Source organism: Trachurus trachurus, assembly GCF_905171665.1.
Source record: "Trachurus trachurus genome assembly, chromosome: 21".
Classification (NCBI taxonomy): Eukaryota; Metazoa; Chordata; class Actinopteri; order Carangiformes; family Carangidae; genus Trachurus; species Trachurus trachurus.
Genome location: NC_139899.1, coordinates 7,973,801 through 8,117,979, shown reverse-complemented (window position 1 = coordinate 8,117,979; position 144,179 = coordinate 7,973,801). Strand labels below are relative to the sequence as shown.

Sequence of the window (144,179 nt, the reverse complement as noted above, 5' to 3'; positions counted from 1 at the left end):
AATATGAGTTCATGTAGAATCATATTAGATCTATATATATTTTTGTACTAATGATATTTTTGTATACATTACTATGTGTACTATGTTTAATATGTGTACGAGTAATATGTGTGCACAGTCAGGGTTAATGGATGATTGTTTACTGATTGGGGCTGATACATAGCGGGTATGTGAGTATGATGTGACTTATATAATATAAATGGCGTCTGTCTGTATAGTACCCTTAACATCTGAAAAAGAGCTTGCAGCTCGAAACGTCATGATGATTTAATATATTTTGCACTGGAGCCACATGGTGTTGCGGACCCCTTCCTGCTGTGTTGGTCCAGCACCCACCCGACATGGGTTTTTGGATGTGCGTGCTGTTCTTCCAAGATGTCCTACATAGTGATGAACGGCTGCTCAGTCTCTTTCTCCAGAGCCCTGATTGAGGAGGGAGCGGTGTGACCTGTCCAGGTGCAGGTCATCTTCACAGCGGAGGGTTTTTTGTTTTTGTTTGTTTTTTGTTTTTTGTCACCAGGACCTGTCAGCTAGAGATCGGCAATCGGGCCGGTGTTTCACATCCCTCCATCAGCTGAACCATGCCATCAGTGCTGACGGTTATAAAGTTGTGTTCACGGCAATAATTAGGCTCTGATTTCTCAAACACTTATGTTTAGTAAACTGCAAGAGCATTTCATGAGATCGCTGGGTTTCCTAATGTCATCGATGATACTGTACGTGCATCTGCAGCCTCCATCCACCAGTGATGACCCTTCTATCAATCAAAAAAACTATGCCACCCTCTCCCTGTTGAACGTGGTAATGTCAGTGAAGTCCCTCTTCTTGGCCGGTAAAAGGGGCAGGACCAGGCCTCTAAAGCAGGAATATATCAGGGCGTATAGCATTTAAATTATTGTTTTCAGCTGCCAGATTTATTGGTGCTGATATTTACACCATAATCTACACCAGATCCTATGCAAGTTTGATAAATGAGGGCCCTTGACTCCCAAGCTTTAATCCATATGGCTTGAGGTGGTGAGACCACAAGAACTAAGCATCCTGAGCATCCTGAGCGGCTTCATCCAGGGGATTAAATATCTCCTCTTGTGATGCTACCGAGCACTTCTTGGCTACAAGAATGAAAGGCCAGACCTCAGACCACCCATCCATTGCCACCGTATTCATATAGGACAACTCTCCCTTTACCCTAATCACCTATAGTCTGTCTTAAACTTGTGTCTAAAGCAACAGATTTTTTATTTGCAAATCTACCATTAAAGCAGAAGTAAGTGGTCCGGTCGTTTTCGCTAATGCTGCGTTCCAGGCAGGCTTTTGAAATCGTAAATTACAGCTTCAAGTCACAACTTACGACTTTGTAGCGTTTCAGGCAACCCACTCGTGTTTTTCCGACCTGTTTTACCGGTGAAAGTCACTATAACGGCCACTCGTAACTTCCGACCGGTGAACTCGTACCAGATCGAACTGGTACCACTTCACGGTCGGAAAAATACGAGTTTCCTTGAACGCACCATAACAGTCCTCGTCCCTACGTCGCCACATTCACGGCGTTCCTTGGCTGCACACACAGCCCTGCATGCCGTTCTCTCTCCTCATTGGATAAAAACTGTAGGATACGATAAATGTTTTCTCCTCGGCTCAGAGCAGAGCAGAGGGACTGAGAAACCCGTGTTTCAGTCCAAACACTCTATGTAAGTGATTGCTGTCGGAAGATATAACTATTTAAGACTTATATTAACACAAATATATCACTTACTTCTGCTTTAACTTTGTGAACTGCAGCTTCTTCTATTCCATTTCATGCATGCTTAGCATTATTAACTTCCAGCTGTCTGAAAAGGGTGTAAGAGCAAGACTCCCTGCTGTTCTTCAGTGAAAATCATACCAACCTGAATCCTCTCATGTCTTTCTGTGGAACAGTTAAGTAACAGCCGCTTCCATCAACTCCAGCTCGACTTAAAAAGAGACTGTTTCCATAACTTTTAGGTCAATTTAACTATAGATTTACAGTATAGGAGATGAATTTCATCCTACAGACATCATTTTCAGGCATGCAGACCTGACTATGAATCTGCAAGATTTCCAACATCTGGCAGCCAATCACCTTACTCTATTAAAGACAGCGTCTCTTAGGAAGTGACTGGCACTCATCACAAAAACTGGAAATCCTTTTTTATGTTATTGTAGTTATTTTGTGCCACAGGCTGACAAAAAATACTCTAGACCTTTAGATCCATTAAATCAGAACAGTTAACGTTTGCTGTTGTGATTTCACAGCTTCTTTAACATTAATATGCTTATGAATTAATCTTGGAGCTTTAACAAGGGTATATAACAAGACTGTACAGGGAAAATGCTCAGCTTAATGTAGCCCTGCATAGTGTGACACAAGCACCGCCTTACTCAGCGTCTGGTCGGATGATTTCTGTGTAGCTGTGTTCCATGCATCTCAGTGACAAGAGACAGATGGTGTTTGACATAGGTCACCCGTCCTGCACAATCATGAGTCTTCTCCAAATGTGGCACATCTCAACTTGGCCAGCTATTTATTATTCATAAACAAGTCACTGGAAAGAGTGCGGTTGCCACAAATTACAGCCTACTGAAGCTTAAAGATGATGCAATTTAAAATTTGAGACACTGCATTAATGACTCATCAAACTAAAGAAGTGCAAGCTGGCACATGGTTAATGTAGACTCAGAAAGGCCATTAAACTATTGTCATTTCACTCTGTTTCATCATAAAAGGAACTGTTCCGTTTTAAACAGTTTCTCTCCCTAATAAGAGGAAATCAGTGCAGTTTAATTTTTTTTGACGGGACTGTGCAAAACGTTGAAAGACTAGTGGCAGGAGAGGAACAGAGTATTTCACCTTCACTTCATTCAAACATATGATGCTGGATAATTATATGTGGAAAATACTGGACATCTCTCAATGACAATGAGCCTGTCTGCACTGACTGCAAACTAAAAATACAGTCAAGGTTTCTCCCTCTCCTACAACAGAAAAAAATAACACTACAATAGCACAAATGTGTCACACTCACCTTCAGTTTCGAAAGAACTTATTATATCTGCTTCTATTTTCTTACAACTTGTATTATATTTCTTTGCTAAATGGATAAGTGGATAAAATATTGTATAACCAGGGGCAAGGCATGTGAAAGTGTAGACCAGAGGCCCACATACAAGTAACAGCGCCTCTCAGTCAGTCTACAGAGGTACACACCTTCAATTATGCTTTTATATCATTGCTATGGTCTTTTTAAATGGTGTGGAAACAATGAGGCTTTCCTCAATTTCACTGCAACCTCATGGCACCTCGCAGTGTAAGCAGCCATTTGTGATTGTGCGTGGTAAGCGCTTCAGTGCTAACTTCGCTCATGTTTTTACAATAAAGGGGAATGAAAACAGCTGAATCCGGATCAGATAATGGCCCGTACAGCTGCTAAAGGGGGTACATGGGAGATAGCAGCCTATAGCCACCAGAAGACCTATTTAAGAGTTGCAGAGAGATACAAGGAGACTGTGACAATGGCAGGCCTTTTGTTCCCAACCTTTAATGCAGCGAGAGCTCCATTCTGTCTCACTCTGAGGGCCTTTCCCTCCATCAACAGCACAGATAAGTGCAGGTCTCACAGAGAGATGAAGGAAGAAACAGAGAAAATCTGATGCACAGAAACACCAGCAGTTCCCCCAGGACAGAGAGGGTCTGATTTAATGTCAGCCCTGCACCCCATCAGCCTGACAAAGGACCAGTGTCCACCATTACAATGAAAGAAGATTTGCTCAGCCAAGCAGGAATAGAAGAGAAACGTGAATGGCTGAAAATGATTGTAAAGTTGTTGCAAAAATGCACTCATTACATCTGTAGGCTATCAACAAATGAGTTCATCAGCTTTCCTTAACTATTTCTCTATTTCACATATTCATTAAGCTTATGTTGTAATTTCTCAAACGCTGATAGAAGCTGCTTGACTTCTTTTTCACTGCCAGTCGAGTTTGCGTCTCTGTTTGGACTGTAAAGGGCGACATCATCACATCACTGACGGGAAATTCTTAAATGTAGTTTTACCAGTAGCTGTTAGCTAAGAGGCTACAAAACTTTTAACCCATCTCAAATTCTTTGCTCAACACATGCTGGACTAATCTGTCCTCAAGAGGCACTGAAACAAAATTTCTGTCAACTCTTCCATCAAGACAGACAAGCCAACCCCAAAAAGGTTCTGAGCACCAAAAGCCACAGAAATATAAAAGTGTAAAAAAGGTTCTTTCAAGTAGCATAGTAGCCTAATCAAGTCCCAATTATACATGTCAAACAGTTATAATGAAGCCCCAAGCAGAAACCTGTGACATCACCCCCACAGGTGGCAGGCAATTCATTTACACATACCCTGGAATAACACATTATGCCCACAGTGCCTCACAGTCAGGAAGTCTTCCACTTATCAGGAAGTCCTCCCTGTTTCAGGGCATTGGAACCTCTCATGAAGTCTAACCATCTACTCCATGCACAACAAGGGCACCAGTAAATGTTCATCACATTTAAAAGAATCCCTCATCATCATCATCATCATCATCATCATCATCATCATCATCATCATCATCATCATCATCATCATCATCATCATCATCATCATCATCGGAAAAATTCTTAGATTTGATCCAGGTCTGTTGCATATGCCAGTAACATTGTTTTGTTTTGTTTTTTTTAATTGTAATATCACTATTAAATTGCTAGTTGGTGAATCAGGGTGTGTGAACATTGTTTTTCTCTGTGTCTGCCCTGTGATAGACTGGCGACCTGTTCAGGGTGAACCCTGTCCTAACCCTACGTCAGCTGGGAGTGGTTCTAGCCCTCCTACGACCCTGCATGGAAGCAGTACCTACAGACAATGGCTGAATGGAGAAACTGAGGGGAACTGCAAAGTCAGGTTCTGGTTCTCAGAGGGTTTGTCCCTGTAAGCAACGTGTTTAACATTACAAGAAGTTGATCTTTTCCTACTTCTAATGGAAAATATTTCTTTGTGCTGTTTTAATCTTTACATTACTTTACTGAGATTGTCAGTTGGGATTGTCTCCAGCCCCCCAATGATCCTGCATGGATAAATGGTATCGCTAATGGATGGATGGATGGAGGGAATTTCATTAGCAGGTTTATTTGAGTTGTCTTTCTGGTACTGAGCCACCACAACATCTAAAATGTAAATGACTGAACTCAGTCTTAATAATATATGTTTTTGGTGAAAACATTCCATAGCTTGAATGGACTGCAGATTCCTGACAAAACTCAAACCTAGTGTGAAAGATTTTAAGTTTGTCAGTTTGTCAGAGGATGGGTTGGTTGGAAGGCTTCACTTCTAATTGTTGTTGTCCTGTTTGTTTGAGATTGTGTTCCACATAGTTGCCGGATCACTGTTCAGCCAGCAAGTGTTATGCTTTTCAGATGGACAGAATATTAAAGGGATAGTTAAAAATTTTGGCAAATTGGCCCTTTGCCATAATCGCTATAGTCATAGCAGTAGGTTCGTTGCCTTTATTTGTCGGTGCAAGCTAATTTTAGAACAGCGGAGCGGAGCCACGAGCTGCTCAGAGCTACGCTACAGAGGCTCATGGGATTTCTTGGTTTCCCTCATCAAACTCATCAAATACACAACCCAACAACTCCAAAACGCTCTCGTGGACAAGTTGTGACCTGCACATTCACCACGCTATGAGATAATAATGGAACGTTACGAGACAGAGTTGTTTTCAAGGTAAATACAGAGACTGCTTGCTGAAAAACTGTCCCTGAAGGCAACGCGAATCAGCGGTTTTGCATGAATTTCCCTCTAAAACAACTCTGTCTCGTAGCGCTCCATTATTATCTCATAGCGTGGTGAATGTGCACTTCACAACTTGTCCACGAGAGCGTTTTGGAGTTGTTGGATTGTGTATTTGATGAATTTGATGAGGGAAACCAAGAAATCCAATTAGCCTCCGTAGTGTAGCTCTGAGCAGCTCGCTGCTCGACTTGGCGGTTCTAAAAATAGCTTGCACCGACAAATAAAGGTAACAAACCTACTGCTACGACTATAAGGATTATGGCAATGGGCCAATTTGCCAACATTTTGAACTATCCCTTTAACACGTGTCTTACAAATGAGAATTCTCTACAATATGCTTAGTACAGTAAAAACTGATCCCAGGTTACTGAGCAGCAGTGGTGTGTTTTACTGCATTCAGGCACTAAAGTTGAAATTGATTTAAAAGCATGGTGTTGTGACCCAGACAACTCTGACAAGTTGATATCCAGGTAAATCCACAACCGTGTTAGTGAGGTCTTGGAGAAGAATGAGACAGAATTCATTTGTGTTGCTTTATTGCTCCATACCCTATAAAAGTAAATTGAGTTCATCTATTCTATTGTAGAAAGAGCACATGTTTGGCACGAAAACAGTCAGCAGCAGCATGCTGTGTCCTCTCCTTCTCGGAAAAAGCATATTCATATCACCGACCTCTCCAGTACAGGACCTTCAGCCTTTCCAGTGTCAACAGGGAGTATGCAAGCGTTAATTTCTCGTAATGGACTCAAGAAAACAGTTGGCATTAGCTCCCTGTTGTTCAGGAGAAATATTTCAATCATTGTTGTCTAAAAAATTATAGCAGCAAGCAGGAGGAAAAGCACTGAAACACTTGCTGTCATCTGGGATGGTGGCACCAGCCAGCATCACACAAAATGCATTTTTTTCCATTCTTCTTTAGTGCACCGGCATACACCTGCATCACTTGACAGTCTTCTAGGGGCAGGAGCGAAAGGGATTCAAAGGACTGAAATCAGTTGGAGGTCTAATAGAGCTCATTCTGACACTTAACCTCCATCCATCCATTTTGCGCCGATTATCTTATGCATGTGCCAAGGTTAAAGCAGCTCAGGTCTTACACTGGTTGTGAGGAGAGACATCCATTCACACTCTCACAGACCTACATGGAAGTCAACCTCTAATCTAACCTCCCTGTCTATGGATACATGACACGCAAACTCTAAACTGAAGTTAACAGTTTTAAGCAGAATTACATATTGTACTTCATGGTATATATTATACAGTATCTACTTAGGCAGAAATTAAATGCATGAAGCACAATAAGATGAAAAAACATTTTACTTTATCTCTGTTTATTCTCAAAAACTGTAAAGCACTCACACATGAAAATCATCAATCACTGGGGATTGCAAATGTCCAAATTATAGCCTACTGAATCAGGAACACAATCTAGAGGGTGACTCATGATCATATGCACTGTATTTAGTATCCTAATCTCTCTTAATGTGTGGAGGAAGAAATTGGGTTTTGCAATTATATAATTATTTTTTAGCTTGCAGCTGAAAATCTGCTGCAAAATACAAATATATTCTCCCACGTTCTGACTGTGTATTTCACTGCCACTTATCCTAGAGGTGTTTATTCACCTCAACCTTTGGTGGCAAGATGGAAAGGAGAGGAAAATTACAACACTGTTTTGAGAGGAGTAAGATGCTTTGTGCACAGCTTGGCAGTACAAATGCCATTTCATTAGGAGGAGAAGGTCAATTGTATCCATCACCCTTGTAGAGATAAATGAACAATTGTGTGGCAACCAAAAGATCATCAGTTGATGAAAGACTAACATTGATCTAAAGAAAAACACCTCAGCACCTAAGTGCTTAAAGCATATTTTAAATGTGTGTTTTGAACAAAATCAACCTGTGAGGCACATCCATAAATGCTAAGCTTTTAATTAGCATGTGAAATTTATGCAATTCTGAACTATTATACATAATTACCAGGTGTCGAAGATAAGGGCAGATTATTCATTCTTTATCTATATTAATTAGCACAAAGGTGACCTATCATGAGTTGTATTTGTAATGGTATTACATCTGCAGACTACTGAAAAGTCTCCAAAAACATTGCTCAATACTTTATGGCAGTTTGCTTCATATTTTAACCGATAATACAGCTTCGCTCCAAGAAGAAGATGCCAGGTTTATTCTGAATGCTAACGTCCAATAAATATGTAAAAGATAAATATAGTGCGTTTTCCCTCCAGGTATGCTCTTTAGCCTAAACAAAGCTGACACAGACACAGGCTGGTGTGAAATCTCTGAGGGAAGTCTAGTTGGGGAGCATCACCCCCTCCCACCCTGCACCCCAGTCGATGCTTGAATAATGTATGAAGGATCTGGAGACATCACTTAGAGATGCTGCCAATATCAGTTGGGGCCCTGCCCACCCCCATGGCTGCTGCCCTTTACCACAACCTTTAAAAGGTGGATCCCTTAATACGGGCACACTTATTTTGTAAAAGGCCCAAATGATAACACAAAAGTAACCCCTTCAGTTGCAACAGACATGTGCAGGGATGTGCGGTTTGTGTGGGCGGGGGAGAAGAAGGACTAATGGGTATCAGTTATTTCCATCTCGCCTGTGTTTACTGTGTTTGTTTTAAGAAGAAACAATAAGTTTTCTTCTGCTTTGCTGTGACATGGTGACCATTGTTTTCAGTTAGTCATGATGTATTTTTAATCAGTGCATTTCCGTTCACAGATCATGTTTTGTTGCAGTGAGTTAAGTGTTCCATTTTCATATTCAGGGGTCAGGCAATAAAACACATCTGAAAACAGACAAAACAGCAATGACACTGATAAAAGTTGCAACAATAATGAGAGAATAATGAAAGACAATCATTCAACATGTGGAGGACCACGTGTGACCAGATGAAGAGTTTCCCAGTACCTGAGGAGGGGATATACAAAGTCATCACATCTGCTAATGAAACGATATCGCTATATTGTTATTGTTATATTGTTATTTTTGTTTTTATGTTGCATTTAAAAGCAGAGTCTTCTCAGCTCTTTGTTTTTTACTTTGTCCAACATCCTATTCTGCTGCTTGTTTGTAGAAGAAAGCTGTGTGAACCTTATAGATGTACTTTCATAATCCATGCAACAAATAAATAGAGAAATCATCAAGCCTATTTTCAATACATCAATGAATGAATTATTTATATAAATATTTTTTGTAATAAAGAATGAAATAATGAAGCAAACAATGGAAACAAAATCAAATGTCAAATGAAGTCTTCCTCAAGCATGCTGAAAGCCAGTCACAGATGCATTGGAGTCTACTCTTTTCTTCACCTCTGTTATGGTGTTGGACATTTTCTCCACCTCTTCCTGCTGCTCAGTGTTGCTCCAACTGGTGGTCATGTCATCCTTCACTGTAGTGATGACAGCAGGTTCATCAGTAATGATCTGAAGAGCTGGTGGAACCACACCATAATTGGTTGTGGACTGAGATCTGGTTCTTCCTCTGCTTTGTCCAGTCTGCAGCTCAGCTCAGACTGGATGTCAGTAGATTCATGTCAAGAGATTCATTGAGGAATGAAGGTGGAGGAGAAACAGCAGCACAGTCTGGTTTTCTTGGTTCTGCATCTTCTCACATGTTCTGAGAGTGGTCACAGTCTCTGTAGCTTCTGCAACATCAGTTGACATAGTGAAGTCGTCCTGCTCCTTCTCTGTGGTGGTTGGTTAGATCAGCAGTCACCGCTGCAAATGTCTGAACCATGGGGCTCAAACAGGACAGAGATTTCCCAGGCTGCCACCTCAGTGCTGTTGGCCAGCACATCTGCTGCATAGCACTCCAGTTTCTACGTAAGGATGTACTGAGTGTGAGCCTCTCTGACCTTTGTGCTGATCTGCTGGAGCATAGTGGACAGAGCAGTGGAGATCCGGTCCAGAACAACTTTTGCTATTTGCTATTCAAGTAGGTGCTAGAGGAGGGCCTGCAGGACACGTTTTCTTGAAGACCACATTATGGGGGCCAAGCAGCTCATTGCTGGCACCTCCTGCTGCTGCTCTGTCAGCATCCTGGCATAATCCTGAGCCCCTTGAAGGATCTTTGGATGCCGGCTTCTGGAGAGTTGACCAACTCCTTGGCTTCAAATCCGATGTCTTTCATCTTCATGCTGGTTTTTTCCTCCCACACCAGCAAGAGAAGAGGCCTGGCATCCTCCGAATGCTTTTGCTCTGCTCCACCAGTAGCTCTGTCATGTCCTCCAGTCACCTCAGCTGGATCATGTTCACCAGTGAAGTTGGAGCCTTAGAAGCTCATTTTCCAGCAGAGCTGCATGTGATATATGGGTGTGCTGAACAGCACCCAGGTGGGTCTGTACACACCACTGATGAACTCCATGAGTAGCCTATGTTGCTTCAATATAGAACAAGCTGAAGTGTCAGAGCAATGACAAACGATCAGTTCAACATAGTTAGCACTCAAACACAGTCAGTCCTTCAGGACCAAATGAACAAAATGTGTTCAGTGTGTGCAAATTTTTGCAGACTCTGATTGTTGTGACTCAAAATTCTAGAACTCACTACGACACACCCTCATTTACATATTCTGACATCTTAAGTGTGGTATTATATTTATTTTATTTGCCTGATATATATGATTTCCTGAATCCTTTTTAAGTATAAAATGTTAAAGGCTCCTGTTAGGGAACTGGGAAGCTGAAGTAACATATACACACTGAGTAAGTTGGGCAAACTAATATAGGAAGTTCATTTTTGTTATGCTACACTCTCATGTTTGAGCTCCACTAACCACTCGCTCTTTGAGGACTATGGAGTAAACAAAGCTACAGCCGATGCTGATTATCCTGTTAGGGTGAACCAAGTGAATATTTTGATTGAGTTTGGGCTTATCACAGCTGGATCATGTTCACCACTGCAGTCTGAGCAGTCTCGGTGTGTATGTAAATATGATTAATGTTTGATTGTAAATGCTGTGTAAGTGCAGTGGGAGTGGTCATGTGGTTTCCTGTGTATCACCATCGACATAAGGTTTGCTGCCAAAATACTCAACTCTCTAAAGATCAAGTCTGGAAAAGGTATTGAGAAACAAAAGGCAAACTCAGTCCAATAAATGATTCGGAGAGTCTGAGTGCACGCAAAAACACTAAGGCAGGAACACTTGACACAAGGGACAAGGATGAACTGGCAGGAAACACTGTAGAGGGTGAGTATATATACGTATATATATATATATACTATACTGTATATATATACGCCAAAGGAGACAACAAGACACAGGTGGAACACATTAGGGGCACAGCAGGTGGGGGAAGCAGACAAAGACAGGAAGACAAGGGATGTGAAATGAGACAAGATGTAAGTGACCAAAATAAAACAGAAAGTGACATACGTAAATGAACTGAAACAACAAAAGAAAAGAGACATGACATTAAAATAAGGAACTTGACGAGGCAGACGTGACACTGTGTCGTTGAGGTGAATTAGAAGAGACCCATTTTATCAAGCCAGAAAAATCTACCCTCTGATTATGTGAAATATGATTAAAGAGAATATTAAAACACAGTATGATAATATCATGTAAATGTGGCATTTCCTTGATCCATATAAGGTTCAAAAGTTTTGAGATGACACTGTCTTATAAAAAAAAATTTGCTCAAAGATTTAAGTGTACTCATAGGAAAGGGAGAATAGTCAAGAGAGGTACTGCTAACAAACATGTGACCATTGGTGGAAAGTACTGTAAGTACATTTCCATTTTCTTATCTTTTATGCTTCCAGTCCACCAAGGTCTCCACACCTATCGACTCAACAACTTTAGTTTTGCAGATTCAAGTTGATGATACAAATACAATCGGTGGACACATAATGATTTATTGTATACTGTAGATTCAGATAAGACTTGATTGATCCCAATGCAGGGGGAAGCTGACAAGTTGCCCAGCAGTAGGCTATATAAACTACCAGTAATCACAATTCGCTGCAAGCAAATTAACAAATCCAAACTGATAGACAAACTACAACATGTTAACAGCTGCTGTTTTTACAATGTGTCTGTAGTGGAATAGACCTAATGTAAACTATTACATTTTCACTGTGTGATTTGTCAACACCTCTCTATATTGGAGGTTTTTCCCACTGAGCATTTGCTTGTTTACAGACAGCAGTAGGCTCGATTGCGACTAATCAACAAAAAGCATAAAGTTGTCATAATGTTCTCAAACAACTTCAGCATATCCACTCAGTTTAAGAGTCTCCTCCTCCTAGCTGTACGTTCAAACATGACTTTGGACATGTGTTCAGAGCTGTGATTCATCTTCATCTCATTTTCCTTTTGGATGGTTTCAAGCTATTTTAGCTCTTTAATCTTTGGTTGAGTTCCAGTTTTATTTTGTAATCCTTCTCTTGTGTGTCTCATTGGTTGCTTTACTTCTTATGTTTGTCCCGTTTCCCTTCAGTGTGATTGTCTACCCCGCCCTGATGTGTTTCACCTGTGTTCAACTGAATCCACTTCACCTCTTGTGTATTTAAGTCTTGGCCTTTGACAGTTTGTCTGTTTTGCTTCAGTTTCCTCTGAGAAGTTTTCCACCTGTCATGCTCCTGTATTCCAGTGTTTTTGGATTTTCTGATTTTCTGTTTCCATTTCTAGTTTTCACGCTCCCGCTATCCACCAACAAAAGCCCAAGGTTGTTGATAAAAACATATCATGAACTTCATAAGCAGCAATTTAGCTGAATATTGATGAAACAAGCTTACATTTTGAGATCTGGGTTTTTACTCCATGAACAAACATCACTTAGTTGTATAGAACTATAACTATCCCTGAAAATACACTTTCACATGTTTGCTTATTTTCCATTGTTGCTCTTGGATACACACTAACACCCTATTACAGAAAACAGAAACAAAGACTGGTCAAATAACCAGGCAAATTCTATTTTGGTTTCATTTCTATTCATTAACCATTCAGGAGTCAGGGCTCAGTTATCATAACCTGTAGGAATTGCTACAACTACAAAAGACAGAGATTAAAAAAACAACAGCAAAGACTTTAAAAAGGTTTTTGTTTCTTATTTCATGCCTGCAGATTTTTTCCCCCAAGTAAATTTAAATATTTTCTGATAGGTTTGGTGTCTCTGTGTGTGTGTTTTCTTTGTTTACAGCCCCAAAGTCAAGGCAAGTCTAACTTTGAGGAGAGATAACAGCTGATGTGATAGGTCTCTTTTAGCATCTTAGAATGAAAATTAAGTGCACTGCTAAATCAAAGCTCCTTGGGGCAAGGGCAAAATCCTCACTCAGGGGGACTATGTGTGTGTGTGTGTGTGTCTGTGTCTGTATGTGTGTATTAGTGTGTGTATGTGTGTACATGCGCGTGCGTGTGTAAGGCTTGGGGTAAGGATAATGCTCCAGTTGTAAATGGATGCAAATCATTCCTATAGTAATTGGAAACATATCAGCAACTGAATACCAAATTTCAACATTTAATCATTACTGTATACTTTGAAATTTAAATCCCACTGTGGCCTGTAATGTAGTGGTTAACAGCAAGCTTCTCCCAGATGTAGCCGTAAACCCCAGACAGCTGGTGTTGGTATGAGACATTTGGAAGATATTGGATTTTTTGTGCTTAAAGGGATAGTTCAGGTTATCTGATCTGGGGATTTGACAGCTAGGTGAGATGTGACAGGAAAAGAGCTTGCTAATGAGGATTGTCTGCTAGATGAGTGGCAGTTTTTCTGTTTTTATTTTATCCATCCGGGAAAAATTGAAACTGAAAATATTAATTTTATCACAATATATAAGAGCATTATTCTTATGGAAAGTTGTTAGGGTAATAAAATGTCTTGAGTTGCTTTTACATTGGTTAGAAAACACGCTTGCCAACAGCCTGCTTTTGTTGGCATTGTTAAAGGGCACAAACTGCATTCACTCCTGGGTCAAAAGATGATGCAGTAACTTCAGTATTCATCAGCTGTAGCTGTCATCGGCCCTGATGTAAATATAAGACCAAGGTGAACGCATACATTTTCTTATGTCCATTGTGACACGGCTCGAACCACAGCAACACTGTAAACAGAGCTGTCAGTGCCCAGCACAGTGCTGTTACACCAGAAACACCCTCCTCAGAGGGTGAGCTCCACTTGGAGCTGAGCTCAATAAGTCTGAAAAGCACACAATCGCAAAGTGTTTCACATGGAGGTTCTGACACTTACACCAGCCGTAACCAGAGGATGAGATGCCACGGATCCATTTTAGCAGTCTGCATGGCAGCTAACATCTCACTCTTTGAATCCGTGTGTGTGTGCTCTGTAACTGCGTGTGACATTGTACAGTTGAATCTGCGAACAGAAAGGCAAACTCGTCTGGCAGAGAGAAAGAACTCGCTTGCCTTTTTTTTTAACAGGTTAATAAAAAAAACTGCTAAAACAGAATTATTTTGGTGTGAAAAGGGCACCTGCATCTTACCTGTCTGCCCTCAGTCTGCCTCCACTGTCTCTGCTGTCTCTTTCCACTGGAAGCGCTGCTCACATATTCACACTACATGTTCTTATTTAGTTTCTTTTGAGGTACCCCACTGTGAATGCTGTAAACCTGACCTAGTGTACCGCTGAAACATGGAAATATCTAAACTTGTAGCAATAGAAGGCAATTTTTACAATTTTATTTTTTCATTTGGGCATTTTGTAGCCTATGTGTCCAGTGTGGCAGTTTGGGGATGGTTTTCTCAGAGACTGTCAGTATCATTTTGAGCATTGCTAAAAATTCAGTCTTGGATATTTTAAGTTGCAACAAACCAGACTTCTCACACCCACAGCAGTGGTGTCTTGTAGAGGTTTTAATTTATTGGTTGTTAGGTTGTCTAATTTGGTGTTTGTTAGCTTTTGTTTTGTTTTTGCACTGATTAGAAAGCTGACATTTCATTGCCAACCATGCATACAGCACATGTTCAACCAAAGCAATGAACCCAGCTCAAAGAAAATTCATGAAGTTGGCGCTAATAGAAATATCTATGGGTTCAGCTATTTACCCTTTTTATTTTCATAGATTTAAAAATGTCATGATTTTCATGTCATGAAGTTCTGTCTGTAGATTTCAGTGACATTAAAACTCATTTTAGTGATAAACCTGTTGAGACTGTAGCTCCTGTGTTTTAGTGCAGGTTCATGCTCAGTTCTTTCATTGCATGTTGAATCCCGACTGAGATTTTTTTTCTGCTCCTTCATTCGATTCCTTTCATTCTCAAACAATGAAGACGTTCTTGTGTGTGATTGACAGAGGCTATAATCAAGACAAAGGAGAGAAAAATCTCGAAAGTGGACAGTTGAATAAAACTGCAGCAAGGATGTTGAGGCCAAATAGTGTGTGTTTCTGCTCGTAGGTCAATTTGAGATAACTGCTCTGTATTTAAACATTTAGGGAATAATATGCTGCAGAGACAGCTGCAATAGCAAGCCATCGTACAGTATTCAGATAGATAAAACACACCTGAGCTGGCCAAAGGTTTTCAGAAGAATAACTGGCACATCTGCTGTGGCCTCTGGAGTAACTAAGGAAACAGCAAAGACAAACCTTTGATGGAACAAAGTCAGGAAAATGATAAAAGCAATAAAAAGCTGCAGTCAGATCTAAATCGCACTCAAAGTAAATCTGCTGACCCAGTATATACAGTTCTAGCACATCAGCAGTCAATGAAATCAATGTGCAGCTTTACCCAGCAGTTGGATGAACCATACGGTGGCAGAAAGGTCGCAATTTCCAGGTCTCTCTTTCAAAGTCAGGTGTCTGTCTCTGTGTGTGAATCTGCTCCCGGTCCATCAAAAAGGCAAGTGCGAACTGGTCTCAGCTGAAGTGTAGTTAAACTGCTTTTCCAGAGGACTCTGGAGAGCCAGTGCCTTATTAGATTGTATTTCAGAAATGATAACTGAAGGCTTAAATAGCAAGATTTACTTTTTTATACATGCTCATTTCCCAGTCTGCACGGTTAATAACATACTAATGGTATTATTTCTGACTCTGATTCTTTAGCTTAATTGCTTGTGTCTGTTCATTAGTATTACATCACAAACTAAAGAGGTGTGACGTGTAGCACAACAGTGTCAGCATCTGTCTCGCCGCCATGTCCATGTCTTCCAGGCAGACATCGATGTGACTCAGTGACATGCTCCGCTGGCAGCTCAATGCCAGACCAACAAAGCACCTCCACTCCACGTTTGTGCCTTTTCACACAGGCATGGGGTTCTTGCCTTGAGCCAGCAATTTAAGAACTGATGATAATAACAATACTACATGTTTCACAAGGCATTATAACAATGTGCAAAATAAAACCACCAGGAATGAGTAACAGTCTCTTAAAAAACCAACAGCCGAAATAGGTTGAGTGACACAAACTTGATTTGACCTGACCAATCGGTTGGAGCTAAACAAGCAGGAACACAGTCAGTCCATACTTCACAGTTAACAAAAGTTAAAACAGACTAGTTCATGTTTGTAGTTCACAAATTTGAATATAAACTGAGTTCACAGTCCAAATCAACAAACTACTTCATCAGCATCACATAGATGATTCCTCAGTGATTTCTTGAGATATTCATTCACTCACAGGCATTTCAAGACTTGGTGGATGTTAAAGCAGATATCAGTGGAATGTTTTTGTTAATATAAGTCCTAAATAGTCCTATTTTCCGTCAGCAATCACTTACATGAAGTATTTCAGCCTAAACACGAGTCTCTCCGTCACTCTGCTCTGCTGTAACCCGAGGAGAAAATTTTCCTTGTGGGATACAAGTGTTATCCAATGAGGAGAGAGAACGGCATGAAGGGCTGTGTGTGCAGCCAAGGGATGCGCGTGAATGTGGTGACGTAGCACGAGGACCAATTGATGCCTGACAAGGGCGGGGGCTGCTAACTCATGGTGCGTTCAAAGAAACTCGTACTTTGTGTTTTTCCTTCCTGTGAAGTCATACCAGTTCGATCTGGTACGAGTTCACGGGTCGGAAGTTACGAGTGGCCGTTATAGGGAACTTTCACAGACAACAGGATGGTAAAAACACGAGCTACGGGTTGCCTGGAACGCTACCAAGTCGTAGTTGTGACTTGAAGCTGTAACTTACGGTTTCAAAAGCCTGCCTTGAACGCAGCATTAGCCGAAACGGCCGTGAAGCTGATATCTGCTTTAAAGTTGATGTGTAGTTTCAAATCTGTTTCTGATGGGGCTGCTTGTTTAAACCTGGCCGTGAGATTTTCAATTGTTTGTATGTGAACTGACTTCAGCAGCACTACCGGCTGTACTGTTGTGTTGCTAACATTACACACCGCACAATACTGTGTAGCCTACAATAAACGCTTGAGTGCATCAGTAAAACTAAATCTCAGCTGTTCTTCTTGTGGTGTGTTTTTGATGGTTGGCTTTGATCGCCACCTAATGCATTGTTCTCTTTCGCCTGAATAAAGAATGTGCATGTTAATGTTCAGTAGTTGCAAACCAATACACTCAGTTCATGTTAAATGAACACTGAGCATCTGAATACACCAACTGAAGTTGCAGAGAAAATGGGACTACATCGATACTGTTGCATTTTTATGCCTTGCACCCACACTGCTCCAGTGTTTTCAAGCCCCCAAAATGGAGACATTTGAAAATGCTGCTGACCCCATTTTAGTTAAAAAAAAACTCCAGGGTTGCAGTTTATTCTCCACTGGCAAACAGAGAGACTTTTGGAAGTGATTGAGTCTTGTCAGTCTCTATCACTGGGGCAGAGTGCAAGTGTTGTGCAGTCTCCAACAACTACCTTTGCAGCTCCTCATTGAAAATATTTTCTGCAGAGCACATGAGCAGTCCATTTACACATGCACACTCATGACCAGTGTATGTGAATGGTCATGTAATGCATGATCAATTGTGTTATGATGGTTTCTGGTGCAGTGCTAAAGCACTTGTGATCGTTTGAACAAAAACATGAACATAGCATTAATAGCAGCCTAACAATAATCCAGATGAGAGGAGATAAAGGCCTGGTTGAGTTATTCTATGATGAACTCAAACAATGTTGGAGGGATTTCAGCAGTATTTCTGAGTTGCAAGAATCATGACTTATCTGATGGTCCAAAGTGGTTTAGACAGTTTGACAATGTATTCCCTGAGATGTGGCCTAATGTTCTTTGAAACTGGGCCAATGATCTAGATTTCTGTGTTGTCCAAAACTCAGCTGTAAAAGATTTTCCAACATCCAGACTTTGAGATCAGTGAGCCAACATAGACTCTAGAGCATCCAGACTTTAAAGGTCGTCAGTGCTGAACAATACATTATGCTAAAATGGGTTAACGAGGTTTTAATGAGGGTGATGACAACTTCCATTTTTCCCTCCTGTCAACTGACAACTTGGCAAAAAGCGTTCCCTTAAAAGCACCACTATGTACCATGCATTCAATCTGCACTCACATCACTAAAAATGTCACACTTCAACAAGGAAAATGACAGAGTTAAAAATATTCTCATGATGAAAGTATAATCTTCACAGTGTGTTAAAATCATTTTCAGGCTGACTAAAGTACAATGAGTCTTTGAAGTAGAATAACAAACAACAACAAAAAGCGTGACTTATTTTGAACGGTCCCTTACTTTGTTGATATTGTTGTAGTGCTTGTCATCATCTCAGTGGGACATTTGCAGATGGCAGTTTTGGAAGTTGAGTCTTGGTATGTTGAGTACGTATGTAAAAAAAAAGAGATATAATACAATTACATTATCTCTGCATTGTCATTTTGGTAACACTTTACTTGACGCCTATCTCTATAACACATTATAACCATACTTATAATGAGTTATAATGCAGTTATAGCACTTTATAACTATAGTTATAAACACTCATAAATGATCATAATGCTTTATAACACTAAGCATAACAAATTATAGAGCATTATAGCTCTATTATAATACTTGACCTTATAAGCCATTATATAATTCTCTGTGGTGTGTTATGTTTATTGTTATAAAGCCTTATGATAATTTATGAGTGTTTTTAATGATAGTTATACACGTTTAGAAGCCAATTATAACACATTATAACTATATTTATAATGTATTATCGATGTGGGCATTGTCAGCGAGTTACTAACAATTATAACATATTATAATACCTGACCTTATAAGTCATGATAAAATGCTTTATAGTGTGTTATGATTATTGTTATCAAGCATTATGATCATTTATGAGTGTTTATAACTATAAATAATCATAAACAGTGCTATAACTGCATTATAACTTATTATAAGTATGGTTATAATGCGTTATAGAGATAGGCCTCAATGTTACCGTGATTATTTTGTCAGTGTCTCACTGTAAGATTTGATTCTGCATGATGAGAGCATACATTTATTTTCTTCTTTTAACAAGCAAACGCTGAGAAGAAATTTTGACAAGTTTGAAGTCAAAGCTGAGCAAAGCTGCATGGAAGATCTAACAGACTCACCCATGTAGATTTTGACAGTCCAGCATTGGCAGATGATTTGGCAGAGTTGAGGGGGCGGGGGTTATTATCTCCTAATTACATGAGATAGAGCAGAGGCTTGAGCAGGAGCACAGAAACATCTGCAGTCTCCAGTGTGTCTCTCCAGGTTCAAGCGCCCAGCCTGTAAAATTTCAGCATGCTAACCAGTAGATTACAGCACACCACATTGCCAGTCAGCCTAAATAAGAAGGAAAAAAAAACAGACCAGAAATTGAAGGGTGGTGATGGATGTCATCTGTTGCAAGTGGGAGGTTCATTCAGTCAGTCCACTTTCTAACTAAATAAACATTTTTCTCTCTACCACATTCATACAGCAGGAGCCAGACATTGTAAGTGCCTGACACTGCGACACGGATGACATCTTTTTCTTTTTTTTCTTTTTTCTTTAGACCTTAAAGTCTAAGAAAAAAAATCTAGACAGTGGCAGTTTGCTCTAAATGTCATTTGTGTAAATGCACCCAATTGCCAACAGAGAGAATCGCTGTCTCTTTGAGATGTCCGGCTTTACCTGCATGACTCCTGCTGCGTGCTCTCTGGCCTCACTAAGCAACAGCTGTGATGAGCTCTTTCCCCTCGCTGCTACACACACACACACACACACACACTCCAAATCTTCACACACAATAAGGACCCATGGAAAGCATCTCAATCCCTGAATGACTTGAAAAAACTGACTTGCCAGTTGTCCATTGCAATAAGGGTCACTAAGATGTATCTTTTCTTAAGTGAGATCTGGTTATGATAGAGTCCACATGCTGACAGAATGATTATTCATCCACGAATAAGACTGGAGCAACAAAGTTAGCTGTACACAAAAGGTTCAGAATTGAATTTCAGTGCCTCGTGTGGATATAGGCTCCTTTCACTGAATTGAGAGTGGCCCCTCCTCTGCTGCTGATGTATAATGAGAAGATACTGTGCCATCTAGTGTGCAGCGATGGAACAACACCAGTATGATGGTTTAAAATTCCAATAATGGGGTAAACAAGTAGCTGTGTGCATCCAAGCTTTGCATTTATTTACCAGGCACTTCTAAAAAACAAATCTGTCTCTCCAAACAAGACTAAATAAATTACACCAGCTGACTGGTGTAATGAGGCAGGGACAGAGGACAGGAATGCAGAGCTTAATCAGAGCGTGATATTGCCCCTGTCTACTCATCAGATTTTGAAAATTAGCAATCATTGAATTTCATTGAATTTTTTAAAAGTATTTACTTGGTCCTGTTTGTGCCCAGCTGAAGGGGAAAACAGGTGAATAGGTTTCCAGTCATCACAGAGAACTATACATATGGGGTTGCCAATCTTGATCAAACTCAGACTCCTTCACTCTTTTCTCTCTGTTTAGAACAAAAACTCATGAGATTGTATAATGCAGACATATATAGAGAGAATACTTGCACTTGGAGCTGGAGACAATTGATCTGATTTATAACCGGTCTAGTTCAGAGAGTGAAATTGCATATCATGCCAGTGTGATAGTCATGCATATTCTTCATTACTTCCAAGACTTTATGTTGAGTTGCAGGACTGCAGAAACATTAGATCCACTAGTAAGGGACTGTGCAATAAATATATAATGCAAAAGTACAGTAATGGCACACTATATACATCCACAGTGGATTTCATTCCATGAGGCACTAATGGGAAGCAGCAGACGGACCTGGGCTACAGGAATAGACAGTGGACCTAGCCTGGTTGGTGCATCCAATTAGCAATCATGGGAAAGCCGCAGCCCGAGGCTAATGGAAATGTAGATAAGATCCAGTGGACAAATTGGAGGTAGGATATAATAAGGGTCTGGCAGATGGAGACCAGGAGCTTTAAGATGCTATCTGACACACATGCTGGCTGGCCTTGTTTCTGCTGACCAAGCATTACCAGCAGCCTTCACCCAAAGAGCAAGAAGAAAGAGAGATAATTGTGTCATATAATAATGAATTACACTGGCACCAGTTCAGACAACTGCAGATAGCGTTTGTCAGCACACCACTTGCTTTGTATGGCTTCCAATTTGGTTGAGTCAAATAAAAACCCTGGGAGTGGGGAATCTATTAACATTTGCTCTCCCTCTTCCTTCACAAAAGAATAAAAAATTGGAGAGGAGGCCAACTCTTTTCCATTACAATGTCTGAATTCAAGCCGCTTCGGCACTCAAGTGCAGACCATACTTTCTGCCGTGTGTGTTGTGTCTCAGGGCAGCATGCATATTTCATGTTAATTCCTTTCTAATTGCATCAATGAGCACTGAATGGAGAATTGCATGTGGCTTGTAGTGGCTGGTGTGACTACAGGGCAGGACTTAAGACATGCAACGTCCTGCTCAGCAGAGTAGATCGCTGAGACCAATTCTCTGAGTGTAATAAAGCTCAAGGCAGCTCAGTGGGAGGAAGGGGGCCATGGAGGAGAGGGTGTGGTGGTGGGGGGATCACTCTGCATGCAGCCGTAGGTGATTTGTCAGTGTGGAAGAGAATGTGGAAATATAAGTGTGGGGGCGGATCAGTCTCTGTGTGTGTCTCTGTGTGTGAAGATGGTTTTCTCTGTATTTCGTCACCTCGAATTATCCATTATGTTTCTTTTTCTCTCTTCCTTTCTTTTTGTTGTTGTTGCTTGTAAGCAAAAAATTGATTTTTTTTTTTTTTTTTTATTGTTGGCTGATGAAGGTTTTTGGTGAGAGCACCTAGGTTCTTGGAGAGTAAGGTGTTTTCAGAGTATTGATTCTGTCATCCCTCATAACCATTGTGTCAACCTCTGAATGACTGTGAGAATCTAAGTGCAGCATTTGTTCTGTAATGATCCACATGTTGGCACCGTGACCACAAATAAGCTAATGACTCCCTGCTTGAGTTCACAAATATAAACTTTTTTTTTCTTGCATTTGACTGAGATAAACTACACTACAAAATGAGCGTGGCAAATCTGTTAGTGAGTGGAGTGCTGGATGTAATAAAGCTAATTAAACAATACTAATTGAGCATCCTAAACAAACAGCTAATTACCTTAAGTCTAGCTTCTGTGAAAGGAAAAAAAAAGTAAAGTTGCTTCATCACGAGGAGCTGAGCTGAGGTGGAAAGATTAGCCAATTTTTCTGGTGTGATGCAGCAGCATACATATTCCTCAGCATACTGGCTGCCTTATAATTAGAGAACATCACAGAGAAGACGCAGCTAAGGCAGATATTTACCTCAAGCAGCTTTTCATTTAACCATGTCTGAGTTGCATTCAAATCTTCTCAGAGACTCTTTGTTGCCAAGCAACATGAACCCGAGGTACTTTATGGCATTCTAGTTATAGAGTTTTCCCTTCAGGCTTTGACAAGTCATATCTGAAATATACGCTGACGTCCCTGTCTTTTGACCTCAATAAAGACGATCGTCAAAATTAGAGTTTTGCTGTGAGATGTTCTGCTGACACCAGAGGAGCATGACGGATTTCCTGTGGTTCTCGAATAGAAAGTATCTTTGGCCCTTTTTCCTGATAACTGGATTTGAATAGGAGGAAAGAAAGGTGTTATAAAATCGTTTTCAGAAGAAAGGTATAGGCCAATAAAACCAGGTAGCATAATCTTTTCAAAACATTTTCATCTCTTTTTGCCAATATAAAGACTGAAGAACAAGTTCCTCGAAAAAAAAAACACATTTTTATAATATAGATTTTTTTTTACTGTTCTCATTGACATCCCTGTCACTTTCCATTGGCATTAGGTTTGCCACTAAATGCCAGCTCAGAGAATTTGGCGATGAGCCATGCAGGCCAACACGGGTGAGGTTAAAGAGTGTGACTGTCTTCACACTCAACAGTGTTGAGTAGTGACAGTTTGGCCAAGACTCACTCCGCCTCTCGTGAGGTGAAAGATGAACCAGAGTGGGCCTTGCACATTGTTGGAAGCTGTCCAGATTAATTAGAAGACATCTGAGAATACAGACAGCTGAGTGTGGCTGCTTTTCTCCCCACCCCACATCTGACAGGGAAGCCATCGTGAGTGGGGAATCTATCTGGAGATCTTGGGGAGCAGGAGGACTGCATGATTTATCAGGGATAATTTTGCAGCCTACCTGCTGAATTTGTAAACAACATAGATCAATCTGGCGTTGCATTTACAAATGGCTGCAGTTACTAAAAATGACAGATTGTTACAATAAAGGTTGAGGGGCAGGAGGGTTGTGAATATGGATCATGGCCTGGAGATAAACTCCGAACAGATTCTGAACACCACCATTGATTTCCCATGCATCAAGAGGACCAACAGCACTTAGATGAACAACAAAGAAGCGTACAATGGAGACCGAAAAAACAGTGCTGAAAAAGACATACTGGAACAAACCACAGCCGCTGGGACACAGACAGCACATAAACCTTTTGTGATTAAACAGAAAGTGCTCCAGTCTTTGTGTTACAGCACCGGCTCCATGACAAGGATCTAGCCCACTGCGATTTTGCTGAATTCTCTTCTCTGCATATCAACCCCTTAATCTCTGAATGTGGCACTTTAATACTGCGTGGTGTTGAAGCAGCAAACTCATAACACAGTCTGCAGAGATACAAAGGCTGATATTTTGGGCGTTTCTTCTCTGCTAGGGAGAGAGAGAGAGAGAGAGAGATCGTTTGCTGAAGAAATGCATTTTTCAGGGGGAATGTGACCAGTGGAGGCTGCAGACATATGGAACAGAACAGCGGAAAAGCGAAGGCCATTTTTAAGTAGTCGTACAGCATCTTCAACCTTCAACAGTCTTCAACCTTTAATAGAGCTGCAGAGCTTGAGAAGTAGGGCAGTGTCGTTTCCCTTGCAACCAAATGAACTGTAATTGCCTGAGGAGCTGGAAATCAGTCTGGAGGTTGAAACAGGAAGGATCAGTGATGAACAGTGATGACTGGCAGGTCATTGTTGATGCTCAGAAACAAACAACTCCTGCATAAAGAGCCTCGCTGCTCATAAGGGCCAACAAACAATGAGCTGGAAATCACCAGGGATCAGTGATATAAAAAGTAACTAAGTGAAGGGCAGCAAGTTAAGATTATTCTGATAATGGAAGTGCTTTTAAATGCTAATTAGAAGCAGAATGGATTGTATAAAATTTTGCGTGTGTGGATCACAGATGGCTCCGTGATCTTTAGTTTAATACAGTGTATATATGATTTACATGCAGCCTGTGATCTGGTAAGTGGGTCAAAGACAATGTAGAAGAATACATCTGTAATGTATGAATTTCCCATTTGGTTTGTATAACTTGTATATATAACCTCGTATTTGATCTGCTTTGTAAAACAAAAACTTCTTTCCTATACCACCAGCCCCCCTCCCACACTAATGAACTCCCAGGCCCAACTGGCAGTGGCACTCTTCACTCTAAAGCTGCAGCAATTCATTTTTTGCCTCTTGGAGGCAGCGCAGTAGGCCGTAAACACAAAAACACTCACCCTGTCTTCTAGGAAGTTAAGGTGATACATAACATAAGAGTTGCCAAGTGACGTCAGTATTCATTTGGAGCAAAGAGGAGCCTTAGGGCTGAAAGAAACTGCATTTCCTCAAATAGCCACTTGAGGCTGCCTTCAAAAGTGAGTAAGTCCACATGGAGTCCCATATTACTGTAACACACTTTATTTAAAAACAGAAATAGCTACAACATGGTAGTGTGTTTGTGGCTGAAAGTATTCACTCCCCTTTGCTTTGTTTTGGTTTCTTGAGGTGAAATGTTCAGAAATCAGCCAGCATGTTGTCTGCTACAGTATCTGTCTGCAGCTAGTTGCTAAGTTTTGCTTTGTGCTGTTTGGTGCTATGGGGGCAGCGTATTTGTAGGTTTTCATTACGCCTGTTTGCACTTTTGCCTAGTTGTGTGCCTTTTTGTACATCTCTATATGTCAGCCTTGTGATAGACTGCCGACCTGTCCAGGGTGCACCCTGCCTTCACCCTGTGTCAGCTGGGATTGGCTTTCACGACCCTGCATGCATCAGCAGTATATACAGCCAGCGGATTGGTGGATGAACAAAGTCAGGTTGTAATTCTCAGTGGGTTTGTCACGCAGCGCGTTTAGCATTGCAAGAAGTCGATTTTCATGAATATTTGTGATTTTTTTTTCTGTGCAGTTTTAATCTTTAAGTCATTTACTGGGATTGAATAAAAATGTTGATAATTGAGAAAAATTATTGAGCCGCAGAATAATGATATTGTTTTTTTCCTCATCTCCTGTACAGTCATATGCAAAACTGAACAAATATTCTCAGAAGAAACACTGCAAAATTGAACCAGTTTCTTTCTGTTATTACTTTAAGCTGTTATAGTGAGGTTAGAAAACAATTTACATTAAACTAAGAATAATATTCTTCTGAGAGAATGCTGATTTGTTTTTCATTTGTTTTTCATTTGTTGTTGTATTCTTTTTTTCTCTGGTCCAGGAATGGTGATATTAGTCATTCACAAGCTCCATTTGTGGAACTATATCCATTTATTAGTTCATCACATAGTGTGAAGTTGATAAAAAGCAGTTAGAGTAACACTCCACACTGGATGTTTGGATGATCTCTTGACTTTTTCTGCACCCTCGTGTCAAATGTTCCAGTTTCAGACCTCTCAATATTTAATATGCATTAACAAAATTTTACATTTTCAACCACTGAGTGTCAACAGGTGTCCCAGTTAAGTAGATGACTGGTGGCACAGAGGTTGTGCACTGACCTCCAGAATGCTTTGTTTCTCTGATATTACAGGCATGTCAAATGCAAATAGAGAGGAAGCTGTGTTGATAGAGCTGCCTCTGTGCATTTGTTGACCTGCCGGGAGAAGCGCTTAAACAGGCTGCATTTGTTTCACTTAGTGAGGAGGTGTATATGTAGTGCCATTTGTGAAGGGTGTTGAGGCAGATTGTGTTTGAGTTCATTTACCTTCATTAATGGGCTGAGCACTGGAGGGGGCAGTATTCTACGTGAATTTTAGTTGTGTTTGAAAAGGTAGGTGGACCTTAAGGAGTTTCCAGTTGCCAGATAGCTATTAGTGCGGGACAAAAAAACACACAAACAAAAGATTCATTTTTAAAAAGCCATTCATCAGCAAGGCCGTAGTTCTTCATTCTGCCTCCAGTAAGATGAAGCGACTATTTTGAGTTCAGCAGCAGCAGCAGCCCTCTCCAGCTAGTTACCTTCCTCCCACTCACAAAAGCAAGCTTAGCTCTGTGTAGCCTTAGTGCACAATGGCTCATATCATTGGCCTTAAAACACAAGAATGATTCACTGTTGTCTAAATCAATTTGAAGAATACAGTTCTGAACAGTAAAAGGAGTATACATTTGAACTGCATGATTTTCCCTTCAGTGCTTGTCTGTCATTGCTGGACATGACAGACAGCAACATAATGCTGGAGATCTGTTATCTTTGTTCAGTTGTAAGCCTGTCAATATTCTCATTTGTCCAGGTCATAGTTATCTCAAGGAAATGCAACTGGACTTGGTTATTTGTCTAGGAAGTCGTTTCACCTCTCATCCAAGAGGCTTCATCAGTTCAGTTGTGTTTTCCTGGGTTAAATAACCAGTATCCTATGTACAATTACAGGACTGTTCGCCAAACTATCAACAAATGCTTTGTGCTGCTTGGATACCAAACTATCGAAATCATGTTTATGATGGCAGAATATTGTAATTAATTAGACAAAATTCAACAAAATTGAGCATTCATCCTTACCAGTATTCAGTCTCAAAAAATACCTGAGAAAGTGGAAATTAGGTGAATTAGCTCATTGATTAATGGACAGATAGATACTAGTAAATTGTCTAACACCATTCAGTCCAACATGTTTATTTACTGCTTTTTAAATAAGGGTTAAGGGTTTGATAGTAAGTAAATGCCATGGCATGAAATGACTCACAAAAAGCAAAAAAATGCATAGTCATCACACGTGAAATGACTTGGAAGATTGGTGTGTTAGTCCTAGGCCATTTGGTGATATCGGGCAGAAGAAAAAGTTTAGTTTTCCCCCCAGAAAGCCTCTTCACATTTTAGGATGTCCTCTGGACTCATTTCAACAGGAACTTCCCTCACATTCTCATCTTGTCCAAGATAAATTGGCCGCCAGCCAGCTGGATCGGATCATTCTGGTCTAAATGAAGAGTGAGACAGACGAGTTGGCCTTGTCAATTTGTTGCCAATATCCTGGCTCACTGTGCTCCCCGACCTGCCCACTTCAATCCTCCACACTATTAAGAGCATCTCAATCCATGCAGAAAGAAGTGATGCTATTAAAGCAAAGTCATGTCAAGACTTTCAGCTTTAATTATAAGCATATAAAAATTAAAAACCTTATACCCTGTGCCATTGATGTCAGGTGTGAGCCGTTTATGAGATGCAAAGAGTTGACTTTATTATGCAGCAAACTCTGATGCATGGTTTATTACACAGTCACTTTGGCATATACCTGTCACCTCCCCATTTCATTCAGATAAATGCTCTGGTAGCTCCTCCAACACCCTGTCTTCATCACTTTGCTCTCCTTTTGGAGACTTTATGGAAGTTTAGAAAATGGAGGCAGCACCCAGACAGGGTTTAGAGCAGGAGAAATGACTGCCACTTCACCAGGAACAACTGATATAAATGCTGACAATGTAATTTAAAGGCTTGTGTAACCTTTGACAAAGCAGTTTGGTTAGCCAACTGGTCCCCAAATAGCTTTGCTGACATTAGGAAAAACAATCCACATTTACCTTGATTTGTGTAATCCCATTTCCATGGACAAACTGCCTGTACCAGGAGATTAATGAGTTAATCCAAGCTGTTCTCTTGTCCTCTCAGTGAATAAAGGAAGTAAATAATCATGGATGTCGGTGTCATTATGTACTTAAGGTCTTTAGTCCTTCTGAATGCTTAGTGAGATGAGAGAACTTTATCTCAATTGTGGCTGATAAACACAAAACCGTTTGTGGAAACGAGGAAAAATGCCTCAATGAATCAGGCCTGAGAAGACGTTTGGATTGCAGTGGATCAGAAGCCCACTTACAACAGACACTTGGGCTTTTACATGGTTTCAGGTGGAGTTGGGTATCACTCCATCATAATGTGCTGTAAACAGTTTTTTCTGACTTTTTGTTTTGAGATTAAATTCCTCACCACAGTGTCCAACTGACCATTGCAGCAAGGTATACACAATAAAAGGGTGAGTAAAAAAACTCAAATAAAAAGTGATGTGTCAAAAAGAAAATAAAAAAAGCTAAATGGAAAAGAAAAGTTATGCATAATAGTGGTCAGTGCAGAAATTTCAATTTCACATTTAATTTCCCTGCCCTCTGCAAATACATTATGCATTTTTGGTATGATAATCATGTGATTCTGGGATGACAAAAAAATCTAAAAACCAACTGACATCATATTTTCATATTTTTTACAAGAGTGTCAACTCTTAGATATTCAGCACGATGAATATTTTGGCATGGCCCTTTATCAACCCTGTCGTAATTCAACTGCAAATGAAATTCTTTTTTTTCTTTCTTTTTTTTTTCTAAATAGGCTTGTCAATCATTCTGTGTAGGCGGAGATGGGAAGAAAAGACTGCTCAGTAATTGTTTGTTCCAGTTAAGTAAGGCTCGGGAGCTCCAAACGTACTGGTGCAAAAAGCCAAACAAGCAGAAAGATCAGAGAGGGTAGGACCATGACAGAGAGCAACAAGCGCTCTTCATTTTGGCAACATTTGAACATAGCAGCTTGTTCCCTGTCACTTCAATTTAGTCATATACGATCTCTCTCATATACAGTATGTATATGCTCCTATGTATGCTATCATGGTAAACAAGATGCTTATATTCTCTAAAATCATCTTACTGAAATGTGAATACTGTGAATAGGAGCACACACCGAGTGACTGCAAAGACAGAACAGGAACAAAACCAAAATGTCACAAGTCACAACGTATACAATATGCTACTGCGTGTTAGCAAATGATAAGTGGCAGTGCAGAGAGTAGTGGGATGTTGGCTAATATGTTGCAGCGTGGTGTAGAGTCGAGCAAATCATTCACCCACCAACATCATTGAGCCTACCAGGGCTTGTGTCCAGTGTCGTGTTCATAATTAGTGTGGATCTTTTTATATAATAGATGATCTTTAAAGTTATTATGACAGATTTAAGGAAAACAACACATGGAAATCGGTGAAGCCTGAAGTATGTGCTGCAAAAATTCTAACCAACACAATGCAAACACAATGGGGGCTCCACAACATGCAGAAAACATTAAATTGAGATTACATGGGCATTTATTGCAGTTGTGATGTCATTGCCGTTTCATCTGGAATGGTCATTTTTGCTTTTCATTTCCATTTTTAATGATTTTTAATGATATTTTTTGGCTATATAGAATTGATGATGTGATTTTTTGTTGTTGTTCCACACAAACATGTCCCCAAATGACTTGAGAATATGATTTGTTAACCAGGGCATTGCCATGGCAACGCAACACTTATTACAATGGAACAATGTTGTGACACATTTTACAATGTTGTGACATATTTTAGTTGCTGTAATTTGGATATTGCACTAATATTGCAGTCTTGATGACATTGCAATTACTTTTGCAGCCCTATACTGTATTTAATGTTTTTACTTACTATTATAGGCTACTTATTGCTTATTATCAGTCATAACTTTCAAATCTATGATAGTGATGGGTGACATGGATGTCTTTTCAGTTTTGTGACTTTCTGCACTGAAGAGGATTACAGTGTGCAGAACATTAAAGATTTCAGACTCAGACTGAATGAGGAAGAAAAATAACTTCTTCATGTAGGGCAGCATCTATCCAGGCATCATTAAAACCAATTTTTCCTCTGATGACCCTTTATTTTAAAGGGTCATTTCACCCAATTAGTTTTATGTTAATTAGCCATTCTTTTTGTTTCATGTTTTGAATCAATCTGTGTAACTAGAGCATGGAAGGGTAAATAAAATTTAGTTTGTGATGCACACTGCATCAAAAAAAATTACATGTTAATGTTTCAGCACATGTTTCCAGTTCATGTCCTGGATAATTCATCGAGCATACCATCAACAGTTGGCTTTTGTGTGAATAATCCAGAGTAAAACCTTATAAAGTGCTTTTATGTTTAACATCTTGGCTTTTTTTATGTTGTTGTTTCTCTTGGTCATGTGGAATCAATGGGCCTATTTCATTTCAACAGTATTCATGTCTAGAGACTATACCAATTTTTGAACTTGAACTTTAAAAAAATGCTGAGAAAAATGTTGTTTACTGAACCAGCAAGGAGGAACAAAGACGGTGGGATAGTTAGCTACATGTACAGTTACTGTGCTGTTGCTGAATGACTCATCTTCTACAGTAGCTCCAAAAATAAATGTGTCTGCATCATTTATAAGGAATTCGTTGTATTTTAAAATTCATGCACAGACAATTTAATTCAAACAATGAACACCTTTGTATTATTTAGGTTCTCCATCCAGCGCGATGCACTGGACACAGTGGACTGCACAGTGCACGAAAACTAACACTCTCCTTACTTAGCTTTAGACCTGTGCATCAGTCCAGGTCATTGTTTTGACATTTTCTTAGAAAACACCTGACACAAAGAAATAAGCAGATAAGTCTGAGTGTAGGTCAGTACAGAGTACTTGATGGAACCCAGTGTGTGATTATTACACAATCACACATCCAGCTTTACACCAACAACGAATAAGATTTTGAATGTCTTTAAAAGACTCCACATTGAGCTATGGCACAGCCAGTCAGTTACCCTCATACACATCATGTCTTTTTTTTTTTTAAGGAATGGACTCGGGAGCGAGTCCAATTCATTCACTCTACATTCATTTCAAAGCCATTTCCAACAATCACATAAAAACCATTTCCCCTTTAACTGGGAGTGGAAATTGTTGGACACAGTGGACAGCAATTACTGAGTGACAGCATAAACAGTGGACTATTTTCTCAGCATGGGATGTTTCATCTTTTGTTATGGGTTGACTAATACTGACTTAGAGGGGGGTTAACCTAAAATAATGATCAGTTTACTGCCCACCCACATATCAGAGAGTGAAAACTGTGAATGCGTAATCTCTGGGACAATCCATGTGTGTAATGACGCACATGTTTCCACTAGATGGCCCTTGCACCCAGCTGTGTTGCCTCTTGAGGAGAGTCATGTTTGATTAGCAAGCGGTCTGACTGCTACAGTACCTTGTTCCTATCTATCATCCTGGATGTAGAAGAAAGAAGGGGGAAAAAAAACTATATCATTTAACTTAAAATGTAGTGATCCTAGAGTTGGATCATTTTAACTCAGTAAAAAAAAAAGTCTACTTCAAAAAGCCAGAAAATACAGACTTAAATCTTTAATGATATATTTAACAACTCAGATTTATTTGATCTGTAGTAATTTTAATTGCTTTTGTGATTTATCTTTAGAGGGTTAGTTGGCTGCAGACAGTTTTGAATTTGGGTGGGTGGGGCTACTCTTTGGGCTGTTTACAATGATACAATCGTTCCTTGTTTATATTTAATGTGACCATAAAATGTTCTGATCTATAATTATGTAAGACTGTTTCGCATTGACATGTGCAAACATCACAGCCTACGTAGTAAGTCAGCAACAGAGCTAAAAAAAAAAAAAAACTAAAAAAAAACAGTGTTGTTGAGAGTGTGTAGAGTACAATATGTTCTACACTTTTGAGGAAGTGGTTTGCTCACCAGACTGTATCACACGCGATCCTCATTCAAACGCCTAATATTGAAAAAAAAAATTCACTGAGCAGTTTGTAATCAGCCACTCCTGAGATAAAAAACCAACTGCAGTTGTCTGCCCAAATGAGCAATGGCCTGGTTGACAAATGCATTGCACTAAAACCAAGAAAGTCTCTTTGTAGGATGGGAGATGTCAGTCACTATCTTGTGTTAGACATAAATTGCTCTCTCCACAATGATGGATTTCCCTCCCAAGGCCTCTCATAAACATCTCAGAGCTGAATGGCTTTTTCCCCTCTCACAAGTCAGCCTGTGGGCTCTCACTCACAATATTACAAGGTTTCTTTTGTTTCTTCTGGCAGCATGGTACCCTGGGATCCATCCACACTGCCCCACATGGGGATACTGGGTGTCAGAGGACTGCTCAGCCTTGACGTGGCTCCAAGGCACAAGCTGAGCTGTACTGGTGGAGCTGGTACCATTTCTCTTGATGATTTATGGGCTTGAGACTATGATAAAATAATGTGGAGGCCTGGATATTCTTCTAAAGGAAACAGAAGACAGCCCAGTGAGTGATAGAGGGAGGATATTTGAGTGGGGATGTTTTGTCCAAAGCCAAAAAGTTATCGACTGCAGGGCAGGGCGTGAATGGGAGTGTGTGCAGGTGGTGCGTGTGGGCTGTCCGGCCTTCATCCTGGCTGGGTCAGTTTACCTCTCTCTCCCCACACACACTGACCTTTTAATATGGGCTATACCTCCTCTCCTTTCACCCTGGCTTTTATGGCCCCATGTAAATCTCTCTCTGGTAACACAAGCTTGTCAGCCCTCCTCTAGCTCCTTTCTTTCAACACATTTATCCTCAGAGAGAATTCAAAGAGGCACTGTGGCGGAGAGGTGGTCTGTGGGCCTACTCGACTTGAAATAGATTGAAAAAGGCTGAGGGATGATCAAAAAGGAGAAAGTGCGCAGCGAAACCTTAGACATGGGAACGGCTGCTGGACACTCCAGTGGGCAAGAAAGCCCCACTCAGATGAAAGGCAGTCGTCCATCAATAAGTCATTAAAGCAGACATGTAAACCCAGAAACAAGAACACTGACAATCACAGTCGCTCTGCTCCAAGCGTGAGCACACAAGAAGACGTTCAGGGGGGGTGCAAGGTGAGCCCTGAAATTAATAAAAGATTATATGGAAAAACTAAGAATAAGGGAAATGAGGAAGTGATGAGCACCATCTGGTGGATTTTGAGTTTTTTTGGTCTTTATTCGCTCTGTGTGTGATGAGGAAAAACTCATCAGGCTCTGATGCAACAGTGTGAGGAGGTCACTAACTGCTCAGACAGAACTCCCTTTTACAACACGATGTTTAGCAATAAAATACCACCCAGTGCAGTCTGTCACTTTTACGTCTTCAGGGCTGTTTGTGTTCTATTAATAGAAAAAAGGGAAATGCATGGATGGATAAACACAGAAAAACAATCAACATCTTACAGTTTTCTCCAGCTGGTGAGGGCATACTGTTTGTGGTTGGTGTGTGCGCCTTGGCATGTGACCATATAAAGGAAAAGTGTGGCAGCGAGCTTTATAGGGCTATAATTTTATCACAGATCGCCCAAACAAGCAGCCATGACCCTGATCTGTCTTAGTTAACCAATAAAAGATATAATAGTCTGACAGAGGTCACACCAGCACTTATTCATGTTGCTAATGTCACATGTTGAGAGCAGGAAGCTTCTGGAGGAAGGCCTATAACAAAATTTACTGGGCAGTAATTTCAGCTGCTTTGGCAGGTATAGTGACAGCACAATGTTGGGCTTTATGCCATAAAATCTGTGCACTGGGGGAGTAAAACTGAAGCAAAGGCACAGCAGTGGCTACCATACAAATATATTTCATGATGTTTTGCGACTGCCTTCTTTCAGCTATTTCAATAATAATGTGGCGTATTAACCTCAAGACGCCTTAATAGTTTAGTGTTGCAGCTGCTAAGCGCCTATCATACTACCTTTACAAACTGCTTTGTGTTTTCTCAGTGTGACTGCTGTGAGGTGTTATGCATCACTACTAAATTGCAGCGACATAACTGCGCTCAATGGGCCTGTGCACCGAATCCCAATCATCTGGTAGACTTAATCTCTAAACCAAGTAACGATTTGGAAAAGCTTTGTTGCTCTGATTGTGAAAAGGACTCAGGTCCAAACAAAGTCATTGTACAAATGTCACCGCTTTTCAGCCATTAGTTGTGGGTCACTTTAGCTACTCACTATCAGGCCTTTCATGGCTCTGTGCTTTAATGACTTGAAATTCCCTGAACAAACACAGGCAGGGAAGAGGTCACAAAGCTCCCCTTTCACTCTTTCTCTGTGGGCTTGGTTTTGTTTGTTTGTTTCAAGGGTTCATCACCAATTTGACACAGAAACTCCCCCCATGAACCTCTCTGACAGACCTCAAAACGATGGGTCATTAAAACACAGGACAGTGTCACAGACCCCTAATGTTTGATTCCTATAACAGGTTGTTTCTTTCATCCAGGTGCCTTAAACAAAAGTTTACCAAAATGTAGTTGTTACCACAACAACAAAAAAGGTCATTGTAAATGACATACTTTTTCCAGCCTTTTTCAAACAAACCAGGTGGTTTCTGTTCCTGTACCTATAATCAGGCCATGGTTTTTATTGTAGCAACCACGGCAACAATCAGTATGCTGCTCTCGGAGTGGTATGTTTGTTATGGTAACCATGCAGGTTACTACTGTGGGTCATGTGTTTGGGGACTTCAGGGTCGTATCAGGTTGAAAAAGGACCTATGTGGTAGTTTAGGTTGGGGGACATGTTGGTCTCATCTTGTTCTTTACTCTGTTTGTGCTGGTGATCCATCCATCACATCAGCTGCTGTGTCTGCTTGGCTGATAGCTGTTCTATGTGTCACTCCCGCCTTGTTGTGAATTTGTAATTTGCTCTTCTCTTGCAAAAGACCTTGTCTATAAATGAATCGTTCTGAATAAATAAAGATGAGGTAAATATGAACTACACACTACAAAGTATCCTGCACGGTGGAAATGACTGCTGCTTCACCTGGCTGGAGGAATTATATTCTACAGTTTTATCATTTTAATGATAATATAAGCTGAACTTTCCGAGAATGAAATGCCTTACTCTGGATGTGGAAACATGGATGCAGCTTTTTTCATCTGGCGAGGACATGGGCTGAATGTGTTAAGTGATGCATCATGAGTGACTGGCAGTAGGAGCTCTGTAGCTGGTCTTTTCCTGCCTAGTGAGCAGCTAATGGTGCAGATAGCATATCCTGGTGGGGGGATACAAACACTGTGGCCCTGCTATGATGCCAGATGTGCTGTCAGCTCTGTATTGTCGACAGCAACAAAGCACACACACTCACAAATGAGAAACACTGCCATTAATGATTCTGCTGCTTGTGCCCGCCGCCTACACTGAACTCTGCAACACTGCCATTTATTCTCATACAAGCATTTAGGGCTTATTTTTCTCAAAATAAGAAAAGAAATTGTCGGTGGAGTGACAGTTTCCCTCATTTGAGACATTTACAAGAAGTGTGTTCAACACAGTAGTGACAGAATGTGACAGATCTGCATCAAAAATATCAAGAAAATGATACTTAATTTGAGGAATTTTTCACAGAAGTTGGTTCGTGATGAAAAACAGATGAAATTGTCAGGGTCTCCTCACCTGTTCTAACAAGAAAAAAAAAGATCTTAGACTGCAATAATTGAACAAATGGCTTGTTATGAAGGAGATTTATATTTGTAGTTAACCGAACTGGCAGCAAGCATGCACATAATGAGAGTGAATTGAGACATACACACAAACATAACCACAGACAAAAGTGAACACACCATATCCACACGCAGACATGACACACCCAAGGAATCACACAGAGGGATGCAGACACACAAAAGACACATAAATACTGACACTCACACATCATGTACCCTCCCCCCATCACTGGTGGAGGGGGCAACCATCTGCCCTCAGAAACAGCAACACAATGACCAGATCAGACAAGTCGACTAATGAGCAAGACTTTTGCTGCTGTTAAAAATTCATTCACTGCCTCTCGCTGTCAAACGACCTGCAGTCTCTTCAGACGCATTAAAGCTCCGACAGCAAACCACGGCTCATCTACAACAAGAGGGCTGAGCTGTTTGTTTCCAAAGCCCCCGCTCAACTGCTTTACTGTGAATGACTTAATCACCTGTGGTTTTTTTTTAAGCAACACATCACAAAGGTCAGCTCCGTGCCGGCTAAAACTTGAAATCGTTTTGTTGCGTAATAATTTATGACAAAACACATTGTAGTCATGTCAACAACACAAAAAAAAGGGAGCTGGTGTTTTGACACAGTCTGACGCCAACATGATGAGACAAAAACAAGTCTCTCTCTGGAGCCGTCGATAGTTCATCTTTTTAAAACCTCTCACGCAGTCTGAGATTAGGGAAGTGCAACTTGGGCAATGGATGACTTTTAGTGTCGCGTGGTCGTATCAGAGCGGGGGTGGCTATTGATCTCACTGTGGACATCTGTGGCATCTATTAGGTGCGTTCAACAGTCACAAGGGAGAGGAGAAGTGAGGGCAGAGCCAAGTGGTTTTTTTTGTGCTGACGTGCGATGGAGCAGGCAGCAAGACAAGCAGGTTCACTAAGAGTTCACAATGTTACTCGACAAGAAACTTGTTTTTGTGTCTCGCCTCGCCTCGCCGTCGTATTCCTGTTGTTATTTCTCTTTTCACCCTGCCTGCAGCTCTCTCTCACCACCACCGAGCACGTGGAGGAGGGGGTGTAAGTGTTTACTTGCACTTGAGGAGTTAACTGGATTCATTGGAGTATTAAAAAAAAAAGCAGGAGTAAAAGAGATAAGCAGTGCGTCTGGAGCTATCATTTAATTATCAAGGCGGTGGAAAATGTGCTTGCCAAAAGTCCTATGGTGCCAACAAAATGTGATACTGGGTTGATGCTTGACATCCTTTTGAGATACAGCCAAGTCGCTGGGTTCACTTGGGTATATTTGTGAGAGATTTGGTCCAGACATTGTCCTGTCTGAGGTAAAATTATCAGATTATCTGACAGCAAAATGTGGTAACATCACAAAATATAGATTGAATGATTCTTCTCCTTGCTGTGCACAAGTTTGGGTTGGCTTTGGAGATATTTTCCATTATACAAAACCATAGCACAGTATTAAAGGACCGACAGCTCGGAGATAGATTGGATCACTTGTCAGAGATATGCATTTATATAACCAAATCTAAAATGGATTCTTTTAAGGGCTTGATTTATGATATCATGCTGCCTTCTGTGTCACAGAGCTGCTGTGCTATCATTATCTATGTAGGAGAAATAGAAAAGCCCTGCAGATGATTTAGAAGCTTGATGATGGAAGAAACAATCCTTCTCAGCCTATTATGATGGCAGCCAGCCGTTGGGCATTCAAACACCGTAAATGTAATGAATCATGGAGGATGAGGAAAGGGGAGCCGATAACAAAAAAAAAAAGTAGCCGTGCAGGGGGAAAAGGGAAAAAGCAGTGGGTGTTGCATGAGTCACCATTACCGGAGCCTTGTCACAGAGTACAGACGATGTCAGGTGAGTAATACAAATAAGTCTGAACAACAGAGAGGTGAGTGGGGTCAGATTACAGGTGCACGAGGAAGTCTGCTTTATGTTTACCAGAGCAATTACGACATCAGTGCCTGTGATTACATGTGTGTGATGATCCAGTTTGTGATACAGTGTGACTACATCTCCATGTTAATGTCAATCAAACATATTAATTATCCTTTCTGCCAGCTCATATTTAACAAAGAAACCAGTCAATAAGAACTATTTAGCAAATGAACAGAGGGCATGTTCTTAAAGGAACTGTGCACATTTTGGGAAATAAGCTTATTCATCATCTATTCATCGTCCCTCTCGTGTCTGTACATCACACAAGATAACATCTAGCAGCGATTTATCTTGGCTTTATACAAACACTGAAAACAGGCTTCACCTGCCAGCCCGGCTTTGTCCAAACATAACAAAATGCTTCCGCCATCAACAACCCGAAATCTCTATGTTTAATTTGTTTGACAAGTCAAGTGTAAATATGACATTTGACCTATATAACCAGGAGTTAGATGCCAATTTCACATTGAATCAGGGGAAACAGGTTGCTAGTTTGGTTTCAATACAGATTTTTCCCCACACACGCCTCATATCTTTCATCTTTGCCCATTTTTAGACGGCAACAGTGGAGCAGCCCACTCTGAGTTTCAGGACCACTCCTTCAGTGCCATCGCAGAGACTACATAACATGTTATTGTGCATAATCTGGTCTCCATTACTTAGTTGTGTCCCACAGCTTCCAGTCTTTATTCTGAGATAAGCCAACTGCCTGCCAGCTGTGTCATCATATTTAGCATGCAAACATGATATTCTCATCAAAGTCTTGGGAAGAAAGTGAATAAATTAATCATCTAAAATGTCACACTTTAGAAAGGAGACGTAAATAGAGATATTTAATCACACAAAAAGTGTTAAAACCTTTTCTTAAAGAATATTTCTCCTATGATTATCATTTAGGTGCACATATTTTATGTCACTTAAAGTTTAATATATTTCACATCTATTTGAAAAATAGTCTATGTTCTCATAAACCCTGAACTTTAGATTGGGTGTGACCCTTATTTTGCTGTGTTATATAAAAGAGAAAAGCTGATGTCACATGCCATCCCATCTCATGACATGCACCATTTGAAGGCACTGGAAAGTGGTTAAGAAAGGGAACAGGAAGTAATGGTTTTGTTTATTCATATCAAATGTTGGGTGTCACTGCCATGTCTACAGTTTTTTTTTCAGTCAATAACATCAGAAGACACGTAGGCCGAGTCACTTCTCTAATTTTTCTTTAATATGTGTGAGTGTGTGTGTCGATACGAAACCAGATGGAACTCCCAAGAGGCACAGGGTCCCCTTTAATTCAATTATTCTGTGCACACACTCACACACCCACACACGCACACACATAAAAAACACATCCCTCCAAGACTTAAGCAGCTAGAGGATACGGCAGCGGGTAGTTCCAACGGATCCAAAGCTGCCCTGAAGGCGGGAGACCCATGATGGATCAGACACTGATTTGATTTGAAGTGAGTGTGAAAGGCGGCGTTCATGCCCTCTGCCACAGAGGTGAACCGTGATTGAGCAATGGCTGTCTGGAGGGTTCACTTAGGAAACTGTAAGTGGACAGGCTGGACCTGCTGTTAACAATCACCTTTTGTACAAATGGTCTGGAAATGAATTGTTGATTCACAGAGTAGAAAACAAAAAGTCAGTCCCAGCTGCCACCTATTCCACCGCTCCATCTCCAAGCTGTTGCTGTTGCTGCTCCACACAGATAGACACACACGTTATATGTACAAAAAAATGTTTTATTATTTTTTCACAGCAGTCATCAAATATAACATTATCTTAAAGCTCTAGTGGCAGCTGGGTTACTTGTCTGAAATCCTCTGCACCTACACAAAGTGATGACACAATTTCACAACATCAAAATATGTCTCCTAAACAGCAGCGAGCAGTTTAAACAGACTTTACCCACAAGAGTCAGAACTGTTGCCTGTCTTTGCCGTCGATTCAGATAAAAGGATCACGGACAGACTCAGTCAGTAACATGCTGTATAAAGTGGTGCAAGACTGAGATCAAAAACACCGGGAAAATGTCTAAAAATGCAGAATGTCTCTGCAGTGTTTTATTACAGTATATTACTATTACTGATGCATTGTCTTTGAGCTGAACTTAATGTTGCAGTCGCGCTGGGGGAGGCCAAGTTCTATTTTCTAAAAAAGGAATCATATTCAATGAGAACTTCAGTTGTGTTTTTTATGTAAAATCTGTAATTTAAGATGATAGATAAGTAAGTCAGAACTACAATATTTGTCTCAGACATGTTACTGAATAGATGTGGCCTATACAGTAGCAATAAAATGGAAATCCCTCAAAATTATACCGAAGTACAGTGCTGAGTGTACATACAAGGTCACATTGCACCAGTGGCAGTATGCAATTTACAGATGATGTGTAACCAGATCCCATTTTATAGAAAGACCATAGTCCATGGGCTGTTTTAAATTGGGTTAAGTGTATTGTTTCTAAAAGTGAGTATTGTTTTTCTCAGTTGCAACAACAGTGATTCAGGCTGAAACCCATGCAGGGCACACAATCCTTCAGATTTGTTGTTTGAAATGTGTCAGGAAAACCCCTGTGATTTGCAGGAAGTCACTTGTTTTGCATCTGAATCTCGTCGGAAATCAACAGAAAAGAACAGAAACGAAAACTATAAAGTTGGTGCTGTCCACACGCTGTGATTGACAGGTGATTTCTGGAGAGCAGAGAGAAACCACACAGTGCCTGGTAACAAAGGATGGCGACGAAACAAGTGAAAACGAGTCAAGATTTCCAAGAACTAGCACGTGGAAGAGGCAAGGTGCGGGAGGTCACCAGTTGATGTGCAATAAACACTCCCAAAATACACAAGCTTTATCTGGGTACAAGACTAGAGTAAACAGTGAATCACAGCAGGGCAGGGAGCTAACTGAAGCTCACACACTCACACCCTGCTCCCCCTAGCATACAGATGTTATGGATGATAACCCAGAAGCTTTGTTGACACTCCTGATAATGACACATTGTGCCAGCTGCCTCATGGCCGTCCTCTCTGACCACTGCTGCTCAGAGCAAACACCCAAGTGTCTCGCAGCTTGACAGATAAGAATCAGTCCAAACAACACGAGTTCATAGAAGCTCACTCTCCCACCTGAGCTCTGAAAAACTTCCGCCAGTCCCCGCCGGAAAGGAAATCCTTTCAAGCTCGTGGGTTTTTGAAGTGTTTTTAAGTCATGTGCTGCTAATAATTAATTAATTAGTTATTTCCTGCCGCACTATTGTTCAGACGAGGGTGTGTATAGACCAAACAGACCTGCTGAGTCAGCCTGGAGACCCCGTCATCATTTCCAGAAGGATAATGAGGAACAAGACTCAAAACAAACTCTAAAAAAAAAAAGAAGAAAAAACTGCACCTGTCACAGACTGATCAATAGTTTTCCTGTGGGAATACTGTGCTGTTGGTAAACTGACAAAGTGACCAGCACTCATCCTATTTCCTGTCATAAACAATAATAAGCCTTAGATAATCAAAAAGTCCAAAGCCCAGGCGCTGGTCTAAGCAGAGAGGATCCGGATGTATTGTTTACTCCACATCTTTGTTTACACAAAAACACAAAAATCCTCACAGATTTGGAGCAATGGGAGGGGAGGCGATTCTGTATCAGTGGAGGGATCTACAGTCTTTAGAGAAGAAAAGATTTCAATTGTGGTGAGAAAATAAACCCAAAGGCAACCGAGTACAAAGGGCCTCGAGCCAGTGCCTTTAGGATTCGACTGTAGAGTTGGCTCGATGAGAAAACTCCATCACAGGGCTGAGGGAGCGCAGACGGTCGATTTGTTTAGCTACACATACTGGTATTTTTAATTCACAAGAGGCTCTCCTCTGTCTACCTCAATACAAACATGAAGAGAAACAATCCAAGACTCCTCAGAGTGGCATTGTGCTGCTCTTCTTTTTGAAATAATACGTACACATTTCAGACCAAGAGCTTCCTTTGTTTTTTACATTCCCTGTATTAGCTGCAAAGCGTCGCCATCACCGGCACAGGAGAAAACACTTAGCGAAACAATGCCTGTACCTGCATTTTACTCCAGGTAAACTAGAAAACTGGCACATCATTTGAATTGCTTCACAATAGGCTCCGGTGCGATCAGTAGACTATGATTAATTCATGTGACTCATCAACTGAGAATGAGTCTGTGTGCAGAAAAACAAAATGCAAACTATGAAAAGGAGTGGAGACAAACAATTTTTTTTTTTCCTTGCTGAAAGACAGTGATGGTTTTTACAACCCGCTGTCCTTTTCCTGAAGACTTTTGGAAGAAGAAAATAAAACAACTATTGGTTTTCTCTTAGCTTCAGGCAGCCAATGTAGACGGTGTCATCTTTCAGACACGGAGGCACCACAGGGGCGTTAAAGCATCCCTCTGGCCAGGGCTGATAGATGTTTCTCCACTGGTGCTTTGTTCTGGTCCAGTGCTGGACACTTGTCCCCCCCCCCCTCAGTCCAGACCACAGCCTAATGTCACTCATCACAGCAAGCTCTGTCCATCGATAGGGATGCCCATATACTCAAATCCAGCTCGTCAGTTTTCCATCACGGTGTTTAAATAATAAATGAAGCCTGTCTGCTTGTAGTGAGTGGTGCTATAAATCAGCACAAAAAGCAGAGTGCCAGAGGCTGTAGCCTTTCTACGCACAGAGCCTCTCTGGAAAGGTTAAAGTGTTATGTTTACTTCAATAATCCGACCGTGCGAGGTGATTCTTGCTAGTGACAATAAATGAGCTCCTTCGCCATTTTCTGCCAAAGTCACATCTGACAGCACCAGATGACTTCTGCTTACCACTTTTTCTAAATCCTAGATAAAAGTATTTTACTTTACAAACTGTTGTTAGGTTAGGTATGTTTGTTGAGGTAGCTAGAGGATCAGACACATGTCACGACCAAATAGATCCTTGGGAGATTGACGCTATAATGTTCAATTTTACGTTTACATGGCAATCAATAAAAGTTTAACGGACTAAAGAAAATAAAACTTGGGTTTGGTCAGTGTTTGCGCCAGCATATAAAACTGTTGTTGACATTTGAAAACATTCTCCTTCAAGACTCTTGATGTTAGACGACGTAATGAGGCGGTCTGGCTTGACAGCAGGTTTATTCCCTCTTTCCCTCCTCTGGTCATTTGACTCTGGAAAGCTTATCTGCTGTCATCTGGCCCATTGTCCTCATTATCTGAAGTGATCAGGGCTTAGCTGAGCCTCTGTTCGCATTCGAGTCTCCTCCACTGTCCACACAGGCCAGATGGAGAACCTCCACCTGCAGAGAGCCTGAAAGAACACTCACTGTGATCTTCTGTCGCATGGAAATGCGGCATGGGGATCTCCTGGTGTCTGGAGAAAACTGGAGACACTTATTCAGAACGTGGCAGGCCTCCGATGCGCTCAGACTGTGACAGTTATATGACCTTGTTTCTTTGAGGAAACCTAAAAGGAACAGGTTGTTAATTGCAAATCCGAACTGTCATGCAAATTAATACACTCGAATTATCTGAGCTAGAGAGTTTGCATTGCATTTGTGTGACATGTTATCACGTGAGAGAACTGGAGGTCGTTTTTTCTTATTTTACTACTGATGCAAGGCAAAACCACAGTGGAGACGTTGGTGAAAAAGGAAAGGGAACCCTGCTTGCATTTATCATGGACTACTAGAAAACACCCTTCCTATGCAACAACTAGCTGTGTTTCTCAACCAGTCTTGTGGCTTTGTTTTGGATGAGTGCCACATATGGATATATATTTCTCCACTAACTGCTTGAGGGTAGTGTCACCCATATCAGTTTTTATTGGTTCGTGCCCTGTTGTCTAATTCTGCAGGGAGTCCATGTCAGGACAGGCAGCAGCAGGATTCTGGGTAATCAGTGTGAAAATGTACTGGAATTTTAAAAGGAGAGTCGCCTCCTTCCAGTTTTTGCCCACCAACGTTGTCAGACTGGTGGCCGCGCAGCAGGCTATGCTTGTTAGTACGTAGTGGGGAAAAAATGTAAATAAATCGCTTTGGCCTCATTTTGAAGGCAGGACTCTTGTGTATTTCCATCCTGCTGAGACTCCAAAATAACTTCAGCACTACAGTTTGTCAGAATGATGAATACAGCTTAATCTGACCGTGGATATCCACTAAACTCATTTTAATTGGGTGATGAGACTCCAATCAGGGTGTGATTATCATTCCTTAGTGTACAAAAACTCTGGTAAAAAAAAAAAAAAACATTCTGTGCACAAGCCTGTATCTCTCCTCCTCTGATGACAGAAGTTTTTCATGCAGGATATCATATGGATAGCTGAATGATTATCACGTAACCCTTGATCGTAAAACACTAAAACACAGGATGCTGAGAGCAAGAATGTCATTTCTATAGAGCTGCAGGCTGAGTTTCTGCACTGCTCTTGCAATTCATACTGAAATCACTGGGGTATTGTGACCTTGAATGAGGTCTAGGAAAGAGTTTTTAAAAGACACATGCTGCCCTGCAGCTAAGTAGGAAGTTTAAGTGGGTGCCATTCAAAGATAAGGAGCATGCTTTGTCTTTAAAGAGGGTCTATTGTTCAAATTCAAGCTCTTTCTTCAAACACAAACATTTAAGCAAGCGAGCAAAGCGGATGCCTTTACAAATATTTTTTTTTCTGTGTGTAAATACAATCATCAATATTTATCTGTGCCAACAATGCCTCCGACAGCTTCTGCATGTCACTCAAATCAAGCAAAGTCTTGTGAGATTACAGTCACTGCTGCACGGTGTCTCCACTACTGTAATGGTTAAACCCCAGTGATAAGTTGTGTATAAGAGTATCATTTTGAGGGGTCGTGTTTTACTCACTGGGGCTTGATTCTTCTTGTCTCGACACAAGACAAAACCAAAACAAAGGCTCAGAGAGAGAATGAAGGATAAGTCTCTCATCTTGGCCGAGGACAGTCAGCCCCCCCCCCCCCCCCCCCCCCCCCCCCTTCCCCCCTCCCCCCACCACCACTCTCACCCACGACCAACCTTCTCCCCAAAAACAAAACAGAGGCTGTACACTGTACACATCAACCGTGTAGACATAGAAAAACAAAGGCACCCTGAGTGAGCCTTGACTGATAGATAGATAGATAAAAAAGTTATGCATTCCAGAGTGAATAATGAGCATAACTGCACAAACATGCAGGAACATTCACATCATCTGAGGTCATTTTCAAAAACAGCGGATTCCAGTCTTCACCCCCGGTAGGAATATTGTGTGAGTCATTAAATTTAATGAAGAAGCAGGAACTACAACATACGTGCCGCAAAACAGATTTAATATTACTACCGATGACTCTCTACATGATACGTGAGGATAATGACGTGAGGGGGGTCACGTCTGATGGAACAAAGCAGAGTAGCATACTTTTTTGTGCACTTAAGTGCTGGTGAAATGGAGCCCTATCAGAACTCACATAAAATCCTCTCCTCTCGCTGTTACACAATGGAGTCCACGATGCACTTGACAAGCACACCCAGTTAGTCTGTGCACACTTTGAGTTGAAATACGTCTAAACCACTTTTCAGTGCTCAGACAAGAGATTAAAGGTATTTGAGTTGCCCAAAACCTTTTGTGCATTTATGGTCAACACCCAGAGTCAGCTTCAACAACAAAGGCTGGATGTTATTTTTCTATGTGCTGATTTCAAAAAAAAAAAAAAAGTGAAGGTGATATTTGAGCAGAGGTATCATTATGAAAAATTATCCCGTACCAACTTGCTGAGGGGGGCCGGGATGAGTTGGGACTGGAGGGCTGGTGTTGACTGAACAGCAGTGCTCATTCTTTTCTTTATCTTGCTGGCATTCTTCTGCTTCATTTCAATAGCCATTCTTCACTGAAGAGCCCGCTTCGCTGTCGTTCACACTTCTTGTGATTTGTATTCTAAGAGGCTCACAGATCTTTTGTATGCCGGCCCGATAGCAATCTGAATCCTCATGCTGACAGGGGAGGCTGCAGATATCTTGCAGATGCATTAAAAAAAAGAAGGTTTTATTTATTATTAGGAGTGAAATCCTACAAAATGATAAGCTCCACGTGCAAATTCACTCGACGAAGATAAAAGGTCAGGTCTAAAAGTGGATTGATTTTGGTACTTTTTTCTGGAAATTGTTGTGTGCCAAGACAAAGATCAAATATGTGAAAGTTATGAAGTTATGGCACCAATTGAACATTTTCCTAAACTCCCCGTGCATAGGATCTACTTTAAATACCACAATATTTAAGAATAAATGATAGTGAGTGGGGATTTATGTGAAATCTTTTAAGAAAGAACAAATAAATCAAAATGTGACCCTCATATTGTTGGTGGTTATGGCTTTCTTGGTTGAGTTAAGTTAAATTGTGTTGGTGAAATTATCAAAGATTGCACACAGATGCCGGCACAATCAATCCAATGCCTCAACATTGAATAAATTCAAAGCTCCTAACTGTGACCCTACAAACAGTCGTGGGAAATAAGAGAAACTGGGGAGTTTTTGAAAACACACCGAGGCTTCAGAGGTTATCTACTTCTGGAAGCGTCAGAGAAAAAACCTGCGTCAGAGGTATTCCCCTGTGCTGTGAAAGCGATTTGCAGAATGTAAAGTATAAAATATATGTAATTCAGATGAAATCCAGGAGTTCTGCTCTCAGACAGATAACAGAGAAACTGTCTGTGGCTGAATGGCGTTGATAAGAGCATCATATCAATACAGTGGCCTTTCTCTGAGCTGCAGATTCCCCCTGTTCCTCTCCTCAGGAGTCTGACTGCAGGCGGATCTGAGGATGCCAAACACATGGGATTAGTCTACCACCACTTTGATAAGACCAACTGCGGGATTAATACATTCATTTAAATGCAGTGACGTGTTACTAGCATATCTGTGAAAGCTGAATTATCACTTATTATTAGATTATTCATTCATGACTGTGGTGTTATTGCATTAAATAATCATCTTCAGATAACCTGTAAATGAACCTGTGTGTGTTTTTGTGGGTGCCTCATGTGCTGCCTGTCCTCTTTCTAAAGAAATTGAAAATGAAAACTGCATTGTTTCTCCTCACACCAGGGGATTTCTGTTGAACCAGACCTGGTGCATGCAGAAATATGAAGTGGCTATAAACTGAACTCCACACATACTGCAATCAGATGCAACTCCTCTGCATTGGACGTTATATATTGTGGAAAGGAAGACAAGCAGCCACACCACAAACAGCAGTGGTTTTGATAAATGCCCCTTTGTGTTTATAGACAGTGGCAAGTTTTGGGGGGTTTTCGGGGGAAATGTGAAGTGCTAAATTCAGTTGTAACTGTGTTTGTAGTTGCTAAACCTCATTAACTGTCCTCTGAAAATAGTGGGAATATCCGGAAGAGACCGATTTTCAGTGCTTGAGAAGGTTTTTATCTTGTAAAATAGAGGCTTTTCCCTCTGACAACAGGGTAACATTATGTGTCTCATATTGCGGTTGCTAATGCTAAGTAGATACATAACAATTTTATGTTCAACGAAAATGTGGTCATGTCCCGCTGCTTTTAAAATTTGATGCTGTCACGTAGCTTTAGGACATGGGGATGACATCAACTGAATCAGTGATGTTGATCAACTCCTTGAATCCATCACTTCTCTCATATATCAAAGACATGAAGTGGTATTTGAATGCCACATGTAGGATATTCAGTTTCAGGCAACCCTCAGTGCCTTCTGAAGGCAGGGCAGGGAGTTTCGTGGCCCTGTCATCACAACCTTAACTGAAATCAGAGAGGGCCGGGGAAGCTGTGAGGGGATGAATGTTCAACACACGCAGGCTCGAAGAGCCGTTTTACGGAAATCCCACATTACAGGGTGTGTGGTTCTTTTCAAATCCACTGGGGGTCATTTTGCACTTGAGCGCGCAGACATAACAGCACTTGAGAAGTGACAGTGCGTGTGTACAGGTGAGGACAGATTCAGACATCAGCTGATGAAAACTGTCATCAGACACAGTAATAAAGTGATTTGTGGAGGGGGAAATGAGAGAGAGAAGGAGAGAGAGAGAGAAACGACCAAGCTAAATGTCAGTCCTTGCTCCACGCTGAATGAGGAGGGAAGTGCAAAATGTGAGGCAGCCTAGATGATGATGTATTACCAGAAAGACTTGTGTAAACCCACAATTTCTGTCATTTTTCAATAACTTTGTGCAGACACTTTATATAGTATGTCATAACATATGGCTCTATGTACACCACATCATAATTAGCAATATGATCAAATATAACACCTGTTCTTACTGTACAACAATAAAATCCACATCTGTCCACACATGCTGTGTTTTAATCATTTGAAGTGATCTGTGATGTGGTGTTATCAAGAGGTTCCTGTTGCAGCAGCATAGTGGTGTGTATGTTTGTGCATCCTATCAGACTGTTCCTCCAAAAATCTATTAGTAGGCCTACAGTTCTTGTTTTAAAATATCTTAACTTCCTAATGGATGAAAAACAAAATAATAAGGAAGTTTGAATTGTTGAGGGAACCAAAGTCACCAAAATCTTCTTTCTCTTCATTTTTTTTTTTCTTGTCATTGAAATATTCGTTACAGGGACCAAGTCATAATGAAATTGTCCCCAGGCTCTTGGTTCAGCCTCGCACGTTGGTGAAGGCGAGGAGCCAACAGACAAGACAGTTTTTTTTTTTTTCGGAGGTTGAGAAAGTTTCAGAGAGTGACGCCCTCACCACAGGCGCAGTTGGTTTTATAGTCGATCCGTTTTGGGAGAGTGCGCGACCTGTCGCTCCTCCTCAAGGGGGAGGGGTCAGAGCGGGGCCGGGGTATTTAATGTTTGAATGTGTAGGCTCCGGCAGAAAACTCACTGATCCCTCTGCGTCGCTCACAGAGACACCTCCATACATTCACTCATAGAGCTGGTTTACCAAAGAGTGGTCAACATGCAGGTGAGTTAACTGTCTTGTTGTTTTTCTAAGCTTATTTTTTGGCAGTTGTGCGTGTTTTTTTTTTTACTTGGGGCTGTTTAATTATAGTTTAAGTAATATCTGTCAAACGTGTTTTAATTCACCATATTCTCACTCTGTATCTACTTTTTTTGTTTTTCAAATTAGTTAAAAAATAAAAAAAAACTCGAACTTTTGATAACTTTTTTTTCTTGGTTTGACAAGTGAAGTGATGAACAGTGTGATGTTGAAAAGTTTTCTAATTTTGCAATTCCAATTCCTTTTCAGCAGTACGACTTTGACCTGTCCTTTGACATAGGCAACAGCACAGACAACAGCTCAGAGGAGTCTGGAGACTTTGATCTGGATTATGAGGAGCCATGTGGCAGAGCTTTGAGCAGCGAATTCAACAAGATCTTCCTACCCACAGTTTACGGAATAATATTTGTTCTGGGAGTCATTGGCAATGGATTAGTCGTCGTTGTCATGGGCTACCAGAAAAAGGTCAAAACTATGACAGACAAGTACCGGCTCCATCTGTCTGTGGCTGACCTCCTGTTTGTCTTCACTCTGCCCTTCTGGGCCGTGGATGCAGTCAAGACCTGGTACTTCGGACAGTTCCTCTGTGTTTCTGTGCACATGATCCACACAGTCAACCTGTACAGCAGCGTGCTGATCCTGGCCTTCATCAGCCTAGACAGGTACTTGGCAGTTGTACGGGCCACCAACAGCCAAGCCACGAGAAAGCTGCTTGCAAGCAGAGTGATCTATGTGGGTGTGTGGCTGCCCGCGGCCATACTGACTGTACCTGACATGGTCTTCGCCAGGGTGGAGACCTTGGAGTCTTCCAACGTGCCCTTCATGGATGAAAGCTTCGAGACCGACTCCAGGATCATCTGCCAGCGCATCTACCCGGAGAAAACCAGTCTCATATGGACGGTGGTTTTCCGCTTCCAGCACATCCTGGTGGGTTTCATACTGCCCGGCCTGGTCATCCTCATCTGCTACTGCATCATCATTGCCAAGCTGTCGCGAGGCAGCAAGGGCCAGGCGCTGAAGAAGAAGGCGCTGAAGACAACGGTCATCCTCATCCTGTGCTTTTTCTCCTGCTGGCTGCCCTACTGCATTGGCATCTTTTTGGACACTCTCATTATGCTCAACGTGGTCCCCTCCTCTTGTGATCTGCAGCAGGCGGTGGAGAAGTGGATTTCTATCACTGAGGCACTGGCCTATTTCCACTGCTGTCTAAACCCCATCCTCTACGCTTTCCTGGGAGTTAAGTTTAAGAAAACAGCCAGGAGTGCACTGACAATCAACAGCAAATCAAGTCAGAAAGTGACTCTTATGACTAAAAAACGCGGGCCAATCTCATCTGTGTCGACTGAATCTGAGTCTTCAAGTGTTTTGTCGAGTTAACAATCACCACAAAGTGTCTGTGACTTGTTACACTTTGGAGATAAAACAATTAAGCTTCAATTTCAAAGAACTTAACTACATTTTGTACAGATGTAAAAACAGATTTTTTTTTATACATTTTGATTTGTTTGCCTTGTTTACGGCAATTGTGTGTGTTGTGAGGATTGTTTAATTGCAACTTTTGTAAATTTTGTATTCCATAAAGCAGATTGTATCCTCAGGCAGTGCCTCATTTCAATTCACCCAGCTTTACAATCAAGCTCCATTTTCCCTGTTTTCCTCTTTACAACCAGTGTTGCAGTATCAAAGCTCAGGCATACAGAGGCATACGGTGCTCCTGTCTGTTTTCAGGGACGGTCATTGCTTTTGGAAACCTGTATATAGTTGTGTAGCATTTGTGTGTTCGCACTTGTTGTTGTGTGATTTTCTTGAAGCTATTATTTATTGTCTTTACACTGGAAGTTTTGTAAAAGAAACAAACTGCATGCTGCTTTTTTGTACCAGTCGAGTTTTTATTGTTTTGTTTTTGTATGTAAAAAATAAAAAACCCATGCTTCTCATAACAACCGTGTGGTGTGCATTTTCACCTAAAACAGATCCTCCTGCCCTCAAGGGTTGGTGGTGGGGGATGAGGTGTGTCTCTGTTAAAAGGTGTGTGTGTGTGTGTGTGTGTGTGTGTGTGTGTGTGTGTGTGTGTGTGTGTGTGTGTGTGTGTGTGTGTGTGTGTGTGTGTGTGTGTGTGTGTGTGTGTGTGTGTGTGTGTGGGTGCATCGGGGGTGGGGGGTCTCCTCACACAAATGTCTCCACCTGATCTGGCTGTAAAGCAAAGCAGAGGGCGGACTGAACAGACAGACCCTGTAATTGCAACAACATCTGTGCACTTTTACATCTTAAGCACCCATTACACAAAGGCTAAAGTCTTCAGTTATAATTAGCAGCCATATGGCTGCTTGACAAAGAAAATACCACGTTAAGTTCCCCTTTGGCTTCTTTTCTTTTCAAGAAAGATCCCAAGATCTACTGCTTCCATTATTTTTGGCAAACAAGTTTTACCTCCTTCGTTCTCTTCACTGAACGGGTCAATGGGTCAACCGTGCTATCGCCTGACCCACAAAACAGAAACAATACCATTCAGAACGCAGGTTGCATATTCTGAAAATGGAAATAGTCAAAGTCTTTTGCTGAGGATTTAAGCAGTATATCACTGGTGATTAATCTGTTAGAATTATATGGTGACAATGTAAGACATAAAAATGACAAGTGTTAACACACAGTCATGTCAGTCTCTCTGTGGGCTCTGTGCTTTACATGATAAAAATCTAAGTTCAAGTTGGAGACCAAAGGAAGCTGACAACAATAGATGTCAGGGAGAATGAAGTCGTCAAATGGCCTCCGTGCAGTGCAGTGCTGGCATCCATTCAAGTCTCCAATAGAGGTGGATTTCCATTTCTTTACATGTAAAGCGGGTGTGAAGTGCCCCCATCAAGCCCCAAGGTTAATGGGTATTTTGGAGCTCTGGTCTCTTGCAGTGAAACAGGATAAAACAAGAGATGCTTTTTCAGTTGGAAATGATCCCAAATGATTCAGCATTAGCATAAGAGCCGTGCTGCCTCAACCAACGCAGAGAGAGATTTGTGATTAACACCTCACTGTACTCAAATGAATCCTCTTCATCCTCTTCTTTCTCAGTTCACATCGGGGAATCCTTGTTGCTGGATTGGGATCTGTATTTGATGTGTAGATTGTGAGATACACAGTAAATTGATAATTGAGAATATAATATTTAGTTGTAGTTCATTGTTAGTGGTCAACACTTGACCGTGACTGTGCTTTGAGTACAATTCAACATTACCTTCACATGTCATTTGCTTTATGGATTTGGTTGAATGTGTAGCCTATTAAAAGTGTTTTTCTAAATAATAATAATAACCATTCCTTTCACACACACTCAAACACATAAATTCCCACTTGAGAGCACACATTTTAAGTAGAAACTCCCTTAGTAATTCAAGAAGATTGTATTTCATTATTGAAGCTCATGTTCTCTGTGTGGTGAGAAAATATATAGCTCACGGGTACGCATCTGTATTCCCTTACACGGATGTTTATTGTAGATGCAGCCTTCTAATCCCGAGGCTGATAGTCTCATGATCCTGCAGTCATCATTTTTGCAAAACACAAACATCATCTTCCTGTGCAATGCTGCAAAAATCATAAACTTCTGACTTCCAATGTTAGTTTAGACAAATTCATGAGTGTGTGCTGTGCTAGTCAGGGGTTTCACGTTTCCTTTATTGGGTAAAGGGCCAAAGCTGTTGGCCTTTGCTGGCCGTTGTTGAAATGCACAGGAAATAGTTTATTCTGGTGATTCATTACCAGTGAGCCAGGGACCATTGTCCAGTCTGGATAGGAACTCTTTTGGGTTTTGCTGTTGAAATGTATTTAAATTGTGAGTGACAGCATATGTACCAGATTACGGAGATAAAATCACAGGGCTTTTTGCAAATCAAGTTTGAGAGCAACACCAACACAGTGACCTGCTCCATTAATGGTTACATTGTTTTGTCTGGAAAAGTGAGCTGCAGGAAGGCAGTTTCCTGCACCGGGAGCTCCTGTGGCCAACAGCCCGAGAAAAGCTTTGATGACACCCCCACTGTATTCAAGCCACCATCACTCACTGTGCCTGGCCATTCCTGCAAAGGTCACTGGATACCTGGATGTACTTTGTGCACTCAACCAAAGGCGTGAAAGTAATTTCACGGTGATTGTGAAAAAAAAAAAAAAAAAAAAGCCCACACATGATGGTCACTTGTTAACAGAGTTGTGTTTATTTAGTTCAGGTATTTTTTTTTTTTTTTACATTAAGGACTATTAAATCAGGACTCTTTAGACCACAGACTATTTATCCAACATATTGTGGTATTTATTGCTTTGTGTCTCCATATTATCTCATTAAAAATGTACAAATGCCCCAAAAACACTTTAATGTCATTGGTTGAATGCCATTCAACACGTATTAATTCTGTAAACCTTCTGAAAATGACTGTATCATTCTAACCGTCAACCATATGGGGAGAAGGGAGATAGAGAGGCCACCTCTCTATCTCCCTTCTCTGTCTCTGGCTCCTTCCTGCCACCCTTCTACCCCACCCCCTTCCTCTGTCTTTCTTTCTCTCCTTCTGTTACTCTTTCCACCCACCTACAGAGCTGTAGAATCTGGATCTGCAACTGTCATCCAAATGCTACCCCATCCAGTCTCCTGTTTAACACCTGCTACTAAATTAATTATAACAATCGTTATTACTGTTACTAACTTTAATTATTACTTATACTAATTTCAGTTGTAGCATTGCAGTCACCATTACCATTGTTATTCCTGCCTCCCATCACTGTTAATGTCCCTATACATGCTGGGATTTTGCTCTGCTACCCCCCCCCCCAAGCTATCCCTCCCAACCAAACCAGTCAAGTCAGTTGGTTTTCCACTCTGAGTCTCTCTCCTTCAAAGCAAGTGTTTCCCTGCCACTGTGGCCAAATGCTTGCTCTTGGTGGATATTGTAATAATAGGCTATTAGAAGAGAGGGTCAGGATCTGCTTTTTTTTAATTTTTTTTTTTTTAAAGTAGCCTACCTTGAAATAACTTCTGTGAATTTGCGGCTTACAGATATAAATTGATGTGACTTATTATTCATTAGGCTATAATCACTCAGCTTCCCATTCTCACTTCACCAATCGATGTAGCATAATTTTCCAGAAATGTTTATAGAGCTGAATGTTGCTGATTCATTTGCACTGTATTATAATTCAATTTCCGAGCAAGATGAGTTATTTATTTCCCAACATGTGTTGCCATTATTTCTGTCCAGCTCATAGACTGGTCCAGCTCCTGTCTGCGCCTGACTTTTCTGCGGGGGTCGGAACTAACGTCAGCCATTTGTTTCTAGCCGGTCACCTTAGCAACCGATATGCGGTGCTCCGTCAAAACAGCTCCTTCCTTCCCGTGTCCGTCCATGCTCTGAACAGCTGATGTGTTGCCTTTCTGTCAGACAGCCGTGAACTATTTTCTCCTCATTCTTCAAGAAAACAGCTCGACATGACTAAAGAGGGAGTTCAGGGGTAAGGCTGGCGTGGGAGCGCTGCTGTCCTCCACTCACGCCCCTCAGCACACAAACCATTTTAATCACCGTGCGGTGGAGTTAGCATGGTTAGCAGTTAGCTGGCGTTGCCTGAACGTGCAGCAGATTGCATCAGCTGGCAGTTTAAGTGTAGTAGTTACAACGTTTACCGAAATTAACAAAATGTTTAAAGTGTCAGACATATAGAAACAAGCACCAGCAGAACTCAAACCATGCAGTAAAGCAGCGTGACTGAATGTGTTGTTGTTGAAAAAGTTTGTCAGTTCGTGTTGGTTGCACTGCACTGCTTGAAATGCATTACAAGATTGCTCACAAACCTAGCAAGTTCTCTGGTGACTTCAGGCATATTTACAACTTGGTGAATATAAAGTAGAGGTATTATATGTAAGGATATTTACTTAAATCTTAATTATAAACTCAAAAAACTGGGTGTTGCATAGTGGATTTGCATTGATACCTGTTTGAAATCTGGTTGAGTCACATTACATCATATAGAGTATCCTATAGAGAGTGGACATTTTCCACACATGTACCTGGCATAAACATAGTGTAAATCACACATATTGTATAGTCACAGGCAATGGTATCATTATGGAGGTATGGAATCAACAACTCAAACAAAGTCAGTTTATGACACAACAGTTATTGTTATGGTTCCAGCAGCTTGAGGCTGCCAGAGATGAGCGTGATGAACAGGTGGTGACCAGGGTGACCGGGGTCTCTCTAATACCGTCTGCCCGTCAGAAGAGGTATGAGTGGATGGCTCTCAGCCTGGGCTGAAGAGGAGCCCACAATCTGCTGTATGGTTGTTCACCACTCGCTGTAGATCTGTCAGTACCACTACCACACTGTGCAGCAGTGCATTATTATTATGCTCTTTTGCCACATACAAATCAATAGTTCACATTTAGTTCTCCAGCAGCAGTTTGTAGGCTCCGACCTGTCGGGTCATGCTCATCCACATTCCACTGCTGTGCTTTGCCAGTTTCCCCTCTAGGCCACTTTGCTTTCAGTAAGAGTTCATGATACAGGAAGAATATGATGTTAAGGGAGTCAAGCAAATTAATCTTCTTGATAATAATTTAGTTAAATATATGTCTGTTATTTCAATATTACAGAATTGAGTTCATTAAATCGTGTCTGTAACATTTTGTCTATCACTTTTACGGCTTTCGATTGTTCTGGTTCCTTCGTGTACTTTGGATTGCCAAGCCTCTTATACCGACTGATAACATTTTGTTTCATGTTCAACTGTTCCAATGATTTATCGACCTTTTTTAATGATGTAAAAACGAGGTGTGACACTGGAGCTGTAGAAGGTCTGGCTTGTAATACACCTTCTCCTGGACATATTATATTCCATCACGATATGTGCTACTAATGAACTGAGTGACGACATTTTGCTGAAAAGACATCTGCCCATTACTGTACAACATGGAGTCATTTGTCTGTGTTGTGTGTTAATTAGCTGTGGAGAGAACAGGGAGCCGCAGATGCTGTGTACTGGTTTGGCAGGAGACAGTAGGTGGTTTTTGTAGACAGCAGCTCCAGACAGTACGACTGAACTCACGTACTTGCCTGAGGGAAACAAAGATTGTTGATCCAGTTTAACACATTCAACAGGCTAGCATAACATATAAATAAACCAGCTGGAGTGCATTTTTATTGATCTCCTCCACACGCTTCTCTTAAAATGTGGTCCAGGTTAATAACACAGCTGTGAGACAAGATGGCACCAGGCTGTTCATATTTATATGTTTGTTCATATTGGTTTCATATTTTGTTCCAATAGATTAAGATATTTAAAGAAGAAGTTTTCCACAAACTTAGAATGATTTATTTCTTGTTCATAAAAAGAAATTCACCCAGTGGTGTTCGTTTTAAAGTTTGTAATAAGGGGAAGTGTACAACCAGGTGTAAGTCCTCCCATCATCTGTTGTGATTTTTGTTTCTTGTTTAAGTTGCAGTGCTATTCATAGTTGCCTTTTGGTCCTTGTTATTTCCTGTAACTAAGCAGCTCTCTTACTGCTCATTGACTTCCTTCAGGCCTACACACCTGATGCCTGAGAAACCAAACAACCCCTCATTCAGCCATTCTCCCTCAATATAAGCACACTTTTATTATAGCAGCGTCTGATGTGAAGATGTGCAAAGTTCAGAGACCGGCCCGAAAATGACGACTGCGATCCTCTGGTTTATTGCAGCTGTATCTTTTACGGCTTTTTAGTCATTGACCTAAAATATAGGCTCACCTCTTCCCAGCAGGTGACTGATAATAGTGATTATGTTGCTGATGTCAGCCTGCATACAACACCTGCATTTGTATTTTACTTTCACTTTCAAATGCAGTATTTTATATCTTAAATACTGTTGTTAAAGTCAATAACCGTGAACCAATATGCCCAAGTGTCTAACTGTTACTGAACTGTTTACCAAGGTTTACAACTCGTAACTGACATCGCCGTCCTGTATGTTGTTTTGTGACTTAATTGCCACATGTAGATAGTTGGTTGATGGTGTTTACTCAGCATGCTGCTGCAAAACAAACTTTACTTTATAGGCAAATGTCAAACACTTATCAGGGCTGTTATTGTGTTGTGCTGTATGGCAGAAGTATTCAGCAAATAAAGACACCTTTACTTTCAGATAAGAGTAAATGTTATCATAATCGGATAATCTGTATTCTCCACAGCTATGATAATGGATTAGGAAAGCGTTAGTGAGACTGTTTCCTTAAAGCCGGTGTTTATCCCGCAGGTCTTACTTTCTGACATCTCTGCTTTTAGCTGCTGTCCTTCCAGCCCTCCGTTCACTGTGTTGTGTGAAAAAACAATGGGATTAAAGGTTGTTTAGACTTAAAAGCCGAAGGTGGCGATGGTTCAGAATTAATTTTCCCAGGCGGTCAACAACTTCCTCATGGGATGAAGGAGAAATAGGAGGCGGAAGTTGAGTTAAATGTTTATGTTGTGTGTTTCTTCCTGTTTCAGGGCGGCGGAGGAGGAGCAGCAGGCTCAGTCAAAGAAAGGCCTGAAGAAACAGCAGAAGGAAGCAGAGAAAGCTGCAAAGAAGGCTGAGAAACAAGCCAAGCTGGTCAGTGCGTGGCGTGCACTTGTTTCTTTTCCTTTTTTTTTTCTCCTTTTAGGTTTGTTGTCTGACATCCGTCACCTCCTCTTGACTTACAGCTGGTGAGGCTGTGACGTGCCGACCTGCTGGGCATTGTGGGTCCAGGAGGGTAGATTAGCCGGCAGGGGGGCACGAGCAGCCATTGTTTAAGTATTCCTGTCATTTTGACTTTGTTTATGTCCAGCCAAACAAAGTGCTATTTTCTTCTACACTGAGTGCACAACACGAGCTCCCTCGTAACATGCATTTGCAACCCTTCTACACAATGGAGATCAGACTAACCACAAAGCTACTGACCTCCAGAAGTCCTCATGGATGACTGTGGCACATCATAAATGTGAGAGGGAATGAACCAGAAAATCCTCAACACGGTTGCTTAACAATGTTTCAGTCTTTAAAGCTTTTAAAGCTGAAATTTGACTTGACTTAGAAACCTTTCTAAGTGTTTTCACTTAAAGGGGTAGTCCGGGCACAAGTTTACCCATGGTCTAACACACTGTGACATCGTGTAAGACCCCCCCCTCGGGGGATCAAGTTTGCCGACCGCTAGCTTCTTTAGTTGTAGCAACTTCAGCAAAGACCGCACAATAGCATTACACTGCTGTCGATTCCTCCACCAACCAACCGGCATCAAAAAGTAATGCTCAGAACAGCAACAAACTTCAGCAACAGTACAAACAGAGTCCCAGCCCATAATACCAGGCATCAAACACCTGCTAGGTTTGCCTAGTTTATAGAAAGAGACGAAAACAAAACTCACCCACTCTCCCCCAGCTGCTTGCTCGTTGTGGGGAAGCCCTGATGAGTCGATTACCGAGTGCAGTAGAAAAGTAAGAAGTCCAGAAAGTTAACACTCAGTTCCAAAAATGCAGCACACTTTGCTGACTGTGATAGTTTGAGCAACTCAACTCCATTCATTTCCCTGTCAACACTTGCTAATTTATTGTTAGAAACAGAGAGGGAAGACGGATAGGAAAGACTCTCGGCCACTCTGGCACGGTGTGTTAGACCATGGGTTAAACTTACGCTGGAATATCCCTTTAAATAAAGATCCAGAAAAATTCTTCATGGCTCCACCTTTAACAGCTTTTGACAGAGTTGTCACCAACAGCTAGGCAAACTGGCTACTATATTCCTTCAATGTGCAACAAAGCCAGAGCTAAAGTACTTCTGTATCTTCACAGAACAATGAGTGTCACATTATTTTGAAGTGAACTGAAGTGACTGCACTGCAGACATTTGCACTTCACCGTCACACATGCAAGTCGTTTTGGATACTTAAACTACACTGCACAAATCCTTTCTTGTGATAAAACTAATGTCAACACCCAAACTCAGGCAGCCTTGTACAGCACACATCAATAGGAAACTCACAATGCTCATTTATCTATATTAGGGCTGTAACTTTGCATTAGAGTAATTATCTTTCCGTTTAAAGAGAAATTCACAACCGGTGCCTTAAAATTTTGTACAAACTATTACAATCTTGCTCAAGAATACATGTGGACAGTCCTTCGCTGTGACAACGAAGCATCTTTCTGGCCGCTCTCGCATAAAGCCAGGAAACCGCATAGTAAACGCTGCAGGGTGGCAGGTGGTGTTGTGTACAGATACCTACCTGACAAGCAAGGTGAGTTGCAGTAAACCAAGCTGCAGTTCCTGTCCTGTCTGTTCTCAGACCAGCTGAGAGAAAAGGCACCAGTTTAGATAGCATGGATATACAGGTCATTTAACCACTTCACATATGCTCTCATTACTTTTTTTCTGGCCTATTAAACTAGCAAAAGTGCTATAACTATTCTGTTCATCTGATAATAACTCAGTCTATGAGCCACTCTCCTGAGCTACTCTCTTTTAAAAATGACTTCCTCAATGTTATTTAGGGTTATTACTGACACTACATCCAGAAAAAGTTTCAGAATATGATCAAACCCTCGGTGACATTACCTAACCACATACCTTTAACAGTAAAATGCACGATTTGTGAAGCACATGCAGGAAGTGATTGGTTACCAGAAGTAGCTCAACGTACCACAGTTGGAGCAGAACAGAAAATATTACCTGACTTTTAGGCTGACACCAGATGAACTTAACGAGGTCAACGTCCAGATTGATATTGGTGAATTTCTAATTTCTTTAGACTGTCTTTGAAATGTAAATGGATGTTAATGAGGGAATCTGTATTCCTTGTTAGAACTATGTCATCCAGCTTGACTCCAACTTATCCAAGACTGATTAGACAGCCTTGTGCGTGTGTCTGTTGCGTATCAAGTGGCTTTTCATGGTGAAAGCGGCGATGTTTCCTGTCCTCCAGCTGGATAAACCCAGTCAGCAAGCTTTATGGAAGAAGCACGTGTTGTCACAGTGTAATGCACACGCTATTGCTACCCACAGTGGCACGGTTCAGTAAGCATTACCAAGGAGAAGCTGGGTTGTTTATTTGGCGTTTGCTGTGTTATCTCCAGTTGTCGACGTTCTCTCGCTGACACTTGTCACACGCGTCTCTCCGGTGTGTGGCGGTTGCTTCATAGCCACAGCAGGTCTATATTCAGCTGATCGTAAGCTGCAACATCATCCATCATGTGACTGTATTATCGTATCAAGGATGGGTGATTCCAATTCAGTCCACTGCCACCAGCCATTTCCAACTCCAATATCAATTTGCATAGAAAATGGAATTGTAACTTTGCCAAGGCTGGATCTCATCTCACTCTGGGAGTCATTTGCATATACGTCAGTGCAGAGATAAAGAATATCTGTCCACTTATTCTGTTTCTATTACAAAGCAATATCTCCTGCTGCCATTGCTCATTGTCTATGATATGTTAGAGTAATGTGTGAAAGAGCTGTGCATTCCAGGGATCTAAGGCTTGACTCCAGGACGGAGCTATGATTTATTAATTTCATTCAAATCCCTGATAGCGCAAGATGAAAACACAATTTACATGGCTGTTGTAGCAAAATGTTTTAAGTCGCTCCATTTGAAGCTGAATGTTTTTGAACATTTTTCATGCTAGAATTTAATAGATAGTCCTCTTGTTGTTATTTCCTGGCTATTGGCGATGCCCTTTAAACCCCTGTCGTCTCTTTGTGTTTCAGGCTGCTGAGCAACAAAGCACAGAGGAAGATGTAAGTGTTCCCATACAGATCACAGATCACAGTTCACCCTTTCCCACAGACGGGTTTCCTGCCTCTCTGCCTGACTTTGATTCAACCTCTGCTTTCACACCTTTGCTACAGTTTGTATGCAAATACCAGCACGCCGAACTCCAATGCGTCTGTTTTTCTGTTGTACAATTTTCTCACACAATCACGATAAGCGTCATTATCTGTTCTGCCCGTTATCTCGCATGTAGTAGACAGACAGACTGACGCTTCTGGAATCCAAGTGGTAGAGTGGCTGTTAAGAACAACACATAGCTGATGCGCACACCAGGAAATGTACGATGTGATGGGTTATTTAGCTGTTTTATGACGTTGCTGATCTCTGCTAAGATGCTCTGCTTCTGTTTTCTCAGGACTTTGCCAAGGACCGCTATGGTGTGTCAGCAATGGTCCAGTCCCAACAGAAGCTGGGTTAGTATCATGGACCAAACGCAGCTTTTGGTTGAAAACACAGAAGAAAAATCTAAACATAACAAAGATGATTTTTCCTTTTTGAAGATTTCACACTGTAGTTCCCATTTCTCTGTCATGTAAGGTGATAGTTGATGTTTTCATGTTAGACGAAAACACATCATTTTAGAATCATTTACATTTTTCCCTGCTCCTGCTGTTCTCAGTGCATAACATTAGACTGATCGCTCCCTTTAGCATTTTTCATTGTGTGCCTACTGTTTATGTCGACACTTTCCTTTTCAAATGTGTCTGCATAATGTCAACACGGTGAGAGAGATAAATGCATCTCGGAAGAACACATTTATTCACACCCACACAGTGTGAAACGAGATTCACAGAATTCAGTTCACACTGTAAATACAATGACTTCCTTTGGTTGGAACAAATATTATTTTAATGTCTCAAAGTTTAGTGAGAGTTTTTATCTCGTGCGTTGTAGTTTCCTGTCAGTCATCTGGCATCTGTCAGCTTCTTGTATCAACTGTGTCTTCTTATTGTTATGTAATTGGTACTGCCATAGAGCTTAGATGGTGGTTAATGTCAGTAAGTGAGTAATTCTGAAATAGAGTAAATCTTAGAAATAATTGTATAAATGTGAAAGAAAGTTCTTGAAAGTCATTATTTTATGAAAGTCACAAACAGGTCAACCCCATGTTGAGAAACCCAGGTATTTCACCTGAACAAGCTTTCTAAAGGTGAAGAAATCCAAATGACACGACGAGACGGAGAACGTGCAGATCCTCAAAACTTCATGTTTTGATACATGATGACATCCTTGATCCAGAATGTCTGGGGTCACGAGCGCCTTGCCGTCAAACGTTACTGATGTGGCACGATCTTCACCCGATAAGCATCGTGAAAAATGCGTTTGATCCCTTCTCTTATCACAAATCGAAGCGACATCAGCGATAATTGCAGTAACTAATAGCGCGTGATAACTCCCAGATGAACGAGGCGGCAGGCGAAACCTGTCGAGGTCGTCCATCTGTCTGGATGCTCTTTCAGCTCCAGTGGCAGCAAACAAAGTGGGGGCCTCCCTCACCTGCATGCCAAGCTCAGCCATAGGGACAGGAGGAGGAGGAGGGGGGGCTGAGGGCTTTCATGTGGGTTGACGCAGAGTTCCCAGCCAAAAGGGCGGCTCTGTTTTCTCTGGTGTAGCCTCGTTGTCTGCCTCTCTTGCTCGCCGATAATGAGGAGAAAGCATGCCCCTGAGTGACACAGGTGAAACTAGAGTCAATTTGTCATAGAGCCCAGAGAGAATAGGCGAGTTGACAGCTTTCAGCAGGCCTCCTAGTGTGTCTTATTTATTAGACACGTCTGTAATCCGAGCATTTTATTGTGCTGTACGTCCACACACGCACATGCATGCTTATTCACATTTCTTTCCGCCTTTGGGAGTTTGCAGGGAGGAGAGGAGGGGAGGGGGGAGTGGGGGAGGTGTGAGATTCCTAATGCAGAGATGGGAAGGCGTAGAAGTTCTTTGAAGTAATTTCTAAAAAAAAAAATGTCTGTGTTTTTTTTTTTGTATGTGCATGAGCCAGACAGGGCATTGGTCCGAGTCCAAGACCTCACTCCTGAGAAAGCTGACCAGCTAATCTGGCTGCGTGCCCGAGTCCACACCAGCAGAGCCAAAGGTGAGACCGTCCTCCCCCAACCCCAACCCCCACCCCCCCAACCTCGTCTTTGTTCACTATTTTCTAGCTTGGAGCGCATTTTCTTTGTGTGGGGAGAGAAAACAGCCAAGATTGGATGACCTCTGTGCTAATCCTACAGTACTGAAATGTTTCAAACGTCTCCCAAGAGTCACTTCTCAACATCACTCCTTTCTCTTCCACACCAAATGCCAATACCAGTTGGCTTTGACTTGACTGTTGTTAGTGTTCCCATGACCTGATGACTGATATCCCCCCCCCCCAGGTTCATCAGTGCAAAAGGTCAGAAGCTAAACAACAAAAATAACTTTTCAAACAGCTTTAGTTAGTCAGTTTTGTGAAGGAACATCCCAAACCTCACCACAGTGTGAAATGTGGAATTTTTCTTCAAATGTATTCCTCTGCAGGATCATGTTTGCACTGTCTTAGTTTTTTTCCCCTCTTCCTTCCATGTTAAGCAGTGTTTGACAACCTGAGGGTGTTTTTGATATCATTGTCAGATTAGCATCACTGCCAACTGGAAGATCAGATAACCTCTGTTTGCTGCATTGCAGCTACTGGCATCCATATAGCTGCTCTATTTGAATACAATGAACCCACTGAGCTCCACCACATTATTACATCTCTGTAGGAAAGATGGAGCCTTTTCACTGCGTGCTAAATCTGTGATAACAAATAAACCAAGTGCTCAGTGATGATCTTTTTGCCGTTTCCTTTCACGATAACTTCCACAGTCAAGAGTCACTTCCCCTCCGCTCCTGTCTTCATTCTCCCTGCTCGCTGTAAGGATGTCCGTGTGAGCAGAATAACATCCTGATTTTGTCTGGAATGAGGTGCATCTGTTGGTGGGATTTTGGCACCACTGTTATCCCCAGCAGCCCTGCCTTCTCTCAGGCAACAAACATCAAAGTACCTGGGTGGTCCGATTGTCTACTGGTTGACTAACTTATTCACACTGTGTCTGTGTGTGTCTGTGTGTGTGTGTGTGTAGAGCAATCCTCTTCTCTACACACAGTGATCTTCAAAGAGAAGACTCTGTTCACAAATGTTTGACACTTTACCTGTAGCTGACAGGAATCCTTACAGCTGAGGGATACCCTCCTCATCCCGAGCAACACTTATCCTCTTCTGACTGCACAAACTTGCATTGCTTCAGAGTAAACACCCAAACCTTTTTATCGTGACAAGCCTGCTAAGCTTGTTTGAGTGAGGTCTTGACACCCCGACACTATCTACCATTGTTGTTTTTTTGTTTTGTTTTCAGGGAAGCAATGCTTCTTGGTCCTGCGTCAACAGCAGTTCAACGTGCAGGCACTAGTTGCAGTGGGAGATCGTGCCAGCAAGCAGATGGTCAAGTTTGCTGCAAAGTGAGTACCGAGACTGCTCTTCCTGTCAGAGAGGGGGAAAAAAACAATGGTGGGAAAATCCTGGGCCCTAATCGTCGGTCGATCCATTTTCACACATTCCGAGTGAGGTGGATGGTGGGGGAATCAATCATTTTTTCTACTTGACAACAAAAGCTGGCTGTTAACAGGGCGGGATACAGCAGCGTTTTAATGGCTCGGTTCCTGTTGAGATGGTAGATAGAGCAGCTTGGATAAGATGAGGAAGAAATGCTTAAGAGCCAAGCGCCATTAGTCATCTCAGCAGCTAAATTGTAGCCCATTACTGGTCGTCTATGAATGAACACAATTATCAGCGGATATGCATTTTATTAAAGGGACCACCACCTAAAGGCTGTAAGGCTTGTATTAAGGCCACTTTAGGCTGACGTGGTTTGCAAAGGGGGCTCATTTGTGCATTAAGAAAAAAAAAGTTTGACTTTAAATCCACATAATTGGGTGTGATTCAGGTAATTTATTTAAGTATACAATAAATTACCGCTTTCGAGCATTGTTTGGTTAGTTTAGTTTGAGTATTTGTAAATGAGGAAGCTTATCATGAATTACTTAACTGGCTCAGTTATTGCTAAATTAAGCAAAGAGCAACGCCCGGAACTGCAATCTGACCAAACCAAAATGGCAGTTATTACACCGGATTAAACAGAAGTAAAGCAATGCAATGCAGAGACTGTGATGTTTCCTAATACTTGGCGTGTTTCAAGCAGCTTTAAGTAGCAGCTATTACGGCCTAACAGCTTCACGAAAAACACTGCCAGCCAGACTGAAGACAGAACTGGTGTCTGCTCTTTCAGCAACACAGAGGGACCTAAACACTTGGAAGAAATCGGTTAAATTAAAACTCTTAACTTAAGAGCACGTAATTAAAAAACAGTTTTGAGTTTCAGTAAAGACGTATGAGGCTCCATGATCCTTCCAAACCATCTCCTGCACCGAGACCACTCCAGTCTCTCTTTCCGGCTTTTCACCCACTTGGGTCAATTAGTACAGACACATAGACACATACTATCTGCAGAAGACTCTGCTTAATAGAATTAAAAGCAGTTATTATATTAGAAAGCTTTTACAATAAGCAGCAGAGCAAATCATTGTTTAATTCATGTTATACTTTGAGTAAACACAAGCGACAATACTGGCAGAACAGCCTTAATGAGAGAAGTAAATAATGAATGATGGAGTTTATATACGCAGTACACCTGCCCGAGTTATATGTAAACAGTTGGAGCTACTAAATGTTTGATGAATATCCAAATGTGCATAAATTACCATTTCACTTCCATTCATTATACGTGTGTTTTCACAAATGAGAAACTAGGAGCCTCTTGGCAGGTTGTTGTGGTTTACAAGAAGCTTAACTGAGACACAAGTTTATTTTTCTAATGAGGGCAAGGTCAGTGCTGCTCTGACTTGAGTCCTGACCTGTGCTGCCTGGCCACTGACCCCACTTTGTCAGTTGTGTCAAAATCCCCCTGACCGTGCCAAAGTTCCTCTCCACCACTCAGCCGCCGGGCCGTCAAATGGTGCCGAACACAAGACGGAACAGGTCGGTTCTTTTCAAACTACGTGTTGTTAGATGTTGTAGAAAAAGTTGGCTGTGTCACTGAGGACAGCAGCTATGTTTCAATATGTTTTATCTTTTTGTAACGGTCAAACGGTTTCTTTCATGTGCAGCCGTTCCTCAATCTGGTTCTGCAATATCGTGGTTGGACCGTTGGATGGTTGTGTCATACATTGTCATCTGACCGCGGAGCAAGTGAAAGTGGTGACATGGTTTCCATGACAACACGCTCTTGTGAACAAAAGTCAAAAATAGAACCAGGCTTTCTAAAAGTTACTACGTGGATGAAAATGTCATTTTCTTCACGTTTCAGCGTCTACAAACAGCTGCCAGTATTACTTCCTGTTAACTCTTCTTGCCCTGGACTAGTTTCACACGCTTTGGTGTGATGATTGACAAGCTGAGTAAGACCCTGGATTACTAGTAAATCCTCTCATAATCATGTGGAGGGCTGTGATGACATTGCTGAGGAGGTCCCCTTTCATATATTGTATGTCCGAGAGATCCTCCTCTCACTCACACAATTTAATCAAGTGATCTTCAGACTGGAGTACTTGAGGCCCACTGTGTGTGGAGCAGAAGAGAACTGTGGCTGCTTTGACCTTTTTAACAGGTCTAACAATAACGATGTGCACTCCAGACTTCAATAGGCATAAGGGTGTGGTATGAGAGACCCTTACTAGACAGTAAAAACGACAGGTCTACCACTCCAAACGCACCAGTCAGCTTTACTCTCCTCTTATGTCACATTGTGATGCATAACCAAAGTTACAGTGCTATCTGCAGTAGTATCCTGTTATTGCTAGATTAACATCTGTGCACCAAACCGCCGCAGCGTTGGACTCAGAAGAGAAAACACAGATCCTCTCCCCATTTTTCTCTCAGACTTAAATTTTTCATCCGCATGTGATATTGTCAAATCTCGGTCTTGAGTTAATCAGCCCGTTTCCCTTGGTGTGTGTGCTGAATGGGTTGTCAGCAGCCCCTGGGCCCTGCAGCGGAGGTTATTAATGTGGGGATTTATTTATCTAACTGATCCACCTACTAGAGGGGAAGGACTACGGCAGCAGCTGTCGTGGGGCTGAAGGGATAGCGGTACCCCAGTGTTCAGTCCCTCATTACTGCCTTTTAATGAGGAGAAATGAAGGATTTCAGCGGGTTTCCCATCTGGCCTTTGCGCCGCATGATGATCAGTATTGTTCTAAGCATCTCTTAAGATGCTGTGAGGTTTGAGTGAGGAACCTGTGTAGGGAGACGGTGTCTTGTTTTGAAATCCCACCGTAACAAAATTAAACCAGGCTTCCCCCTGCATGCTGTATTTTACTTTCAGTTGATGGGGGAATTTGTCGCCCTGCTTTCAATAACTGTTATCGTGGCAGTACTTGGTACTTCCCACTGGCTCACTGTGATGTAAGCAACCCCTTTCGCAACACGCTGCTACTCAGTTGTGTCAAAGCTTGCCTCTCACTCTCTTACTCACCTGCTTCTGTTTACTTACTACTTCTCCTAGGTGACCAATGCTCAATTACTTAGGGAAATCAGTATCAGTTTAGAAAAAAAAGAAGAAGTTGTAGTTGAAATATTTGATTATGCTGTGTAGTACTTTTCATACAGTAAACCCTGCAGGTGTAATGCTGTGATAGACAGTTGGGTCAGGTAAGGCCTTCAGTCCCTTCAGAAACAGTGTGATGCCAACACCAGCTGAATCTCTGCACCAGATGCAGTGATTTCTGTGAAAGCAAATAGTGAAATTGGCTCCTTTGAAAAATAACGTGGTGACAAGAATTACTGTAGGACCCTGGGATTTATTCTGAAATGTGGTGTAATGGGGTATTTTATCCCCCCAGCCGTTCCATAATTTTCATGTTTGTCCGCAGTGTGATGTGTGTGGAAACAGTGAAACATTTTCTAGTCCGTTGAACAGAGAAAGAGAGTGGGCCAGTGGTTTCACTATGAAAGATAAATCTCAGCTGGCCCCCAACTTCCCGAGTTTGCAAATGTCAGTTGCGAGTTGTATTTTAGAACGTGTAGTAAATTTGAGACAAAAAGTGAAGAAAAAAAAAAAATCACTCACCCATGTCTTACACCACCCCCCCCCCCACACACACACTTCACACCATGCAGAGTGGAGACGTACGTCTACCGTTTCGGTTTTATGGAAATACTGTTCTCATGCAGTTAACCTCCCACACAGAGGAGTTTGTTTTCTAAGTGCTATCTGTTGTTTACCCTCCACCCTCCCCAACTGTCTGCAAAAAGCATCACCAAGGAAAGCATCGTGGACGTGGAGGCGTCGGTGAGGAAAGTGGAGCAGAGGATCGAGAGCTGTTCCCAGCAGGACGTGGAGCTCCACATCGAGAGGGTGTGTATAGTATCACCGCAGTCTCATCAATGCATGTGAACGCGGAGCAGATAAATACCTGTGCTGCTGCTGCTGCTGCTGCTTCTTGTGCGCACCACAGCACATCCATCAAAATAATAACACATCTGCAAATTTTTGCCTGCGAGCGATCACATCCTTCAAGCAGCAGGTGTCTGTTCACACATCTTCACAGAGGAACCACACAGGTGTTGTGTTAACACCAACTCACCTCAATAATCTCAGCATATACTGACTTTGGTGATAACAGTGATGTTAAAACCATACAATACTGAATAAATATTATAATAATATCCTGATACAGGTGTTTAGCCTTGTGTATATTTGTCCATCAGTTGTTCTGGTTGCCTTCTCACTATATACAGCTCTGGAAAAAATGAAGAGACCACTTTCACAAATGTTTCTTAAAAGCATCTCTACATGTATGACAGTCATTCTTTTCTTTTCTTTTTTAAACACCAACACAAACACAACTCATTCTACTTAATGAGACACTGATGAGGTCATCACCTGAACCACATCTGGTTTTATAGGAAGATTATAAAAACCACTGTTGGGATTAAACATTGACATTATCCCACAAAAACTGGTTTATAAACTCTTCCTGAGTTAAAATATTCTTGCTGTGTTCTTTAGGAATAAATATGAACATGTTTACATATGAACATGATATTTCTGCTATTTAGACTAGTTTAGTCCTTAGCCAATAAAAGCTCTAAATGACAATTTTCTTTTTCAATTTTGGTAGAAATGTTGTCGGTAGTTGATAAAATAAAACAAAAAAAAAATAATTTTATTTTATTCAAACACATACCTATAAATAGTAAAACTAGAGACACTGATCATTTTGGGAGTGGTCTCTTAATTTTTTCCAGAGCTGTATGAGGTGTAATTGTTCTCTTTGTCTGTTTTTGCACACTTACGGTATGAGTACAGACTCTCTGCAGCTGCTGCACTTGTCTGATTCATTTACCAGAATTAGATACTGCTAGCTTTTAGGCTGGTTTCTACCACCTGTGCTGTATTTGTTCGTTAACAACACAAAAACCCAATAGTTATAACACATGGTGACTCACACACAGATGAGGTTTCAACAGATGAGGCTCTCACTTTCTTTTTGACACTCCCCCAGATTGTAAGTGGGGCCTGTGCAGTTTCCATTGTGTGAATCACCTTCTGTGTTTTAAGGCTGTTTGTGTTTTCCTTCCTCACAGATTTTCGTCATCAGCCAGGCAGAGCCTCGTCTCCCCCTGCAGCTGGACGATGCTGTCAGGCCTGATGGAGAGGGTGAAGAGGTGAGGATGAATGTAGGGATGGATGTGTGTGTGTTGGGACTCGAGATCCTCACAGGTGGAGATACCCCACTGCCATCTTTTCTCCGCCACAGCTTCTAATGTGTTCGCAAAACCCAAGACTGATCTCATACATTCTTTTCAATGAAGCGATGCCCTGCAGTTCACAGTGGGGAACTTTAGTGGTATTACGTAGGTGATGAAGACCCTCTTAAAAGATCCACCATGCAACATTCTCATGAAAACATATTGCCTCATGTTCTCTGTAATTTAGCTGTTTTGGCTGAAAAAGGAGAACATCCACCCACCAACAATTTAAGGGACTGGAATACCGTGAGCCTCCATGTGCAGCACATTCATTATGTGAAACTTTTTTCCTGTCAGGTGAAAAGAATCAGCTTGAAATGCCAATAAGACGGCACCGACTCAGCCATGGAAAAAACCCAGCTGTAGACTCACTCTGCTCCAGACACTGCTTTAATTAAAAAAAAATCTGACATCAGCTTCTCAGTGTGAAAAAGAGGAACTGACTGGCAGCTTGCGTGGAAGTTCACTGTCTCATGACGCACATGGAAAGGTCTGGTCCGACTATACAATGGCACAACAACATAATTAACAATTAAAGCTCAATCTATTTGAATACTTCACATTAAAAGAGTCATTGTAGAATTTCCGAGCGGTGGATTAACTTCCCTTTTTGCAGATTGAAGATGTCAGTAACGAGAACAGGTACCCGTGTTTTTGGCAGAGTCAAGAATTTGGTAATTAAACCTGGATAAATTAAACGAGATCAAGAGCAGAATGGCTCGTACTCATTAACATCACATTCAGCGAGTAAAATCGTTCGACTCGTCCCTCTGCATGCAAAATGTAATTTCATCACAGTGTTTATAAGAGCTGGCAGCCAGGGTTCAGGGAGCCTCTCCATTCCAATTAAGGAGATTTGTACATCAAACATCTGAGTTATTTGAGAGAATGGTGATATATTTAAGATGCCATGACTTCCTACAACTTAGGAGGGCGGAGGCTATTGATTATCCTGGAGTGTCACTGGGGTAGCAGAAGGTCGGCTTGATACATGATTGGATTGGTTACTAAATAAATATAGAGTATAGTTTGTTTGTTTTAAATTTCCCTGTCATACTGTTGCACATAAAAGATGCGCTGGATATTTTCTCTCCATAACCATCAAATAATCATCAAGCAGCTCAAATAGCCACTGCATGAGAATTTGTGTCTTGTCAAACAAGCCAAAAAGGCTCCCTCTAAATGGGTTCATTTACTTACTGATTTATTTAGTTCTGTTCCTGCAAAAAAAAAAAACCAAGTGCAGATGTTTCAGAACATTTTTGGGCGGGGGTTCTGAAATGCTGCCATGCCTTTTAATTATGATCAGGGAAACATTCAAAATGTTGCTGCCAGTGTCTCTCCTGCTCGTTTGTCAAATGCAGCATCTGTAATGGTGGATGTGGGTATTATGGAGTCATTCGAGTCATTGAGCTGCAATTATCATTTGTTCACTGGTAATTGAACAGTTTTGAAAAGTTTGAAAGTGATTTCCAGTTTTGTGAGGCCGCAGCTATTTGATGCAAACATTTGTATCGCAGACAAAAGTCGATGCAGTTTTGGAATATGTGTCCCATTAATCGATGTACACCTCAATTCAACAGCTGTTGTTTTTCTGTAGCTGTAAAACTATCCAATGCTTTATCAAATCTTATACACAGTATCATCAGGAAATCAATACATGGCCGTTGCCATACAAGAGACGGCTTAGGAGCCTGTCTGTTTATCTAGTAAGTCGATCCATGCAGCTGTATCAGCATCCCAGGTGTTTTCTGCAGGGACTCAACATGCCAGTCACACACTTGTTACAGCACCTGTCTTCCCAAGAGACACAGGCCTTAACAGCTCTGTCTGTCCGTCCGACCGTCCGCTGTCTAACCTTTCGTCCCTCTGCGTGGGGGCTGCATGGAGCAGGATGTGGCTACACAGGCTATTAGCTCAAACCCCAGTGGGTCCTATGAGGAAGCCTGACATCCATGACCCTGGAAGCAGTGGTTCCTCCTGTGATGAAACATTTACTTTTTCATTTGTTTTTCTCTTTTTGTCCTTTTTCTCTGTTATTGCCTTGTTGTCCAACATTGCAGATGTCTTTTGTTGGAGTTGACCCTGTAGTATTTGCTCCATGTAAGAAAGCACCTGACTTTTTTTTTTGTTCCTTGCGGATGTTTAAGCTGATGGAGCCTGGTAGCTGTGCAGAGCTCCGTGTTTTAGTTAAATTCAGAAAATAATTCATGTGGTGCAGTTCATGGTTTTTGCAAGCTGATTTAGCCACATGTAGCTGATGTTTGAGCTGTGATTCCACTGCTAAAAATGACATACTTGTATTACGTTTACCCAAATATTATTCAGTGTGAGGTCTGAAAAGCCTTTGTAAGTGTTAACACGTCGCTGATTACAACAGAACAGAGCAGTTGCACTACTGAATATTTCATATCTGGAGCGCTTTGGGTGATATCATGTTTTCTATTTGCCTCCAGGAAGGCAGAGCCACGGTCAACCAGGACACCAAGCTGGACAACCGGGTGATTGATCTCAGGGTGAGTTTCCATCAGAACTGGGGAAATACAAGTTAAAAAAACCATGAATCCATGACAAAGCCTGCAGAGTATTTTCCGTGATAAATCTTTATCTCAGAGGTCGCATGTTGACATCAGAGCTCTGTGAAGTTCTCTGGTGAGATGACAAAAGCTGTTAGTTTAGCCATTTGAAGCCTCACCTGTCTTAACAATGCGTACTGTTATTAATCTTTGTTGTGTTTAAGAAGAATTTATATTAAAAACAAAGGACAGATGCAGAATAATAATTCTTCACATTAAAGCGAAAGCAGGAAACTCTGTGAGACACTATAAGCTTTTCAAATGTAAAGCAGCCGCTAGACCTCTGAAGTGAGGAGAGGTAGTCTGTGATTTAATGGGCTGATGCTATCTGTCGTGCACCGTGTGGGAGACATGTTAAGACTACATGAGCAGCAGAAGACACCAAGCCACAAAGTGTCTCATTGTTTTGATCTGTGCCTCCTGCGTGGCTGATGCGCCAGGCAGGAAGGCACTACCACCACACTACAGAGCTCTGCAGCTCACAAACTTGCAACAACACCTGTTTCTGTAGCACTGTGCACTTTGAGCTCATGGACTCCAGTCTGTCATCAGTTTTACACTTGAGACTCAGTGGAGCTATAAAGTGGTTCCCACACTGGCAGAGAGGCGCTCCAAAAGGGAACCATAAAACTAGTACAATAACAATGTAGTTCCTATGGAACTCCCCTTCTAACTTGACCATCTTTAAACATAAGGTGATTCACACTAAAGCACAGTGGAAAGCTTTACTTTGTTCAGTTTAATTTAGTCAGCAGGAGACAGCTGGACTCAGTCAGATGATCAGTGGACAGTAGTCCTGTCTCGTTAGGTGGTGTTGGGAAGAGTCAAAACAAATCCTGAGCAGTGAGGCTGCCATTACCTCAGCATTATTATAAGCATATGCTATATGCACATAAAACTGTATGTGTCAGTACCAGCTGTAGTTTATCATCCATATGCTAATTTTAGGGCTGCAACATTGGTATTGATCAGTCTTCTCTTGATTTAGTTGATTCTTGTTATAGTTATTTAATTGTTTGATCTCTGAAACGTAAGAGAATTATGACAAATGCTCATCACATTTCCCAGCACCCCAAGCTGACATCCTCATGTGAGTAGTGAGTAGTGTTCTCAGAGTAGCAGTAACATGCTTTAGTTTACTTCCACACACACACACACACAAAAAAAAACAACAGAAAAACAAATCTTCACACTCAAGAAGCTTCAATAAGTAAATATTTGGATTTTTGCCAGAAAGTAATTAGTTCAACTTAAACAGCTACAAACGGTAGCTAATTGATTTTCAACTCATTAAATAATTTCAGCTCCAGTTCATTCTGTTGTGCTTCATTTAGTCTCGTGAGAAGTTGACACATAAATTAGACACCTGTGTATCATTGTGCTATAAAGTCACCATGTACCCGTATATTAGTGGTGCATTAGTACATAACAATCTCCTGGTAGCATAGCATTGCTAAAAATGAAGCTGTGAAACCTTCCTGTGGTGGATCATCACCACAGGCGGTTTTCATACTAGGACTGTTTGCCACTGAGAGGTACAAGGTTCAGGGGTTCAGGCCAGGTTTTCTTTTTTTCTTTTTTTCTTTTTTCTGAGGTTTCACAGTTTGAGGGCACCATCATCAAAAAACTGACAGTTTCAGCAGGTACCAGTACCCACCCTTTTACTTTTGCGCCTAATACCCAGCACACTTGCTGTAAACAGGAAATGCCATCTAATTTCTGAATGTGATTGTTTATCATCTGGTTTTCTCAGGGGCCACTTGGGACACCAGCCTAAAGTGAGATACGTGACACACATGAGTCATGGGTTTTGTGGGGGCAGAGCGGTTTATTTGGTTCATTGCCCCTCTAAGTCTTTTGATATGTGTTTTAAATCAGGAAAGTTTTGTGTTTTTCTTCACTTCTTCATTTTGCAGTAGGATGTACTGATGCATTCAGCTTGGAAATGAGGGAAAGGTTGTACCAGACAGCCCTGAGGCATTGTCTGCAGATTAATGAGCTTGCCAGTATTTAGACATTATCACCTTTCCATTCTGCCAACTGTCAGTCACACAAAGCCCATTCAGGACCGGACAGGCATAAGAGATGGGGAAAGAAGTAGAAATCAAACCTTTTAATTAACACACAACTGAGCATCCTGAAAGGACAAGAGCCTGTCTTTATAAAGATGAGTGGAGAGCCAGGAGAGATCGTTTATAGAAAGCTTGTGGTCACTGGAGATGAGTCAGAAAGTTCTAGGGAGTGTTCACTTGTGTTTTCTCATGCTCTGTCGCCTGACTGTTGCAACTTTGGGGGATTTTGGGGTTTAGGTGTTACGGTAATCTCCTGGTTCACTTAGTTCTCATTTCACCAACCTGGATTTCAGTATTTACATTCATAATGGTTTCCAGGGCTCCTGCTGGCTTTAAGCGTATGTCTTGACCTTGCCATCACTCGAATGTTCCCGCCTTCATATCGAGAGAATTTGCAGAAATTGGCAGATGTGTTTTCACACCTCCTTTACGATTGTGTAATAAATCAGATGAATCATGTCAAGTGTGGTAAATGCTCAATTTGTTTGTGGCTGTGTGTTTGTGTATGGTTCCTCCTCCAGACCACCACCAGCCAGGCAATTTTCCGGCTGCAGTCAGGAGTGTGCCAGCTCTTCAGAGACACCCTCACCAATAAGGGCTTCGTGGAGATTCAGACTCCTAAAATCATATCAGGTACTAAACACACTGTCTGTTGTACTGCTGCTGTCTCATGGGGAAAAAAGGGACAAACAAAACTGAGTCATTTTCTATTAGATGTTTCAGTTGATTCACACTTTAATATCACCACCACACACAGGTGTCTCATGAGTCATCGTGTGACACTTGTAAGCTTAACTTCCTCTTTGGGCTGTAATTTTAAATTTTAGAGTACAATTCAAATTAGGAACTAAACTTAGAGCTGATAAAAAAGTTTCCGAACAACACGGTCTAAGACAAATACCAGAGAAAAAGGTATCAGACAGAGTTTTATTGTTTCAGACCAATCAGGATTGTAATCCAGCCCACAGGGAATTTTGATACATCGATCAGCCCTCACATTTCCAACAATGCCCTTCTAATTTGACAGGGGAGACCTTCCTTAAGCTCGGTCCCAAAAGGCTTTATCCCACATCACCAAAAGAAGGGAAGACTAGAAAAAACAATTAAAATTTAAACAAAAATCTTCTCACCAACATTCGAAAGATTTCCCCCCATGACTGCTCTCTCATTCTTGGATCTTTTTCTCGACATCAGGTGTGAGAGGAGTCTTTGAATTCTGCATGAACCAGTTACGTTTCTGGTTTTTATGATGACATACATTTCTTGCACACAATCTAGAGAGAAAGCATATAGCAGTTGATATATTGTTGATACTGTCAGCTGCACATACATTGGAACAGAAAGTTAATATCAATTTTATCTCGAGCCATAATTGATGAAGAAGGGTTAGACAAACTCCTCCAGTTTCACACACTAATCCCCAGTTCTCAGCCGCTCACGTGCTTCTCAGATTTGAATTAAAGAAAAGAGGAAATGAGAGTTTCGCCACATTTTTAAGAGCCAATCACATAAGCCAGATCTGCTCCTTTTAAATTCAAAAGTGCCGCTCTTATTTTGGCGGCAGCTGCCAGTCAACTATGTGTACTTTTACAAAAACCACATCCTCATGCCTGGTTACCACCCATAGCACATTCAGTGAACAGTTTGTGCCGTGTGAACCCCCACCCTATTTTTGACGACAAGTGAATATGAGCTAGTGCCCTCTGACGTATGTGAAAAAGGGAACCGCAAATGAGTTACATAAGTTTGAGTTATATAATACTCAAACCTGTTTGTTTGTTTGTTTGTTTGTTTATCTGTTTTGGAAAACATTGCCAACCCACTGTATGTGGTGTTCTAACCAGCTGAATCGAAAGTGTAATATTTTTGATGGACTTTATCAAGCATCAAACAGTTTGTCACAGTTTCTGTTGCTGTTGGCCTCAAATATCCACATTTTTCAAAAGAGAGAAACTAAACTTGAAAAAGTGAACAAGTGATAAACATCTTCATCAGTGGGCTGGTCAAAGTGTGAAACCTCAGCTTCACTATGAGTGGTCACAGAGTGTCACAGAGTGAGGTGTGTTTCTCATAGACTCATGAGAACAGTCATTTTTAAACTTAAACAGCTACAAACGGTAGCTAATTGATTTTCAACTCATTAAATAATTTCAGCTCCAGTTCATTTTGTTGTGCTTCATTCAGTCTCGTGAGGAGTTGACACATAAATTAGACACCTGTGTGTCATTGTGCCATAAAGTCACCATGTACCCGTATATTAGTGGTGTATTAGTATGATTTTGTGCTGTGGGACAGTAAAAATCACATTTCATGTCTAAAAGTTGTCTTTTCCACTCGTAGCTGCCAGTGAAGGTGGGGCCAATGTCTTCACGGTGTCTTACTTTAAAACCAGCGCCTACCTGGCCCAGTCTCCTCAACTCTACAAGCAGATGTGCATCTGTGCTGATTTTGACAAAGTCTTCTGTGTGGGACCAGGTAAGAATGTCTCCAATCACACGTGTTGTGTCCCTTCACATTATGTCTTTCATTTACGGCAAAGGGCTTAATGCATTTTAGATGATTAAACTTTTAACAGACCTGCCTGCGTTGCCTTCGCTGTGGGCAGAGCTGCTTAGTGTGTTAGTGTCACAGTGGGACTTGTAAAAGTCTTTATGATGCTGGTCTGGCTTTAATAGTATCTGCAGCTCTCTTGGTGACAAAACACTGCCACCCTTGGATTGAATGAACACAACATTGTGACAAAACAATATGCATAAATACATGAGCTCCGACACATGCCCATCCTTTTTGTTGGCCAAATAATACATCAGGGAGAAGGCTGCACTCGCTCACTATTCCACAGACAAGAGTGGGGTCTTTGTTTGCTTCTCTGTAGCTACTGTACACCGGAGAAATCAAAGAGCTTAAGGTCATCACTGCTTCTAAGGCAGCAATGCTCTCACAGCTGTTGCCGTAGTTACAGTCGCACCGATTCACCAAGAAAGGAGAATTGGGATCGACCCCCCTGTTTCCTTTTTGTTTTAATGTATAGTGCCACAATCTAAGAGCGCTTAGAGGTTCCCCAGGGACCAAACACATGTTGTGGTCTTCAGCACTGAGGAGCAGGGCGGTCATGTTAATCATGTTTGGTACCGCTTTATTTTTTTTATTGGTCTATTAAGTGAATATACGCAGGACTCGGATGCATATAACTCTGTAGGTTCTTGATTAAAACTCAGAGGCTGAGTTACGCATATTCACATTTCTAAAGCCATACATATTTATAGCTCTGTTCCATAAATCTTAGTCATTGTGAAATTGTGTGCATGTGCATGTGCCTGATTTCCTCTCCATTCAGCTGTATGTGGACACTGGACACACATTTAATCAACCAATTGCATGCATGTGAACCAGCTCCACATTCTGTGCACCTGTAAATGAAAAGAACAGGAAGCATGAAGCAGCTCAGTTTGACATCAGTAAGGTTCTCCAGGAGTCTTCACGAGAGCTACATATAATTAACCAGAGACAGGTGTAACAGTGGCGCATGAGGATGACATTAATTCACCACACAAGTACCTGCAAACCTCCATCAGTTGTGGCATCTTAACCGTCCTCTTGATTAAAGTTTATAGGACTAATCACAGAGCTTTACAATCAAGGATCCAAAGCAGTGAAAGATGAAGATGAAAGTGTATAAATTACAAATTTTAACGTGCAATAAGACTACGGATATATCACAGTGTTTTTCAACCTTGGGGTTGGGACCCTATGTGGCCTGGAATTCAAATGGGGTCGCCTCAAATGTCTAGTAAGTGATAAAAAAAAATGACTGATAAAAATATTCTTTTAACCAATTATTATTTTCAAAATTATGATTAAAAACACCACACATAATCTTAAAAACTATATTCTATACTTTCACTTTCTCGAATATAAATCGAGTTCAAATAAAATGCAGCATATAAATATATCTGAGCTGAAGCATGATTGACGGCTGCACGTGATCGGGGGTCGCCAGAAATTTGTGATGTGAAAATGGTTGGGAACAACTGCAGTATCACACGGAGAGTGTTTCTTGTTTTTTCTATGAAGCACAAATCTGCATGCTGACACTGTCCTCGCTTCATGTCGGAGCTTTGGAGCAGACTGTCTGACCCTTTAACGGTGCTCCAGCCCTGCGAGTCGGATCTAGGGATTCAACGTGCTCAGCCTCAGCCCGGCACTGAATTAAAGACAGTTGCATTCAGTGTTGAAAGTTGCCACTTTTTCCTCTGCTTCCCTGGTCTAAATCTGCATCGTCGTTTCAGTGTTCAGGGCCGAGGACTCCAACACTCACCGTCACTTGACTGAGTTTGTGGGCCTGGATATTGAAATGGCTTTCAACTACCATTACCACGAAGTGATCGACTCCATCACTGACACCATGGTTCAGATCTTCAAGGGCCTGAGAGACAAGTAAGAATTAGATTTGTATGCAATCTTTATGCTAAAGCTAAAAAGTAATAGACTGACCTTTTTGTTTAAACTTTGCCAACTCAAATGGTTTTTGTTATACTCGCACTCTTGCTCAAGTGATTGCTTTAAAAGTTGATCCAAATTACATGCCACAGAGGTTCCGCTTTGCCCTCCTACTCAACCAAAAGAACAGAGTTTTGGTTTCCGATTTCATAACATTAAAATGTTGTACCTTTTTAGAAAAAAAATATTTCAGGTCCTGAATCCAATTCAAGTGTTGTCCCCTGCTGCTGTGTGCTCTTTCTTAAGTCAATGATTCCCTGCCAAGAGAAGGCTGTAGTGATGTGGCTGTATTGCCTCCTAGTGGTGTGAACTGGGGCAGCAAGTGTAATGAGCTGTTGCAGCAGATGACTGGATAAAAAACACGAGTAGGTGAAACTCATCTTATGTATGGAGCCTGCAGGATTCAGCCTTCAAACGCCTATGAAAGGCAGTCATTTTTAGACTAGGGTATTGTATAGATTTTTTTTTGTTCTCATCCTCAAAGTATCACTGACTTGAAAACGGTGACATCCAGAAGAATAGTCCCCTCGGTTCTCTGACACGGGCTGCTTAAATCTTATTGTGTGGTTAAATGCAATCTTCTATACCTGCTATGTAACTGCTGACTCCACCAAAAAATTCTCATCAATTAAATGACTGTACCACTTAAATGTTTTGTTCTCTTTTTAATGATGTGTTGCTCACATGCTGCGCGCTCAGTAGCTGTTCTCGTAGGGTTTTGTCTGACAAGCAGTTGGTGTGACAGAAAATGAAAATTCCCAGAGAGATTTGGCTGATGGCCTGATGTGACTTCTAAATGCCACGGCATTCATGAAGAAAACAAGAAGAGGTCTGACAAAGAACAAACACGTGCTCATCAGTATCGATACCAGCTCAGGAAAAAAAAAAACCCTGGGACTGTCAGATCAACTGAATGTGTCAGACAAACACTGAACCACAGATCGGTTCAAATTAGTTCACGCACGTCAAAGTAGCCACAATAGTCTCAGTCTGCCTTTTTTTTTACACTGTACTCATTATGTCCAGTCATCATGATCAAGTCATGACTATTGTTCCTCTTTCTATTTGGTTTTTGTCCTCATTACTTTCCAGACTGTACCATCATTGACGCATTTACTGGTTTTGCATATCATGCATGTGGTTGATGTTCCAGCAACAGATGAATTGGTGTCTTTCAGGCTCTGTTGGTTTTCTCACGTTGGTTTCAAAACAAATCAAACACATGCATTGTAATATTGCAGCTCAGGTCCATGTAGGTGTTATTACCACCTCACCTTTTACCAGATCACTTGCTTCAGTCTGTTTCAGGCAAGAGTTTATAAAGGTGCTTTGATCCTTGTTAGGTTAACCACCAAAGGGCAGTTTGTCTAAGTGTGGGTAGGAATTCTGAACCATGGTTAGTTGATTTTAATTTCTGTGTGTGTGTGTGTGTGTGTGTCTATCTGTGTGCATTAGCTTCCAGACCGAGATCCAGATGGTGAACAAGCAGTTCCCCAGTGAGCCTTTCAAATTCCTGGAGCCCACTCTGAGGCTGGAGTACACCGAAGGCGTGGCCATGCTGCGAGAGGCCGGGGTGGAGATGGGTGACGAGGAGGACCTCAGGTCAGGCCTCCCACTTAGACCTCCTTTTGTCAGATTATTTAAGTTGATGAAAGCAGAAATAAGATTTAGCATCCAGAATTAAAGAAAGAGGGAGCGAAGCATCACACCAGTAATTCAAAAATATTTTAAGATTCAAATAAATTGTCCTCTGTTCATGGTGCGGTTGAGTCAGACAGATTGAGTCTGGTGGTGTAAACAGACCAGTAGAACATTTTATAATTATGAAACGTTCTTATGGTCTGTAGAAACTCGCTTGAAACTGAATATTGTTATGTTACAATATTTAGTTTCAAGCAAGTTAGAGGTATTGGTATGAGAATTAATGTTTCTCTCTGATGTTCTGCAGTACCCCCAATGAAAAGCTGCTGGGCCGTCTTGTCAAGGAAAAGGTATGTCCAGTTGTGTTTCATAATTTTAATAAGGCATAACTGGAGACCAATTGTGGAAGTTGTTTAAAAAATTGTCTTGGTCTATAGCGAAACATCATTATTTGAAGGGTTACACTCACTCAGTTGTGTATTTCAGCTCAAAAGAATGGAACAATGTATCTGTTAACACTCAGTTGTGTGACTAATGACTGTTTGTGTCTACGCTCACTTTTCTCAGTATGACACCGACTTCTACGTGCTGGATAAATACCCACTGGCTGTTAGACCCTTCTACACAATGCCTGATCCAAACAACATTGTAAGTCTCTCAGCTACTCCTTCACACAGCTGTTAGCTACACAGTGAGAAATGTGCAACAACAAATGTTCATGTAAAGCTTTGTAAATTAGTTTTATGCAAGACTCCCCAGCCCTTGGCGGTTGCTGCATGTGCTTATATACCGTACTTTGTTTCAGTTGTAGAATCTCTGTAAAAAAAAAAAAAAAGTTACCTGTTGCGGTTGACTGACCTCAACTGTTGCCATTTCAGTGAGCTTTGTAGTAATCTGCTCTATCTGTTTGTAAGGTTTGTAACCTGTCCTCTTATTGTTATGGGGGGGAAAGGTATATCATTAGATGTGTGCTCTTATCTAACCTGACTTCCACAACAGTCCACTCTCCATCCATATTGTGATATCATCAAGTTGAAATCCCTCTTTTAATTGTACTTAATGTCATATTTATGTCTCTATGATTTTGTTGTCTGGGTCCCCCCTCTCCTTTTATTAACAGAGGTGTAGAAAGCATGATTCTTGATATCACAGATGGTGTCTCTTCTTGTTTTTATCAGAAATACTCCAACTCCTACGACATGTTCATGAGGGGTGAGGAAATCCTGTCCGGAGCTCAGAGAATCCACGATGCTGGGCTGCTCACCGACAGGGCCAAGCATCACCAGATTGGTAATCATATTTACATATGGTTTCTGTCTCCCTCTGTTGGTGATAAGTGGCTATTACATCACAATTTAGTAATTAGTAAATATTTATTTGCACATAAAATAAAATAAACTTTTTACATTTGATGCAAATCACTCTATGAAGAGTGAATTATATATAAAGAAAACAATGTGCAGGTGGGGTCGGAAACCCATGGAGGGCTTATATAATATTGTCCCCTACCATAACCTGCAGTTTCTTAAGAAACAATCTGATAAATATACAACTTTTGGGGTGAAGGTTAAATAAATAGTGAAATAACAATGACATCAGATTGTTACAGGAAGTGTTTTCCCCTTTTTATAACTGAACTTTTTTTCCCCATTCATGATACTACAGATCTGGAGAAGATCAAGGCCTACATTGACTCCTTCCGGTATGGAGCTCCCCCTCATGGTGGTGGAGGCATAGGTGCGTACAGAACACAGATCCCTTGTCTTACAGGACATGCTCATATTGAATTATCATCAGAATATTCCGTATTTGTCCTATTAATGGCAAGAATGAAGATTAGTTAAGTAACAGAGCTTTCATCCTTCCCAGGCCTGGAGAGAGTGTGCATGCTGTACCTTGGTCTCCACAACGTACGTCAGACCTCCATGTTCCCACGTGACCCCAAGCGCCTGACACCTTGAACCTGCCACCGTGTGGATGAACCCAATCATCACTGGACTAACACACAGATGCTGACGACAGATAAGGAGAGGGTATAGGAGCTAGTGCCACCCCGTGACTCTAACGTGCCACTATTAATAACAATTATGATGAAAGAATTAAACGGTTGCAACAGTAGGTTGTACTTTATTGATTGGTGTGTATTGTTGTCTGACAACAACAAACTGATAGATTAAAGAGTAAGAGGGGTTGGCCAGTGACTTTAGGAAGTTGCTGGAAATCTGCACACTCTTAATCCATATTTAAATCAATGAGTCAGTATTTGTCTAAGTTCTTTTTTATGGGAATGTTAAAAACAACTTTAATACAGAGTCCCTCCTACTACCAGCACAGACTTAGGACTAATGATTGTGGTCTCCAGCAGCATGCCTGTTAACTACAGGTGTTTTGTATGTAATTAACTGAACCAACCTCTAATAATAAAAAAACAAACCTCTCGGACCATCAATTGTTTTCTCTCCATAGTTGATTTTTTGTGTTGTACCCTGCATTTAGGATCACACTGTGCACTGCTCAACAATTCAGTAATCATCAGGTTTGACAGCAGTGATAGTTCAGACTACTACCCCATTCAATTATGTTTTGTATGGATTTACTAAATTACTAACTAGCACAAAAAACTTAGCATTAATGAACAAATATACAAAAATGCAAAGCTCTACCATGTGTTCAGTTCTCCCCCAGCTTTATACATGGAAGAATTAATCAAAGTGCTCAAGTGTTATTGACAATATATACAGTATAGTTAAATTTTAAGTTTAACAATGATCGTCGATAATGATGCATCCTAATTTAAACACTTGTGTTTCTGTAGCATTGTGTTTAAAGGCAAAGTCTTAATACAACAACCGTGAGCCTTTGACCATGAGCTTAGTCAGTTGCAGCTCCACTGATCTGAAGGATGAAGAGAAAGATGTGAACAATGTCAACGTAGAGAGAGAGAGCTCCGTAGATGTATTCCTCCGGGCTGATGGCCAACTCTCGGTTTCCAATAAGAAGCTGGGTGTTGTAAACTAAAAACTAACAGAGGGAGAGAGAGAAAAACAAAAGAAAGTTTGGTTGTCAAGCAAGAAGGAAAATGGGTTTGAGGTTGTTTAGTTCAGTGGGGAGCCACAAACCATCAAATATTCAGCTGGCAAAAGTCCTTTTGATGTTAATTCCTGTCCAGCATTTTGGTCTAACAGGAATGTAATCACCTTGCCAGATTTCCCTGCCCCCCCCCCCCCTCCCCATCTGAATGAACCCTGATAATTTTGTAACCCTTGACCCATTTCCTCAAGTTCTACCATTAGGCAGACGTTTCTAGAGTCAACAGCCACACTAACAGATCTGTAACACTATACTCACCACGGTGTTATGAGCTAACTTTAGCTTGTTGACATACTCAACAATAATGCGTATATGCTGGTGTTAAGCAGCCATAATGGTTACAATCTTGGTTTACAACAAAGCAAATACACCAAATGGTAAACCTAGCACGTTGCTTTCCATGAGCTAACACACCTACAAATCTGAATCTGAAATGAACTCTTTCCATTGGTACACTTGTATGGCCTTGAGTCCACATTCAGAAAAAAACAATAATCGAACAGAAATATAATTTGATAAGTAAGATTTCTGTGTTGTTTTGCCAGTAAATTGTCATATGTAGCTGAGAAGTTAAGTCTAGTGAATAATAGTGTATTTCAGGGTAAAGGGGGTTATGCCTCTTGTTATTCCACAATGACCTTGCACTACCAGGCTGACAAGTTGTCCTTAACTTCATGTGAGTGCAGACTCACCAGAGTGTAAATGATGGCTCCAATTGCAGCGTACAGCATATGCAGCCAAGGGACCTGTGGGTGACATAACAAAGGCCTTTGAATGTGAAATCAGCCCAACAGATACACCCTGCTGAGCTGCTACTCCTCACACCGAGAAACACGAGAAGAGGGAATAAATTAAAGGATTTGACCAAGGAGTCCTCACATATTGGAAGGAAAGGACGATGGCTGTAACAATCCCAACGATCATGAGCAAAACGGCAGCAATACAGAGAAGTCCCCCACAGGAGGTAAAGTCCACCTGTGATGAGAAACAAGTCATTGGCAGGATGAAAGTGAAGTTAATCAGCTTCAAACTACATGAAAGAGCAGTCAAGATAATTTGAAACAGGATCAGAACAAGGGGGGAAAAAACAATAATAAATGGGGTGGATATGTCATGCACCAGCCGAAAATGTAACTTATTCATCTTGAGTTGCATCAGACAGAGAAGTTGGATTCACATCTCATCCAAAAATGTTATAAATATTTAAAGGAACTCAGTGCCCCATTGTAATGCGAGACAAAGGCGTTCTTTTACACTGACAACAAAGACATCCTCTGACAAGCCACAGGCTACTGAGCTACAGAGACACAGTTTACATCTCCATCTACCTTGGTTTGGAAGCAGAAGATTGTGACAGCTACGCAAACTACTGCTGTTATTCCCATGGCGAGAAACACTGCTTTTGTTTCGTAATAGCTGTAAAATACAGATTGATTTCAGGATTAAACCAAAAAAACATGAAAGCATGCAATTATAATGATCATTTTGAAAATGAACTCTGTGTGTATTGCCTGAGTTGGAGCCAAAAACAAACCTTGATATTGTTCCAGTCATGTACGACAAGGCGAGAGTCTGAAACACAAAACATAAAAACAGTACGTCATGGAGGACAGAGAGGGTTCTAACCTTTTTCAGGCTGTTTTCTTTTCTATTGGCTGCCTTGGTTTGATTTTACTTTACTTTTTCAGTCTCCTACTCAAATACTATCGAACTCTTCACGTCATGTTTCTTTGTTTTGTCAAATGGATTTGCAAGGTCACAGCACAATATTGGCTTCTGCCTCATGATATAACATATAATACTTACAAATACTCCCAGCAGAATAATATTCCATGGGAAACGTCTCCTACACAAAGAATGTGATGAATATTTTAAAGTATACAAACAGAATTATCTCTGGTTGTGAATACTTGAAAATATAACACTATTTCCTCATACAGTCATGTCAGGGCCAGGGCTTACCTTATTTCTTTGCAGCAGATGAGAATGCAGTAAACCACGAAATAAACCACACTATGGGTAGACAAATCACATGATTGTTACTGTATTTGACATCATGCCATAAGAATAATACCACTGTGAATACTGAGTCATTCTTTTAGTTGCACAGAATGGATAATATTTTTGTTTATTTTCTTGGAAAGTAACTCACAGAGATGCCCAGTAGATGCCAGGGTATGTGATGACAAACAGCCTCACTGGGTCACTATGACGACACACATACAGCATCACTCATTAGGAGACTGACGGTCGTTCTCCAGTAGATAAGATGGGATATTGTACTTTGGTAAAAAGAAGCGACACTTACACAAATGTAAAGACGGCAACAACTGAAAAGGTGACGACAAGCTGTGCTGCTAGAATTAAGTAAACCTGCCATAAAAACAAAAGCAAGATGTTCTGTTGAGCACTTAATAAACATATCAGCTGTTGATGTTAATAGGATTGTCTGTGTCTGGCGAGGGGGAATGATGAAAATCCTTACCTTTCTGATGAAGGCATGCCGAACAGACGTGCTTTCCCACTGGTTGCTCTGAAGATCCTCCATGTCCCCTGCAGAATTGGGAACAGTGAAGTGGTAATTTGTATTTATTACTCTCGGAAGTTCATATAAATAAAAAGCAGGATGTGATTTGCTGAAGTCCCGTGTCATCTCCTCAGAACCTGAGTTGGATGGTGGCACTCCAGCAGACAGAGTTGGTATTGTCATGGGCATCCCAGATGGAGAGAAGCCAGGGCCTGACCACATGCCGGCCGGCGGGTAGACGCCCTCATGGCCCCAGTAGCCAGGCGGGCCGTGGCACATGCCAGGACTGGGGCTGTAAGATGGAGGTGGTGGAAGAGCGGAGCCATGTTGTTGATCTTGGGGGTTTCCATACTTAGGATGTTGCACTGCATCCTCATAAGGCGGTGGGCTGTCTCTTTTAGATGTCATGGTTTTTGCCAGAACACCTAGAGAAAAGGGTGAGTACTAAATCAGACCCATAGCCTCTGTAGTACTGTATTACTGAAATGATTCTTTGACAAGCTATAATGTAAAAGGAAAGCAAATACAAAATACTATAACCTTCCTATTCATGCCTGTCAGTAAGTCATAACCAGTTAGGCTAATTATTTTTATTTTATTGAGACTATAACTCAATTAAATGTCATTATGAATGTGGAAGAACTAAAGTATTATAGACAAACAAACCAAGAGTTCTATCATTATTTTGTATTATGCATTATTATGAAGAAAGAAAGAAAGAAAGAAAGAAAGAAAGAAAGAAAGAAAGAAAGAAAGAAAGAAAGAAAGAAAGAAAGAAAGAAAGAAAGAATTTTATTTACCCGGTGGTTTAAGCCTAAAATGTGTCCGCTGTGCTCTTCAGTCCTTTCTCTCCTTGGTGGTTTGCAGCCTTGTGCCACAGGGGGATGTCATCTTTGTAATAGGATATGTTCACTGAAACTCACACTGTTACTGCTGTGTCTCTGAGAACTCTGGTAGCTCAGGTTCCTTCTCAGAATATTAAAAATACTATAGGTTAGATGTTGTTTGATCTGATATTTGTATCGGGATGTGCAATTAATTAGGCCTACATCTGGAATACTAAATGTGCTTAAAATGTTGATGTGTTTTCTTCATTTCTGAATTTCAGCTGACACTCACTGTCACTGATGTGGTTATAATAAGTTAAGTGTCATAGGCTATAACACACATTTTGTAGTAGTGATAACAGAATTTTAAATTAATGTTATATTTTTGGAAAAGGAAAACACAATTTGAATTTTATGATGAGATTATTTTCACACAGTGGACGTCACATGAGCCACAGAGATAAAGTTAAATGCATGGCGTCATGATTTTATTATGGACGTTGTTTATGTCCTCGCTTCCGGGGTGGTGGCGAGGCTTTACACGTCATTACGTTCTGCTGCGATACTATGGCGCCTCCCGACTGGATGGCAACGCTGATTGCCTTTGCATCCTTCTTCTGTGTCTTGTGTGTGTGTGTACGGTACAGGCGCGCAGGACTGCTGTTTTGGAGGAACCTGCTGAGCAAGATAATGGCCCGCACGGAGAAGCCACTGTTCCGAATCGCGTGAGTATTAAACGACTGTCCTAAATGAAATAACATTTGTTGTCGTCGAGCTGATTCCCATTAGCGTAGCTTAGCAACATCTAACTAGCAAGTGTCATCAGAGGGCCGTCCCACCAAATATGTTCCCATGTACAGTCGCGTTATCTGTATGCAAAGGAAGAAGCTTAACTAATGATAGACGGCCCTTTCTAAACAGTAGGAAGACTTTGTTTTCTCGGCATACAGATGAGCCACATACGGCAATTCATATTAGAGTCGTTGTGTCTAAAATGTAAAAACTTATAGTTGTTGAAACTAAGTTACTGATGGATGGTATTCTATCACGTTAAACGTGGTCTACAAGAGTAGACAAGAGTAGCCTGCATGTGGTTGCTCTGTCTGTTCTTGCAGATACTTGAGGAGGCGTGACCCTCCCTTTATTGTAACTATGTGGTGTGGTTAAGCTTTGTCAGCTCCTGCAAGCAGACACAATGTTGACTTGCCTTATGAACTGCCTCCCTAGGTACACACTCTACACAAGGACCAGACTTGGCTACATGTACTACAAGAGGCAAATGAGAAAGGCCAGGGAACATTACCCCGGTGGACACTCCACTGTCCAGCCCATGGAGTTCAACGGTGCGTGACAAGATGGACTTTACTGCTCATTCTGTCAATACAGTGTTGGCATGTCTTCTTTTGTTATTTGTGGGGAGATGCCTTCATCATCAAAGCAGGACAAGCCTCGTGATGGTGTCAGACATTGTTCATGCTCTCTTATGATGCCTATGCTGGAGAATTGCTTTCATTGCAAAAGTACATTTTCATTTTTGTACAAATGTCAGCACACCTGGACATGTTTATATAATACAGGGCTCCAGACTAACTTTTTTTTTTTTACTAGGAGCACAGTGGCCCCACACTTAAAATTTCAGGAGCGCAAGCGGAAAATCTAGGGGCGCACACTGTAAATCGACCTGCCAAGAAAATATTCACAAAATTCAAATTTCACCAGTGTTAAAAAAAACAAACAAACAAAAAAAAACTGCAAATTCTCTGACTGCACATGCGCAAATAGATGAAAAATGTACTTGTATTTATTTGTCCTGCACATCTACTTATATTAACATTGTGCTCCATATGTTATATGTCATGTCTTTGTCTGCCCACAGATATAAAAATAATTCCCATCCCGGTACTGTCTGACAACTACAGCTATCTTGTAATTGACACAGCCTCCAGTGTTGCGGTGGTTGTAGACCCTGCAGACCCTCAAACGGTTCAGGTGAGTGCCTCCACTGTCAGTTGTGTGTATAGAGTGTATAAGATATAAGTTTTCTCTTGTTTGTAAAGATCCTCAAATGTGGCAATGACATGTTTAAAAATAAGTGACATTACTCATGCATTTAAACTGGTTGACGGGTTTAACAACACTTGTCACTTTTCAGGCAGTACTTAAGGAGGAGGGAGTGATGTTAGAAGCTATACTCTGTACACACAAGCATTGGTGAGTTTGCACAGATTGTATACGTTCCTATTATTTGATTGTCTTATAGCTTGTAATTGTTTTGTTTTGTTTTGATGACTTAAACACTAGGAGATGGAGCTAAATATATCAAGTTTGACATATTGCAAAAAGACTACAGTGTGTTAAGGGAAACATGATATTTCCATTCACACCATTACTGCTGTTCAAATTCAACACATTTTGAATGTAATGAATAGGAAACACATAATCGAATGTAATAATGCCTCATTTTTCAAAACTTTTAAGCTCTCGCTGTTTGTTTGTAGGGATCACAGTGGGGGAAACAAAGGGTTGAAAAGGCTTCACAGCTCCTGCAGAGTGTATGGGAATGCAGCTGATAACATTCCTGGCCTCACACAGTAAGTGCAGCACAGTGCCTCTTATAGAATCAGTCTGATTGTAAAGGTTTCCTGTCTTGTTTCACTGTCCACCCTTGCAGCAGCTGACTTCACAGTAAATTATGTTATGATAAACTCATCTGTTATCTCTGGGGATGTTTTGGCCTAACAGCATAGGTCAACTGAGGCTAGATGGCATAAACAACCTAAATCCAAAATGACAGCTGCAATTTTCCCACATTTTAATGTGGCAACTACATTTTGACATTAAAATGATTGAAAAAGAGAGATTTTCTGTTAACTTTTCCATTTTCAGTGTATGTTATTGTCAGTGACTCTATAAAAATGACCCACATGAATCAGCTTTTAACTGTTGCTTCACTTTTTCTTTTTCTTTTTTATCACATCACACTCTTTCTTTCCGTTCATCTCTTTATCTCAGTTTTTGATCTGAAATGACCACATCATAAGATAAGTTATAAATGGTCGCTCTGTGTTCCCAGCCCTCTCTCCCACAAGGACGCTGTGACAGTTGGCCGCATGCACTTTAAGGCCCTCTTCACTCCTGGACACACAGTGGGCCACATGATCTACCTCCTGGATGGCCAAGCGGTCGGCGCTCCCTCCAGCCTCTTCTCTGGTGACCTGGTTTTCCTCTCTGGATGTGGTGAGTTACACAGAGAACAGGATTCACAGATGTAAACATACAACACTGTGTCCTGGTTCACAGGAAAATAAAGAAACTACACATAAAATCCAAAGAGCAACACTAACCTCTGTGAAGACTAAAATCATTCAGCACATAATGCAGATCCTTGTAACCCTCTAATGGGCACTTTATGGCGCTTTTCCACCAGCGCGGCACGGCACGGCTCTATTCGTTTTTTTTTTCTTTCTTTCCCACTAGTACCTGGTACCTGGTACTTTTTTGGTAACGCCTCAGCCCGGGTTCCAAGCGAACCGAAGCGATGCTAAACGTGACATCAGCCGACTACCTTCCACTGATTGGCCAGAGCGTCGTCACTGCTGGAAGAGTCGCGAGCACGACTTCCGTCACGAGAATCAAACCTGCTAAATTTAAAAACACACCAACAACAGCGCCCACTGATCTGTGCTGAGACTGTTTTTATTCTTTCGTGTGAGTTAAATGACTACTGTGAGAAAAACCACACTGTGGTCTGTAATCGAGGTGCAGACGAGTGAGTTTGGAGCTGATGAGAGGATCGAAAAAAGAGAGACGACGGGGCGGCTACCGCCGTGATATGACGACCCCGACCCCACCATGGAGGAACTATGAAGAACTCAGCTATAATGGAAAAGTACCTAAACCGAGCCGTGCCGAGCTGTGACTGTGTAGTGGAAAAGCGCCATAAAGGACACAATCAGATGACTGTTTACTCTGTTTAGCCCTCAGCTAATTCAGCATCATGTTCCACATACAGAAGGAGAGAAATGCCCTAACATGTCCTCACACAGACATCCACATGGAGGATTAACTTGAATATTTGATCAACTGGGATACTGTGAAAACAACAGGAAAATTGCAAGCACAAGAAGAATCCTCTCTCTGCAGTTGAATGTTTGCGTATTTCGGCTCTGGATCAGCTGTTAGGGAGGCATTGTATTTAAAATTCATGTCTGTGGTTCATATGGCAACTTTTATTGCTATAGTGTTTTACTTTACTCACACACTAACCACCTGCCCCCCGTATACACTCAGGTTCAAGATATTTAGTGCCGAATAAATACACATCACTTTCATCTTAAAGGGATAGTTCAACATTTTGGCAAATTGGCCCATTGCCATAATCGCTATAGTCATAGCAGCAGGTTCGTTAACTTTATTTGTCGGTGCAAGCTATTTTTAGAACGGCGGAGCGGAGCAGCAGGCTGCTCAGAGCTACACTATGGAGGCTAAAGGAATTTCTTGGTTTCCCTCATCAAACTCATCAAATACAAAATCCCAAAACTCCAAAACGCTTTCGTGGACAAGTTGTGACCTGCACAATCACCACGCTATGAGATAATAATGAAACGTTACGAAACGGAGCCGTTTTCGAGGTAAATACAGGGTAAATACAGAGTCTGCTTGCTGAAAAACTGTCCCTGAACGCAACGCGCATCAGCGGTTTTGCATGAATTTACCTCTAAAACAGCTCCGTCTCATAACGTTGTGTTATTATCTCATAGCGTGGTGAATGTGCAGCTCACAACTTGTCTACAACAGCGTTTTTGAGTTGTTGGGTTGTGTATTTGATGAGTTTGATGAGGGAAACCAAGAAATTCCCTTAGCCTCCATAGCGTAGCCCTGAGCAGCCTGCCGCTCCGCTCCACCGTTCTAAAAATAGTTTACACCGACAATTAAAGGTAATGAACCTATTGCTATGACTATAGCGATTATGGCAATGGGCCAATTTGCCAAAATGTTGAACTATCCCTTTAACTATACAATATTACTATGCAGTATTCCTTTTTTTATTTGATTTTAAATGCCTGTTAGGTTTATGGTTATTATTTTTGCTACCTGGTCCAGTAGTGGCTTTAAAGACTATGATTGCATTAGAATAATTACAATAAATCTACTGCTCCCCAGGAAACATTAAACATACTCATTTATCAAAATTAAAAATCTTGAATGTAGTAATTGAAGCTTGTTTTGTTCAGCATGAAAAAGCAACATCATCCTTGCTGTTTGGTGCACTGCAGGATGGAGTTTCTAGCATAGTAGCACACAACCAGCATTACTAAACACCACTTAATGTCCCTCCCAAAGTAGAATTGCTAACGTGGCTTTTTTTAAACTTCTCATTTACAACCTGAATTAAAAAGCTGCATGACCTCTGATCTGAAAGAAATGTGTTGCTTTTCTCAGCAAGTCAGCCACTTAAAACACAAAACTTTAAGTTTAAAATTCAATTCCAAGTAGTAATGAAATGATCCAGAAAAGTGTGTTTGGCCTGCTTAATGCCCTGTTTTGAATTTGAATCTGAAATGACAGTAAAACTTGTTTTTCAGGGAGGATGTTTGAAGGCAGTGCAACAACAATGCTGTCATCGCTGGACACAGTCAGCTCCTTAAGTGACGATACTCTCTTATGGCCCGGTAGGAAAACTTTCCTCACTTATCAGAGACTCATTGTGGTGTATGTGTCATGTGGTAATGGTTTGAATGTGCAGTTGTTTGGTATCTATTCTTTGCGAGATGCTCTTGTGGTTTTCCTGTGTAAAGATTTATTAGGGGGTCGTCTCTGTCAAGTTTTCTTCCACCCTCGGCTCTCTATAAACTCTGTTGGGTTCTTTTTCTAACAAGCATTTCACTTGGTGAATTTCTGCCATTAGTAACTGGAGTTGTGGCATCACACTGATACAGTAGCACTGTAATGTTATCAGCACAGTGCACCGGGAAAGGCGCTGCCAAAACTGCTGAAGAAGAGCAGTCACAATTTCCCTCAACGCATTTCCTCCAAAGAACATCTGACTTTTCCCCACAGCAGGAATAAGGATAATGATTATAACTTCATAAATAGCACATTTTAAAAAACAGATAACAGTGTTTACAAAGTGCTCTGACAATCGAGACAGAACCCGTCATACTGTATGTCAGTAATGTGGTCGTTGTTTCTTTTGCATTCAAGCACATCCAGTTTCTTAAATCATCCCCATCTGCGATTATTTTAAGACGAGATCCTGAGGAGAGAGACAGTCACAAGGTCAGGTTAAACAGTGCATACATCACCTGATTATTGCTGGCAGTTAATAAGTAATAACTCATGATAGTGACAAAGTGCGATAAATTTGTTGGCTCTGAAAGTGGTGCACGACGATAAGCAGAGGAATCACCAGTGACAGGATCATAGGCAGAGTGCCAGACAGGAGAAGGAGCCAAGGTGAGCTTATTGAGTGGCAAAGTGATTAAGAGTGTATTAACGCAAAGCCGCCGTTTATGTAATATTAATGTCACTTCATCCTCTCAAAACACTTCACACTACCTGATTTTAAACTATGTCCTGGACCTAGAATAATAAAAGAATAGTATATTACAGATATGATTACATACTGTACCTGTATTACATTTTGGAGAAACATAAGAGTAACAGTGCAGGACATTTTATCGATTAAACTTGAGTGGGAGCCCAGTTTTTTGTTTTTTTTTACTCACCCTTTATCCAAATAGACATCATATAAAAAATTGCAAACAAATCTTCATTTGCACATGCTTATTGCAAGCAAAAAGAGAGATTGCTTAGGGGGGTTGACAGAGGTGAAAAGAGGGGTCTGTTGTCTTGAAATGTCCAACCAAGTTGCAGACTTTACTTTCATTTTCATCCGACCTGTACGAGCGGCGATTGGCTGCTCCTCAGCTCCTTCTACCTGACTGGTGGAGAATCATCAGTCGCGGTGGATTTCGGCAAATACGATTACAGGCTGTAGGTGGAGCCAGAGGAGTTGGATATTGTCCTAAATTACCCATTTAATGTCTGACCATCAGAATATAGTGACAGTTCCAGCAAATATGACTGAATAATTGTTACCAACTGAAGCTTTAAGACAGATTTCATTTGTATAAGTCTAATGTTTATTTTTGGGCACAAAACTCCAGACCCAACCTTTAAGCAATCAGCTAGAAAAAAAAAAGAAAAAGATTTTAGCCTTTAAAATATTATGAATTTCTGTAAAATGTACAAGGTGGCTGTTCCTAAATTGTTGGATGTCCTTTTAGGGAATTCACTAAAACTGAAATATGTTGCTTGTAAAAATGCATTTGTTTGAGCCAGTTTTAATGTTGACACAGTCACAAGTACATCACATGCATGAAGACAATCAAGATGGTATCACTTCCTTCTCATTTTGAGCAAGAGAAGATCCTAATATTGTTGCATCTATGCACGCACTTATAAAGTCTTAATAGAGATTACAAGGGGACGCCCATGGTGTGTAAACTTTTCAGTGCAGATATGCGCATTGATGTGAATCTTTATTTATTTATTTCATTTTTGTGTGGCTATCTCTCAGGTCATGAGTATGCAGAAGACAACCTGCTGTTTGCTGCTGAGGTTGAGCCACGCAACGCTGCCAGGGAAAACAAATATCAGTGGGTGCTGCAGCAGCGAGGCCAGAAGCTGTGCACGGTGAGAATGATATATTACCATTGTTATGCTTCTCAAGCACACCGCCCCAGAAAAGGATTCATGTTGTCTAGCACCTGGGAAGGAAGGGCTTATCACCTGTGTACAGTGTTCATGTTGTCAGTGCCCAGAGAGCTTGCTCTTTTCTCACTTCCTCCTCTTTCAGGCTCTCACATTTGAGTCTCGTCTACGATAGCGTCTGCAGCGGAGCAAAGGTTCTCTGTTGAGTGAAGAGCCTCTCCAGAATTCAGATGGGGTTTTTTATCTACCATCAATACAGCATGACAATTTCACAAGTTCACATCTCACTGAATTTTGCCAACTTCTGAAGTCAGAACTTATTAAGGGGTTGACTGTCTTGTTGTCTCTGAATCATGTGAATGAATTGAATATGAAATGTAGCCACTGTTATTACACTTTGACAATATTCATCTGTTGGATTAATTCCACAGTAACCTGATGAGCAGATCATCACATAAACAATACATTTGTATTTAGTATGTATGAGCAGTATATAATCATTACAGAAAGTTCTAAATGTCACTGCAAGACTTGAAGAAAATCTATGGAAACACAGGTGTTACCAGTAACAGTGACTCTGTCCTAGTGTTCCAGTACGCCCTAACAGTGAGGCAGTGAGCAGGCTTAAAAACACCTTGAACCTGAAGCAGCTAAATGGAATTCAGCCATTATTGATCATGTTATTTACACCCGTGTTCCTTGTTATTACTTTTTTTTAAGTATATTTTTTGGCTTTTCACGCCTTTATTAGATAGTACAGTGGAGAGAGACCGGAAATGGGGAGACAGATAGAGGGGGAATGAAATGCAGGAAAGGGCTGCCCGATGTGGGATTCGAACCGGGGTCCCCTGCAGCGAGGACTGTAGCCTCTATACATGGGGCGCCTGCTTAACCTCCTGCGCCACACGACGCCCCTCGTTATTACTTTAACATTTGATGAGTACTAAAGACTAGGTTTAGTATCTCAGTCTTGGGTAGTTCAGTAAAGTGCTACTTTACTGTTTCTTAACTTTCAGTGTGGTAGAGAGGAGGATTTGATACATGAAACAGTTTAAGAACAGAAACCCATTTACACTTAACCTCACTGTTGTGTGAGAAAGGTGTCATGTGGATTAGCAAACACTAATAACAATTACTTGTATAGCACCTTTCATACAAACAATACAGCTTAATGTGTTTTACAGTTTTTTTTTAAAAACAATTAAAATAGGGTAATTAAAACACAATACAATAATAAAATGGAATAAGATAAATAAACACTGCAGATTATGCCTTGATAATTACATGACCAGGAAATGAAGTAGGTGATTTATTGTTGATGAGGAGAAGTAGTGCAGGATGTGAACTGGGACAGAGCTGCAGAAAGGCAAAGCTGTGCTGAGTGTGTTCAGTTGGCAGGAACCCCTTGTTACCATTAGATTATTGTGCTAATGAATGAATAGCATGCGAATCATTGTGGATACTACAGAGATTGAAAAGGGCTGTGTTTTGATATACACTTCACTTTCAGAGTCCCTCCACTATTGGAGAAGAGAAGCAGTACAACCCTTTCCTGCGCAGCCAGACTGCTGAGCTCCATCTGGCCCTGGGCCTCCAGCAGTTCCAGGATGAAGACTGGACCCAGTTCAGAGCTCGGGTGCTTGAGGAGCTGCGGAAACGCAAAGACCTCTACAACAGGAGATAGTACTGAGGACCAGGACAGAACAGAGCAGTGAGCTCACCTCTATTGGACTGTGGTATGAAAGCAGTGACCGGCTGCTGAACTCTGAGGTACTGTATAAAAACCTGAACGATTTTGTAGACTCACAGGGCATTAAGTCAATTTTGACCTTTATGAGCTGTTTCAATAACCACTTCATTATCACATAATCCTATTAGATCTCCACATGCTGTATATTGTGATAATTTTGTGTTTATTGACAGAGCAGTGCTCATTTATTGCTTATTTACCACAGGGGCATAAACACTATTTAGATTTGCATGAGAACTTTCCTGTTTGCACAAGTAGGTATAAACAGATTTCTCATTCTGGTGTGTGAGACCCAGGGTGAGAGCAGGTCTGCACATTGCATTGATTAATCAGCATGTTAGGTACTGTGTTATAAGCCCCTTTTCCACTGGTTAAAAAACTTGCTTAGACCTGTTAATATCAGGTTTTTCTGGGCAATTGAAAACAGTCAAAATAACGGTATTTGGTTATTATCTGTATCTAGTTTCATATTTACATGCTGCTGAAGAGTAAGTACTTTATTCATCTAACATTTGACTTAGACTTACGTATTTTGAACATGACTGTTTTTGAATTGTTGTAGAAAAGTAAAAGTTAGAACAATAATAGTATTCTTTATTTAATTATTCGCACTTATGCTCTTTCCTGTCTGAACTTTGTGCACACGAGCCTTTTATATGAATGTGTTTGCTGAAACCAAGAGCCAACTGTATTTCAACTTGTGTTATTAGCATTAGTTCTTCATGGAGCATGTTATTTAGCTACCGGTACTATCCTTGTTTTTCCCTGAGATGTTTTGTTTTAAAATTCAGACAAAAAAGACAAAGAAATTGTCTGCTAATGGGCCAAAGGTGAAACAGATTCTCATGTTAGGATATTCTTGTGCCTCCCAGAAAATAATTAACTAAGTAATTGTTTTTTTTTGCATTTAGAACTGTGTTTTACCTGTTTGTAGCGGCACTACATGAACAGCAGTATATGTGAACAAGTGCTCCATTGTATTGTACGAACCTTTTGAAAAAATAATTTCTTTAGTTAACATAACAATAATTAGTCAGGACTGGGTTAAGCTATCTGTAGACATACAGTATGTTTTGCAATATTTTTGAATTGATGTTTAAACTATAATGTTTAGGTTGTTTGAATTTCTCTTTTCTTTCTTATGTGAGACTACGATTTGACATTGACTGTGACACTCGAATGAAGGAATGTTTTTGTAATGGATCTCAAAGGTAAACTGTTAGATATTTTTTAATACAGTAAAGGGTTTATTTTGCTGTGACCATAAAGAGGAGGAAAAATATTTAATTGTAACAAACATTGTGTTGTGTTGTTATTTTGTATGCCTTTATATGAAGGAAGTTTATTGTAGCCTCTGTTTAGGTAGAGATGGGTCAGGATGCAAAGGAATAAACCTTGAAACTTTTGAGGAGATGTGAAAGTGCTTCAGATTCCTCCGTTGCTCCTGTAAAGAGAGCGTACCAAAGCACCTTGTCCCCTGGTGATTGTTGACTAAAATGTTATTCAGTTTGTTTGATGCAGCTTTGCACCTTATTAGCATATGTTTGAGTTACAAACACCAACACACGGGAGACTGTTTTACTTCAGGTTATGTTTTAATGAGGAAATATGAAAGTAAAATTCTCTATTAGAGCTGTGTATATGGTACTTGTTGTCTTTATAAATGTTAAAAACTGACAGATGAGTTATTTTTCCCCACTGCCATAACTTCCTTCACTCAAAGAGCATAACCTACTTAAAGCATGTTTAGAAGATACTTCATGTAAGGAAAATAAAAAAGTAAGCTGCACTTGCTATGGATAAAGCAGTTTCACCCAACAGTAGCAAGAAGCTGTAGGATTACAAGGTGTTGTGTTCTCATTCGACCTCAGGTGCCAGATTGCAGATCTGCTTCAGAATCAGTCATTTTTATTAGATTTAATGAGACAACGTGAAAGTAATATCTTAGAGTTAATGAGATAATAATATGAGAGAAAGGAAAATGGTAGCTAATACCGTTGTGATTTCAACATTACAATTCCCTGGAAAACTGAATCTGTGAACATGAAGCAGCTTTTTTCCCCAGAAACTCACAACACAAACAATAGATAATCGCAAACAAAGCTCAGCCAGAAGCAGCTGCCTAGATCAACACAAACACAATCTATCACTGTGAAAAGTAAACTAAAAAAAAAACATGCATAAGACAATGCAAGCAATGTAATGCAAATACAAGTTATATGTCTTCTAGGTCAGCTGGTGTTATTATTTCTCCATGTAGACTATTGTCAATGTTTTTACTGGTTGCAGAGGTAAAAGTCTGGATAAGATGAATGATAGTTGAATTCCATTATCTGGTCTGCTGTGGTGCACAGCAGTCAAACAGCCTGTTCTGGAAAAAACATGTACAGAAGCACATTTTTTTAATAGAGTAATGAAAGAACAGTAATGAGTAATTGCACAGAGTGTTCTGACAATCTATGACCTCATAACTCTAACTACAAGTGAGCCTTTTATGGTTTTATTCAATTTAGTTAAGTATTATTAATACATTTTAAAGCATTTATGCTTTTTAATGTTATTTCCCACTGTCAGAACATTATATATTATATCTAAAATAAAAGAGAAAGTCTATCTATCTATCTATCTATCTATCTATCTATCTATCTATCTATCTATCTATCTATCTATCTATCTCGCCCATTGCAACAATGGTCAACCCCGCTCCTTTTCTTATAGCAACGACGGCTCTCAGTTGGTTACGTTGCCCCTCGCAGCCTTGTGAAAGTAGCAGGAGACTGACAGTGTTGAAGCCTCCTTCTCCTGGTAATGCTAAGATAACCTCCTCCAGTCGGTGCTGCTGTGAGAGCCAAACTGCCCCGGGTCTTTGCAGTCTCCACTCCGCTCCCGGAGCGTTACTCCGCTCCACGTTTTCCGGCCGATCTCCACGACGTCACAGCAAGGAAGTGGAAACGGAAACACTCACCAAACAGCTGCAGGTGGCTCCCGAGCAGTTCTGTCACAAATCACTACGTCTCAGTAAAGATGTTGAAGGCGGTTATTTTAATCGGAGGCCCCCAGAAAGGTGAGAGACCGACCTCGTCATAGTCGTGTTGTTGTGCTGGGCTCTGAGTGTGGGTAAGGGAAGCTAAGCTGCTAATGCTAACAAGACGGTGTGATCTTGTTTACACTGACGTGGCACAAGGAGGTGACAGCACACAAGCAGAAAGAAAACAGCAGTCTAAACTTGATTAAATAATTAAATGTTATGACCACAACTAAGGGACAACTCGTAGATATGAATAGTTGTAGCCTACAGGAGCTTATTCATTTACCCATTAAACTTAGCCTGTGTCAGTCCATGTAATCCTATTTTAGAATTAAGTATTTACATGGGCTATGTTTCAGCATGTGTAACGTCTGCTATTGGACAAAGTAAATGAATATACGCGTATTGGAGTTACAACCCATGCACAAAGTATTTGTGAATATTCATTAAAGCATCAGCTGCTTTTGAATTTTCATGAATATTTTATGAGAATGAAACGGACCAAGTTGAGAATAGAGATGAAGTAGCCAAATCTGATCTCTGTTTGTAGCACTGTTTTCTTACAGTAACAGTTCTGTCATTGATCCAGTAATCTATCTTAAATGTCTGCATTTGTCCTTGCAGCTGAAAATTGTAATTATTCCAGTGTGTTTGTGCCCATCTCCAGGCCTCTCTGGAAACCGGTTTATCAAACTTTATTGAGTAGAGAGATTCCTTTAGGAGCCAGAGGGGGCCGTGCTACATCATGAGATCTGACACAATGAACAAGGGATGGGTAAAACAGGCAGTGCAACTATTGTAAAGTGACGTGGAGGTTGTAGTGCTGCTCCCAACACTGTAGGCTACACACCCCTCATAATAGAGTCCAAGAAATGCTGATGTTCAAAAACGTGAGAGTCCTAATGGTAGTAGAGGAAAGACCAACAGGTGCTGTTATTGACTCTTGTCCTCTGTTGATTATTTTTGATCAGTTACTACACTAATCATTTAGTGTATGATCAATTCAAAAATCATAAAATAGTTTTTTTTAATGGTCATTTTCATCCATTTCAGGTGTCTTGTTTTGTCCAACCAACAGTCATAATGATAGAAAACAAAGAGAAACAAGAAATATTTGTGTTTGAGAGGATGAAAACACATTTTTCACCCTTTTGTAATCAATAATTGCTGTAATGATCAGTCTTATCAAAATTATTTTTCTGACTGACAAATCAAGTCAACTTTGTATTTGAAATTGTAGCACTACTTTCTTGTGGTCAAAGATGGCTATTTAAAATGTCACAGACATTTGTGATTGCAATTATTCGAAAACGCATACTTTTTGGATTGATTTTGAAATACAGAGGAATCATGGGGAAAAGTAATGTGGACGTGAGTAACAAACTACTTACTCAACAGGTACAAGATTCAGGCCGCTGTCATTTGAAGTTCCCAAACCCTTGTTTCCAGTCGCTGGTGTTCCCATGCTGCAACACCACATTGAAGCATGTGCCAAGGTGAGAGTCATTCAAGTTAGTGTGAACAATTATCTTGTGATGCAGAGAATAGCTTTTTATGAAATCAGTACATTAACTTACATCTTTTTTGTTACAGGTACCAAATATGAAGGAGATTTTGCTCATTGGTTTTTATCAGCCAAATGAAGAACTAACCAGATTCCTGGTTAATGCCCAGCAGGAGTTCAAAGTTTCCATCAGGTGAATATCTGAGCTGAAAAACTGGTTTACAAGAGTTCTTGCTAAACCAGTACAAATAAACATAGTTGTGTTCATACTCTCCCTGCACATCCACAGCAATGACTTCTATTTCTTCCCATATATTTGGGGGATTGTGGGAGTTATAACCTCATACTGCTAAGATGTCAAGATACTTTTCTTTTAACTCAGTCTTTTATGTATAAGTGACACTAATTTTCTTGCCGTAGGGCACCACCATTGCTCAATGACTTAATTATGCTGTTCTTCCTTACTGTTCACGGCAGGTATTTGCAAGAATATGCAGCCCTGGGCACCGGAGGAGGCATCTATCACTTCAGAGATCAGATTGTCTCTGGCAATCCAGAGGCTTTCTTTGTTCTGAATGCAGATGTCTGTTCAGCGTTTCCTCTCACAGAGATGCTCAGCTTCCAGAAAGAACACGGAGAACCAAACAGCTTTGTCATCCTGGGGACAACGGTGAGATTTTATTAATGACAGTTAGTAATATCTTAAAAGAACTTCTAGAATATAGTTAAAGTCAAACTCTGAAAGTACTTACTTTATTCATTATTATTTGTTTATAACAAATTTAGGTTCTTTCATGTCAAATTGTGAAATTTAATGAGTGCGAAAACATTCACTGCTTTTCTCTCATCAGGCAAACAGAACACAATCGCTCAATTATGGCTGTATCGTTGCAAAAGAGGAAACAAATGAGGTATTGAACACTTTATATTTTATTTAGCTAAATACTGAATCCTTGTGTGACCTTGGATCATAACTGCTGCTACTTGTTAATGCAGGTCCTGCATTATGTGGAAAAGCCCAGCACATTTGTGAGTGACATCATCAACTGCGGCATATACCTGTTCAACCCTGACATCTTCCAGCATATTGGCACAGTCTTCCAGAAGAATCAGCAGGAGATGTTGTTGTGAGTTGAAGCCCACCCCCCTCCTCCCCTCTCCCCTCCCCTCTCCTCTCCTCCCAGGGGATCTGTGTGTGGGAATGCATGTGAAAACCATTTACTCCATTTCTTTGGTTCTCTTCATTTGTCTTTTTTTCCCTCCCACCATGATTTCCGTTTCCTCACACACTCATCAGATATCCATACGATGGGTAAGTTGGTACATGTAGGCTGCACGGTGTGTCTGTAGAGCACTTAATGTTTGGTGTGAGCTGTAGAAAGACCACCCCACTATAAGGCTGGGATTGCATAGGATGCTTTGTGTTTTTGTTGCCTGTGCCCTTTTTCTGTGCACCTTTTTTTGATGAATTATGCAGCTCCTGTTTCTGTAGCAGCTTGATATTATTTATTTATTCATTGTTGTTATTTATTTATAGTTGTGTCTTTTAGCAAATATTATAGTGGTGTCTTTTGACCAATTTTTGCCCTTTGAAAGGCAACTGTTGGGGAATGTCTTTGCCTGTCAGAGATTAAAGGTTTGACATGTTAGGAAATATGCTGCTTTGTTTTCTTGCTGCAGCATAGATGAGAAGACTGGTACCACTCTCATGTTTGTTTGGTAAATTTAAAAATGACAGATCACCTTTTTTTCTTGCTGGGATCTAAGAAAATAGTCTGACACATACACCAACTCAGTATTGTGTTTAAATTTAGTGTTAATAAAGTATAAACCAAAGCAGTAAAACTGAGCTATACAGGTTCTGGTGAGCAGATTTTCTCAGCTTTGGGCTAAGCCATGTCTGCTCCCCCCTCCTGTTTTCTATTTGTTAAGCTAACCAGCTGTCCATGCTTAAATGACAGATATGAGATCAGTAGTGATCTTCTCATCTAACACTAAGCCAGTAAGCAGATTTCCTCAAATGTACAAACAAGTTTATTTGAAATATCCACATCCACAGATTTCTTTCTTCTTTTTTCTTTTTTTCTTTTAAAAAGCTTTGTCTATAGGTTTCATTTTTTTCCCTAAAATTATTGTTGCTTTCTCTCTCAAGTGTCAAACACTGCATCCTGCATTTTGCAACAGCCTGCTCATCTTTTGAGGCACAACCAGAACATTCAATGATTGTCTTTCATGTTGTTTCTATAGGTTACTAGCAAAGACTAAATAGATAACTCATATTTGGGGAAAGTTTGTGATGCATCGTTGGCAGTGAGAATTTGGTGTTGGTCTGGTGTCACACGCATTCTTGCTCTGTTTGTTGGCTGCTTCAGTAGCAGCTAAGCTCTCCCTCTGAATATCTGAAAAAAAGAAAAGGTTCCTGTCATATAACAGTCAGTGTGAACCTCGGTCATGCACACAATCTGAAATAACACAGGGGATATGAGTAAGTTAAAGGTTTGTTTGGAGATTTGACTATTTCTCATTTGTGATGTTTTTACATTTTGTGTTGAACTAAACCTAACATTTGACACCCCAAGGACACTTGAAATATATTGCAAAAAGGTCAAACCACGCTGCGCATAATTCACCTACTAACATCAATAGCGCTTAAATCAAGCCGGGCACTGAATCAGCAAAATTGTTGAACACATCAGAGATACTTGATAGAAATGAGAAGTGTTATACTGCAAAAGTCTCTGAGGGACAACTCTGCCTCAAACCACATCTCAGCCTTTTTGGTAAAACTTTGATTATGGGTGCAATCCTTTAAGATATTCTTTTCATCAATATTTAACACTCTGTTTCTTCTTGGGGCTCTCACAATACACTATGCCAGAAACCCTGATTAATATGGAACGCATAGATTCTTTCACTTGAGTTTTGGTTCACTACTAGGTAATCAGCTTTGGTTTCATCCCAGCGCTGACACCATCAAAGTTAGTATCAGTGATGCATTTTAACTCGCTGCTCTCGTTTTCATTCTGCAGCTTCGATTGTAGGGCAATAAATTTCATGTTTTTCTTTGGCTCCAAGAGACTCTGGGGTTTACAGAGCTCCTTGGTTGATTTCTCCACTCAACTAAATATTTGAGGACTCTCAAAAACAGTTAAAATACACAGGGGGCAAGGAGAAAGCCACTGAAACCCTTTATTTTTTCCTAATTCCGCTTTTTATTTTTCAATAGTCATACAATTTCTAGTAAAAAGAAAAAAAGAGAGATAACCAAATGCATTAATTACAGCTAAATTGTTTTACTCATTTGAAATGGGTGGTTAGGAGTGAAATACAGCCTCTAAATGAATGTGTTTGGTCTGCAAAAGAAAATTGTTGATTGTTTTCATTGTTGGAATGGGAGGATCATTGGCTTTCTTATAATGCACTTAATTTTTAATGATTACACTGTTTATGCACTTAAAATTAACACTTATGCGAAAATACTATCAGTTGGTTCTTTTAAAATGATGTCACCTTTTAAATGGAGCTAAATCAAAGCAATTCTCATGTTATAGTATGTTTTTCAATATGAATACCAGCTTTTGTCCTGGAATTCATTTTAACTTTGACTCCAAAGTTTGATTTTGATAAGGCGCCTGGCCTCAGTTTGTAATTCAGTGCTATAAACTGATCATCTGTCTATTGCAGAGAGGAGCCAACCAACGGCTGGCACCGAGCAGAGGCCATCAGGCTGGAGCAGGACATTTTCACTGCCCTGGCAGGACAGGGCAAACTGTATGTGTATAAAACCCTCAGCTTCTGGAGCCAGATTAAATCTGCAGGGTGAGTGAATACGTCATAAACACTGTCAGGTTGAACAGCACATAAAGTCAGCTTTCAAACACACACAATGCCACCAGAGGGATGCTGCTCTAGCATAAATATGGGATTCCAACTTAGTTTATATAGTATTTAAAATTGATTTAGGCATAGACAATAAATTTAGTTCACATCGCAAACATAAGAGAGAGATGAACAACAGCAACCATCTCTGTAAAACAGACATTTTGAACCCCACAATCACACCTCAATGATAAAGTGTGAACTTACTTTGTTGTTTCTCTCAGGTCTGCAATTTATGCCAGTCGATTGTACCTCAACCAGTATCACAAAACCCATTCTGAGAGACTGGCTGTAAATAAGGAGGGAGGCCCCAAAATAAGCGGTACGATTCAAAAGCCTTGTGTAGCTCCACTCTTCCTCACATTTACGTATTTAATGTATTTAACATATTATGTATTTAATTTTTTTGTTTATACCTTCCCCAGGTAATGTCTACATTCACCCTACAGCCAACATTGACCCCACTGCTATGGTAAGAGTTCTTCCATATTGTGTTGTGCTTAGCTCAATGAATAGGTATTGCACACACAAACACATTAAAAGGTAATTTCTACTTTTCTCTGTGCAGTTGGGTCCCAACGTCTCCATTGGCACCGGAGTTACTATCGGTGCTGGGGTCCGAGTTCGAGAGTCCGTCATCCTCCATGGGGCAACTCTACAGGTGAGCCTCAGTGAAGACCCGGTGGTTTACAAGATGAGCTAGAGGAAAGGTTTCCTTCACGGGGAAACGTGACCAGCCACAGCTTGTTGTAACACACGGGTGTAAGCTTGTTGTCACACAAATTGGCATTCTGCTTGGCCAAAGTGGCATTTCCGTCAGCCACATGAGGGCTTTTTAATGGTCTGTGCTTGTCTGGTATTTTGGTGTCTTGCCACACGCTGCACTGGGAGTTAGTTGCACTTTACTTTAGCCTCCAAAATATGCATAAAGTGACAATGTCATTTTCATTTATTTGTGGCATTAACAGGTGAGCTAACACTAAAGATCAAGGTTAGGTTTGGGTTATGATTAAATATGAGCAACCTCTGAAACTTTTAACTTTGGCCACAGTGCAAGGCATCAAGATTGGAATTAAACTGGTCCTCAAACTAATCGAGCTGAAGTCAAATTTATCTGCTCGTTCACTGTCAGTGACATCTTTACATTTTATTACTAACATTATCCACACTTCAGCTGTGACTTCTCTGAAATGAATCTTAAAGCTCTTCTGTCACACCAGAAATACTGTTGCCTGTGCCTCTCACAAAGATGTCATTCTTAACGATTTTGAGGCCGTCATAATTTAATCCCATGTCTCAAGTGATGACTGAGAGCCTCTGAAATGAATTTAGACTGCAGGTGACTTATTGGCTTTCACTGCATATTGCCTATTTGTTAGCTTAGGTCTACGCCCAAATAAACACCCCCTGTTATTAATCTGCTTTTACAAGTGCGCTGATGCCCACGATTATTTCACATGTGGTAACACAGTCTAATTCAGTGTTTGTAGAGACGTCAAAGTCTTTGATGCTTCGGAGGCTTATCTTGCTGACAAATTGTGAATATTTAAAAACTTCTTCTCAAAGTGTCTTTTTGTCACATTGTTCTTCCTGAAGGATCACTGCTGTGTTTTGAACAGCATTGTGGGATGGGATAGCACCATTGGAAAGTGGGCAAGAGTAGAAGGGACCCCAAGCGACCCAAACCCTAACGATCCCTATGCAAAGATTGACAGTGAGACCCTCTTCAGAGATGGAAAACTCACTCCCTCAATTACTATTCTCGGTAAGTGAAACTTGCATTCCTCAAATGAATTGTTAAATATTCATCATATTCAGAATCAAAACAAGTATTTTTGTCAGAATTTTTAAACAATGTTCTCAGAAATGAAAAGTTTATGGATGAATGAGGGGAATGTTTACCCTTTCCAAATTTTGGTGGAGTTTATGTAGAACTGGTGGGTTTCGTCTGCAGCATGTTTTTGGATTAGCCATTCAACATATTTTTGCACGCGTTAGTCTTTTCCAGCAGTGAGTGGTTACTGTGGTACGAGAAGCATTTTTCCATCTCTCGTGCAAAGTGCACATCATTATTTTTTGTGCAGCATTTCCTTTCAAAACAGTGCTCTCAATAGTCAAGAGGCTCAGTGATTTACTCTCTTTTCTGTGTTTAATGTTCATCATAGTCTCTTCGGGAGGAGGTTTCAGTTTTTTCCAAGCAAACTAGAAATTAAACACAGTATAAAAAACAATATAAATGAAAAGTACAAACATCTTTTATGTTATATTGGCACTACACTGCAAAGACTAACTCTAGCTGTGCTTTGTCTCCTCAGGTTGTAACGTGACAATCCCCTCAGAGGTGATTATACTCAACTCAATTGTCCTCCCACATAAAGACCTCAACCGTGGTTTCAAAAACCAAATTATTCTATAGTTAATCTTCCTTGTGCTTCTGTCCACTTACTGTCACTGATGAAGGATGCACCTGGACGACTACTGGCACTGCCTCTGAGTTACTGTATATAAGATGTCAAAAATGAAGATATGGGACCTTCATTAAATAGTTTTGAAAGATAGATTTTTATATATTTGTCCTCAAGTCTTTATGCACCATTGGATGTCAGCAAAGTTGGAGAGAGGCTAATCACGCATGTTGATTCACCTTGAACAGCGCTGTCATGCCAGAGGTTTATATTGGGTTTTTTTTATTAACTTTACCGAACTGTAAAATGACTATGGACACTTGTTTTGTTGGGTGTAATGTGATGTTAAAAAAGAGTTTAAAGACACACATGCTCTGTTCCTCAAGGACACAGTTTGCAGTTTGAGACTGTTACTTGAGCATGAGAATGGTGATGGAATGATTAGAAAATAAAAATCATGACAACTAACTGATTAACTTTCCGAGATGATTATTTATGTGGTGCTCTGATTAAAACCTTTCAGTATCTCCATTGTAAATAGTATATCAGTCTGAGGCAGGCGTGAGATTTACTTCGTAATCAAGTAATGCTGCCTTTTAAAATGTAAACTCGGTTGGGGGTCTTAAGGATAAGCAGCAAGAACAGATACTTAAAGTTTGTATTCGCAATCACTGAGGGAGCTGTTCCAAATAATAGATACAGCAAATTAACACTTACTTATTAAGCCTTCGACCCCTCATGATCACTCCAGCAGTTTTGTTCCAATTATTGCAACAAGTGTGTCTATTAGGGAGCGATGTCAACTGTGCAGCACAATGTAGTTTGATCAAAGCTCTTAACAGTCTCCCCTCAAATAAAGGGGAAAACAAGTTAATTTAAATTTTTTATTCATGATAAGTTAATTCCAGGTTTCATATGTAGCTCCCAGTGCTTCTCAGATACATTCAGGTGCCTTACTGCTTCAGAAATCCGCCTGGAGCCTCTCATTACCGTGGTTTTTCCCCTTGGTGGGATGTTCATCAACTGGGCTAAAACCTTGACGCTCCTCACATGAAAGGCAAACCTAATATTCGTTAGATCAAATAGGCTTTCCAGTCTCATAACAGTGAAATTTGCTATTTATTTATGCAGAAAACAGCTCCCAGTGGGGGTAGAGTTTGTAGATCCAAACTCAAATACTATTTGCTGAACACTTACTAACAACATGTTGTTGAAAGTGTGTTCATGGTTTTTTTTTTACTTCTGCCTCTGAGGCATCTTAGGAAAACCAAGTGGAGAACATAGTCTGTGTTTGACTCAGAGAAGGTCAGCAGAGGAAGCTCAGATGAGAGGATGCGAGTGTTTCAAGACGTAAATGCACAGGACAGAGTGACAGCAAAGGTGATGTGACAAAAGTTGGATTCAAATCCCTTCATCCTGACTCATGATAGACACTTTAACTTGATGAGTCAGATGACATGGCAGCTGCCGGAAATTGTGTGTACCAATCTTTTTCAGTCAACATGGACTTTATTTTTTTTTTTTTATCTTTTTCAGCTTTTGAGTCTACATGTCAACTTTTCTTGTCTGTGGTTTTCCAGGGGGTTGTTTTCCTGGTTGTGGATTGCCTGTCAGTATTATAACTTGACAACATTTAGACATACTATTATTCATTAATAGCAGTCTCAAATTCACTGGTGCATCACCAGCTAAGAGGGGAGACTGTCATGGTAAGGTTTATATTATTGGTGACACACTTGGCTGATATTCAGAGTAAAAAAAACACTGCTGTGCATAATGTGAGGTGAAAAAATGTTATGAACTTCTCTCAGAAAAACTACAAATCCATGATGTTAAAGAAATGTCTGAACACAGAATCCCTATTTCTGCTGCTATTATTATCAGTATTTTTATTCTAATTTATTTTATTTTTTACATCCTCAATCATCTCTATATTTTATGTGAAAATTGTTAGGTGTAAATTTATAATCCTCTACACAGGAATCACCACCAGTACCTTTCAGAGATGAAGGAAAACAAACTGAGATAATAACTTAAGTAATACTTCAGATGCTGCTGCAATTCAACAAAATTCAAACACATACAAAGTAAAGAAAAGTCTGTAGAAAACAATAGAATCAATCAAGTTCATGGTGTGCAGTACAAACTAGGGTCATCTGGACAATGAAATCTCAATGTTAAGATTAACAGCAATGGTAAACATCCAACAGCCATATACCTTGCTTGGTACCAATACAGGCTAAAGACTGCGCTGATGCTAGAACCACCCTGCACAGCTGTGGATATATCTTCACTGATAGTTTAAAGATTAATGTATGTGTGTGTGTGTGTTGGGGAGAATCAAATAGTTCTTACTGTCCCTTGTGAAATACTGTAATGGCCGTGTGAAACAAATGTTGAATACAGTAAGCCCGGCAGCGCATTTGACTTGGTGGATTCCATAGAAAATCACAAAAAAGACTCTGTCTATGAAGTACAATATTTACTAACTAAAGACGGGCATACTACAGGGGTTTTGCAATCCTCTGCTAACACAAAGAAAGTAGTACTTTAGAAAATTAACTTGGTTAAATCAACTCTCACAATCTTAAATGAAACACAAAGCTACATGACAGTAGTATTTGTTGAGATGCTGTATGCTGTATCAGACTGCATTGTTATATTATTAGTGGCTACCACCAGCTTACCACCACCAGTGTGAATGTGGTATGAATGAATACTGGTTAATCCATTATTATTATTATTATTATTATTATTATTATTATTATTATTATTATTATTATTATTATTATTATTATTATTATTATTATTATTACATTATAGGTGTCCAACCCCTGTATTCTCATGACATTTCCACCTCATTTCAAGCTTTTACAGGAACAGCTGCCATAATCAGACAAGCCATTGTTGTGCCAGGGGTTGTGTTTAACAGGGCAGTCAGTACAATGTAACAGGTCCTCTTTAAATGAAGCATGAGGAATGCCAAAGTGTCTCTATTAGCCTTTGGACAGTCTCCTGTGGTTGGATGTGTTCTGTTTGTGGGGGTTATGAATTGATCAGAGTTCAGGCAATACGATGTGACAGTGAGGGTATGGTGGAACTAGACAGACAATTGAGGGCACAAACTCAGGTTCTTTTTTTTCTCCACATTTCACATCATCAGCTTAGTAAACTAGAGAGCTATCCGCGCAAATGCATTTCATAATGTATGTTGATATCCAAATTAGTTTGGATATTGGACATTTAGGTCATGTACATGTGGGTCCAGCTTGTGCAAATGTTGAAAGCTGCTGACCACTGAGCTTCATTCAACCACATGCACTTTGTAGTACCCACTGACAATTTGAGGTTTTCCATGGCTGTTCCTTAAAAAAAAAAAAGGATATACAGTAGATACAGAGATACAGTAAAGTCTTGTAGCATGACATGTGAGTCTGTGTATACTGGTCTTCTGAGCCTCAGCAGCATTCAACTCCTCCGGTTGCTACTTACTCACCCCATCTTAGTACATCACACATTATTTTTTATTATGCTTTAAACACTGGAAAAGACGAGTAAAACTTGACTGAGGACTGGTGCTGAGTAGAATGAATGCTTTTAGGAAGTCTTAAAGCATTTTTTTTTTTAAATCCTGTTAACAAAGTCTTCTATTCTTTTTGTATGTGCTTTGACAACTTGAGATGTGAAAATAATGTCTAAGCTAACACTAAGTACCCAAAGCCTCCATTAAATGGCTGTGGAGTTAGAGTGTTGGGCCCAAATGTCAGTGGCTCATTTAGTTTCTTTAAAGAAATTATTGTCAAGGCCACAGAAAACGATCCACTTTGCTGAGCATAAAAAATACGCATTTTCTGCTCTCCCCCTGAGGCGCTCTGTGACGTCTTCTCTCAAATTATGCAGGAAAGAAGACAAGGCAAAAACACTGACAGTTAAGAGGAAGGATTTGACATTTTCATTGTTCGGGGTGTACATTTTGAAAAAATTAGAATGAACTGCTGGTGAAGATGAGATTGTTGTCACTATTATTATTATAGTGTTTAATTACACCCAATGCAAGATTTGAGTCTTTCCTTGTTTTCCTTTTTCCTGTAACTTACTCGTTTCACTTCAGTTCCTGCTGAGACAGTGAATTAATATGGCTGCCCTCGACAGAAAACAAATGTTTTTTTTAAAAGTATATTTTTCGCCTATATTTGATAGTGATGACAGTAGAGATAGACAGGAAATGGGGAGGCAGAGAGAGGGGGAATGACACGCAGGAAAGGTCTGCCCAACGCGGGATTCGAACCGGGGACGCCTGCGGCGAGGACTGTAGCCTCTACATGGGGCGGCCGCTCTACCCACTGCGCCACGCACCGCCCCAGAAAACAAATGTTGTCACTAAACTGCAAGCATTCAAAAACACAAAATCAAGCAGAACACCAATGTGAGAGCAACGGCTGTTTTTTAACATCAACTATTAATTTTCCCGGCCAGCTAAAATGATTGGCTGCAGCCACAGTGGGCAAACTCAATGTCTAAAAGAATAAGCAAAATGAAATCAGCTTCAACGGTCATTGCTTCCTCCCAGCTACTGTGTGTATGTGCATATAGGTCTGGCGGTGGTGGCCAGACTTACTATGGGCAAATGTCCAGGGATGTTTCCACCTGAGAGGACAGGTGCAGTGTTTGCGTGTCTGTGCACTGAAAGGATGATGCCTAACAGAAGCCTAAAGGACTGACAAATGAGCTGTCAAACAGAAACTGACATCTCACGCTGCTCAAATTCATATAGAAAAAAAAAAGCATTTGGCTGTCATGCATTACCGGTGAATACTAATGTTTTGCTAAACTGTGCTCTGAAACATCAAAGAGTGCCAGTTCCCCAGATGGATCGCACAGGGGATGTAGAGCAGGTGGCTTTGTTCCTCACTCAGCAGATGTGCTGTGTTCCAGAAATGTTAAGTCAGAGTTTTTGACTTCTGACTTTGATAAATGCAATGTAATACCCCCTGAAACAGAAACGTCAACGAGACAACAAATTTGTCTCAACCCTGAGGATTTTAAGTTGCATTCCATCCTGTCAACACAGTGCAGAAATATGTATTTTGACTACTTAACTATACAAAGCAACATTTGCTACTGAATCATACAGTAGGCTACAGTGTATCTAAAAACCTGTTTTCTTCTACTGTCTTCTCTCTATCTTTCATGTGTCAGTTACATGTTCTCTCTGAGAGTACTTAAAAGGGGGGACTTGACAAGTGTTTGGCACAGTATATTGCAGAAAAGGGCATAGAGAGATGCAGTTGAAAATATTATATCATTGGACTTCATATTTTGTCATTTAAACAACTTGAATAATTCAAATAATCACCACACCATTTTTATTTACAAGATGACAAGCCTCAGGAAAACTGTCCTTGATGAGTCTGCAGCTACACCATCTCATTTCAGTCACTGTAGGGCAAACTGGCTCAAGGTTTTGCTGGATAAAAAACAACAACACTGACATGTTTTTGCTCAAATGCTGACAGTCTGGCAAACATTTCTGACTCATACCTTCATAGCACTAAATACCCACTTTGGAAAAAACTGTGCTGTATTGTAGTGATTATGTTCTTACAGTTGACATTTTTCTATGACTTTGAATGTAGCATTAGTAACGGCTTTAGAAACACTAAGTTATGAAGTTGCTATGGAATTTGATTAAAACCCAATTTTCATGTTGTGTACCTCCATTTGTGTTTTTGTGCCTTCCTCTGTTTGCGTTGCCAACTTTAATACTAAGGGGCTAAGCCGAGTCAGAATCCCCACATTGAAAACAGTCTTAGTTCCACTTCTCAGCAGACTGAACTTTCATAAACTCAGCTGCTCTCTCTGGTCAAATACTTCTTAGCACAGGATTTAACACAAACAATGTCTGAAACTAAGAGAAGTTATTAAATATGGAGCAGTGTACCTGCATGAACATTAAATTGAAAAAAAAAAAAAAATCCTGCCAGAGTGCAATGTTATGATAAACTTCAATTATAAGGCACAATGCACTTTATTTTGTCATCTCTGCAGATTTTAAAATTGCTGCTGAGAAAGATTCATAAAAGCGCAAATCTAGGCTTTTAGACTCCCCTCCACCAAAAGCCCGTAGTAAATCAGAGAGGAGACATAATGGAGAATATCTAAAATAGTTACAGATTCATTGGGAAGTTAATATAAACTAAGAAAAGGCAAACTGTAGCTATGGCTGCTTTGTATGTGATGTTCATCCGTGCAGGTTTTGATAAAAATTATACTCTGGTGATAAAGATATCATCACATCACTCACCTGTATTTTCCATTGGAGTGAATTAACATTTGTCTTTGTAGGGGCCTACATATCCAGATGATTTCATATTTCAGCCTGGTGACAAAGTGTAGCCTACAGTGCTCCACCTTTATCTATTTATCAAAATACAGATCAAATGAAGTACTGGAAATCTGTAACTTGGAAACCAATGTTCTCTTCATTTCATTAAAAAAAAAAAAAAAAACATGTTCAAAATAAACTACTTTTAACTAAAGAAAAAAATGGATTCATACAATACAGTGATAAGAACAATACCACAATGTTATATCTTCATCTGTTCTATCATAGCTAATACAGACAAAAACACAAAATAATCATCTGAAATGACTGACAATCAGTGAAAAAATGAGCATTGCAGTAATTAATCACAAAGGACATTTAATATTTCTTTTTTTTTGCAGGAGGGCACTGAATCTATTACAGTTTGCTGCTTTTGCTGAGTGACATTGACTCCCTTGTGGTCTAAATTAGCCAGTGGAGACTTCTGCCCATCATTCAAATATGCAGTGTATTTGTACTGATGGACCAGAAACCACAGACCAGATGCATAATGCAACTGCTGGAAAACCATCAGGGTGTCAAAGTCTGAGCCTCCCCTCAGGTTAAAAATACTCAAATGACCTGCTTGTGCTTGAGTGATGCAAGAGTTATGCTGTACAGAAGCAAACATCAAACTGTAATTTAGTTCAAAAATGATAAAATAGCACAAAATATATCTGTGAGTGATTGCTGGAGAGTCCGGCTGCAACCACATATTTTCTTAACCTGGAGGAAAAATGTACCTATTTCTGTATATGATTTTTACTCTTAATCAAGGATAAGATAGCCCTGCAGAAATGTTAAGTAGCCTAGGCCTACTTTGAGTATGAAAACTACTGTGTTGCTCTCTGACAGTCTTACCATGGGCTGGCTGCCTTAGTTTTGAAGTAGGCTTCTTAAAAGCACATCCACCTGACTGTGGGCGTATTTTAGTTCCAACTCCGTACAGCTTCTGACTTGACGGATTTCATCAGCTGCTCTTTGTATCTCTTGAGCTCCAGTTCAGCTTGAAGCTTTGGAGTGGGCTAAGTCCACTTCCTCTGACAGATCATATTAGTAGGCAAAATGAAAAGTCCACAGATGTGTCATAAGCATCAGGACTGAGAGGACAATGAATTGTTTGTGACTTTCTTCTTTAAAATTATAATAATCAAAATGTCAGAAAATTGCAGCAGTAGCAGTAGGCTAGGCCTAATTTGTTATAAAATGGCATGTGTTTCACCTTATACAGTAAAGCCCACTTGAATGAACAAAAGCAAGTAGTAGCTATACCCTTTAAGTTTTCCTTTGTTTCATGCCATATAGGCTACAGTATGACCTTATATCAAGGATCCTATATCCAGTGCCTATCTTGTGTGATTTGCCATGCCATTTCACCACTCCTTATCCTGGTGTAGCCTGATGAAACATAATGTCAGGAGAAAAAGTGTTTGAAAAAAAAAGCCTACAGTGACCTGCATGAAACAATCGTGAAATTTGCCTATATGAAGAACACAAACCCGACAAACAAAGCCAAAAAGGTGACAGTAGGTTCTTCAGTTATTCTTGGTAAAAATGTCAATACCTAAACTTAAAACCAATTCAAACTATAGCCTAGCTGGCCTAGGCTACTTCTAGTTTCTATGTTGAACACACTCGTTGTAACAACAAATGCGTAGACACACATTTCTCTAGAGCAGTGGTTCTCAAACTTTTTTACATCAAGGACCCCTAAATTGACACAAATTAGACCATGTACCCCCATTGGACAAAATTTTGAAGCAAACACCACACAAATATTTGTTCCGAGACTGAATAAAGTTTTGTACATTCAAATTAGGGCCAATGGTGTGAATTTTTGGAAATATTATAGAGAAATTTCTGGAAAAAAGTGGTAAAATCTTCTAAAGATAAAAAAAAAAAGAATTCTCAAAAAAAAAAAAAAAGTTTAACAATTCTAGAAAAAGTTGTAAAATTTCAGGAAAAAGTTGGGGACCCCCTTGAACCCTCTCAAGGACCCATGGGGGTCCCCGGACCCCACGTTGAGAAACACTGCTCTAGAGAGGCTAGCTGAAGAGTTCACTACACAGGTGCGTTAAGTGACGTCCCATTAGCTAAGCAACGGCGCTGTCTGTGTTGTCCATGGTTTCCTCCTATGTAGCTAACATGTTGTTTACGTCTACGACTTTTTCCACTGATGCTGCTAGGACTGGATATTTTTTATACACGACCGGGAAAAAGGATGTCCTCACAGAGGTAAGTGTGGACAAAGAGTGGTTCAGAGTTTGGCATTTAAAACTGATGTCTGAACGAGCGTTGACGTTGACTGAGTTGTAGAAAACCGCAAAGCAACTTTAACAAATTATCATAACTTTATTTTATTTTATTTATATCACTTTAACGTCAAAAGATGCTCATTAGACCCACTGTAGCCTAATTCAACTTCGTCAAACCACAGGCGAGGTAAAGCCACAGCTAGCTATCGTGTCTTCACTAATTAGCCGCTGCAGGTGAGTTGGTTGTCACGGTGTTGAACATACTGCTTCTCTGGCTCTACAACGGAGGGAATAATAATTAGTCGGTCTAATATTAGTTACACCTGTGCTTTTCCCGCCAGCCAGATAGTGCTGTCATGTCAGGCCCAGAGCGATAGCATTAACATTAACATATTATGTCTATCGCTCTGGTCAGGCCTACACACAGGTAAATAACTTAAGTGTCAGTTTCTTACATTATGTTTTCACTAAGCCTAACATTTGGTGCTGATAGCTGAAGTACATGGACTATGATAACATGTGAATGGACATTTCAGTAATGGCTAAATAGCTAGCTTACAAAATACACTCCTACTCACGAAAAGTTAGAAGAAGATTTGGCTTTCGGATGAAGTTTCAGAATACACCTAAAATGCACTATAACATTTAGGCCTACAGGTAAACTTAATTTGACCTTTTCTAAACTTTTGAATGCACATGTCCAAGTGTTCAATGTTTCAGTAGGCTGACTTATAACATGCTTTTCTCTTACAAGGTGATGCAAAAATCACAAGTGTCAGATCTATGGATCAACCACTAGGCCTAGGCTAAATGTTTAGCTAACAGTTTGTATTTAAACAGTCCTCTTCATCATGCTGTTTACATTTTGACATCATGAGACCAGACAGGTGTTTTGTAAATAAAGCCAAACTGCAGTAAAGTAGTATAAAATATTTAATGCAAAAATATGTAGTAGCTTCTTATGAAAATAATTAGATCAACTTTCTGTGGAAGGATCTGTGAACCCATGATTGAGTTACTTGATTGGCAAATACCCAGGGACCTCAGGCCACCAGGGTCCCCGAAGCCACAATTTACTCTGTGTTTTTGGCATTTAGCTACATAATTTGATTTATTTGCAATTTTGCACCACTGGAGTAGGCTATCGACTATGATGGGTCCACCTGTCTTGACCTTGTGTCAAAATCTAATTTTGAAACCTCAGTCGTTTTAGTTCATATTACACTCATTTGTTATGAAGTTGTGTTTTATCAAATTCCATCCATCTGAGTTGAGCAATTAACCCTCACACACATTCACAGCTGTAAGATTAATCATTTTAGTAGAACCATAGGACTGTAACAAATCATTTTTCCCGGGGAGGCATTTGAAATAATACATATGAAAATCACGTTTATTTGCAAAGCTGTGGCAGGCAGAGATGGCATGCCCCATAGAGTCAAAGCAGCCACATTCCCTGAAAATATGCCAGCATGAAATAAACCAGATTTTATCATTTCAGTAAATAAAACAAAAAAACACATTAGACCTTATGTACTGTAGCGTCCCAGTCCAGGCGTCACATAGAGGCTTATGAGTAACAACTGACAGGGACTGGAGAGCAGAAGGGCCAAGCAACCATGCAGCCAAGTGAAGCCTTGATAATGTGGGGTTGGAAAGCTTCTTGATTTATGCAGTGGGGTAGATGGTCCAAATGTATCCTCCTGAAATATTTATTAGACATGCACACCATCACTGCATTCTGAATGCAATAGTTGTGGGTGGACAGAACGCTATGCATTGCATAATGCAGGGCTGTCACATACTAATGGAGGATGGCAGTGTGATTATTTGCATCATTTCCATAAGATCATAATTTTGCACACTCTGTACATCTAAGATTAAAGCGTCTGAGAAACACCCTATCCTAGGGGATGTTTGCTTCTGCTGTGCTGGCAGCAGCTGTCAGACACCCCCTGCATTAAAATAGACTTATGTATATTGATGTCTTGTCAAAGAATAGTTATGTTCACTAACACATCAGCTTCCCTTTCCTCTGAGTGAGTTAACTCAGCTAGAACTGGCCACACGTGGTGCAGTCAGAATATGTTCTGTGCAGTTGTCTATGAGTTGTCATTATGTTGGAATTTTCAGTAAAAAAAAGAAAGAAGTGTTTTCAGTTTTAAACTAAATGAGAGCCATCTTACACTATACTGTGACTCTAAAACTATTTTACCTCTGAAACAGATTTTTTGATATTGAGGGGAACCTCCAGATAAGGGTTTGTTGCCATCACAATAGCCAAATTTGACAAATTTAGCCCATCTGCAATTCATTTTCTAGACACTGTCTGTCCAGACATTGCCTGTGGCACCAGCATACTTACTCCACACAAAAAGAGAACAGGTTAGAGTCTATGCTCTAGTCTAAACTATGATACTGAAATATTATTGCAACAATATGTCCACAATCTGTTGAGATTTTTTAAAGAAAAATATGTAAAATAAATGTATGTAATACTATAAATTTGGTCCTTTTTTTTTCACAGATCTCCGGAGGTTCAACATCCAATCAAGTTCAAAACCAATTTTTCAGTGTGGCTGAGGCTCCGGGCAATGCAATTACAAGTAGGAACAAAATTTCATTTTTTATTGATGTGAACACCTGTTTCCTAAACTGGAACTCTGTTCAGCCTTACCCTTGTCAAAGATGAAGTTTAAAGGTGCATTTCTCTGTTCCCAGTAGAGGGCACTGTGGGTATTCATGAAGGCCAGACATGTGTCTCTGAGTGTGACCCCCAAGTGATTACAGTGTTTGAGCAAAGCTGTGTTGTATTTGGTTGACTTTGTGGCACTTAGTAAATAAGCTGCGGGGAAGCGAGTTTTTTTCCCCCTTTTCTCACATGTAGTGTTCCCTCTGCATCTGTAAGCACAGCAGCAAAACACACAAAATTAAAGCACATCACATTTCTAACTGACCTAACAAACCTTTGCTGCAGATTAGATCCCAGTGCTAGATGCAGATGCATGCCTAAGCCTAAGACTAAACGCAGGTGTTTCTGTGTTTCTCTGCATTCATGACTGCAGTCCTATCCATAGGATGTTAATTTAGACATGTGACCCTAAATATCTTGCGCAGGGCATTTCCTGTGGACGAGCAGTGATGTACCATGAAGGCGCAAATACACACAATAGACCAAATGTGAAAAAAAAATCAGCTTGAACATTTTTCTGAAATTTAAAATGAAGAATATAATTGTAAGTACTGTGATGTAAATGAGAATTGATACATCAGAGGAGAAGAATGGTTTGAAATCTTGCAGGTGAGTCCCTGCTAGACTATACTTTCATCACACAGTCTCTATAATGCAGGCTGTTTGAATGAGAAACGGGCAGACTTATGTTAATGGATCTCTTCCTCCCTTTGTGCAGTGTAATTTCTGATTTATCTTTCTCTTTTACCCACCTTTTTTATATCTTCACCCTACTCCTTTACTCTTCTCCCATTGACCATGAATACATACACACTTTTTTATTATTATTATTGGTGCCCCCTCCAGTTTCCTCATCTGTCTCTTCTCTGTATATAATCCTGTCGTGATTATAGAAAGATTCTCTCTCTCAAAATTAAATGCTCTTGCCAAGGCTTACTGATAAAAAAAAAAAAAAAAAAAGTAATTTTGAGGAGGACAGTCGTGCAGAATCTGTTATGATTTTACAAAAGCTTTTTTTTAATTATTATTTTTTTTATAAAACATTCAAAATTATCAGCAGGCAATAATAAGACATTGGGTTTACTTGGCACATTCATTTAGATGAAATGGGGTTTATCTGTGTGAGACGTTGTTTATGGCTAAACTGACATTTCTATTAATTGTCCTCGTTACTGCAATTAAGTCTTGAGAGAAAATATTTGCCTCCAGAAGTCTGTTTATACACTGCATCTAATAGGAAAAACACTTTAAACTGGATATCAGATGATTGGCATGAAAAGAATGCATCATGCTGGCTTTATTATTTTGGCTTAGATTACTGAAATAGCACGCATTTTGAGCTGTAGATTGGCCAACCTTACAGACAACTTCCTTAAATTGGCAACTTATTAGTTTGCAGATATTAATTTTAGACAGTGTGTGTGTGTGTGTGTGTGGGAGGGGGGGGGGATTCAGGATATTGAGCCTTAAGTTCAATGACTTGAGAACCATTTTCACTCAGAATGCAACATCACTATTTATTAACAAAGTAGTTAGGTAGTTGGACTTCAGAGTGATTTAAACTTCAACAAGATATGTTCTTACTTTGGTCAGAGTCTTTCTCCCTATCTCTGATCAAATCGATCGCACCCACTACTCACCATTACTTTGCATACTGTATCTACAAAATGATGTGCATCAATTGTGGCACATGGTTGCATGAACTGCTTTGCCAAAGCTTTGGAGGAAAGGTCTCACGCTCCATCAAGTCTTTCTGACTTGCAAAGGTTCACCTATGCAAAAACTAAGTATCAGAGAAATGTCCTTATCTAAAGCTAATTACCCAGACTGGCAGGCTTGTAATTACTCTGATTCTTAAAATCTTATCTTTGTATTTCTTCATTACTGGTTCTTTAAGAGTGTCAAAAGCACTACATACAAAGCTCCTGTTGTCAAGACAGAACATGGAAATGTTCAGAGCTGTTAGTGGTCATGATGAACCGTATGCCACTGCATTAGCAGATGTGATAAAATACTGTCAGCCATCATATGACTCATTCTTTAAGTAGGAAACATTTTCAATAACTTCCCTCCCAACACATTGTTCTAGGTGGCAGTTAATGGCAGCCATTAGCCTTCAACATCATTTTACAAAACCAAAAGGCCTTTGGTTCTACCTGTCTCTTCAAGAACCACTGGGAATTCATTGATTTAGCTGTACTTATAGTACAAGCTGGAAAGAGACAATGACGAAAAACCAATTCAGTGTTTATCTTTAATATTTCAAGAGTAACTTTCCACATTAACACAAGCTAGTGAACAACTGATGAACAGAAAACAAGATAATCACCTATTGTGACGCTTCTGTTAAGTGATAGAATGCCTACAGACAGACAGTATAAATAAAAGAATATTATGGATATTTCTGTGATGCTGAAAAATCAGCCTTCATATAGCAGAAATAAATGCCTTTTACATTTTAGAACTTGAAGGGCAGCCTTGTATCTTACGTTCACATTTAGTCGTTTGGCAGACACTTTTATCCAAAGTGAGGGGCATCACTAAAGCATCTAATCTTCCTTTGTCTCCTGTTGTTAGTTATTTTAAAGTGCTTATTATGCACTAGCTACATCTTCTTTATGGCAAGGGATAAGCCAGTGCTTGCCTTGATTAATTATGTTGGAAAAATTGATGTACATCCAAACTACTGCTAATTTGTAAAGATTCATTGACTGGTATTCTGTTTTTACATAAATATTCTTGATGAAGATGTCTTAGATTTGATTATCAAAAAAATATGGTGATAGTGTTAAAGAAACTTTGGCAGTTCAGTTGTGCATTTGCTTTTCTAACTTTCAGTAGAAAATCCTTTATGATAGTAGTTCACAGTGAATTGTGTCCAATGAGATAATGTTAGAAAGAAGCTGCTGTTAAGTGGGTGCTGTTTATTTCCTGATGCAATTGCGGTTAACAAATCATTGAAAATCATACATTCATATTCCCTCACCCTATTCACCACTTTCCTGTGAATGACGCTGGGTGTTGTCATGATGCCTGGTTCTTCCAGAGACTCGTTTTTTCACTTCTGGTCATGTAGTGTTTTTATTATATGTTCACACAATGCCTTCGGGGACAACATGTGCCGCTGTTGGGTGCATACACAACTCGTGAAAACATAAAGATTTCATGAATGGAGCCTGTTACCAGGGTGCAATTTCAAAGCGTTACAGACACCACAGTCACTGCAGCTTCTACTGAGAGCGAGTCAGACGTAACGCACGTGAGACTGACACACGGACCGACCGTGCAGATGTCGTGGACATTGTTAAACTTAATACTGTTGGGGAAAAAAATACCGTTGTGTTGTGTGATGGCAGATACAGAACCAGGTAAGTGAGTGAGGTGGGGGCAGACAGGCAGGTGAGGGTGGGATCAGGGGAGAGAGGCTGGTGATTGAGAAAGGCATGAGCTATTTTATTTTTGACCAAATGTTCTTGTTGTTGACTTATGGATAACGGAATTAATATTATACCGTGGAGCTACTGTGCTAATATCATATAGGGAGAGTTTGATATCATGACATGTCTTACAATATTGCAATAAATGTCATGGGCTTGTTATTGAGGTAGAGTATTATTGTGTATGGATTGTGATATTGTTACATCCCTAGTAGAGCACAGAGAACAGAAAAATAGTGGGATGATACAGTTGATCTACATTAAAAACTTTACTGCATTGCCAAAGTATCGGATCGGGACTTGGTATCGGCAGATACTCAAAATCAAATGACTCGGACTCGGGGGCAAAAAAATGTGATCGGGACATCCCTAGACCTAAGGTTTAAAAACCATGCAGGTCAGTTCAGTCAGTGGTTGGAAGACTCTTAAAATACTGGTTATGCAATTTCTGGTAAAAAAATATTTTGCTTAGTTTGTCACTAAGAAATATACCTACTGTATCATCCCTACTGAGTACCTCATTTGCTTAAAAGAAGACGTTCTTGGCACCTCTTTATATATTTATTTTTAAATATTCATTGTGTGTTTATGGTCATGCCATATATCCTGCCAAATAAATTTGGTTTTGCTGCCAAAAGCACATTTCCAAGAAAATCTTTACCAACATGATCTACTTTAGAGTGATTTTAGTCCATCCAGGTCATATTGTTTGTCACTGTGTGAAAGGCCAAGCAGTTTTCATGAAATAAAGTAACCTTGGGACAGTCAAAATACATAAAAATGCAGAAAAATAGTTACAGGACATTTTCTGCAATAGGATGATAAGTCATACAAAAACCAACACATTTTTGAATTCTGCTATAGTGGAACTACTATAATGTGGCCTCTCTGCGTCATGTCTTTGAAGCAACTTCAGAACAGAACAGAAATTGACTTAGTAGTTTGCTAAACACTGAAAGCCTGTGTAACATTGATTTGTGTGGTTGTGTGTGTGTATGTGCGTTGAAATAGTTTGAAAGGCTGTCATGATGGCAGCGTGTCATAGACAGAGAAGGTGAATGCATGGCTTGCCAGAAGCCTCCGGGAGGCATTACTGGCATCGCTGATGCAGGAAATAGATTCAATGTAGAAAATAATACCCTTGAATAATTAATTACATTAGTTTTAAACAGCAAACACAGTGATTGCACTATGGGGAGCCGTAGGGAAGTAACGAAAACCGATTTGAATCGGAAAATCTTTTTTGATTTAAACGATGCGAGTGCATTGGTGTAGACGGACTAATGAATCGGTCTCAAAGTAGCTTGAACCGGCCGATGGCCTGATTACAAAGTTATAAATCGGTTTAATGTTGCTGATGCAGCTGTGGGAGCATCTCCCTCTCTCTTTTACAGCACACCAGGGCTCCAGACTAACTTTTTTTTACTAGGAGCACAGTGGCCCCTAACTTAAAATTTTAGGAGCGCAGACAGAAAATTTAGGGGCGCACACCGAAATCGACTTGCAAAGTAAATTTTCACATTTCCTCAAATTTTCACTGTATTACTGATAAATACTTGCAGACACACCCGAAACTCATCCAAGAACAGACCCCCCCCCCTACAAGGTGCCTGTGTAGGACAGCCCCTGTAGTTTGGCCTCCTTGTCTGTTGACCCTGACTGAGCCACATGTGCACAGACTCCTTGGCATCAAACTCGTCGACCCCCCCCGCACGGCCAAAAAAAACTATCGATCAACAATCAATCAATAATCATTTCCGTTTGGGAGCCTCTGTGCAGCGCTGTTCTGCAACGCGAGTCAACCTGCTTCGTTGCCTTGTGACGATTTGAGTACCGCTGCTGAGAGCGCGAGCATATTATGGGATGTTTAAGGTTTGTAGCGAGCCATCGGAAGAAAAAAAGATATCGCGGTTGATGTTCAGCACACACACACGCACGGGCCGCCGGTCTGTGTGTCTCCTGTTGTTTCACACGGAGCTCTGCTGTGGAAAGAAGTCTCCTCCGCTCCGAGATGTAGAGAAGAGAAACACACTTTTCTTTTCACACATTAGCCAATCACAGTGGTCATTAAAAAAAAAAATCGGCAAATTTACTGGTCGCACATGCGCGAGTAGATGAAAAATTTACTCGCATTGTATCAAATTTTAGTCGCAAAATGCGACCATTTAGTCGCAGTCTGGAGCCCTGCACACGCTTGCTCACTCAACCTTTTTTTTTTTAACACACGTGCGGACTTCCACTCACGCCATCAGTCATATTTCGCAGCAAAAAGTTACACTGGAGGACTTATGTATGTGATGCAGCGCATTCCCTGTGAAGGAAGATCAGAGGACAAACGTACGCGGAGTCGCAAACATATATGATGTGTATGCATGTAACACATGTTTTTTTATGTTTTGAAATGCTTGTGAACTTAATCATCAATGTTAAACTGTAAAAACCTCAGTCATTTACCAAATTAGGCTCTATTCAGTTATAGAAACTTCTCAAAAGTTTGGAATTGTGATTTTAGTCAATTATTTCTCCCCTTTAATAATACCAATAGGTGTTCATTTTTTATCAGAGAAGAAGCCTAGAAAGCCTACAATGAGGTGCAACTTGTAAGCATCATGCATAGGTGGAATGATCAACACAGCTAAATGTGTGGGTAGCGCCCCCCAGAAATTGTGCCAATATCCCCTGCAATATTTTCCTGTCAATCTGGGTTTTATGGTTGAGTGGAAAGACAGAAGCCTCAAAGTTTGCAACAAAGCACCTGAAGCACTATGATGAAACCAAGATTGAACTGTGTCTGAATGTCTGAATAAAACCAGGAAATTCTCATCAGATACTATGATCTCATCAGCTTCAATACCATCCCAAGGGAGAAGCATGGTGGTGGCAGCACTCTGCTTTGGGAATGTTTTTCAGTAACAAGGAGAGGAAGGTTGATGTTTTAGGAATAGCACAAAGTAGGCCTGGGATGATAATCAATAAATCAATTAATCGCACGATAAATGAAAATGAACTCGATCATTTTTCCAGCCTCGATATATTGCCATGTGCGCACGTATTTGTTTTCCTCGTCTCTGGCTTCCAAACAGGCTGGATGACAAGAGGCTTCACTCATCGGTCTTAGCACCTGGGCTGTTTGTTGTTCCATAGCAGAATGAACGGAGTGAACCCTCTTGTCAGTTATCCAGGATCTTTGTTTCCCAGAATGCATTTCGTGGCAACCGGCAGCGATAGCGGTAGAGCTAAAGCTACGCAGCTAACAGCTGTTTTAATTCTCGATGCAGCGCTGTTAATGCGTCACTTTTTAAAGTTTTAATATTTTTTCACTGAGAAAGTCACAGTTTAGATCCACAGTCTGTGGTCAGTTTATCTAGATAGGAGATTTCTAGGGCTGCCCCCAAATAGTCGACCAAGCACTGGTCGACCAAAAAATCATTAGCCGACCATCGATTGGTCGCAGGAAAAAACATTTGGAGCCGTGTCTTGTCAAAATTAAGCCAACATCAATGACTGAACTGTATATGAAAGGTTATGGGGCTTTTATTTTGAAGAGCCAGATACAGGAAGTCGTGACGTGACACTTTTTTTTTTTTTTTTTACACGGCGGCAGTCTCTCTCGTATCACCGCTGTCACCATTAGCGGGTGCTGTCTGAGCCCCGGTCCCGTCCCACAGCGCTCACCGGCGGTCAGTCTCAGTGTCACGGAGCGGATCCATGATAGTCCCTGCTGCAGTCAGAGACCCGCACCCATAGACACATGTCTATGCCCACACCGCTCCACGCCGCGGACCCCCACCCCCGCACCCCCGTCACACAGCCTGAGCTCAGTAACTTTTTATCCTCCTCATCTACTGTGTTTATTGGTGATAAACGGGCATTCTGGCGGTAATAACGGTGAAACTCGACCGGCTTGTTGTTGAATCTCGGACCCAACACGACCGGAGTCACGAGCATTAATTAATTAATTCTCAACCTGACCGCGGGCAAAAAAAAAAATATATATATTATTATTATTTTTTTCCCCTCAAGGTGGGGGGTCGATTAGTCGACTAATCGCCATATGTGACGACTACTGGTCGACCAATAAAATCTTTGGTCGGGGGCAGCCCTAGAGATTTCCTCTGACGTTTTTGTGCAGAGCCACTGTGGGAGCAACGGGGGCTTCCCAGAGGCTGCAGCCGGGGAGCTGAGCCAGAGACGTTCTAATATTGAGCTCATGGGCCGGTCAACCTCCGTCGGGGGAGAAAACAAGCTGAGTAACTTACCAGCTGGTTTTTAGAGGTTTACCGCCGGCTGGTTAAATACTTTTTAGGAGATAAATGCTGGTCTCATTGATGAAATCTAACAACTGTGGCAGTCAGTCACATTAGTTTGTTTGAATAAAAAGTGAAGCTTCAGGTGTGTATTGGACAGAAGCTGCGCTGCAGTGTTTAGCCAATTTATTTTTTGTTTGTTTTATTTATTTAGGATATTATATAACTTCTTGACATTGCAATGGTAAAAAAAAAATACTCATGAGAAATACAAGTTTATTGAATTTGAAAGAGTCTACTTGCATTATTATGAAATATTATTATTACATTAGTGGTTAATTTGTTTTCAAAAAATGTTGTCAATAATATCGTTTATCTACGATAATTTGTGGGACAATATATCGTTAAGCAAAATTTTTTATCGTCACAGGCCTACTGTTGATTCTCTCTCTCTCCCGCTCTCTCTCACACACACACAGACATAGCCTCTTTACTGTCTTTCTGCTCTCTGGGAGTAAGCTGCTTGTCTGTTCTTCTGAGCTCCCATACGTGCATGGATCTGTATAGGCTCCTGGGTCAATGACAAATAAAGCTTCTAAAAAGATATTTTTAAAAAGTATTTTCAGTATAGATGTAATGCATATTTTTGAGTCCAGAACAATGTGTTTGAACAAGTCTCATTTATTGAACAACTTTTTTAAACTGTTTTAACTAATTTTTTAACAGTATTTTTAACTTCACTGCAAAAAAAAATGTCAGGTGGCGCAACCAAATATTTATAAAAATATATATATATTCCTAATCTTTATTTTTAGATTATTTCTTTGGCAACTATCCCTTGGGTGTCTACAAACACATTATTATTTTATCATTGTGGTTTTCTTTTGTTTTTTTACAATAATTTAAGATTTTTGCATTCTGTAGGTCAGGTTTTAAGTATCGTTAACATCCAATTTTACATTTAAAGACAGGAAAATAATAACACAAATACACAAATTCATATATTTAGTATAATAACTACATACATTACATTTGGAAACCATTTGGTTAATTTAGGCTATCCCATAATTTTTTGGTTTAAATTGGTTGCACCACCTGACGAATATTGGTTGTACCACCTGACAACATTAGTTATGACATGAAATATGCTAAAAAACATGCATTTTCATTTCAAATAGTAACATGGGTTTTAGTCATCAGTCTCTATTAAGTTCTTAAATAAAGACTTAAGGGGATATATTATGGAAATACAACTTTTTGAAGGCTCTTTAACATATTTTTGGGTATTTATTTTGCCTTCCGGCCCCCAAAATGCGAGAATTGACAAAAAAATGTAATTTGAAATCCATGTGGTTTTACGCCTCAGTTGTCGGATAGTGATGTAACTAGGTTCAAATTTGCATAACCCCACCCCTACCTGGAACCAGTAGAAGAGGTGGGGCTGGGCAAGCAGTGGTTCATTTGCATTTAAAGGGACAGACACTGAAACCAGCCGTTCTGAACAGGGCTGTTTTGATCGGATGAAAAGAGCTGTGATGTTTGATCCTTGGGGTATTTTGACCGAAGCATGTCACATACATGTCTTTAAGACACCTGGGTTTATTTTAATTAGTGGAAAAGGGGCAGAATATGTTTAAACCTAACCCTAACCCACTTAAATCCAAAACACTATAGGATTTCATACAACACTATAACACTATTTTAATTGGCAACAATGACGCATCATTTAACAAAATCGGATCATTTTCAAATGTTGGGTCAGCATTGGATGACAAAATTTCGGCTCAGTTTTGTGTATTAAAGTATTTCCAGTCTAAATACATTATCCGTGTGTGCCGTGAATTGAGAGGCTCTGGCTCTGCAGTCACTTCAGCTAGGGGCTCACAGCTCCACTACTTCCTGAACTTAAGCCAGCTCTTTTATTTCCTGTCTCACATTATTGGACAAACTGATAATTCCAGGTGTGTCTGAGTAGTCACAATGATCAGAAACACCTGCATTAATCAGTTTGTCCAATAATGTAAGACAGGAAACAAAGGAGCTGCCTTAAGTTCAGCAGGCGATCTCTCTGTGCGTGACTTTCCTTGCAGCTGGATCATTGTTAATGCACGCCCTGTGTCGTGCTGATTTTTCTTTAGTTGATAGTGACATCTAAAATGTACAAATTATCATGTAAAATGTTTTAAAGTGTGCAATATATTTAAATGTTAAAATAGTAAACATTTTTAGAAGTTTCATGGATAATCTTAGACCGTTAAATAGCATTATAGTGACATTCCTTGCAGTTGTGCCACCTGACGATTTGGTTGCACCACCTGACTATTTGCAACTAATCTCAAATTAAACAGACTTCTGTTTGGATGCTGGCATTAGCTTCTACCCTTGTCATAAAGTTCAAACAGACCACCTTTTTAGAAAATAAAGAGTTTTATGATAAAATAAAATTTTTCTAGTTTTACATTGGTTGTACCACCTGACATGGAAAGCGTAACAGCCTACATATGAGTTGAAAGTAGTTATTTTTATCAGTATTTGACAGAGATCTACAAACCTTTTATCTTAGTCCCAAGGGTCTTTTGGGGTCCTCTGGCTGAAGCAACATGCTCTTTACAGCTATTGGCCGCGTTTCCCAGATTCGATCTTTCTTAAGGACTTAAGAAGGCTCTTAAGAAGGGTTCGGCTAAGAAGGAGTGCTAAGATACGGGTGTTTCCCAGATGCGTTCTTAACTGCCTTCTTAAGATCACTCCAAAGAAGCTTCTTAAGAAGCTCTTAACGGGAGCTGTCCACCACCACAGTACTGAAACTGAATCAATCGATGCCAGGCAAATCGATTATTATATCACACGGCACCTATTACGCGCATAAATCACACACAGTGACAAGCGCAGCCGCACCGACGGGCGATGAATAAACCGAAAACGGGATTTCCATTTGTCAAACATGGGGTTAACACAGGTGTCGGCGGGCCTGATTAGAAACTTCTCCGCTGTTGTTGCTGCGTTGGTCACGGGCAGCGACGGACTGGCCATAGATGACACGGCACAGCCGCGTAAAGATGCGGCCGAGACGGCTGCGTGATCATGTGATTGATGTGTGTGAAAATAAAAAATAAAACCGTGCGCAGGGGCTGGCTGGTTTACAGCCAGACAACTCTGGAAAGGATGAAAACACAAGGTAGCAAATAGCTCACTTCATAGAGTATCCCCACTGCAAGTTGAAGCATTGCTGTGGTCTGGGTTCAAATCCACCCAATAGAAAATTATTTTGGTGGTCAACACGTTTTTCTTTTCTCATCATCACTGAATGATCAACGCTATACATATGTATATAGGCTACATATATATTTAGGCAGTGGAGTGTTAATGCGTGACAGTCTTTTTAGTGCCAGTATAACATGGCACGGGAGGATCAGTGTCGCGGCTGCCACACTCCGTGACACTGACCCTTGCTTGCGATGCCCCCACCACACCAAGAAGCTGCCCACTGTGTAAAAACACGATGAAACAGCGACACCAGGGGTTGATTTAAGAACGGCTGTGTTTTTGATGTTCATGCAGATATGGGACGTGGATGTGTGCGTAAAAATTATGATAAATGATAGTCATGATGATTAATTTTATTGGTGTGCCTGATGTGCAGAGCACACGTTATTCCTCATATTTAGGTTATTTATTGTTCTTATTTTATTTTTTATCTCTTTATATTTTATTTCGGCACATATTTAATATGTTTTAAACATACGATGTGCACTGTTTAAATCTTGCTTAGTGTGATATTGATTTGCCTTGAAAAAGTGCTAAAAAGTCGCTAAGAAGACTCGAAAGAGTGGGTCAGCTCGATCTTACATTTCCTTCTTAGTGAAAGATCTTCTTAGGCTAAGAGCGACTCTGGGAAACACGTTCTTCTTTCACAGCGTTCTTAAGAGCGCTCCAAAGAAGATCTTAGCGCTAAGAGCTTCTTAACAAATCTGGGAAACGCGGCCCTTGTCTGTTCACTTCAAAATAAAAGTCCAATGTTTATGGTTGCGCCACCCTGACATTTAGGAAATGTAAATTGCTGGACAGAAGTTTTGCAGTTATTTTAAAAACTTTAAAACTATTGATATTAGAAAAAACACATTATCCAAAAGACCTCAAACATAAAATAATGCCAGAGTATTTTATTTTGAATTCATCAATATTAAAATACAATTTTTAATAGTTTTCTTAGTCTGCTCACTTGCTCGGACGGTTGCACCACCTGACATTTTATGGGTTTGAGAGGCCAAAACATAAAATAATATAATTATTTGAATTTACAGAAAAATGTATGAAAATAAATAGGTTTTATAGAATAAAGTGATAGATGTCATGAATACATTTATTTTATTTTATTTTTAAATAATGGACTCAGACACAAAAATATGCATGTCATGTCATTGACCCAGCGGTCAGGTCCGACCAACCCAAACGGACGCACAGGTTCGGAGTTCGTACCGAGAATTAGTCGGTGCTGGTCTGTGCTTCAGCACCCGTGTGTTGGGCCGCGTCTGGTTTTAATCAATACTCCCCGTATTGATTATTATTCAAATTAAAAATTATCGCACTGAAAAACAGTAATAACAGAATACAAATTAGAAGAGGATAAATCGGAAAGCAACTGGACTTATTTATTTTTCCAAGAAGACGTTTCACATCTCATCCAAGAGGCTTCATCAGTTCATGTACGCATCTGACCAGGCTGGGACTGGTCCAACTATCTGGTGTGGAGACTCATTATTTAACCTCTTGTGTGGGCGTTCACAAGGGTGATGATGTCACTGGTTCCCTTTTGTGCTCCAAGTGTCAACAACAGTCGTTTAAATGACTGTCTTTGATGGAAAATTGGTTTTGACGTCGTTAGTGCCCTATGTTGTTATAACGACAGTCGTTGGAGGCACTTGCCACTTGTGAACAGTTGTTGTTCTTTGAGGCTAGATTGTTGAATCTCCTGGGAAGGGATGAAAGGGCAGCATTGTAAATTGGAGATAGGTGGTGTCTCAGACCTCCTCCCCTGTTGAGGGATGGTTTCTCTACTTTTACATAGATGGCTTCTTTAACTCCTCTTTCAAACCATCTGTCCTCTCTGTCTAGGATCTGGACATTGCTGTCCTCAAAGGAGTGGGCTTTCTCCTTGAGATGTAAATGGACAGCAGAGTCCAGGCCTGAGGAGTTAGCTCTCCTGTGTTGGGCCATGCGTTTATGCAGTGGTTGTTTTGTTTCTCCAATGTAGAGGTCTTTGCATTCCTCGTTGCATTGGACTGCATACACCAGATTGCTTTTGTGGGTGTGTGGTGTTTTGTCCTTGGGTTGTACCAGTCAGAGACTGAGTCAGATGGTTTGAAAGAGGAGTTAAAGTAGGGCCCGACCGATTTATCGGCGAGCCGATTAAATCGGCCGATTATAGCCCGTTTGAAACTAATCGGTAATCGGCCAAAACTCGGCGATTGTCGCCGATATTTTCAGGAATAAAATGCAGGGAATAAAACTTGGTTTTACTTTGAAAAGATTCCCCCGCACCGGCGCCGACCTCATGACAAACTCCATCCACTACCACCTCAGTCACAGCACACAGCAGAGTGACTGATCTGTCTCAAAACCAGTGTTGCCACTGGCTTTCTGTTTCCCTTTTTTTTTTTTTTTTTTTACCGCGGTCGGGTTGTGAATTAATTAATTAATGCTCGTCTCCGGCCGTGTTGGGTCCGAGATTCAACAAGCCGGTCGGGGTCGGGTTTTACCGTTATATACCGGCACGGCAGTATGCTCATTTATCACCAATAAACACAGTAGATGAGGGTGAGTGACTGAGCTGAGGCTGTGTGACGGGTGGGGCGGGGGGTCCGCGGCGTGGAGCGGTGCGGGACTCTGACTGCAGCGGGGACTATCATGTCTCTGCTCCGTGACACTGCTGTGAGACTGACCGCCGGTGAGCGCTTTGACACGGTGCCGGGCACGGCAGCAACCGCTGATCGCTTTTAATTGAAAAGAGAGAGAGAGAGGGAGAGAGAGACGCCGTGCCGTGTAAAAAAAAACAACAACAAAAAAGTATCACGTGTCATGACTTCCTGTATTTGGCCCTTCAAAATAAAAGCCCATATTGATTTTGACTTCATTTTGACAAGACAGGGCTTCAAATGTTTTTTTTTTTTCATGCAACCGATCGACCAATGAAATTTTAGTCGGCTAATGATTTTTTGGTCGACCAGGCAGCCCTAATTTATATATTATATAATATATATAGATATATTATTATAGTAATACAATTTTAAAACTTAATTAAAAAAATAATAATAATCGGCCGATTAATCGGTTATCGGTTTTTTTCCCCCCTAATAATCGTAATCGGCATCGGCCCCAAAAAATCCATATCGGTCGGGCCCTAAGTTAAAGAAGCCATCTATGTAAAAGTAGAGAAACCATCCCTCAACAGGGGAGGAGGTCTGAGACACCACCTATCTCCAATTTACAATGCTGCCCTTTCATCCCTTCCCAGGAGATTCAACAATCTAGCCTTAAAGAACAACAACTGTTCACAAGTGGCAAGTGACTCCAACGACTGTCGTTATAACAACATAGGGCACTAACGAAGTCGAAACCAATTTTCCATCAAAGACAGTCATTTAAACGACTGTTGTTGACACTTGGAGCACAAAAGGGAACCAGTGACATCATCACCCTTGTGAACGCCCACACAAGAGGTTAAATAGTGAGTCTCCACACCAGATAGTTGGACCAGTCCCAGCCTGGTCAGTTGCGTACATGAACTGATGAAGCCTCTTGGATGAGAGGTGAAACGTCTTCCTAGACAAATAACTAGGCTAAGTCCAGTTGCTTTCGATTTAACCTCCCTTGAAACGCAACTGATAAGTTTGCACACGTTTTTATACAAGCAAACCTTTAGTAGATCAGGCCTCTAATCGAGTAAAAATGCTTTGTAACACGCTTTACTTACAGGGTTCCCGCGGGGTCTTAAAAAGTCTTAAAAGCATTGAATTTCAAATTTGAAAATAATACCTTAAAAAGTCTTGAAAAAGTCTTGAATTTTTATATTTGGGTCTTAAAAATTGTGCTGTTTGTAACTTCTCTCTATTTTTAAGTTTTTATTTGTCAATCGCGAATATTTAATAAAAAATAATGTAAATACAGAGAGGCGGAACTAATCATTTCGACCGCACTGCAATATATATATCAGGGATGTGATTTTTCCGGATTTATCCGGAAATCCGGATTTTTAGACATGAAAATGCGACCCTCGTAAATCATGCAAATCCGCTTCTTTTTTTTTTGAGAGGGGGTGTGGGGGGGTGGGGACCGGTGGACCGCCGGACCGCCATTATCCACCATTTAACCAGAGACGTTAACCCACACAGCCATAGGTGTTGATGTTGCCCCGACCACGGAGCAGTAACAAGAAGACGTAGCGGCGGTAGTCGGTAGTTTTCTCTCTCTCTTTTTTTTTTGCCGCGGTAGTGTTTGTTGGAGCGGCGAGGTGCTGCACGTGACGCGCTGACGTTAATGTGTTTCGACGAGCATTAATTCTATGTCCGAACCCGTTAAAAAAAAAGAAGAAAAGAAAAGCCCGGCTCGAACCAGCGCGTCCGGACGGGTTGGGCCGTCCATGCTACTTATAGAGCCCAAAAGAACAGTCCAGAGAGCCGAGGGACAGAGAGAGACAGCGCAGCAACAGGTGTGTGTGCGTGTGTGCGTGCGTGTGCTACCTGCTGAGGGGGCTCTGCAGCCACAGCTCCCCACTAGACCAGTTCTGAGTTCAGTTTAAGTTTCATACACTCCAGCCGTTCTTGCCATTACAATGATAGGAACCTCAGTCAGTACTAAATCTGCTTTTTAAAAATGATTATTTACTTAAGCAGCTACAAAAAATAGGCTATTAGACATGTACCACACATCTGGCTGGAAGGTCTCAATGGTTCAAGAACTCTTTTTCCATCATTAATTATTAAAATGGAGCTAAGTAGGCTACTGCATGTTTGTTTTCCTTTTAAATAAGTTCAATATCAAGTGCTAATTCCACCTGTCATAACTGGCTCTCTCTCCTGTCTCTCTCGCTCTAAGACACATTGAATGATCAAAATGATGAAGTTTATGTCACAGTGTGTGCGATATTCACAACACACACACTGTAATAATATCTGCACCTATTGATTGACATGCTGTTTTTGAGGGGTTTTTTTCTCCTTGAATTAATTGTTTAATATAAAGTGTCAAAATTATGTCATTGTGTGTAATGGCTGCACTGTTGCCATGTCGCGCTATGGGTCCATATAATTTCCTGCTTTTTTGTCCTTGGCCAATCACATCCCTGATATATAGATACGTCACTGCAGACTTCATTTATGAAGACCCCCTGTTCATTTGCACGGTTACTGTGAACTGTTTTTCAAATAAACGCACACTGTGAAATTCAAGAATTTCATTTTTCTTCTTTGCCGATATGGCTGTAAAACAGGCCGACTAAAGTCTTAATTTCATGTATAAATGGTCTTAAAAAGGTATTAAATAGTCTTAAATTTAACTTTAAGAAACTTGTAGGAACCCTGTACTTAGATTGTAACGGGTAAAATATTACCAAAATTCTATTAGTAATGTGTTATATTACTGCATTACAGCAAATAGTAATACATTACTGTAATTGTGTTACGTTTGTGACGCATCACTCCAAACACTGGATGTGACTGGCTGCCTCACAGGACACTGTCAAACTGACAACTCATAAGTCATTAATATACACACCATCACTTATTCACTATTCAATATTCAACAAAGACATCTCACATTGATTACAACCATTTCTCAAGCTGGTGGTTAGAAAACAATTGGTCATTCAGTCAAGTTGTTTTCTTCATTCAATCACCAACCCCACTGGACTCCCTATTCCCAATCATTGGGACCTGGATTTGAAAAGATGACATTTTTATGAAAAAACTCTCAAGAGAATTATTCTCAAGAGAAGGACCTTTGATGAACAGATCCACATTTCCAAAGGGTACTGAAAGATTCTGCTTGACCTTGACAGTCAAAAGAAGCCTGGCATCTCTCTGCTGTAACATACGTTTGACTACATTTATTTATTTAGTTATTGAATAACAGATTGTAGGTACACACACAGTGTAGTGTCACTACCGATTCCCATTCAGGCAGCTGTTAGCAGCCGTTAGCCGCAGCAGAGCAGCTAGAGCGCCTAGCAACCGTTTGCGGCAGGCAGCAGCCGGTGCTGATTGGTCGGGGAGCTGGTGGCCGGTGACGAAAGCTGCCTCCAAAGCGTCATCTGCCTCGATCTCAGCCAATAGAAAAATTTGATTGTAATAGCCGTGTTTCAACCCATAGAGGGCAGTCACTCTACATTTTTACTACAAAATACACCAAATTGAAATATTTTGACTAAAATGTCAAAAGTTGGACCAGAATCAACCGACAACACTACCTTATACCCAATTATAAAACGGAAAGGTGAAATCCGGCAATCTGATTGGTTGTTAACCGTGGTATATTGAGCAAATACCACGGCTACTATTCTTAAACCTTATCACAGCGTAGGCTATCACTCCGCCTCAGGCACGTATGACTGGTATGAATGGAAGTTGTTGTCATGTATCCATGACAACGGACTGTTGCAGTCGGTAGCAAAAGACAGCTGATGTTTTTACGATGTTAAAAAACGGACTAAAGTAGTTGAATTCACATGTTTAAGGTGAACTTTCACCTCCGGGGAGGGTTAACAATGGTAGAGGGGACTGAGCAGTGACTTTCACCTGAAAAAAAAGCGGAGGAAAAGACGAGATGCAGAGCTACTTGGAGCTAACGTCTGGAGAGGTGGGACTATTTTTCCACAGTGAGGCTATTTTACTGGATAATATGTATTTCTAGTTTAATAAAACTACATTAAATTGATTGTGTATTCCTCTTTCATATTGCCTTTATTGGTAACCGTTTTATAAAAGCAATAATATAAGCTTCGCGTCGGGCCGAACAACGCCCCTTAGCCGTGGTATAATGAGCATATACCACGGCCTGTCGTGATATATTGCTTAAATATATTTGTTTTCAGCAGAAAAAAGTGGTTTAGGGGTTTAGTTCCTCTTTAACTGAATTTATTGTATGTAAAGTGTCTTTGAGCTTCTGGAAAAGCGCTTATAAATAAAATTTATTATTATTATTATTATTATTATTATTATTATTATTATTACATGTGCAAATCAGCGGGTGACACCAAACAACGTCTGCCCAAGCAAGTCAGAGCTTTTATTTCTCTCACACTCACACACCAGTGACCTAGAGATGCAGCCGCATCTGAGGGGACGCGCGTGTGTTGCCGCTTCTTCTCCACTACACAGTTACAGCTCGGCTCTAGCCTACTCGACTCGGTTTAGGTCCTAGTTTAAATCACAGCTGAGTTCTTTATAGTTCCTCGCAGCAGTCGTTGTCTCACCCCAATTTCCACCGGGTCCGTCAGCACGGCGGTCACCGCTGATCGCTCCCTCTCTAATCAGCATTTCACCGGTCTCGTCGCGGCACGACTCTCTTTTTTCTCTCCTTTCGTCAGCTCCAAACTCACTGTTCTGCACCGCGATTACGAAAATTAAATAAAATTCACCCTCTAATGTGGGCTCATCATCACAGATTAGGGTCGTGCTGCTTTTTAAAATTGAGTTGTATGTCAGGATGGTCAGGTTGTTGCTTACTTCCGGTATTTTTCTGCCACCAGTAAGTCTGGCAACGTCACTGTGACGTCAACACCAAAGTGGTCTATACACGAATTCGGCGAAATAACCGTTAGTCGAGCAGCCGCCATTACTGCGGTGACAGCTCCCAGTCAGGCAGCGATGGGTTCTGTGCGCGAAGCGGGCATTTGAATGCAAGTGCCATGAAGTGGAGCTTTTCTCTTCTGTAAATATGTCTAGGAAGGCTGGGAGGACATGTGCCGTCCTCGACTGCTCTAATATCAGCAAAACACAGCCCCTTACTTCATGAGGAGTGTCCGTGTTTAGACCGTAACGTTACGTACAGCGTGCAGCAGCAGCAGCAGCAGCAGTCGCCAGCGACGCAGTCACAGCTGACCTGTACAACCTGGCTACTCTCCCTTCTCACCGTTACCTTCACATCGTGGTAAAAGTGGATGGTCTGTGAATGTCTGATCCCTTCAATATGATGTGATCATGGTCAGTGTTGCCACAGTTACTTTGAAACAGTAATCCGACTACTGACTACTGACTACTTCTTTAAAAAGTAACTTAGTTAAGTTACTGACTACTTGCTTTTAAAAGTAACTAAATTAGATTACTTTTAGTTACTTTCAGCAGATCCCCCGCCGACCTGGCCCGGCCCTATAACATGACAATGACTACCAGTTCTGCCAATACTCTCTTTATTGACACCAACATTTGCAAACATGTCCTTGAAATAGGCTTACTTGTTTTTTAAATGAAAAATAAATTGAAGACAGTCTTTCTTGACTTAACGTAAACATTTTTTTAAAAACTCTTACGTAATACATAGGCCTAATACCACCCCCCCACCCCCTGGAAAAAAAAAAATCTGAAATAAAATGAATTCCATTTAACATGAATACTTATAACATTAAAATAATATACTCTAATGGCACTTAGGCCTATGTAAATGAATGAACATGTAGGCCTATATTGAACATCCCATTGAACCTGTATTTGTCTAACATTAGAGCAGCAAGAAGTGTTTTTAGGAAACAAAAACAGTTAAAACTGAAAAAAAAATACTTAATTTAACTGAAATACTTATTACAAATGAAATTGACTCCATTAAATCTAATTTAAATACTTCATATGAAAAATAAAGTAGCCTTTCTTGGCTCAATTTGACATAAACACTTCTTTAAACAAAAACAAAATACAATATACATTCTTCACTCCATGCATTTAACTCTGATTGCATTTATCCATCTGAATTACTGTAACACTTAAGTTATATTGAACATTTTAATGAACCTGTAGTTGTCCCGCATTAGAGCAGCAAGGAGGAGTTTTATAAAACAAATCAGAGCAAACCCCGTATCTGGATTCATGACTTCACTTGCATTTATGCAAGGAACTGTGGAGTGGGGGAAGTAAACCAGTGATTGTACCTCATTAACAGAAGCTTCTCGAACCTCTGGTCAGACAGTCTATTTCTTCTTGGTGTGAGTACCAAACCCCCCAGACTGAAGAGACGCTCCACAGGAGCACTGGATGGGGTTGGAGTGTTATACTTCATGAAGATCTTCTTTATGTTTGCAAACTGATGCAGAATCTGAAGATCATTGGATGAACTCAGGTAGTTCATGACTTCCTTTTCTGCAGAGTAGGTCTCCTCTGGCTCTGCCTCAAAATTGAAAAAGTCCATCTCACCTTGTGGGACAGGTGTGTTGGCCACACTGGCAGAGCTCTGTGTTGGAGGAGCAGTTGTGCGGCATTCTTCAGTTAGAAGCTGTTTCACTTGCTCCCTCCTATCTGCATCTCTCAGCCACCGGAGTTTGAATTTCGGGCAACTCACAGCTGCGAGAAGGGCATCTCTGTCTTCCAGGAGATAACCAAACCGGGTCTTGACTGCCTGAAAAATAAAAATAAATTGCTATGGTTAGGATATGTGCAATAACCTGTGTGTCTGTGTTTCTCTTTTTATTTTACCCTTCTCGGTAACACTTTATTTTAAGGGGTCCTTGTTCCTGTGTATCTACCTAATTAATTACAGTGTAATTACCTATGTAACCGTATGTAATAACATGTACTTACATTGTAAATACATAGTGTATTTTGGTGTACTTACAGGTCCTTGTTACACTTGTAATAAGAAATGCTTGTGCAAAGAGAGAGGCCACTTTGGCATTTCTTATTACAAGTGTAACAAGGACCTGTAAGTACACCAAAATACACTATGTATTTACAATGTAAGTACATGTTATTACATACGGTTACATAGGTAATTACACTGTAATTAATTAGGTAGATACACAGGAACAAGGACCCCTTAAAATAAAGTGTTACCTTTTTCTCTTTTGTACTGTGATGTAAATATCCCGTGTGTGTGTGTGTGTGTGTGTGTTTATTTATTTATTTATTCATTCATTCATTTATTAAATAGCACACTGTTGAACATAATATTGGCATAAGTGAATGTTTATAGTGTAAATTGTAGACAGTGAAACATGGAATAGCTTAAACGTGGATCATACCTGCACTATGGCATCAGGAAGGCCTGCGGTCATGCTGGAGAGGGCATCTTTGACAGCCAGGGTCCTCTGCATCAGGACTTCCAGTGTTGGTAATAAAGTCCCATAAGGACAGTCTGCTTGGAGAATGTCCAGAGCTACAGTCAGGGGCTTTGTGGCCGTGCAGTATTCATTAAGGAATTGATATTCCCTCTCTTTGAAGCATTTCACTCCCAGCTTGGTGCACAGAGTGTTGAGCTCATTCATGGGGACTTCTGTTACTCTCTTCAAAGCATCAAAAAAGGAGTTCCACCTTGTGGAGGTTGGTACCAGGAGCTTTCTTTTGCTGACTTCCTCCACTGCCTCTGATGCGCTGGTGGACCTGCTGGCTTTTGTCCAAAGTGCTGAGCATTTTGCTGTGCTGCTCCTGTACACAATCTTAATCTCTGCATTCGATGTTAAATATTTGTCCAAATCGTTTGTGGAAATTAGGTTTATTGTGTGGGAAGCACACCTGTGGTGTGGAGGAAGCACAATCTGGGCCTCGGCATCACTCTCATGCTCAGCTGACAAGAGTTCTGCCATAGGTAAAAATGTGACCTCATCATCTGGGTTTGGATCTTCCTCCATCTCATCATCGCTAGACACAGCCTGGTAAACTTTAAATGCCTTGACAAAGTTCGAGCCGTTATCTGTCACGGTTGCAACTACCTTGTTCCCAATCCCATACGCCGAGTGGATGTCTTCAATTTCTTGACCAATTACGTCATACGTGTGTCTCCCTCGTACTCTTCTGCATGCTAAAGCTGCCTTTTTGCGTTCTAACGTGTCTTTTCTAAGCCAGTGTAATGTCACCCCCATGTAACTTTTGTTGTTAGCTGTCCAAATATCAGCTGTTGTTGACACAAAGTCAACCTCATGTAGCGCAGCCTTCAGATTTGCCTCCATCGTTTCATATTGCTTGTCCAGGTAGCTAGAAAAGCATGTTCTGTGAGGCAGCTCAGCATCGTTACTGGTAGGGATCTTGGATATGATGGTACGAAACGATGGTGAGTCAACAGTGTTCACAGGCAGCATTTCCTCGACCACATAATGCCCAACCATCCTGTTCAACTCCGCCCCACTTACTGGTTTTACACCGAAATCCAGCTTCCTCTGCTTGCTAGGTCTGGGACCTCCTTCACCTGTGTCTTTCGCCGTTGGGACTTGATCCGTTAGCTTCGTTGTGCTGTGCTGTTTCTCCAGATGTTTTTTCAGGTTTGACGTTGTGTTTTTGAAGGTAGACAACACTTTGTCACCAGCGCAAAGTGTGCAGCGGACCTTAATGTTGTCATCCTTAACAGAAATAAAATCAAAATAATGCCTGTATTTCCAGCTGCTAAAGGCGGACTTCTCTCCTTCCATGTTCATATCTGACGAGATAGAATATTTGATCTGATTTTGGCGCCGCGGAGCAGAGATGACGTAATTCGTCGTAGAAACAACAACAACAACCAAAAAAGGGACAGCTCTCCACTCCGACACACCTCCACTTCGACACCCCGCTGTTCCGAAATACCCCCACTTCGAAACACCGCTACTCCGACACCCCCTCCTCCCCCCCGCAGCTGTCCAAGGTGCTGAACCGCGTGACGTTGTTTACATTCTGCTTTGTGGCTTGTCTGTGAAACGTGCTGCTCAGAGACTGGGCAGATCTGTCCCACTTTCTCCCCGACACAGTAATAGAAATACACTTTTTTTCTTTTTCTCCCCCCCTGCTCCGCTCGAGCGCGGCTGAAGCCGGCTTGAGCTCACACGGGCGCGAGGCTGCTGCAGCCGCCGCTCGCGCTGACAGCTGACTGAGGGAGATGCTTTGGTTGGGCTTAGGCAATGAAGAAAGGAGTTGGTTAAGTTTAGTAAAAAGACCAGGTAGAGGCTAGACAGGCTAGAAGCAGAATGAACATTATATGTCATTAATATGAAGTATTTGCTTGTTTTGCAGTTAATTATGCACATGATCCGTTTGACCCCAAAAAGGAAAAAAGGATCAATGCGCACTGCGCGCTGGGGGTTTCCCCAATAGCCTTTTCGGAGTAGCGGGGTCTTTAGAAAAAATAGAAAACCCCGCTATTACGATGAATGGAAGTCTATTGTCGGAAAGACGGGGCTTCGGAAAGGCGGGGTGTAACCGCATAGTAGACCTAGGCCTAAATATAGATCTAACCTAACCCACGTTCCCCCGAAATGCAGAAATAGTAACGCACGGTGTTTTAGAAAAGTAACTTTAATCTGACTACCAGTTTTGGAATAGTAGTTGCGTTAGACTACTCGTTACTGAAAAAAGTAGTCCGACTACAGTAACGCTTTACTAAGTAGAGCGTTACCGGCAACACTGATCATGGTCGTCTAAAAGCCGGTGTAAAATATGTCCGACCCATTCGGAGCTCAGGTAATTTTGACCATAAATCGGAGACCTGTAATTGACTGTAATTGATTGTAATTTTTCTGATCATCGGAGGCCAACTGATCAATAAAATATTCTTGAATATCTAAAACAAAGCACAAGTTGTTGTTTTTATTCATGTAGCCTGTCCACATGATTAAATATCCCGTTGCTGGCTTGCTATCGTCAGCACGCATAACGTACCGGTATGTTATATTGTTTATGATACAGTCTCTTATCTCCCTGTTACTCTAATCTTTCCTGCTAATCGCTCAAACAAATGATCAATTCCTAAATTAATATTGGTATTCATGTAAGATACCTTAATCAGTTACTGGGGGGCACTAAACATCACAAATGCAGCCTATTTATGATGCTGTCATAGAGAATCAGTTTACTATGACTGACACATGTCACCGCAGCAATGGCGCCGCCGCAAGATGGCGGTAGGGCCCGACCGATATGGATTTTTTGGGGCCGATGCCGATTACGATTATTAGGGGGAAAAAAACCCGATAATTTTTTTAATTAAGTTTTAAAATTGTATTACTATAATAATATATCTATATATATTATATAATATATAAATTAGGGCTGCCTGGTCGACCAAAAAATCATTAGCCGACTAAAATTTCATTGGTCGATTGGTTGCATGAAAAAAAACAAACATTTGAAGCCCTGTCTTGTCAAAATGAAGTCAAAATCAATATGGGCTTTTATTTTGAAGGGCCAAATACCGGAAGTCATGACACGTGATACTTTTTTGTTGTTGTTTTTTTTACACGGCACGGCGTCTCTCTCTCCCTCTCTCTCTCTCTTTTCAATTAAAAGCGATCAGCGGTTGCTGCCGTGCCCGGCACCGTGTCAAAGCGCTCACCGGCGGTCAGTCTCACAGCAGTGTCACGGAGCAGAGACATGATAGTCCCCGCTGCAGTCAGAGTCCCGCACCGCTCCACGCCGCGGACCCCCGCCCCACCCGTCACACAGCCTCAGCTTAGTCACTCCCTCCCTCATCTACTGTGTTTATTGGTGATAAATGAGCATACTGCCGTGCCGGTATATAACGGTAAAACCCGACCCCGACCGGCTTGTTGAATCTCGGACCCAACACGGCCGGAGACGAGCATTAATTAATTAATTCACAACCCGACCGCGGTAAAAAAAAAAAAAAAAAAGGGAAACAGAAAGCCAGTGGCAACACTGGTTTTGAGACAGATCAGTCACTCTGCTGTGTGCTGTGACTGAGGTGGTAGTGGATGGAGTTTGTCATGAGGTCGGCGCCGGTGCGGGGGAATCTTTTCAAAGTAAAACCAAGTTTTATTCCCTGCATTTTATTCCTGAAAATATCGGCGACAATCGCAGAGTTTTGGCCGATTACCGATTAGTTTCAAACGGGCTATAATCGGCCGATTTAATCGGCTCGCCGATAAATCGGTCGGGCCCTAGATGGCGGCATACACAAATCGCTCGCCGAATTCGTGTATAGGGCTGCCCCCAAATAGTCGACCGAGGCGGCAGCGAGTGGGGGGGGGGTTAGTCAACTAATTGCCATAAATGACGACTACTGGTCGACTAAGAAAATCTTTAGGGGTAACACTTAATAAGTACACACTATTAAGCATTAGTTAAGCATGAATAAATACTGAATTCTTCATTTATAACGCATGAATACTCAATGTAGTTTATAAACAGTTAAAAAACCCATCATTGATAAGCACTAACTGTATTTATAAACTACATACTAGTGAGTATTCATGCGTTATAAATGAAGAATTCAGTATTTATTAATGCTTAACTAATAGTGTGTACTTATTAAGTGTTACCGAAAATGGTTATTCAGGAATTGAGCTGTTATCCAAATTAGGATCAAATATTCGGACTACAGGACAACAAACAAACTGTATGGCATTCTGCCATACTTTGTTTAAACAATAAACAAGAATTATTAGAATTATATAGATATTAAAATTTGCAGAGCAATGTTGGAGACATGGATGGAAGGACCTGCTGTGAACATACTGTATTGAGGTGGGCTGCAGGGGCTTTGTATGCCAGTGACTATTTGAAACTATCCAACTACTTGGCATTAGAGGTTTGAACAAAAGTAATCAGGAAAATCATTGAAGCTAGTAAGCCATAGATTGAGGGGGTATGAAGATTTTCCAAAAGATTTCCCCCATAACGAAGCAGATTCCATCAGCAGTGAAACAAGTACTTTTCACCACCTTTCTTTAATATTTAACACATACTCTATGAAGGGCATTTCTGGCCTTACAGTCAAACAGGAGAAAGAATGTTATTCTTCGGCATCATCTTTAATGTGTAGGAAGCAAATTTGTTAATATATTTAAATAAAAAAATCGTAAAAAAAAATACCCCCCTTTTACATATACTTATAGTAATTTATGATGAGTCATGGATGGGGGCAAATTAATTCATTTAATCCATCATTCGACATTCACTATGTGGACAGACATGAAAATATTAATTAGCTGGGTGTTATAATTTTGTGAAAGTAATTATATAGAAAGATTATGTTTTTTTATTCCATTTGGGATGATAAGAGGTAAAACCCTGGCTGCTTCTGCTCAGATAGTTCAAGATAATTTTGGTGCATTATGGAGAAATTCAAAATCGAGTGAGATTAAAAAATCATTATCACTTTTTAATGAACGTCCATTGTCATCCTGTGGTTTTAATATTTTTACAATGCCGCTGCAATAAACAAACACTAAGAAGA

At 40.6% G+C, this 144,179-nt stretch overlaps 5 protein-coding genes across 8 annotated transcripts; 4 read left to right on the top strand and 1 right to left on the bottom strand.

The window, feature by feature from the left end:
* Positions 1-48,577: 48,577 nt before the first annotated feature.
* On the top strand, positions 48,578-50,601 carry cxcr4b (chemokine (C-X-C motif), receptor 4b). 2 transcript variants are annotated; one of them, XM_083997439.1, is made up of 2 exons: positions 48,578-48,653; positions 48,942-50,601. In XM_083997439.1, the coding sequence occupies exons 1-2, from the start codon at positions 48,648-48,650 to the stop codon at positions 50,064-50,066; spliced, it is 1,131 nt and encodes a 376-aa protein (XP_083853565.1). In that variant the 5' UTR covers positions 48,578-48,647; the 3' UTR covers positions 50,067-50,601. The 2 variants fall into 2 exon arrangements, with proteins under 2 accessions (XP_083853565.1, XP_083853564.1); XM_083997438.1 differs by having other exon boundaries at positions 48,590-48,653; positions 48,939-50,601.
* Positions 50,602-54,017: 3,416 nt separating this feature from the next.
* On the top strand, positions 54,018-82,550 carry dars1 (aspartyl-tRNA synthetase 1). Its single transcript, XM_083996451.1, has 18 exons — positions 54,018-54,182; positions 57,190-57,292; positions 60,425-60,454; positions 60,844-60,901; positions 62,485-62,577; positions 63,860-63,962; positions 67,813-67,915; positions 69,148-69,228; positions 71,769-71,828; positions 74,482-74,593; positions 76,301-76,435; positions 78,250-78,397; positions 79,916-80,062; positions 80,409-80,451; positions 80,669-80,749; positions 81,280-81,391; positions 81,767-81,838; positions 81,971-82,550. The coding sequence occupies exons 1-18, from the start codon at positions 54,160-54,162 to the stop codon at positions 82,060-82,062; spliced, it is 1,596 nt and encodes a 531-aa protein (XP_083852577.1). The 5' UTR covers positions 54,018-54,159; the 3' UTR covers positions 82,063-82,550.
* A 56-nt stretch (positions 82,551-82,606) lies between these two features.
* On the bottom strand, positions 82,607-86,126 carry LOC311004398 (protein lifeguard 3-like; the record flags this gene model as incomplete). The annotated part of the gene is made up of 11 exons (XM_083996452.1): positions 82,607-83,122; positions 83,884-83,937; positions 84,071-84,166; positions 84,520-84,607; positions 84,726-84,763; positions 84,998-85,037; positions 85,154-85,204; positions 85,344-85,397; positions 85,500-85,564; positions 85,677-85,744; positions 85,856-86,126. The coding sequence occupies 11 exons, from the start codon at positions 86,124-86,126 to the stop codon at positions 82,973-82,975; spliced, it is 975 nt and encodes a 324-aa protein (XP_083852578.1). The 3' UTR covers positions 82,607-82,972.
* Positions 86,127-86,935: 809 nt separating this feature from the next.
* Positions 86,936-97,305, top strand: pnkd (PNKD metallo-beta-lactamase domain containing). Of its 2 annotated transcripts, none has more exons than XM_083996649.1 (9): positions 86,936-87,270; positions 87,773-87,888; positions 88,485-88,534; positions 88,698-88,756; positions 89,044-89,136; positions 89,619-89,782; positions 92,131-92,217; positions 94,128-94,243; positions 95,772-97,305. In XM_083996649.1, the coding sequence occupies exons 1-9, from the start codon at positions 87,113-87,115 to the stop codon at positions 95,943-95,945; spliced, it is 1,017 nt and encodes a 338-aa protein (XP_083852775.1). In that variant the 5' UTR covers positions 86,936-87,112; the 3' UTR covers positions 95,946-97,305. The 2 variants fall into 2 exon arrangements, with proteins under 2 accessions (XP_083852775.1, XP_083852774.1); XM_083996648.1 differs by having other exon boundaries at positions 88,422-88,534.
* Positions 97,306-98,952: 1,647 nt separating this feature from the next.
* Positions 98,953-107,286, top strand: gmppaa (GDP-mannose pyrophosphorylase Aa). 2 transcript variants are annotated; one of them, XM_083996256.1, is made up of 13 exons: positions 98,953-99,075; positions 100,438-100,535; positions 100,633-100,736; positions 101,021-101,213; positions 101,395-101,454; positions 101,540-101,670; positions 101,841-101,855; positions 104,228-104,362; positions 104,647-104,744; positions 104,848-104,894; positions 104,991-105,083; positions 106,019-106,187; positions 106,738-107,286. In XM_083996256.1, exons 1-13 carry the CDS (start codon positions 99,036-99,038, stop codon positions 106,836-106,838), a joined length of 1,284 nt encoding a protein of 427 aa, XP_083852382.1. In that variant the 5' UTR covers positions 98,953-99,035; the 3' UTR covers positions 106,839-107,286. The 2 variants fall into 2 exon arrangements, with proteins under 2 accessions (XP_083852382.1, XP_083852383.1); XM_083996257.1 differs by lacking the exon at positions 101,841-101,855.
* Positions 107,287-144,179: the final 36,893 nt, after the last annotated feature.

Coding starts and splice junctions, on each gene's coding strand:
- gmppaa (XM_083996256.1), top strand. CDS start 99,036: ATGTTGAAGGCGGTTATTTTAATCGGAGGCCCCCAGAAAG. Junction 100,536..100,632: donor ACATTGAAGCATGTGCCAAG/GTGAGAGTCATT, acceptor TTTTTGTTACAG/GTACCAAATATGAAGGAGAT. Junction 100,737..101,020: donor GAGTTCAAAGTTTCCATCAG/GTGAATATCTGA, acceptor TGTTCACGGCAG/GTATTTGCAAGAATATGCAG.
- pnkd (XM_083996648.1), top strand. CDS start 87,113: ATGGCGCCTCCCGACTGGATGGCAACGCTGATTGCCTTTGCATCCTTC. Junction 88,757..89,043: donor CTCTGTACACACAAGCATTG/GTGAGTTTGCAC, acceptor GTTTGTTTGTAG/GGATCACAGTGGGGGAAACA. Junction 94,244..95,771: donor GAGGCCAGAAGCTGTGCACG/GTGAGAATGATA, acceptor CTTCACTTTCAG/AGTCCCTCCACTATTGGAGA.
- dars1 (XM_083996451.1), top strand. CDS start 54,160: ATGACTAAAGAGGGAGTTCAGGG. Junction 80,063..80,408: donor GGTGACGAGGAGGACCTCAG/GTCAGGCCTCCC, acceptor GATGTTCTGCAG/TACCCCCAATGAAAAGCTGC. Junction 81,392..81,766: donor GGCCAAGCATCACCAGATTG/GTAATCATATTT, acceptor ATGATACTACAG/ATCTGGAGAAGATCAAGGCC.